The following is a 127,883-nucleotide window of genomic DNA, read 5'->3' as shown; positions in this document are numbered from 1 at the left end:
TATTCCACTACTAATTCATTGATCGAATGCTTTGATTGTCAATGATTAATCCATTTATGATAACATTTGTCAAATTTCATCAGAAAAAATAGTCAATTTCTGTCCTCAACTTCTTTTTAAAAAATGTATCAATATTTTTACCTTTTATGACATGAACTGAGTCATGAACAACCACAAATCAAGCCAATACAAAAAAGTAAAAGAAAAAAAAAAATCACAGTATCATGCAACAAGCAGAATATACAATATCAGAAAAGACTTAGTAACAGCCATAAATAATACAGAAAACCATTTTGAATTGCAATAATTTATTTGAAGATACTTACTTAAATTGAATGACAACTTTTTGGATAAAACCTTAGATTAACTATCATAGTTTTATTATTGGAACTTATTGTTTAACATGAATCACTTCTCTTTATTTCATTACACTATAAAATTCCCACACATAAATAAACTGTTTGAAATTGCTTATTTTCTGTCCAGAACTGCAATTAGAACAGAAAAAAGCTTTTTGTTTCAGTTTCACATTATATGAAGAGAAAAGTTTAAAAGCATTTGCTATGACTATTATATATTATGAATGTACTAATTGATACTACTGACTAGCTTTGAAAGTATAGTACTATTTTTTCTGATGCAGTCACTAACATTTGGCTTAAAGTATAGTCCTAAACCTAAACATGGTCACTTACCTAAAGTTAACATTTATTTATCATTTTACTGTCAAAAGGCAGAGATTTTCATGTTTTTGGTCCTACATCTAGGCTATTACTTAGCATCATTCCTTTGTCAAAATCTTCAAGGTACATTTACAGAAAAACAACACAATGATTGTAATAACGAATGAAGAAAAAAAAATCTCTATAATTTATATTCACAATTTACATGTACATGAAAAGATATGACAGACAGTAATGAACTGAATAAAAACAAGAAAATTTATCAGTTATATGACATACTGTAACGAATTGAGTAGAAAGAAGAAGATTAATGAGATATTCCTAAGTGAATCATGCACTTTCTTTGGTGGCAGGTAGTTAATGCTGGAAGAGAAATAGGTGCAGAAGTTTAATGGTGGAAGAGAGAGAAATAGAAAAGAAAGAGAAAATGGATAAGGAAGAGGAGAGAGAAAAAAAAGTAAACGGTGATACGACTCAGTTGATACAAATTTAAAAATAGTAACCAAATGTTTACATTTTAAAATTAAATACTAATCCGTTAACACGGGAATGAAATGAAGTAAGCATTTAAATCTTATTATTAAAATGAAATTCTTCATTTTTTTAATTATAAAAGAAATTAAATTATAAGAAAAATTCTAATTTATTTTTAAAATTAGATGGAAAATTCTTCCAAAAAAATTCTTACTAATCATAAGATTAAAATAAAATAAAAATTCCAAAAGAGTCGTGTGATTTCATAACATTTCAAGCACGTGTGAAAACATTAGTAGTGTATTATAATAATTTAGAATGATAAAAGGGGATTATTGAAATTAATGGAACTCTTGTACAGTGTTTAGGCATCTTCCCAGTATTTTCCAGAACGGAAGACTTTGTCAAGCAGTTGTGTTTTATAAGCCATCGACAAAATAACTACTCATTAACATTTCTATTTTTCTAGCTTTGTTGTAATTCAAACCATGGCTTCCTTAACCCTCCTTATACCAACACTTATCTGTCTTCAATTTCATCTTCTTTCGTTAGCTTTTGCAGAAGTTAATATCGGTTCCACAATTTCCACCGACAACAAAGGAGTGTGGCGTTCACCTTCTGGTCATTTTGCATTTGGGTTTCGCCCATTGAATAATAACACGGATCCCAATACAAAGCTGTTCATGGTTGCCATCTGGTACGACATGATACCCGACAAGACCGTTGTTTGGAGTTTAAAAACCGACAACAAACTTACAACAGCACCAGCGGGATCACAGTTTCGGATTTCTTCGGCGGGGCTAACACTGTCGGGTCCCGAAGGAGATTCCATATGGGCATCAAACCTGGCAAGTGTTGTCTCCGTAGGTTCTATGCTTGATACTGGCAACTTTGTTCTACTGACTGGCAACTCTGAAAAGGTGTGGCAAAGTTTTGAGCACCCCACCGACACTTTGTTGCCTACTCAATCTCTCCAACCTGAAGGCACGCTAACATCTCGATTAACAGACACTAATTACACGACTGGAAGGTTCCAACTTTATTTTAAGGATGGTAATGTCTTACTGAGTCCTCTTGCATGGCCTTCTCCTGCTTTACGACTCTTACTATGTTTTGAATGCCTCTGGTGCTGCTTCAACATTACTGTTCAATGAGTCGGGGAATATCTACGTAAACACCACAAATGTTACTATAATCCAACCTCAAGGTTCCCAATGGAATATCTCGGATCTCGATCCTGAGGTGAATTACTACAGAGCAACGCTCGACTTTACTGGAGTTTTCACCCAGTATTATCATCCACGGAACAACACTGCTCAGTCAGGGTGGAGAATCATGAGGTATGTTCCTGACAACGTTTGCAATGCAATAGCTTATCAGTATGGTAGCGGTTCCTGTGGCTATAATAGCTACTGCTCCATGGAAAATCAGAGGCCTACCTGCAAATGCCCTTATGGGTATTCGCTGCTGGATCCGAGTAATCTATTTGGTGGATGCCAACCCAATTTCACCCTTGCTTGTGGAGCTGATGTTCAAACACCGCCAGAAGAACTATATGAAATGCATGCATCTCAAGATTTTAATTTTCCTCAGGGGGATTATGAAAGGATACAACCTTACTCTAAGCAGGAATGCCAGCAGTTTTGCCTGCAGGATTGCATGTGTGCTATGGCCGTTTCAGGGGGCGATACTTGTTGGCTGAAGAGATTTCCCCTTGGTAACGGTAGACAAGAAGCAGTCACAGATCAACATGTTGTCTATATCAAAACAAGAGTTGTTCGCGACTTTTATACAGGTGCAAACGGGGAACCTTCTCCTCCCCCGGATTCAAAGATAGAACATGATTCTAAGCTGTTTCTTTTGGGGCCGCTAATTGGTTCTCTTGTCCTAAACAGTATTCTCTTTGCTACAGTTGCTTTGTTTATTCTCAAGAAGCAGAAAGTGAATAGGGTTTCCAAAGCCGCCCCTAGTCCTTTGGAAACGAATTTGCATTCGTTTACTTATGAAAATTTGAAAAAGGCCACAGAGAATTTTCAGGAGGAAATAGGCAGAGGTTCTTATGGCATTGTTTATAAAGGACAACTAGAAGCAGGTTCTTGTCATGTGATTGCTGTGAAGAGATTGGACAGATTGGTAGACGAACGAGAGAAAGAATTTAGGACTGAATTGAGTTCCATCGGTAGAACCTGCCACAAAAATCTGGTCAGGTTAATCGGATTTTGTGACGAGGGAATCAATAGAATACTGGTGTACGAGTTCATGAGCAACGGCAGTCTTGCAGACATCCTGTTTGGGAAATCCAAGCCCAGATGGAATGTAAGGGTTGGATTTGCTTTGGGGATTGCAAGAGGGTTGGTATACTTGCACGAAGAGTGTGAGACTCCCATTATTCATTGTGATATAAAACCTCAAAATATACTGATAGACGAGTATTTCAATCCAAAGATATCAGACTTTGGGTTGGCAAAGTTGTTGTTGTCTGAGCAAAGTAGAACGACCACAATGATCCGAGGAACACGAGGATACGTGGCTCCTGAATGGTTTAAGAATGTTGCTGTGACGGTTAAAGTGGATGTTTACAGCTTTGGGGTAATGCTGTTGGAAATAATTTGCAGCAGAAGAAGTGTGTTGATGATGGAGCATGGGGAAGAAGAGAAAGCAGTGCTGACAGATTGGGCTTGTGATTGCTTTGTGGAAGGAAGAATAGATGTTCTTGTGGAGAATGATGAAGAGGCCTTATCTGACTATGTGAGGCTACAAAAATGGGTGAAAATTGCAATATGGTGCATTCATGAGCAACCTCAGATGAGACCAACAATGGGGATTGTCATGCAAATGCTCGAAGGCTTGGTTGAAGTTCCTAACCCACCATCTCTCATGCGTTGATATTACTATTTTTCATGCATTTTTTGTGTATCTTTGTTCGTATTTTTCTAACCAAATATCACTACTTTTCATTGTATATTTGGTATAGTTTTACTCTGTCAACTTGTTTTTGGTTTCACTACTTTCTCTTATCTACTAAACACGGTAAAGTTGCCTATATTCTACCTTTGAATACCTGTAAGGAAATCACAAATTTTCATTGTTTTATTGACTGAAAATATACGAGTCTAAATCCATCATCGTCATAAATTTAACATATGTACTGTTTGTTTCTTGACTATGTTTTGGGTTGATTTTTCGTAACTTGATTATGATTGATAAACACTTTCTTAAATCTAAGTTGAATTTAATCCCTTAATAAACATAACGTGTGGGAATCTTAAAGAAGAATTAGTTTGTCTGGTGTAGATGTAATAAACAAATTTGAGTTGTTTTACCTTTGAAATTGTTTTACTTCTCCTCCTAACATTGCGTAGACTTTTTGAATTTTTAAATTTGACACATACACGCATTGAAAATTAAAAACTCAGAAACTCACTGTTTCTTTAAGGGGAGGAGAAGTCTTAAAAATAATTCAAATTTAGTATGTATATCGTAGAAGAAAAGTTCCACCTAATAGGTTTTAAAATTAAAAACTGAATTCTTGTATAACTTTTAGAAAAAGCATTCAATATAAGCGAGAATTATTTTAAAAGGATATAAGACAACTAATACGTATTTAAAATAAAATAAGATTTAATAAAAATGTTTTATAAGACTTTCTATAGTAAATATTTTAGATAAGTCGTATTCGGTTGCATTAAAGAAGATAAAAAGTACTTTTAATAAAAAGAGTTGTTTTTTTATAAATAAAAATATTACTTTTTATATAGATTGTATAAACACGATTTCTTTGAAATTGAATACTATTTCTTATATAAATAACCTCCTAAGAATTTTATATTAGTAAAATTTGAATTAAAATAATACTTTATTCATAAACAAATTTTATATAAAAAACCTATAAGATTGGAAGAGAATATAATCACTTCTTAATACTTTCACCCACATAAATTTTTTACATTGGACATTATTTTTCCTTATTTTATATTATTTTTTCTCTTATAAAAATACAAAAAAAAAATTATTATTATTTTAACTTTATAATATATGTAAAATAAATATAAATATATATCATCTACTGTTACTCAGCTTCAAAATTGTTAACAACTTCAGTTTTACAAGCATATGGTATGCGAGACTGTCAAAGTTTTAACTTTAATAAGTATCACACATGACCTCCAAAGTCATCGCGTGACTTAACATAATTTTACTGTTCCTGTCAAATGTTTACATCATATATTACACTATTAAATTACAAAACATATAATTTTAAAAAATTATATAATTTGTATAACTTTTTTCTAGATATAAATTACTAAAAGTTTTTAATGATAATTTTTAATAAATTTATTATGGAAGACAATAACTGATATTTAAAGATTTTTTGTTTTCATTTTTAATTCTATGTATCAGTTCTGCTTTTCTCCCTTCGTGGTCTAATTAAACTTATTTTGGTATAAATTTTGAAAAAAAAATATATTAATGTATAACTATTTCTCAATAGAAATAGAGCAATTATTTTTGTATTAACATAAAACTGAATGCAATAGTGAATTGCATTAAACATATAATAGTACTAACTTCATAAAAATTTAAATAGATACTTCTCCAAACAAACTTTACTTAAAAGACACATATTATCAAATAAAAATATAAAATTATGTCTAATACTTTAAGTGAAATACAATATTAAAAAATTCAATATCTATTACATTATTGGTCTACTTATTCTTCCTTTAAAGTTAAAATTCCATGCTATTAAAAAGTTTATATAAAATAATATAATATTAAAACTTTAAAAGTATAATAATGGATTTCACAATATATAATATAATAATAAAAAGAAATTAACACAATTATAATTAAAAGGTATTGACTAAAAAAAATTATTACACATCACTTGTCTGTGCCCAAATTATTACATACTATTTCTTATTTTCTAGATTGAAGGATCTATGTTCTTCCTTTTTTCTTTTACTTAAAAGTATTGTTTTCGCAAAAATATAAATCACATTGAAACACACTAAGCATCGTTATTAATTTTATTCTCTTATTTTCTTCTTTTTCATTAGGAGTAATAGTTATAGATAGAAAAATTATTTACGTATTTATCTGACTAATTCTGTTCACCTTTTTTAGTTGTGAATAACATACAATATTTGATTCGAATTGTCAAAATCTAAGTAAGATTGATTATCTCTTATATTAAAATGGAAAGAAAATCAAAAGAAGTCAAATTAAATCTACCTGTCCGGAAAGTGATTTTCTTTAATATTTAAAATCATAGGTATGAAAAGAGAAATTTTTCTACCAAATGAGAGAGAGCAATTCTTTGTTTTTGTTGACTTTCCTAACTCTATACCCTGTGTTATAGCTACCAAGCAGTGAGAAATTTTACTTAATAATTTTGAAAATAAAATAATATTTTCAAACTAAGTTCAATTTTAATGTGTAGTCTTATATAAAATTATTAGAGTTTATTTTCTACGTATTGTTGTATAGTAGACTTATTTTGTGTATACGTAAAATAGTGATATAACAGAAAAAGATGATAATGAAATGAAATTATAGTCCTAACATCATTAAATTTATATAACATATAATATTATCAATATTTTTATACAAAAATCTCAAAAACAAACTATCAATATAATTGTTAAATTCTCGTGCATATAGTAACTTTTATTTGATGGAATTTGATCACTAATGAATAATTGAAAGAATATTTTTGTAATTTACTTCATCCCATCAATTTTTTAATTTGTTCATTTTTCTTTCACATGTAAAATATACAACTTGAATATTTATATATATACATTTTCATAATACATTACGCTTTATTTAAGATTTTAAAATACAACAAAAAAGCTTATCCATAAATCTTTAATTTTATTTGGCCTAGTTTTTTGATGATGGATTTTTTTTTTTTTAAAAAGAAGGAATTATCTATTATGGCTTTTGAATGTGTAGTTTCTGTTGATGTTTTTTGTTGTAAACTTTTTACAAACATATACATCATATAACTTCCTATTCTCGGCCTACTACTTATTATATTCATCTAAATTAGATACAGTGTTTATTTATTTTATTTTTAATGCAATTTTAAATGAGTTATTTATTATGTTTATTCCACGTGTAATTATATTTTCTTTATATATTATTAATGAGATACGTGCATTCACTTTTTTATATTGTAACAAAAAATTGTTAAATTATAGCAAATTTTATTGAAAATAGTTATAAAAGTAAATAATTTGTATAATTTTTTATTATAAATGATCATTTAAATTAAAAAAAAAATATTCAATAATAAAATTATGAAATATTCATTTTATTATGAATAATTATTTAAATTTTAAAAGTGGTCATTGAAAGAAAAAATAAAAAAAAAAAATCATGGACACAAAAAAGTGAATCATCTTTATAACTCTATAAATTATAACTATTTATTGTACTAACTTAATTAAAGAACGATTATATTGTCTCCTAATTGAAAATAATGACATGTAAAAGAATAATTTTCTGTTAAAAAAATCTGACAGTTAAAAATGATTTATGTTGGTTATAATTTTTTATACTATATCTTTGCAATTATCATATTTATTAAAATATCTATTGTTAAGAGTTTTTTATGGCTACAACTTTGAGACAATCCGCTTGCATGTTTCAAAAATCACCTGGTGTTTTTAGTGTTGAGGGCAACTTACATATATATGACAAATTATAGATTTATTTATTTATAAATCATTAATTTTAATAAATAATTACAATTGATTTCTTCATCTTCTGAAAGAGACCACCGTGCTTAGAAACCCCAATGTCCTCCATTTTCATGCAATGAATGACATAAGCAGCTAGAAATTCTCCACGATGAAAGAATATTCCAATATCATAAAAGGATAAGGATTAAAGTATTTTCTGTAAATATAATTTAACTTATGTATATAATATTAAATAGGGTAATTAATGATGGAAATTGACTTAAAAAGGAAAGTTTTAAATACTGTAAAGTTAGAGAGTTGAGATTTGGTGGTTGAGTAAGTAAATAGTTGCATTATATTAATAGGTGTACGTACTTATCAAAATAGGGGGTGCCTATAAAAATTGTCCCTTCCAATCCTCATTAAACTCTACAGTTACTTCTAACCTTTCAAGTTTTGACATATCACCTTCTAAATAGCATTAAACAATATTAACTCTATTTAACACATATTAAACTTAATTAAATTAAAAATATAAGAAATAAAGTAAATTATAGACTAAACATAAAGACTACATAATTAATTAAATGTAAATTTAAAGTAGGTTAAACTTACGAGTCGTTAAATAAATTGAATCAGATGCCAACTGAATTTGGTAAAAGAAAACTAGAAATAGAAATTATTATTGCTGGTGAAATTAAGGATCGCGCTAAATCACGTGAATAATTAATTAATATTTTTAGTTGTTGTCAGCATATTTGTATGCTTTATGTCATGTGAAGAAATAGTTATGGATGGATATTCTGAAAAAAATCTCATCTAATTTCTAGGTTGATTTCTAAAACTTATCCATTTGGAGCATATAATATTCAGTTGTAAAAGTGCACAATAGCTAGTATACATTACATTGGATGTGGACATGAACAGTTGACGCATGCTAATTGGCTTAATAAAAAATTAAATCAAATACTTCACATTAAAAATTATATTATATGATTCAACATAAACGTTAATTTTGAGAAGTAAAACACACGAGTTTAAAAATGAATACAATTATTATAATATAAAAATGGTCGATAAATGTCATATTGTTCTTATTTATTTATTTTCAAGCGTTTAAACCAGTATACTTGACATGTTTGTTTCGTATATGCAGATTCTAAGAACTACATCACTGTTGTTTCATTGCTTTGGATTGTCTAAAAGCCTTTATAATTGATTTATTTGGGACAGAATGTGGAGGAATAAAGTAAGATGCAACCCAATTCACAAATTTCATAAATATTGAACCAAAAAATAACAAATATTGGGACTGTATTAACAAACCCAACAAAACCTCCACCACTAATTTCTTTTTCCAGCTCTGTTTTTTTATTTTTTATTTTTTATTTTTTATTTTTTATTTTTTCTGGTTTAGCTTTTATGGCTCCCACTCGAATGAGTTGAGGCAAACAATCCATGTTTTTGCACTGTGCCACTTTCCTTTCCTTTTTGGGTTATTGTTTTAATTTTTTTAATAAGAGCTTCTGCCACTGCCACTGCCACACGCATCTTCTCAGAATCGGATAACTACAAACCGGAATTTACAAAAAAGAGCACTGAAATCCACGTCACCATAACGCATTAGTTAACCAACAACTGTTCCGCACGTGTGCACTGAGCCACTTGACTTCCCACTTGCCCTGTTCTCAATCCACTTGGAGCCGTCACCGTCGACCCCACCACTTTCTTCCGCCTCTTAACCGACGATCCACTCTCCGACGAAGACGAAGACGAAGGCTCCGGCGATGCTCGCTTCGACGTCACCCGAACCGGTTCAGGCTCGCCTGAATTAATCCGAAGCGGGAAATTCAACAAAGCCCGAGAGCCGCGCATTCTGTACGCGGCTCGGTCGTAAGCCAGCGCGGCGTCCTCAGCCGTCTCAAACGTTCCGAGCCAAACCCGAGCCCCGTTTTTAGCCGGGTCACGGATCTCCGCCGCGAATTTTCCCCACGGCCGCTGCCTCACGCCGCGGTAGTGCTTCCCCTTCGCCGGAACAACCGCCGGTGCATCCTTGTGAACCACCGGGGGAGTGAAAACAGGTTCCGGTGCCGGAAATACATCCGGTTCGGGTTTCACGGTCACTTCCGGGACGAAACCCGAAGAAAAACTGTCCGGTGAGTCCGCGTTGAGAGAAGGGACCCACCCTAAGTTGACGGCATCGCGAAGAACACCGTAGAGCACCATGTCCTCCGAATCATCTTCCTTAAGAGGAAGTTCTCCCCAGTCGTTACTCAAACACGGGTACAACCTACCGAAACTGGAGCTCCGAGAGTAAAGCGAAGTGTTGCCCGAGTTAACAATCGGGGGTCCGAATTTGAGATCCTCGGAGTCCCCGAGTAAGTGGCGGCGAATGGAATCCAAAAGAGCCAAATCAGACTCGTAGGTAGTTTCTTCGTACATTTTTGTAACCGAAATGTCTTTGTTGCTGTGTCTCAGGCAATCTGTGTTTTTTATCGTTTGTGTTGTGTTGAGAGAAGGATTGTGGATTGTGTTGTTGAGGGATGGTATTAGGTTGTGAATTGAATATTGGAAGTTGAAAGAGAAAGTAGATGAGAGTCTTTATAGAAGGGAAGGTACATGAACTTGGATGATAAACTTAAGCTTAATATCAATGGCGTTTAGAAATATTTTAATTTTCAATTGGTGTACGGTTTCGGGTTTAAGTTAAATTCTTTGAGATTTACGAATGCTGTCACCCTTGGCTTCTCCGAAGGTTCGCATTTATGAATCGCAAGGTTCAGGTGCAAGTTGCTTGAGATTTATCACGTGCATTATTCCCCATATTTCGTAATAAAATATTTTCTCTATGATGTCATTCGACTTGCACGCCCACACAACTTGTTTCTTGTCTGTTTCTGCAGTTTTTGTCGTCTTTCTGCCACTAAAATCACGCACAAACTTATCATTTCTGCATTAATTAAATCTCTTGGACAATATATTTTTAGCTTTATATTTATAAGAATTTGTGTAAATTATTGAAAACCCTAATTTTGTTTGCACCGAGAGAGGAAAATGAAAAGCAAAAGTTGTAATTTTGGAAGAGAAAAAGTAGAAGCAGAAAAGAAGGAAAGTGGAAGTGGACTAAGAGGAAATGATGCAGTGGATATGGACATGTTTGGTGAGGTTTGAAATTGCAAAGGATGTTATTGGTGGATATAAGTTTCTTGCAATGTCAATAACCCCCCATTAATTAATCTACTTGCCAAAGACGACCCCACCCTCCTTTAATTTTCCATCTCACTGTAACTTCACTTTTTTTTTATCAGTGTTGCTTCCAGGAAGCTGGTGCTCATCACACAACATCAATTCACAAACCCTCACTTTTTCACATTTCATCATTTCCATCCCCTTTATCAAAAGATGCTACCACTCTATTTTCTACATTAATTAGATAATGGCCTTTGGATTAGATTAAACTAATCTTTACCATATTAAATTTTACTTAAGTTCATGAATTCCTTTTAATTTTATCCCATGTCAACATTCACACTGGAGTATTGTCTCAAGTCTATAACCTTTTCAGGATTTTGTACTCCTCAAATCTCAAACGGTGGAAGAAAAACAAGGTATATTGCTGCTCCTTAATTCAACTCCTCAGAAAAACTATTGGTATATTGTGATAATTAATTAGGTCTAGGATTAGAGAATTTTTTGTTTCCATAAAGTTTAGATAACATAATTAGAATTATTGTATTGATCAATTGTTTATTTTGAAATTTTTACCATTGAAAAGATTGGAGAGAAAAAATATATTTAAACTGATTGGTTTGTACATTCTAATTTTTGTAAACTCTTATTGTTTAACTTCTTAAAAAGCTTGTTTTAACTTGTAAATAGAATAAATTTACCTTATGAGATAAGCTTAATTCATTTTAAATTTTCATTTTTAAAAAATACTAGACGAAAATTTTATCAAAACAAATTTTATTTTGTTGTCGGGTGTTTTTATATTTTAATCTTGTAATTAAATAAATAATTACTCTGTTTAAAATACGTCTCGGTCAGTCATTAATAAATCATCTTGAAATTTTATTCCTTAGTTCATATGTTCGATTATTGGCTGCTACAACTACCACGCCACTATAAGAATACTTAATAAAATAACTGATGTGATATATAAAGTTTACGGATTCGATTGAATGGGTAATTTAAATTAATACAAAGACTCATATGTATTCTTACATATTTATTGATTCATAATGATATCTATGAATTAATATTTTATACTAAAAAATAAACATAATTTTTACTAAGTGATGTTCATGGTGGACTCCATTAAAATTCAGTTGAGGCCTCAAATTGATTTTATATTGGAGCTAAAATAGTTTTTTTTTTTAAATTTAACTGGCAATAAAAGGATATCGTGAATATTATAAGCATGTGTTTCCTTGTTAAGTTTCAATTCACCACTTTTAGTTATCAACTTTTCACATGACAACACGATCTTTTATACATTAAAAATATAATTTATTGTATAACAATACAATTCAACATTCTCAAATGTCTAACCATTGGTTGAAATATCTAAACAGATGAAACTAAACGACGATATCAGGACACAATAGAACTTTTATTAATAATTTAATTTTTCTTTCTGATTAAAACAATTTCACAATTTTTCCTTTGTTTTTTAAACAACGCAATTTAAATTTTAATCATGTCTTATCTGCATCTTATTCTTTATTTTCTTACAAATTGATTTTTACTTTCTCTCTATCAAATATTTGAAAAATAAATGTTTGTTCTTGTTAATATGCATCGAGAACAATGTAATAAATTTTGTAAAAGACCACATTCATCTTTAAAAAGTGCCATGTAATGTTTTTTTTAATTAAAGGTGATCCATATGTTAAGTTGGAGAAAAAATGTAATAAATTTTGTAGGCAGAAGACCTAACTATTCTTTAAAAGTGTCATTTCATAATTTTTTTCATTAAATTTCTATGTATAAATCGTGTACATATATATAAGGATGATATTGCAATGTATTATTTTTAATTTATTCTTTAAATGTAACTGTTAACTAATATTTTGATTAAAAGTAAATTACACGTAGATTATTACTAAACGGATAACTATTTTATCATTTTAATTTTTTATCTGTATTTGTGAAATAATTTATCTATTAAATTTAGAATTCAAACATTCTGTAGAATATTTTAAAGTTGCATGTTGTGTATATATCTAAAATACATAGATGTTGTGCATTTGATCCCATAACTAATAAACTAATTTATGAATATTTACAAATATTAGCAATTATTAACTAAGTTTAAGATACAGCTAACAAGATTATATAAAATTTCAAATCAAATATTTTATCTAAACCAAGTTATTAATTTGTATAAAAAAATGTAGAGATATTTTTAAGCTTGCGTGGTATTTAAAGGCATATTTTAAAGTTTATTTTGGATATCGTAAGTATTTAGATTTTAAACTATAAATTTAATATAAAAGTTGACAATACGATGAATCATAATATGTGAAATGAAAATTTAAAATGTGAGAAATACAATAGTACAAAATTGAAAATGACATTTTACAATATTATAATTATTAAAAAAGAAAACAAAAAACTTTGACTTTAGAATGTTGTATAACTGTTATATTATTATCTAAACAACCAACATGTCACATAAAAATAAAATTTATTTTTGTCTGACCTCTCTCAACAACTTTTTTTTGCAAATAAGAAATTTATTTTACTAATTATATTACTTTTAGTATTAAAATGATAATGCCACACACATTCAAAGACAAATTTAATTAATTGATAAAAAAAATTGTATTCTCAATATGAATTTGAAATCTTTATTTTCTGAATAATTAACTTAAACTATAAAATATATTTACTACTTTTCTATTTATTTTCTGTTGGAATGAAAAAAAGAATCTGTGTACCAAATGGTTTAAATTTAAAAATCGGAGTGTCCAACCTTTGAATTTTCAAGCTGACCGATGACCATAACAATGTGCAAAGTTTGATTTTGACTAGAAAATTCTCATTACTTTGTTAATACATAAACTGTTTTGTGTCCACGTGCCCATTCCTAACACGTGTATCTCACAATCTTTCGTTTTTTTCTAATATTTTTATTTAGCCGCATTAATTTATAATAGTCTGTGTATTTTTTAATGATAAATAATTAAAAAGTATAACTCATTATATTTACAATTTTAAACTTCAATATCTCGTTACTATAAACAAAATGATTAAATACACAGTTTTGAAAATATAAAAATATTCTTTTATATTCATAATTTTCAGTTTTAATAAACTTTAATATAAATAAATAAGATCATACACAATTTATAGATTGAATATATATATATATATATATATATATATATATATATATATATATATATATATATATATAAGAACTATTTATATAGATTTAGCTGGGCTGGAATCTGTGAACCAGTTTGGAATTTAACATGAGAGAGGCCCTATACCAAGGACAAAAACTCTGTAACAGTTGAATTTAGAATATTAAATTTTAGAAAAAAGAAGAAATAGAAAATTCACGCCGTAAATTGTACAAATAAAATTTTTCTAGTCCTTCTTCCTACCTTACCCAACTATGATTGACGAAATATAAAACATTTTTCTTCTCCAATGATTCAATGTATTCAACTTTTGAATACATAATATTTATCTTCTTCAATGATTCAATCTATTCAATTATATAGAAAAAGGAAAATACACTATTTTCTAAATCATCTTTTAATGTCATCGTTTTGTTTGAAAATTGTAATCTTTAATTAAATGAGATATATATTTTTATAATGATATATTTTGTCTCTAAATATAATTACTTGATTTCTTTATTAAACATACTTGTCTAATTTTCTCACTTAAAATAACATATACATATATCTTTAAATTTTTTTAATTATTTTATTTAAATTTTAAAAAATAGTGATATGCATGTATTTTTCAGGTAGTGTAAAAGATTATTAATTTACACATTACATATAATCTTATATCCATGATTTATCTTAAAGAAACTACAAACATTTAAAAAATTACATGATCCATTATTTTATTTTATTTTAAATTAATGGTATAATAATCACGTGTGCTCCATAGAAAGATGGTGGGTGTTCATCTCAATTAAAAATAAGTAAATATAAAATGTCATTCAACATTGTGTATTTTAAAAATTAATAATCAAGGATTTAACTCAACTCTCAGTTGATTGAATGTAATGACTTGTGTAAACTCTCGAGTACAATCCCTACATACAAAAACATTAAAGAAATAACCTATATATAGGAGTAATCTATTCACTTTAATTTTTACGCATAGCATATTTTATATTATTAATCAACCACAAATGATTTTAAATATAAACAAAATAAACAACTTATTATATATGGAAAAATTTAATATATAAAAAGAGCAAGCCCATCTATTTTGATGAAAGCAGATACTAAACCTGCTATTAAAATGAATACGTTTTATTTTTCTTGTGTATTTAATTTAATAAAATGCCACAATCGTTCTTTATTAGATGACACACAAATTTTTCTTATGTTATAAAAAGGTGTATGTTTTTAATTTTTTAAAATAAAATAATGGGAATGCAATTCGTCTTAAATGGACTGGTTCCCATACCCAAGTTTGAAATGTGATACATTGAATTTAAGTTAAATTTATATTTTAAAAATATTTTTCTTAGTAAATATTAATCACATTTCTATTATATTTTTTAATATTTTTTCGCCAGATACGAAAAAGTGGACTAAAATACCCCTTGAATTTGAGTGAAAATTTTATGGCTAGTTAGAGTTTTCACTTTGATGATTTAGTTAGAATTTTGAATATAGTGGTTTGTTTATAGAGTATGATTGGTGTGGCTATGGATGATACCAAACGTGTGAAATTATTCATGGTTGCTTAAATCCTTGTTTCACACGTGCACAGGTAAAAGTAAAAGCACAAAAACATTGTTGTTTATAACACTTATGAAGGTCAAACGTTTGGATGTAACAATTCACAACAACCCCTTCAAACGGTAGTTGGTTTATAACAGTTATGTTGACTTAATCATTCATTTACACCAATATATTTTCAATCTGAGTAATTCATCAGGTATAAGACATCAATTATTTCATCATGTAATTAATATTTCATTTTCTCTTACCCAATTTGAATACGGAGGAAATTTACTTTTAGTAAAAGAATACAAGTCCACGGTTAATAAAAATAAATAAATAAATTATCAGAGTTTAAATGAGGTGTGCTAGATCCCTAGAGATATTAAAGATGAGGAAAGGTAATATTTATATTTGAAGTAAGTTTTGATTAAAGTTTCAAGAATATTTATTAGAAAGATATACTATTATAATAATATATAAGTCTAATTTATAAAAAGGATTGTATTATTTTTAATTTAAAATTTCAAATAATTTTTTTATGTATTATTCAACTTAATTTTATATTTGAATATCTAACAATATTTTTAATGATGATTTAGATTTAAGTTTACTTATTTAATATGATAATAGAGTTTACTTTTATTAAACACATCATATTATTATTATTAACCACTATTTATAAATATATAAATTTACACACATACTTATATACACCTTATATAAAAGTGTATATTTCACATTTATTTATTATTATTACTATTATTATTATTATTTTATTTTATTTTGTTTCAGAACACTTTATCATTTCATGTGTGTATATTTTTCATATGATTTCTGAAAGAGTATATTTCACTATTTTTTTTTATATATTTTTTGTTTACTTAATCTCAATAAAAAAATAAAAATTATTGATAGATAAAATTCGTCCATTATCGTAAGAATATATTAGTAAAGAAAAATTATGGATAGTTTACCAATAGTAAAAATTCTGTCAATAAAATATTCATGGATTAATTATGTTTTTTTAATATTAAATAAAATTTAAAATTAATTTTTTAAAATTTTTAATCCAATTCAATTTTCAACTTTAAAAATGCATGAATTTAGTCATTTTAATAAAAAAAAATTAAAGTTATCTGACGTTTCAAATGTTTTTCAACTAACATTAAAGCAAAAATGTATCAAACAATATAAATAACTTAAATTTTACCATGAAAACATTTGAAACATCAAATAAACTCAATAAAAATTAGTTAAAAAAACTAAATTCATACATTTTTAAAGCTTATGAACTAAATTTAACAAAAGTTTTGAAAGAGGAACAAATTTCAATTTTCACAAATTAAGGAACAAAAAACATACTTAACCCATAAATAAATTTCACCAAAGGATAAAAATTTCAGTGATAAGTATTTATAATCACAAATTTGTTAGTAATTACCATTAACAAAAAGATTTATCTATAAATATCACAATTTGATTATTCTTCATCTTCTTTTTTATTTTCGTATTCATTTACCTCTTATTCTCCATCTTCATCTCTTATTATTATTCTTCTTTCTCCTATCCTTGTTTACTTTTTTTTTCTTCTCTTCCTCTTTCTTCACACGCATCTTACGTTAATTTATAAATATATTGCGAAAAATTTAATACTTATTTTACAACAAAGTTACTAATAAAAAAGTCATAAATAATAAAAATTATAAGTTATTTTTAGTGTAGAATCTCTTATCTTATCGATACTTTTTTTTTTGTTAATAATAAAAATTTTAATTTATTAACAGATACTTATTAAATTTTTTTTTATTAATTAAAATTTTAAATTTTGTTATATAAAATCAACGATAAATTTAATTTTGTTAATAAAATTTCGTCGAAATTATTGTAATAAATATTTCTTTAATAATATCATTTATATTATATATATATATATATATAATAAAATAATTATTGTAGCATTCTTTTATAATTATTTTATTCCCCCTATATTCTTTTAATAATTAATTAGTTAGTAGTTAGAATTTGAATTCATGTAAAGCATCGTGGATATGAAATAACTTTTTCCTGTTCTTATAAAATACGTATATTTAAAAAATAAATTATTAAAATAATTATTATATATTTATATATTAAATAAATAAGAAATTAATTAATATGATTTAATTTTTAGAAAATATTATTTATTTGTTTTACAATCAACTAAAACCATTCGTTGCTCAACACAGGGTCAAATCTACCTCTAACACTTTATACTGACACTAAGAGCATCAAATTTGAAACCAATATTATACAATAAAAAAATTGTTATTAATTTCTCTTCAACTTTCAAAGATATTATTTAGTGTACATAATAAATACATTTCAATTTAACAATATAAATATTGCCTATGTTTTTTCTATAGATTATTTATCACACGATAAAAAACTGATATAAATGTTTGTAATTATTGTTTCACGCATTCACCATGATTATAATAATTTACTCTTATCATGTGCATGGTTCCATGGGTGGAAAAACTAGACGTATTGCAAAAATTGTTGGAAAGGAACCAGTTTGGTGGCATCTTAATTGAAATCTTTTCACCAAACAAGTTGAAAATCTTGTCCACATAAAAGTGCAGTGTACTATCTATAATCAATAATCCACCATATAATAATACAACTCATTCAATGCTAAACATGACTTTTCTATGTAACGGTCAAATTAATCATCTTTTCAAATTATAACATCAATAGTTATAATAAATTAATAACCTTCATACCACATCCAATATGCCATTTCTGCAAATCAATAATTATTATGTAATACAATGCAATTATAATTCGGTTTCTTTCTTTTTAATTTTTGGATACCCAGTTATTTAATTATCTTCCTATCATGTTTAATAATTATACATTATTTAAAAGTTGAAAAACTTTGTTTAAATACTTTTTCTATCTTTCAATATATTTTTTAAAATTAAAATCATAATAAACAAAACTAAGATAATATTATATATATATATATGTTATATGATTAACTTTAATGATATTATTTGACGAATTTAAAATAAAAATATTAATATTTATCATAGGACTGATAATAAAATCGTGAGTATCTTAAGTTTTAAATTGGAAATGACCAATCATTATTTCCATCATTCTCTTTAAATCTTAATTGAAATTTTATTTCTAAATCTAAAACAGTTTAGATACACTTTTCATACACATTTTAAACATAAAATTATAATAAATAATTTCAAAAACAAATAATATCTCCAATATATAATATATAATGATTAACTTTAATTCTATCAATCAAACAAATTATAATGGAATAGGATTATGTATAGAAAAATTGAATTATAAGCGGACTTATAATCGGATAAGATTCTGGATAGAAAAAGTTGAATGAAACTTCACCTGTTGTCGGCACGACCTGTTTTCATTGTAATGTTTTTGTTTAACTATTCTAGATGGTAACATAAAAAGAACGTGTGTTTTTATAACTTCAAATTTTTTCCACTTTCGGAAACTGAAGACTGAGTCATGTCAGTTAGAAATGTCTTCATGCATTAACTTGATGTTCTAATTTTATTTTACAAAATCGGGTTATGAACACTAGATCTGAACATTCAATTTGGGCTAGCCCAATATAGACAATGGAAACAGTGTTGAAAACTGAGCAAAGATCTTCTAAAGTTAATATTATAAACAAAATGACAGGGTTTAGAACATTTACAAACACTGTGCAATAGTATGAGACCGTTTCATCGGACCTTTTCATGATACGGATGAAGTCAAACTAGAATCATTGGGGTCTGAGGAGGCCAAAGTTAAAAAAAAAATAATAGGAGAAAGCAACAGGACATCCAAATCAGCCATGACCATTCTAGAAGTTCTTCTATCCATCCTATGTATGACCGCATCATTCATTCAACTATTCTATGAACTGTTTATATTATTTAAAAAGTGTATTAATTATACTTATACAACACTGCTCTTCTTCTCTCTGTTATTAAATATGATTAACTTTTAGGATTAGTTTCATCCATTGATGGGAATATATAAAACACTACTCTTTCCTCCTCCTTAATTTCAGATCGAGAAGGTGCTCTTTTGAGAAATAATGTTGGAATCTCAATTGATTCAAACATATTTGTAAAATATAATATATAAGATTTATTGGGTTGATTTTATAAAATTGAATTAAGTTTAAATTTTATTTATAATATAATTGTATAGTATGATATCTACGCCGAGCGTTTAGTATCCAAGACCGGTCGCTCTATCTACTGTAGAAATGTTCGTCGATTTTACCAAACGCTCGTTAGTTTGTTTTACATTTCGTTTAGGTTAAATACAACAGAGGCTAAGGAAAAAATGTACGTTTTGCTCTAAGACTAAAAAGACCTTCTTGTGAGAAAAAGATCACTTGCTTAAGAACTGAGGTTCCATAACTTACATCTGACTTTAGCATCAGAGTATTTTCGCAGGTACCCCTACTTCCATTGAGGCGGACGCAATACATCAGTGAAAGGAGTGTAAACAATTTTCAGGAGGGTGAACATGCAATATCATTGGAGGAAGAGTAAACATCCCTGACATTAGCAGTAGTAAAGCATCATCAACAAGGTTTGTATCTCGGTCCCAAATAATCATACTGAAACAATAATTATTGTCCTATTTATAAGTTGGTTGAAATAATTTTGTTTTAGTTAATTATATTATTTAAGTTATTATTCATTTGAGAAATTGAAACTCTTTTTATGAATGTATCTTTAAAAGTATTTTGGATAATTAAAATATATATATATTTAAATTATTTTTATCTTGATTATTAAAGAATGTAAAATTATTAGATTTATCAAATTAAAACTTCAATTAAAAGTTATGAGGTTTTTATAAAGGTGCTAATGTTTCAAGTTTCTTAAAATAGCATTGTTTAAATCATTCATGGCATTTAAAATATTTTCTCCTTAAATCTCTTTCTTATATTCATCTTTGATATTTTCAACTTAAAATTTACGTGCAAACATAATAGTAAGCAAGTTTTAGAAAATGAAATCAATATGTAATTGAATAGAGAGATTAATCTCTTGATGGGTTATATAACTGCATATTAGGCTTGCTTGATGCAAATCTACACAAAAATGATTTATGTGCTGTCCCAAAATATGGAGGGAATTCGTTTTAATTTAGATAACTTAAACTATAATATTTAAGAGAAAAAATATACTTTCTTGAAAACTAGATATGAAAAAAAAATCATACAAACTTGTATTATATACAGTCCAAGTGAACTAGAATTAACATATTAATATTCACATTAAATAATCATTTGACTAAACATTAAGATGACTGAACGATTTTAAACACTTAAAAATTTTAAGGATCACCCATAATCAAAGTTATAAATAAACTATAAATACGAATATAAAATAAAGAGATATATGATTATACTGTAAACTTAAACTTAAACTTTTATTGTACTAGCCAAACAGTTTGGATAGTTTGGATATTAACTTGATCGTGGAGTACATTTGACAGAGATATAAACTATACTAAACGAAGGAGTAAAACATATCAGTAGAAATAATTATGTTCTATTAACAATGCAAGTTATCTCATTTAGTAATTATTTTTTTTTAAACTGAATTCAACGGACAGACAAAGAGGGCCCTCTGACAAGTGACAGCAGAAGCAAAGAATGGGTATAATGATCCTCAAAAGTCAAAGAACATGCAGTTGACTACGGCAAGGTTGAGACAGGATTAGGTTTGAACCAAACTGAGTCGGGTAATTAGGGAACGGAGTCAAGTATTCGGGTCATGTATAAGCGGAGTGCTAGTGTGAAGAAAAGCCTGTCGGGTCGAGTTCTGGAGCAAATCCAAGTATCCGACCCAATTTAGAAAATGGATGCAGATAGAGAGAGACGATTAAAATAATTGAGAAGGTAAGTTAGTGGAAGGTTCGTGCAACAATCATTGCAGGCTCCTCCTTTGAAACTTAATCATCTTCAATGGCTATATATCTTAATTTTCCACTGTCTCTGATACACTCAAAATCTTCCTTCAGCTTCTTGAACATTTCAAGCACGCTCCTTCTCCATCTTCTTCCTCGTAAGAAACCATTTCTAAATCAGTATCAGAAACCTCACTGATGGCAAACCCAAACCCTCTTCAACTTTCTGCTCTCAATCAAATAAAACTGCATCTTCTCGGAGAACTCTCTCCTCTTCCGATCACACCCTCTTCTGATCTCACCAAAAATAACTTCTCTTTTCTATTTGAGGAACCAAATCCCACCTCATCTCAATCAAGCTCCTCTGTTCCCAATCTTCAACTTCTCAATCATCTGCAACAATGGACCAATTTTTCTCTGACTTTTTCGACTTCCCAACTACTTCCACGGAACACCAGTTCTCTCGTTTCGAAATCGAGTCCAAACCCCAAATAATCGATCACCAGACTCCGAATCCACACCCTCAAACATCAACCTCGGATTTCACGTTTCCGAACACACATGACCGCAAGAAACCTCAATCAAATCGAAAAAAGTCGCTGCAAATCTCTCTCCCGCAAAAGACGGAGTGGATCCAGTTCGGAGAGGGTGAGGTTGCGGGAAAGGTGGTGCAGCAGGCTGCGGAAGAGAAAAGGCACTACAGAGGAGTTCGACAGAGACCGTGGGGGAAGTTCGCGGCGGAGATCCGCGACCCCAACAAGCGTGGCTCCAGGGTGTGGCTGGGGACGTTCGAAACGGCTCTGGAAGCCGCCAAAGCCTACGACCGAGCCGCGTTCAGGTTTCGCGGCTCCAAAGCCATCCTCAACTTTCCCCTCGAAGCCGGCGCCGATAACCGAAAACGCCAAAGGGAAGAGGAAGAGCCGGTGGTGGAAGTCGTTAAGAGGGAAAAGGTAGAAGATTTCGACGTCACCTGTATTAGGGATGCTCCCTTAACGCCGTCTAGCTGGCCAGGCTTCTGGGGTTCCGATGCTAACGGAATCTTCGCCGTGCCGCCTCTGTCGCCGCTATCTCCTCATCCGGCGTTGGGTTATCCACAGCTTATGGTTGTGTGAAATTGAAATCACCTTTTTTTATTCGTTTTTCCTTCTCGAAAATCGAGATCATTTGTTTATTCGTTTGTTTAAATTGAATCATTGTTTGTGCCTCTTCATTCTTACATTATTCCTGTAAGTAAAAAACATTTCCAGTTAATATGGGTCAACAAAACAACATTATACATGATGACGTGCAGACAAGCTATTAATTAATATTGAAGATACTGCAGAAACAAAACCTTCGATTTGTTTATTTACATGCTTATATAATGGATATATGCAAGAGCGTAAATGCGAAAATAACAAGAAACGCTTTTGGCTAAGAATAACCAAAGAGGAAATGCTTAACAATGGAAGGTAACGTAGCCAGAAAATGAGGTTCCATGAGAGGGGCTTCGGATCTTAGAACAGTGCTTTCGCGCTTGCCATTATGGAAACACAATCTAAACAGTTTATGTTTTGCACTGCTCAACAAAAAATAATAAAGATACAAAAAGAAGAATAAATATTAATTATGTTTAAGATAGTATATATTTTTTAAATTTTATGATACTGAGCTTAAAAATTATATAAAAAAATTGGACTTATTGGATAATACAGCACATGTGAATTAATGAAAGAAAACAAAACTCTACATAGTTCTTTTTCAACTGAAGACTCTTTCCTACTTTTGACTTTATACCTTACTTTTTTAATAATTCAAAAAAAAAATACTATTTTCGTCAACTAAATAAGTGATGAGAGAAGTTTTTTAGTTTTGTTATTTTTTGAAGGTTTATTTTTATGGGCATGGTCATGAAGTTGTCTGAGTGTGACCTTTTTATATTCAAAATTCAAGCTGAGATGACTTCTGAAAAATAAATAAGTAAATAAGGGTGAGGCATGCAAGCATGATGGTCGGAATATTTTATGTTATCCACTCGTCAGATTCAACTTACCTGAACTTGATCATCCTTTCATGCTTTAACCAGTTCTCGTCAAAATAGTTTGGTATAAAGGAGGCTTGCTGAAGGCACAACATATAAACCATGCTTATTTTACGCCCATATTTAAACTAGATAATAGAATTTTAAATTCTTACATATCAAACAACCAAAAAAAAAAGAATATACTACTTTGAATGCTTCAACACTTCCATATTTCTTGTCTAAAACATCTTGGTTCTCAGTATGGAATACGTAAAATTGATCTTGTGTTACATTTTTATTTAATAGAGGTTATTCTATTAAGAAATGATGACGGTTAGGTACAAATAAAGTCTTACATCAAATAAAATAAGAGATGAACATGAGTTTATATATACATAAGATACCTCAATTGGTAAGAAACTTTTTGGAATGGTATAAAAAACAAATCCGTGAGAACTTGACCCAAAATGAACAATATCTTATGTATATTGAACCTTCCTACAAAACTAGAAGGTAATTTTAATCGTTTGATCGAAGTAAAGACCGTCTTATTGTGTAAGGGTTATTTTCATTCCTTAATTAAAGTAAAAGTAATTTTAATATTGACTATTGTAATCGCTTAATCAAAGTAGAATTGTGGTTGTAATCACTTAATCAAAGTAAAAAATATTTTAATTGTTGTACCGCGATATTAACTTCTCAATAAAAAATGAAGGTAAGTATTTGTTTTTTTTTATAGAAAGTCATTCACATCTAATTGTTTAATCATATATTAGAAATATTGTTTAACGATTATAATAAAAATATCTAATAAACGTGAAGATAACTTGTTTATTTTTTATTTGTATCTTATTTATAAAAAGTTTTGGTTAGAAAAGTTGTGTAGTGTTAAACCCATTTTTTATTTTTACTTAATCTAAAAAATATGACTGCGAGGATTATGTAGCATTAAAAGCAATTCTATCTTCTTTTTTTCTTTTCTCCATTATACTAAATGTGAAAAATCGAATCTTAATATTATTATCAAGATATTTAAATTACTCTCGATCATATTAAAAAATATGTTTACTAATAGATGCAATAAACCTAAACAAGAAATATTTATATTAAAATAATTATCCCACATATATTATTAAAGTAGATAAAAGTAACAACAACAAAAAAAAAGCACTTTAAATGTTTAACTTAAGTCTCTACTCAGTTAAAACAATAATATATAAATAAGATGAAATTATAAATGAAACGAGTTTTGTGATATAGTATTAGAAATACGATCACTTATCCGACTGAAACCACTTACTCAATAATATCTTTCAAAAATAAATGTATACATGAAACTAAAACTCAAATTCTGAAAAAAAAAATGTATCATTGATATAATAATTTAATACATTTTCCAGCCGTATTCATTATTATTACTACGGGAAACCTTTTCTATTTTGTGGGACAGTTACTGCAAACCATTAACTTCAATTTGTAAATACATTTAAAGAACATTCAAATCACTTATGCAAATATTAAATTGCACTAAATAATGAAATAAAACTCACATATGTGGCATATTGAATCACTTATTAAAGTTCACAAATATTGGATTTTATTTTTTATATATTCTAAATATTTTTATGAGAACTTTTAGAGTTTAATTAAATCATTGTCTCATTAGTGCAAAAAGGGCTTTAGACGTCTGTTATTTTGGTCTTTCAACATCAGATCCAGAACCGACGTCTTTGTGGGTGACGTTAATCAAACGTCGGCTGGGTATAGCCGACGTCTATATAAACGTCGGATATCTATACATCCGATGTCTATATAGACGTCGGATGTTGACGTATACCCGACGTCTATATAGACATCGGATGTATTGATATCCGACGTCTATTGCCCCGGAACGTTTTGTCCACTGTAACTCATTGGACATCTGTTCGTGCACTGACAGACGTCTATAGACGTCGGGCATGACACTAACAGATGTCCACGGGGTGTTTTTTTTTTAAATTAATTTATTTTTACAATAAAACCACACCTGAAAAACAAAATTATCCCAAAACAGTATACTGTAATATATATATATATATATATATATATATATATATATATATATATATATATATATATATATATATATATATGCGTTTCAATTAAAGAAAGTTCTACTTAATCTATGAAACAATCCAATACCAAAACTATCAAAATATAAACTTAGACTAAACCTAATAATGTTCAACAACAAATATAAGTGTTCCTAGCTCCATCTTTGCAGAAGATAAGCTGTCCACTCCTGCCTTATCTGCCTAATTGTGTCCTCTGGTATAGGAGATGTACTCTTGAAGCGCTGCAAAATGAAGAAAGATTCATTATGGTTTCATATATGTTCAAAGATGAATTTGATTTGTAATGTATTGAAGGTATGCATCACTACCTCATTCCAGTCATCTGTAATGGAAGCTCGAATGATGGTCTTAATCCAAGACATGACATATAAGCCACATTCCCATGAATCTAGCTGCTTGTTACACTAAAATGACAAACTAAATAGTCAAGAATTTAGATCATTCAATAACATAGAAAATGAATTAGAACTATAAATGACTTATAACCTTTGGATACAAAACTTGAACTAGTTGACCTCGGGATTTACCCATAACTCTATTTAGATTGAAAACACAAAGTAAAATTAATATAATTATATTTATCATAAAAATTTAAGGTCAACATGAAATTCAAAGTCATTTTTGGAGAAACACTTACCCTTGAAGCATGCTTCTTAAGTCATTTCTCATCTTCCTTTGCAGCGAACAAAACCATATAATTTTACATTGTCTGGGAATGATGACCATCAGCTGCCAATGAGACCTATCATGAATCATAAATAGTTAGTAAACTAATTAAGTAAACTTTAATGAACTTTTACATAAAACAACACATACCCATCAATGTATGACACAAGGTATACGTCTCTTTTTGACTCATCCATCCATGTTTGTAAATAATATTGTTTGCTTTCAAGTGTGTTACCAGAAGGTTGAATGGTCTGAGGTTCAACAAATCCGTACATGGAAGACCGACATTGGTCTACAACGATTGTGTCCATGTACCTAAAACAACAAAGTTAAGTTGTTAGAAACTAGGAATCTAAATAAAACTAACATATCTTACATGCACCTAAGACAACATTATCGGCTGCTTCTGAGGACGTGTGAACTGAAGATAAGAATTTCAAAGTTATCAATAAATATTTTTAAATTTAACATAGAAATACTAATAATAAAAATATTATACCTGTGGAGTAGCAATGTGTGACATGATCAATGCTCTAGGCCAGGCTATAAATGATCCTATGGCCTCCCCCACAAAATGAATTTTTGGAGTGGGTACAGGCACCTGAGCCTGGGGATCCCAAACCTCGTCAATCGTCACACGCACGTGGTGGGGTAATATGAGAACACCATGAATAGTCTGCACTCCCTCAAGTACTCGTCCGACAGCCACAATGCGTGGGGGATCACCATCAACCAACAGCTCATACTGACCACTATACTCAGTAGGTTCTACAACAGAGCATGATCCTCTAGTGCTGACACGAGGTGCTGTGGGAGCTTCAGTGGGCAACCCCATGGTGCCCTGCGTCATGGGATGCAGCTTCTCTTCAAGCGCTCTTTGTATTTTTTTTTGTTCTTGTAGCTGCTCCATGAATCTTTGCTCCATTGATCTCATGCTTTGGTTGAGTCTTTTCTCCCACTGAATATCCATCTGCCTCAGTGCCTCCTGATTCATTGATTGAGTGTTTTTCTGTGTAGGGCCAAAGTAGTCACGAAGACCAATCGTCCTAGGAAATCCACGTACACGTCCTGGGTGCTCGGGCTTTTCAATGGTCGTTGTTAGAATGTCCCTACCTTGGCCAGCAAATGTTCCTTGAGTCTGCTGCTTAACCAACTCATCCTGCACATAAAAAAAACTTTGTTACTTAAAAGACATGCTATGATAAATACACAATCAAACAATGTTTAGAATTTGAACTTACAATTCTTTGTGAGATCAAGGCAGTTGAGGAAGATGTCATGTTCCCATCAGATTTAGTCCGAGCAGCCTTCCACAGCTCGTACCTAGCAGGTGCAAGTGCTAGGTCCGGGGACTCAAGCCCCAGGGCCTCCGTTCGAGACTTTCTAATTTTCTTCTCCAGTTTTGCATAACCACCTCGTGATAACAAGTGTGGTGCATCGTTTAACCTTTGCCTTTCTTGGACGGCTAACCTTTTACCTTGTGAAACCATGTATATTCATAAGTGTAAAATCATAATAAACTCCATGAAAGACTTTGTAGATGTTAAGAAACATACCTTCCATTCCCCAGACTCTCTAGATGCCCGAAACTGCATCCATTCCTCCTCTGTGAAGGTATATTGCTGACATGGATTTTCATGTTTTTTGTCTCTAAAGACATATAGACGTGTCAGCCTTGTCTTGAAATCCCTCCATCTGATCGCTATATGCGATAACACTTTCTTTCTAATCTGTCCAGTGTTTGGAATATCATAATGTTATTGATTCTTGACATATCCCTTTAAGATCTTCATGTATCTTTCAACAGGGTACATCCACCTTAAGAAAACCGGCCCACATATTCGAATTTCTCTGACTAGATGAACAATCAAATGAACCATGATATCAAAAAAAGGTGGAAAATACATCTCCAAATCACATAGTAGTCTTATTCCTTCATTTTCCAATTGATCTAAACCTCGAGGGTCAACAACTTTCTTGCAAATGGAATTAAAGAACAAACTCAGACGTGTCAGAATACCCCTAACAGAAGGAGGTAATATGCCTTGAATAACAACTGGTAACAATTGTTGCATCAATACATGACAATCGTGAGACTTTAAACCAACTAACTTTAACTCTTGCATAGAAACAAGGTTACTAATATTTGAAGAATAACCTTGTGGAACCTTCACACTTCTTAAAGAGTTACAAAAACTTTGTTTTTCTTTTTTAGAAAGAGTGTGACAGGCTGGGGGCAGATAGGTGCGTCTTCCTATTGTCTGTGGATGTAACTCAGATCGGATTTCCATGTCAGCCAAATCTTGTTGTGCTTTTATTCCGTCTTTGCTCTTCCCTTTCACGTTTAATAAAGTTCTGATGACACTGTCACAAACATTTTTTTCAACGTGCATCACATCAATACAATGTCTAACATCACGTTTACACCAGTATGGAAGATTAAAAAATATTGATCGTTTCTTCCAAATATTTTTTGCAAAGGTACTTTTATGATGTTTTCCGAACACAATGTCAATGTTTTTGACTTCGTTGTACACCTCTTCACCATTCCGGGTCTGGACACAACCACATCCTCAGCACGTCCATTAAATGTTTTTTTCAATCTACGATAAGGGTGATTGCGAGGAAGGAATTTTCGATGTCTTGTATATATCGTCTTCTGACCATGCTTCAATTGAAGGTAACTAGTGTTTTCTTCACAAATGGGACATGCAAAATGACCTTTAACACTATAACCGCTCAAGTTTCCATACGCTGGGAAATCATTTATAGTGCAAAACAACATTGCACGCAATGAAAATTTTCTTGAACATGTGAATCAAACACTTCGACCCCTTCTTCCCACAACAATTTCAAATCATCAATTAAAGGTTTCAAGTAAACATCAATGTCATTTCCAGGTTGTCTAGGACCCAATATCATCATGGACAACATCACATACTTTGTCTTCATGTACAACGAAGGAGAAAGATTGTATATCATCAACATAACTGGCCATGAACTGTGTTTGCTACTTAAGTTCCCATAAGGATTCATACCATCAGTTGCAAGTGCAACTCTTAAGTTTCTTGGATCTGCACCAAATTCTGGAAATGTTTCATCGATCTTCTTCCATTGTGGTGAATCAGCTGGGTGTCGAAGAAGATTATCTCACTTTCTTCCGACAACGTGTCATTTAAGGTTCTTTGCATCTTCTTTAACAGAGAACATACATTTGAACCTAGGTATTATAGGCAAATACCACATCACCTTAGCAGGTGCACCATCATTACCTTCATCACTAGTGTTTCTGTCAAATTTCTTTTTAAAACGGGATAAACCACATGTTGGACAATACTTTAGAGAAGCAAACTCCTTTATGTACAAAAAATAATCATTAGGACAAACATGTATCTTTTGATATTCAAGGCCCATTGGACATAAAAAATTTTTTTGCCTCGTAATTACGAATAGGTAGAGTATTATTTTCTAGAAGCATCTCCTTCAACAACTCCAACAACTCTGTGAAACTTTTATCGGTCCATCCATTCCTTGCTTTTAAACTAAACAACTTCAATGTTGCAGACAGACGTATAAAGTTCGAGCATCCTAGAAACAGCGGTTGCTCTGAATCATATATAAGAGAATCATACAAATTAGCTCTTCCAAAATTATCTTCACCAACATCACATATCATGTCCTCTAAATGATCACTCATCCATTCTTCCACATAATCCGCTCCTCGTGACGTGGTAGGCTGGTCCAGTACTTCTCCATGCCAAGTCCAAACGGTATAAGTTCTCATTATGCCGAACATGAATAGATGGTCACGCACATTGTCTAAGTTTTGCCGTATTTGATTAAGACAACAAACACAAGGACAAAAGTATGTCCCGTTCACAGACTTTGCATTTTGTTGAACATATTGCAAGAACACCGAAACACCCTTCTCATATTCTTCACTGATGCGACGTTCATTCATCCAGCTTTGATCCATACTATGTTCGTAACATACTTCATCAGTTTCAATTTTTTAACTCTCACAAGGTTAGGCCCTACCCATTCAGAAAAATTATTTTTCATAAATAGCTAAGACACATTCAAAGAAGTCTACATAATAAGTTTGATAAGATTTCGACAGCATTTCGCATTGGTCTCTGAAATACACGAAATGAAAGTAGTCAAGGATGACCACAATCAAATATGCATCCGGAGAACAACACAAATATTGAACCGAAATTTTATCAATTTATCCATAAACTCCAACGTACATGTTATAGCAAATTATGAAAAATAATTTTCCCAAACTGTCCAATCGGACAATTCAAAATTTAATACAAACGATTAAAAGATTAATTGTTTGTGTTAAATTTAAAACGGGAACTAAGTTTCACTCAATGATTTGATACTTATAATCTAACATGCCAATTATAATAACACAACTAAAATTTATCACATGCATATTCAAAATTCAATAACACATGCATACCTAAAAGTCAATAGTATAGACATCGGGGCCCTCACTAATATGACGTCTTTCCGATTTAAAAATTAATATTCGCGGGGCATTTAGACGTCGGGTAGGAGGGTGCCCGACGTCCAGGTTAACTTTTCACCTACCCTGTCAGCCATATAGACGTTTGTTATAGTGGGGCCAACGTCTATAATATTATAGACGTCGGTGATGGCGGAAAAAAATGACTTTTCACCTACCTGTCAGGAATATAGACATCGGGTAGGTGGGGGGCCGACGTCTATAATATTCTAGACGTCGGACCCCCTATTAACCGACGTCTAAATGGCCAACTTATTTACGAAAATGCCACCGATCATTTGTTTACGTTGGATATTATGTAATCTGACGTCTAATGGGTGACATTAAAGACCATTTATGCACTAATGTCTTATAGTTTTTTTAGATTTAATATCTATTTTTGTTCTTCGAATCATAACATTTATTTAAAGTTATGTTACGGTTTCAAAATATTTATGTGTAAAAAATATTTAAATTACTTTTTTTTATAATATTAAAAACTTTAATAATATAGCTGTCTTTTAACCACTTGTTCAATTAATAATTGAACAAGTCATGCTAATTTAAATGGCAACACAGTTTCATACACCTAAAATACTCAAATTTAAAATCACTGATTAAGTTTTATGTCAAGTTATTGCATTCAATAACTGTTTGGTATCATCATTATATTCAATAAAGGACTGAAAGTGACATGATCAATTAGGATTTCAATCGATTGTCACATAAGTTTAATTATCTTTTTAAACACATATTAAGTGTAGGTTAAGGAATTAAAAAATTAAAAGAACTATTTGTAGTTTTAACACAATAAACAGTGATTTAAATAAAATTGTTTTTTAATTCGTAATATTTTATTTGGGTATAAAATAAGGATTAGTGTGGGCTGAACTTTTTTTCAACAATTGATTTGAACTCAAAATGTATAGTTAAGTTATTCTAACTTTGTGTTACTGGATTTAGTGATGGTATAAGATCTCAATTCGTGGAGATTCAATTTTTTATGCTTTAATATATACACACATGCATACATTTACTCTTTAGTTAATATCATTTAATTATGTAATCATGTATAATCTTGTATTGCGTTTTAGTAGTATTATGCTTATTTAGAGTGAAATATAAAATAATGATATATTTTAAAATTGGTGTAGCAAGAAACATATTATATTATTAAAATTATTATTCAACATGTATATTTATTAACTTTATATTATTACAAAATTAAAATTTTAAATTTTTAGAATTTAAAATTCAAAAGTTATAAATTATGGAACGATAACCAAACAAAATGACAAAAGAAGATAGCAAACAATCACATCATCGTGATAAGAATGTTGTCGCCACATGTTATTATAATATTATGTTGTTAAAAAAATATAGAAAATAGATATTTTTTATTGATTATATTATTTTTCGTTTTCCATCACGTAAACATACTATTCAACTCAATATGGTAAAAACATCACTTTTATCTCTTTCTTCTTCGGTTGTAATTTTTTTCTTTTGATGAAAATTAACGTTAACTAAAAATAAAATCAATATAAAATATATAATAGATGTATATATAAATTTTATGAAATAAATTATTTTTTGTGATTGAATTAAGTTCAAAATTTATTTTTAATACTATCCACTGAAATGTTTTACTTTGGCTGAGAATGACATGAAAATTTCATATTCTAGTTCAGCAACAAAAATGATTATTGAAAGTGCACATGTGCAATTGGTCTATGACTAGACCTTCCAACAACGTTTTTACCAAATATATAAAAGAAAAGACTTTAAAAGTTCCTGTCGCTGTCCTTCCAAAAGAAAGTGACTTCACTGTCATCTTTTATTTGATGACTCGTTTCCCTCCTTCTCTTCATTTCTAGCAAAATGATCAATTTCATTTTCTGGGTCGGTCAATTTTCATGTCACTTTTGCCTTTGAGTATACAATATGTTAAACCGACATCATCAATTTAACATTGTTCTAACAATTTGCGTGGCGGTGGCTACTAGCATATTCCAGCATGGGATTATGCTCTAGTGAATCACTTTGTCTTTATCAAGCTTCTTAACTCAAACATGGGATTCAAGTCACAGAACACTACCAAGCACCGTAAATCACTTCAATGTCATGCCCTTTTAGTCATACTGCGACACCTGCTAGAGGACTAAAGTAGTTTGGAATTTCGACTAAGATTAATATAAGTATATATTCACCTTTAATTTTCACTTCTTATCACGCTTCTGACTTTTGATATCGATGGAGCTCAGTTCATTCTCTTCCAATTCGGCGTGCATTTCTGAGACTGTAAATGCTGGAAGAACAACAACCTATTCCTCTTTGCTCTCTAATTTCAGCAGCGTTAGATTCTCTAGACAGCTCAACTGTTTCGGAGGTATCACCAAATAAAGCCTCATTCAGGCTTTTCTTTCTGTTGGTTCTTCAGTTTTTGCATTTTCTTTTCCTGTATGTGTACGGATTAAAACATGCATGGTTGGTATAATTTGAGTTTTTAACTTACTCAATTGGTGCTGGGTTTTTTACTCGGCTAATCTTCAATGTCAGGGTTATTTCTGAGGAACTATGAAGCCTTGAATAACATTTACATGGCTCATAGAGCTGTCATCAGTTCAGTTGGTCGAGATGATCTTGCGGCAGAAACGAGTTTCCATCATACGAATGGCATAAATGGCTCAACTTCTAGCTTGGGTTACAGAAATCTGAGAGTACTTGATGCGTTTGATGATGTGTATGAAGGGATTGTAGTTGATTCAGATGGTTTACCAGACGACCCCACTAACTTCGAAGCTATTCTGCGTTTTTCTCTTTCTCATTGGAAAAAGATGGTAAAATCTCTGTCCATGTTCCTGGAACATCTAGCAGAGAAAATGTTAACACCTGATAATGTTGTCGATTCCTCTGAAATTAGCTTCTTTTATCATAACAATAACAGAAGTTTACATATAATGTAATTGGGGAATGAAAGGCATGGATGTTTTCAGTTTTATTTTGTTTGTTGTCTCATGAAGTATTGACAGAAGGTTGTCTGATGATTGCAGGGAAAGAAGGGGATTTGGCTTAGATTGCCTTTAGAGAAGTCTGACCTAGTTCCGATAGCTATTAAGGTAACATAACTTCTTGATTGATTACTTAAAACAGATAAGTAATTGGCTATAAAAGTGTTTTGTCATATATTCAGTTCTTACTGTTCTATTAATTATAGAAGAATTGTTGAACCTATGACTCCTGCTCTCAGGAAGGCTTTGGATACCACCATGCAGAACCAGGATATGTGATGTTAACATACTGGATTCCTGAAGGAACTTGCATGCTTCCATTTAATGCATCACATCATGTAGGAGTTGGGGGATTTGTCATCAATCACAGAAATGAGGTACTAACATCAGAGTTATTATGTACGATGATACTGAATCGAAAACATAGAAAACAAACTTTAGTTGATTTTTTCCTCCTCTTCCCCCCCAAAAAATGATCTTCTTATTCTGCATTTCTAAACAAGAAATGATCATTTTATTCATGCTCTACTTAGTTTTTTGCGTTTCTGTTATATGATTTCAAACTTATATCCAAGTTAATTCATTTAAGCACTTGCATTAATATAATTTCATCTTATAAATTGTTTAAGGTCCTTGTAGTCCAAGAGAAGTACTGTGCTCCTGCAAATCGTGGTCTTTGGAAGATACCAACGGGATTTGTTCTACAGGTAGTTCAGTTTCACTTCACCCAAGTTTCTTTACATTTTATATTCCAACTCATAAATCTTTACCAGTCTTAACTTTTGGCAGTCAGAGGAGATATATGAAGGAGCCGTAAGAGAAGTGAAGGAAGAAACTGGGGTGAGAATGAGATGTTCCTCTGGTGTTACTTCATACTGAATTTGTTCATGCTGCATAATATAGCATCGTTACTTAAAGTCAGTGCTTTCTTTTACTGCCTTTTGCCCATGTTGCAGATTTGTACCGAGTTCATTGAAGTCATAGCATTCAGGTAAGAGCATGATCCACACTCACTTTTATGTAATTTTGAAAGTTTAAATGAAAGTTTAACCAATTGAGTACAATGTGATATATATAAACTGGTAGAAGTTCATTAACAATACTCATAACGTTGTTAATAAAGTGTGCTACAAGGTTTCTAATGGCATGGTTGTGGTAGTTTTCTTGTAATTTTCATAACCAACAAAGTTTGATTGGTTGCATCATCAATTCCAGACACGCGCACAAGGTGGCATTTGAGAAGTCAGATTTGTTCTTCATCTGCATGTTAAGAGCCCTGTCAGCTGAGATCACTGTTGATGATCCTGAAATTGAAGCTGCCAAGGTTAGATAATCTTATTATTATTAATCTAATTCTAGAAATTGGATCTGAGATGGGACAGTCACAAAGTGATTCCTGTCCCAATCATGGTTTTTTGTTTGTGATGAATCATGATTGTTTTGCTAATTAAGAATAATTGATGTGATGTTTTATGCAGTGGATGCCTCTGGTTGAGTTTGTAGAGCAACCACTTCTCCAAGAAGATTCAATGTTCAAGAAGATCATAAATATCTGTATTGCTTGTGTTGAGAAACGTTACAGTGGACTATCTGCACATCACATGGTTTCCAAACTTGATGGCAAGTCATCTTCCCTGTACTATAATGTCATCAACATGTAAGATATCAACTGTATCACTCAAATCTAAAAAGCATGAGCAAGTGCTCTTTTAGTGCAGCTAATTAATACACTATACTATTTTAATTCTTCTCAAATTTGAGCAACAAGTTGATACCTGAGATAACCATACACTATAGATAGTGATACCTAATTTGTTAAGTAATGAAACTGAGATTTTACGTGGATGATGGCTTTAAGAGCAACGTTGGAATGTAGCATGCGTGACTCTCACACTTGTTCATCTGTTCCTCGTTTACTGATCACGCCTCTGCAGTGGAAATTTGATTGTGTACGTTCCAACTTGAGCCAAGCAAAATGATTGTTGATCCATTGTGCAACATTTCCTTCTCCCAAAAACCAAGAAATTCTCCAAAGAAATCATAAGTGTTGGAAATTATCATTTAGAAATAAAGCCAATTTAAATGATACAAATATTAGAATTTACATTTCATAGAATAGAGAATACAAAACTTAGAATAGAGGATACAAATTTCATCTTTTATTGAATTGTTATTAGATTATTTATTGATATTTAGTTTTATATTTGAAATGTATATATTTTAACATAAAAAGTAAATGTTGGAAAATTATATTAACTAAAATTAAAACCAATTTATACAAACTTTACTTTATATACTGAATTAAATTTAAAATTTTTTATTCTAAGTTCTCTTAGTATAAAGTATACATTGTTCACGTAGTGAATAAACTAGTAAATCTAATTTTTCACTTATGTTAGACAAAAAAAGTACGTAATGTATATGTCCTATCAGACATAAGTCTTGGATGTGAAAGGACCTGATAGTTGCATGTGATTTGTTTTATATTTTAGACGTGAGTTTTCTATTAACGTATAACGCTGAACTAAGTCTTTGCATTTAGATTGCTACGCTGTTATTTTAGTTAATATTGATTTTTTTTTCCATCGTTTTCATCATCAACTTATTTAGTATTACAAGAAAACTTTAAATTTATTACTGAGATTATTCGATGAATGGGACTGCAACGTCTGTTTTTGGAATTGTAAATTGAAATTGAATAAGTTGTAAGGTGTAGCATGATGTTCTGCCACGACATTGCCACTGAATTTGGAGTCAACAAGGCGAAGAACTTGGAGAGGGTTGGCTTCTTCTCCCAACCAGAGAACGACAACATCATGTGAGACTTCAGAGCTTCATCCATATCAAAGAAAATTCAAGACCACATTATTAACCTTCAATTATTTCCTAACCAAAATGTGCTCCATGCCTTGCAGTTTTCATTCAACAAAACTATGTAACAATCAGATTTTTGTTTACTTTTATTATTTTATAATAAATAACATTTTTTTTAATTTTACAATAAATAAGTGGGTGAGTGAGGAAACCTTTTTAAAGAAGTGGCTATTATACATGATCATCCTAAATCCATAATCATTCCTTTTTTTAATGTCAACTTAGAACATTAAATGTGTAAACACCAATATTATTAAATATTTGAAACTATTACCATTGTGATCTAGCATGTAAAAATGACAATTATTGTTATGGTTGAAGCTACTCACTTTTTATTTACGATAATTTGACAATACTTTTTGACAATATTTTAATATCATTTATGTAAAATATTATCAAAAAAATGTTGTCAAATTATCATTATCCTTTAATTTATAAAAACTAAAACTTTTGTAGTTTTCACTTTTTTTTTAAATCTTTTTCCTACATTTATCTATTCATCACCTCTTTCTCATTCTCTTTCTTCTTTCCATAGGTTCTTCGACTTTCTCAAAGGTTAATCTCATTTCTTGGATTTTAAAAATGCAAAAAAAAACCCTTTTTTTTTCTTTTTTTTTTAAAAGAAACCTTAATTAGTTTGAAAACTTTAACTTATAGATCACTACACCTTTACTCTTGAACTAAAGTTGACATGCTTAGAAAAATCATTCTTTATATTAGTATTATAAAGGTCATGGATGCAACATGGGTCGGTAATGATTTTTTTTAACTATATTTTTTATATGCAATATCACCATTCTGAATGTGAGTAATTTCCACCAAGAAAACCTGATTATTGAAAAAAAAAACATTCAGGTTTTACTTATGTATAAAGTTCAAACAAAAACACTTTAGTTAAGAGTGGTAATTGCAAATAACTCCAACGAACAACGTGCTTTTACATGATCAAATAAATGATAGCATAAGAAATAAAATTTAAAAATGGATTAAAAAAATATATTATATACCAGTATTTATATGACAGAGCAATTACAGTTATTAAAAAAAGTTATTGCTAATCGTTATAAAGCATCTCTTTCACCTTCATTTATGTGTTTGTGTTTTTAATCATCCATTTATTTCAAATTAATATTTTATATATTTTCCTTATTGAAAGAAATAGCTAAACAGGTAAAAATAACAGCATATCATAGAGCAAGTGCCTCTTTTTTAAATTAAAAGTAAATTTTTTATAATAAAAGTACTTATTTATTATGAAATTTTAATTATATAAAAATGATGAATAAGTAAAGGATTAGTGAACATTGAATTCAATTATATTTGTTAACTATCTGACGACAGAAGAATCTAATGGTTGACTATTGGGCTAAAGTCTGAAAGAAAAATAAAAAAAGTTATAATTATAAATCTTATTATCCACAGTTAATAAATTCAGACAAACCCAACTGTGATTCTTGTTATGAGAATAATATAGTTGCAGTGTGAACTCAAATAATGACGGCGAAGCCACTAAACCCAAAATCAACCTAATTTCAAGAACCAAAATTTCCATATCCAACTTTTACTCCCAATTCCTCTTCAATATTTCACTCCCCACTTCTACGTAAGTTTCTCTTCTCTTTCTCGGTTTCTTTTCAGCGATCCTGCTCTACACACCTTCAATGTTCGCTCTTTTCATTGCATATTCCAAATCCGCAGAATTTCGGGGAACATTGAATTGAATCTCTTTGTTTTGATTAATTGATGCTTCTGCAGGTTTTTAACGGGAAGGGGATGGGGTTGTGATTTGTAATTGAAGAAGGGGTGAGGAGGGAGGACACGGCCACAATGCGGTGGTTTCCGTTGAGTACAACTTCAAACTCGGAACAAGAACGGGGTAGAGAGAATAATACTGCTCGTACTTCGGTGTATCTCAATGTATATGATCTTACTCCCATAAACAATTATCTTTATATGCTTGGCCTTGGAATATTTCATTCGGGTATACAAGGTTTGTGTCTGTTTTCCTTATATTTCCTTTCATGTTCTTTTTTTCCTTTTTTATATGGATCTTTTTTCTGTTATTTTTCCTGTTTATGCTTATTCTGGGGCGCCGCGGGATATTGCAAATTTTAGCTCGTATGAGATTACATGTCACCATTGGGCTCAGTTGAAAACCAAAGAGAAATATTATTTAGCATGAGATCTTTTTTGAGGGCTTCTTTCAAAGCCTTTATTGGTGTCCTTCTTCTTTCTTCACAGGAGAAGGGTTCTGTTAGGCCTTCGGCAAGAAACGTAAAATTTGCCGATGTTCCTATCATGAATTTACTGTTTATGATTGCTAACAATGTGTGCTTATTAAAAGAGGAGAAATAAAGGGTAATTTTGAACGAAGTTGTTATATAATAAATGAATTTGCTGTGTGCGTTGTACCTGAAACGCGGCAGGCGTTAGAGAATACGTTATTAGCCTGTATTGTGTGTATTATTCTACGATTTGGAACGCATGATGTACAAGCAGCCGTTAGTTTGGCTCCTTAAAATTTTTTATTGAATAATTGGTGTCTTTTGTTCTCATTCTGTCTTTATTCCTCTCTGATTTTTCGTCCTTGAATTTTCAACCATTTCTCTCTCTCCTCCAGTTTTCCGTAATTGATCTATTTTGGGATTTTTTTTACGTACTTAAAGTCCCTCAGTGATGAATTTATGAACCATAGGGTGAATTTTGACATGCAAATTTAAGCTTTCTACTGAATATTATGTGCCATTTTCGACCAGATCATCATGCTAAAAGCGTAACTTCGTTATGTATATAGTAGTCGATGGTTTCACAAATGTGTAATTTAACAGTTTAAAGGAGGACAAGACTAAGTGACTTTACCTTCCTTCCTTTTTTTCCTGTTCATGTTTGATTGCTTCAGTTGTTTAGAACAGCTACTATTGCTTATATCTAAAATGTGCTTTTTGATACTGTGAACAAACTTGATTACCTGTTCCATTTTGAATTTAGTTAGTAAGCTGGCCCTGAAAAAATTGTGGGCAAGGAGCTTGGATGTACATGAATATTTGTCCTGGTTATTTTTCATTGATACTGTGAACAAACTTGATTACCTGTTCCATTTTGAATTTAGTTAGTAAGCTGGCCCTGAAAAAATTGTGGGCAAGGAGCTTGGATGTACATGAATATTTGTCCTGGTTATTTTTCATTTAGTTCCATTTTTGTTGTTAAATACCATCTTGCAACAACTTTAAGCTTATTTTTTTCATGAACAGTGCATGATATTGAATATGGTTTTGGAGCACATGAATATCCAAGTAGTGGTGTGTTTGAAGTGGAGCCTAGAAGCTGCCCAGGCTTCATCTTCAGACGATCAGTTTTGTTGGGAAGCACTGATATGTCTAATTCAGAATTTCGATGTTTCATAGAGCGCCTTTCAGCAAAATATCATGGAGACACTTATCATCTTATTGCAAAAAACTGCAACCATTTTACAGATGAAGTTTGCCAGCATCTAACAGGAAGTCCTATTCCCGGATGGGTAAATCGAATGGCTCGTGTAGGTGAGCATCTTTCTGCTTTCTTATTCTTGTTGTAAATCACAATTTGATTTGCATTAATAATGCACATGTGTAGCATACGTTAGTATAGCACCTTCCATTTGCCTCTTCTATTTTGCTTTAAGAAGATACGGTCCAGGTTGCACAGATGTGAATTTCACATTACTGCTGAAATGGGTTATAAGAGGACAAGGGAAACAAGCATGCTTACATTGGGTTTCATTTTATGAATCTGCTGATTATGGAGACTAGTTTTGTTCTCATCTAATCAATGTGCGGTTTAATCTTTTAGGTTCTTTCTGCAATTGTCTTCTGCCAGAAAGCCTCCAGGCTGCCGCAGTTAGACATCATCCAGAACGTCTTACATTTTCTGGTAAGATGCTAGGATTATAATGGTCCAAATTGATTCGCATTTTATGGGTTTCTAAAAGCTAAAGTTAGCTTATATATTAGTTATAAACAAAAACTTGGAGAAGTTATGCGATAACATAAATTATCTTACTTTCTAATTAAAATATATGACAGTTTCTACAAATTAGTTTATGCTTACCTTGTGTTTGGATGAGGTAATTCAAGAGAATAATTCATTTATTTGGTGATTTTAAAACTCCTTGGACTAAATTTCAATTTTAGCTTATGAAGAAGGTAATTTCAATTTTGTTTTCCTAGAAGTACTTATGAAGAAACTAGTCCAAATAGATCCTATGTTTCATTTCATCTTGTTTTATTGGCTATCCATGAAAGAGTATCTGTTACACATGGGCGCATAGAAAGCATTAGCATGGCCCGAAGAACCTTAAGGACTGCAGGGCAATTGCCCCGACAAGATCTTTTTTTACTTGAACATATTTAATAATTTTTTTGCCCCAAATAAAAGAATAGGTGTTTCTCCCATGAGATATTTTTTTAAATAAATGTAGAAATGAAAAGAAATAAAAGAGAATAAATTGATGCTAATTTTATTGCTTAATAATATTGTTGCTGCTTGCTGCTATTCCTTGGGGAAAAAATTATCATTCCTCACCTCTATTTTGCATATTTCCTTTTCGCTGGAGACTAGTCTCTCAATATTTTAATAATATTGACAATAAAATCGTACAATATTCTCAAGATATGGAAGTATGTAGAGGGCAATTATAATTTTTAAGAGATTAGGTATTGTTAGAATAATTATTAAGTCTATCTATGATTAGTATAGCAGGGCCTAAAGTAGGTAGTTGTGTGTTGGGTTATCTATAATGATTGTTCCTAGCAGTCTAGGACAATCTCTTCATCTTCCATCTATTTATTGTATCAGATTTTTATCTATATAAATAATAGAACTGAGAAGGGTCTTCTAAGCCCTTTAGAACTATTTTTCTCTATTTTAGATCTCAAGTTGGTATCAGAGCAGGTTCATCCTGCTCTGGTTTCCGTCCTGGGTTGTCCACCAGCACTGTCACTGCTGTTTGCACCTGTCCGACGCCGTTTGCCGTTGTCCGCGGCTGTCTCGCCACTATCTGCAGCTGTCAACTGCAGTTTGAAGTTCTTCAACTTGGTTGTCCGCCATCTCGCATCTGTCCGCTGCTGTCCACCGCCGTCCGTCACCGACCGCCGTCACTTTTCCGTCCGGCGACCACTGAATCTGGTTCGCCTCTTCACGCGTCAGCCAACTCCACCGGTGGGTTCGCCTGATTCTCATCCACGCTCCGCCACGCGCAGCCTCTTTGTGCGCTGCGAGCAGGCGCGTGCTGTCCACGCGCCGCCCTCTGCTCACCGGAAAGCCGCCGCGCCACCTCCATAGCTGTCGCCCTTTGCTCCTTTGTCCGTTCTGACCCTCAAAATCTTACTTTGGTGTGTCCAGAAGCTCCCCTTTAAGAAAACCCTAAGAAACCCTCTAGGGTTTTCTGGTTCTTCACGGTTTTTCTGGTTCCTTCTCCTCTTTTTATCAAAGAATGGCGTCTGGAAGTGCTCTTTCTTTCTCTGGAAGTCCCTTAATCACTTCCGAAAAGCTAAACGGAAAGAATTATCTGTCTTGGTCTGCTGCTGTGGAAATGTGGTTCCTTGGTCAAGGACATTATGACCACCTTGAGCAGGATGGGAGCCAAGTACCTTCTGACAAAGCTGAACAATGGAAACAAGTTGATTTCCAATTGTGTGCCCTATTGTGGCAATCTGTGGAACCCCGACTTTTGATATCTCTTAGAGCCTTCAAGACATGTCACATTTTTGAAAGAAAGCTCAAAGCATTTATGCTAATGATATTTAACGTCTCTATGATACCGCAAACAAGCTCGCCTGTCTCAAAATGACAGACCATGATATGGTCTCCTTCATGACTGAAGCCCAAGCAGTTGTGGAAGAATTGAGAATGTTCTTGGAAGTGGAATCTTCGAAAGATATCAAAAAGAAGCTTGACAAGTATTATATGGTGATGATCCTCCGTGCTTTGCATCCAGATTTGAATCACATCAGAGATCAACTTCTGACAAGTCATGAGGTCCCTTCCTTGGAAGCCTTGACCACACGTCTTCTTCGTGTTCCTGTGCCTCAGTATCAGGAAGCTCATGAAACAATGGAACCATCTGTCATGGTTGCCACGCGAGGAAGAGGAGGACGTGGCACTAGAGGAGTAGGACGTGGAGGTCGAGGACGTCCACAGTGCTCTTACTGTAAGAGGGTGGGTCACACCCAAGAAAACTGCTACTCCTTGCATGGCTTTCCTTCAAAAACCGCCAATATCTCTAAGGCTGAAACTTTCACTTCCAACTCCAAGTTCACTGAGGAAGAGTATCAAGAGTATCTGCGATTAAAGTCTAACAGTTTGGCGCAATCATCTCGGTCCCCAAGTACGTCCACAACTTGCATTTTTCAATCCATGGAAGGTCTAAATTCATGGGTAATTGACTCGGGTGCTTCTGATCACATTTCTGGTAATACCTCATTGTTCTCAACCCTTTCCCTCCAAGAAAAACCCCATTTCATTACCCTTGCAAATGGCTCTAAAACTTGTTCAAAGGGAGTTGATCAAGTCTCCCTGTCTCCCTCTCTAACTCTGAAATCTGTTCTTTTTGTCCCTAACTGTCCATTCAATTTAATTTCCCTAAGTCAGTTAACCAAAATGTTACATTGTTCAATAACTTTTGATTCAAAATCTTTTGTTATACAGGAGCGTGGCTCGGGGAGACAGATTGGAGAAGGATATGAAGCTGGAGGTTTATACCATTTTGGATCTCGTCCACGGGTATCTTGTGTTGCAGCTCTTCCCCCTAAAATGTTACATGATCGGTTTGGCCATCCTCACTTGTCAAAGTTAAAAAAGATGTGTCCTGAACTTAGTGGTCTTCAGACTTTAGAATGTGAGTCCTGTCAACTAGGAAAACATGTTAGATCTGTCTTTCCTAAAAGGTCTCAATCAATGTGTACTTCTAGTTTCTCTATTATTCATTCTGATGTCTGGGGACCTAGTCGCGTCTCTTCTTTTGGTTTTAGGTATTTTGTTACTTTTATTGATGAGTATTCTAGATGTACTTGGGTTTATCTAATGAAAGATCACTCTGAATTGTTACCCATTTTCACATCCTTTTTGAATGAAATCAAGAACCAATTTGGTCACGTAATTAAAGTCTTAAGAAGTGATAATGCTAAAGAGTATTTCTCATCAACTTTTTCTTCACTTCTTAGCTCCCATGGTATTTTGCATCAGTCCACTTGTCCTCATACACCCCAGCAAAATGGTATAGCCGAAAGAAAAAATAGACACTTGGTTGAAACGGCTCGTACCCTTTTGCTTGGTGCTCATATTCCTGTTCATCACTGGGGGATGCCATCTTAACTGCATGTTTTCTTATTAATAGGATGTCCTCCTCCTCTTTCAATAATAAAGTCCCTTTCTCCATTCTCTTTCCCAATGATCCTCTCTTTCACACCTCTCCTCGAGTCTTTGGTTGTGTTTGTTTTGTTCACGACATGTCTCCGAGGCTCGACAAGCTCTCTGCTCGTGCGATCAAATGTGTCTTTTTGGGCTATTCTCGGCTTCAAAAAGGGTACCGGTGTTACTCTCCTGAAACCAAAAAGTACTACATGTCTGCCAATGTTACCTTCTTTGAACAGACACCTTTCTTCTCTCCCTCTGTTCAAGATGTTCATATCCTCCCCCAGGTCCTTCCTCTTCCAGTGGTTGAGTCTAATATCTCTAATGCATCAGTCAATCCAAGTCATGCCCAAGGTCCTCCCGAACCTTCCTCTCCACATACTGATATCCTTCGACATAGTACCCCGGTGAGTAATCCTCTTCCAGAAAATGGTGGATCTCCTCCTTCAGATTCTTCTCCGTCACCATCTCCTGTCACGCCTCCTGGTGAAGATGATTCTGGTTGGCCCATTGCTCTCAGAAAAGGTACTCGTTCCACTCGAAACCCTCATCCCATTTATAATTTTCTTAGTTATCACAGAGTGTCGCCCTCCTTTTATTCCCTTTTATCCTCAGTATCTCCTGTGGTTATTCCTAAAAATGTGAAAGAAGCACTTGATCATCCTGGATGGCGACAAGCCATGATTGAAGAAATGCAGGCTCTTGACCACAGTCATACTTGGGAGCTTGTGTCACTTCCCCCGGGCAAAAAGGTTGTTGGTTGTCGATGGGTATATGCAATTAAAGTCGGCCCTAATGGTGACATTGATAGGCTCAAAGCCCGGCTGGTTGCAAAAGGGTACACTCAGGTTTATGGTCTTGATTATTGTGACACTTTTTCTCCCGTGGCAAAGATGACTACCATTCGATTGTTCTTTGCAATGGCAGCCATTCGTCATTGGCCACTTCATCAGTTGGATATCAAAAATGCCTTTCTCCATGGTGATCTTGAGGAAGAAGTTTATATGGAGCAACCTCCAGGGTTTGTTGCTCAGGGGGAGTCTGGTATGGTTTGTAAATTGAACCGATCTCTATATGGGCTCAAGCAATCACCACGTGCTTGGTTTGGAAAGTTTAGCTCCATTGTTCAAAAATTTGGGCTAAAACGCAATGAAGCAGATCATTCAGTCTTTTATTATCATTCGTCTCCCGAGAAATGTGTTTACTTGATAGTATATGTTGATGATATAGTTAATACAGGAAATGATACTGCTGGAATATCTCAATTGAAGGAGTACTTGTGTAGACATTTCCAAACCAAGGATCTTGGGAGCCTCAAATACTTCCTAGGCATTGAAGTAGCTCAGTCAAAAGATGGAGTTGTAATCTCCCAAAGGAAGTATGCTCTGGATATTTTGCAAGAAACAGGCTTGATTGATTGTAGACCGGTTGATAGCCCTATGGATCCAAATCAAAAATTAACAACAGAAGAAGGTGAATTATTCTCCGACCCGGAGAGATATAGGAGGCTTGTTGGAAAACTAATCTATCTCACTATTACAAGGCCGGATCTATCTTTTGCAGTTGGAGTGGTTAGTCAGTTTATGCAACCTCCATGTGTTGGCCATTGGAATGCTATCATTCGCATTCTAAGGTATGTGAAAAAGGCTCCCGAGCAAGGGCTGTTATATGAAGAAAAAGGAAGCCTTCAGGTATCAGGATATTGTGATGCTGATTGTGCAGGTTCTCCTATTGATAGACGATCTACTACTGGATATTGTGTTTTCCTTGGAGGAAACATTATCTCATGGAAAAGTAAGAAACAAAATGTAGTGACTCGATCAACAACTGAAGATGAATATAGGGCAATGGCTTCATTAACATGTGAACTTATATGGGTGAAGCAGTTCCTTCAAGAGCTTAACTTCTGTGACATCCAGAGTATGAAGATGTATTGTGATAACCAAGCTGCTCTTCACATTGCATCAAATTCAGTGTTTCACGAGAGAACCAAACATATAGAAATTGATTATCATTTTGTTCGGGAAAAATTATTGTCAAAAGAAATATGTACTAAGTTTGTTGGATCAAATGACCAACTCGCAGATGTGTTGACTAAGTCGTTAAGGGGACCTCGGATTGAGTTTATTTGTTCCAAGCTTGGTACATACAATCTGTATGCTCCAGCTTGAAGGGGAGTGTTAGAATAACTATTAAGTCTACTATGATTAGTATAGCAGGGCCTAAAGTAGGTAGTTGTGTGTTGGGTTATCTATAATGATTGTTCCTAGCAGTCTAGGACAATCTCTTCATCTTCCATCTATCTATTGTATCAGATTTTTATCTATATAAATAATAGAACTGAGAAGGGTCTTCTAAGCCCTTTAGAACTATTTTTCTCTGTTTTAGATCTCAAGTGGTATTTTGGATTTTTTTTATCATTATATTATTCATTTTGTAAAAGCATTATTTGACGAAAATATTATTGATTAATCTCTTGTCCTCACTATTTTCTTTTCTTAATCCATCACTATATGTAAGCCTAGTATGCATTCTTATATGAAGTCCATTTTAATACTTGTGTAAAAAAGGTTGAAGAAAGTATGCACTTCATCATCAACCAAGAAGTAAATGTGGTTGACATTTTAAAACACATTGATTTATTATTGAAGGATTTGCTTTTGAATTCCTTTAATATCTCGAAGAGATATCCAGCAACAACTTGTGGTGTTTTGTATAATATAAATTCTGCTTTTGTATTGTTCATTGGATCTTGTAGCATAATGGAGTCTGGTTCCTTGTTCCTTTTAACTAAACCATGTGAGGAAGGATCTAAATTTCCGCCATTGCAGATGATGATGGATCAGGATCTGATGGTCATTCCGCATCCATTGAGAGTGAAGAGGATGAGCCCAATCACCATTTGCTAACTGCACCAAATGGTGATGTTGCTTTCCTAAAGGAAAAACCAGTTCGGCTGGCGCGGGAGCACCTATGATTTTAGTTGGTTTACCTTTTGTTTTATATTCTTTCTTTGTTCTCTTGGCTTGTACGTATGTATGATCCTAGCTTTAGTGCAACGAGTTCTCTACCGGAATATTTAAGACTCACAATGCATGCTTTGTAGAACAAAGACTATAATCTGTTGTATAATGTCCTGTACGTCTCAAAATAGACTGGTTAGGAGTACAGACAAAAATGTTCGGGTATACTGTTAAATCTGATTGAGTGATTCCTTTCCCAATCCATCCTTTTTGTAACGCACAAAATGACTAATTAATGTAAACCTTGTGTTTGCTCCTTATATGAATGAAAATTTGATCAGTTAGTGATTTGGACCTGCACCAGTTGAAAGTTTCACGCAAAGCTGGATGCTCTATTTTTCTTTTACAATGACAACTGCTATAAAGATAGATTCCTAGTAAGTATGTAGACATACGACTTGCTCATTCGTAAGAAACACGTTGTTAAGTGCTTAAATTAATTTTACACCAGTCTTGGTTTTCCCCATACTTTCTTCTTCAAACAGACACGCCCTGAGTTCTTCCATTTTCTGCCTTACAGATGCCTCCATTATGAGCATAACCCTCAATATATCAGTTATATTAAGCAATTATTTTATTCAAAACTATTACCACAATTTAGGTTTTACTGTGAATGATGTGTTGACGGAATTCAACTTCTTTGGATTGTTTACTTGCTTGCATCTTCCTCCTAGGAAGCTAAAAATAGTCTGTTGATGGTGCCCTGGATTCTTAAATAATTTTCTTTCCTTTCTATGTGCTAAATTTTTTTTTGGATACCATACCATTATCTTCAGCCGATTGGTTGGTTTATACGGTAGCATTATTAAGTGACTTACCATAAACATTCCTAAATTGCATGCTGTCCGAAACCGTTGACAAAGGTGACTACTCCAAGTCAAGCAAATTAGCCAGAGAAATTTAGTTATAATAGTGGAAGAATTACGACTTGGGTGGGAAGCCCCTAGCTGCAAGGCGCTGAATTGGTCAACAATTGAAGTTCGGACACTTGATGTGACTTTTGAAAAGTTTATTCTACCTGTTTCCTCCTTTACAAATTGCTTATATTACCCCCATCTGAAGCTTGTTGAAGCCTGCAAGAAACCAATGCTTTTAATTCTTTTTGCAAAGCTCTTCTAGGCGGCTGAGGTTTCTTTACAAAGTCTAGATCCATTTGTTTATCTTGGTCTTCGTCCCCACCAACCACGTACTTCATCATCAACATAGAAAAATAAAACGCCTCATATTCTATTCCCTTGGTAAACTTGACCCAGCATCCTCTGCAGTCCCGACTGATGGGTGGATTCATCATTTTCTTCCTTTTCTGTGTTCTCATCTTGCAAAGCTCTGTTCTTGAGGTGACCCATGCAAGGTTCCAATCAACAAAGTGTGGAGATGCAGGTCCTGACATCCACTACCCATATCAGATAAAAGATCAGCACCAGCAGTATGAGTCCCTTCCTGGTTTTGAGCTTCTTTGCAAAGATAACCTCACCACCATCCACTTTCCATCTTATGGAGATTTAGAAGTGAAGTCTATCTCCTATGACACCAAAAACATTCACCTCCTTGACCCCAAAAAATGTGTCCATCATGTCTTTCTGAACCTCAATCTCTCCCTCACTCCCTTCCACTACTTTTATGTTCTGAAAAACTATACATACCTCAATTGCTCAACCACCCTTCTACCTCCTTTCGTGGAGATTCCATGTTTAAGTGCTGCTAGTTATCATGTCTACACAGTTGACCCTGCACTACCAGTGCCAGCTTCATGTGCGGGAGTTAAAACCGTTGCCATTCCTTTTGCATATAGCCCTTATCTCTCTGACAGTAAACTCGGTCTTAGATTAACATGGAGCATGCGTGAACCTGAAGACAGGGAAACAACAAACGGTGCTAGAGGTTCCCATACATGGCGTAACATAGGTAAACTAAACTAAACTATTCTTTTTTCTTGCTTCTTGTTGAAAATTTGGAATGAATATTTTTTACATCTCTGTTTCTTTAGATTATTACTCTTTAGTTTTCGATTTTCTTAACGATGTTATTGTTGTGTTGTGCAGGTATTGGGTTCGGCATGTTTGTTTTTGTGATGGCAATGTTATTGCTTATAAGAACAAAGATTAGTGTTGCCGCGAGGAATAACCATCTGAAAGAAGAGCAGTTATTGCATAGTTAGACAGATTTCTGGCAGACAGTAATAGACTTTTCAACATTATTCCTGTAGTTACATAATATTTGTTATATTTCTCTTCTAGCTGTACCTGTTACATCTTCCACTTGAATATATTTTGTTCTTATCTCACGTCAGAGGAAACCTACCAATCAGTGTGTATACGATATTGAATGACATCATTTTGTCCTCTTACCACTTCTTCCGCGATACTTCTTACTTCATGTTTGGATCTGAATTAAAAGATTGTTCTTGTTACAGATATTACTACACATGTAAATCATCAATTTGATTCTTGAGTGGGTGAGAGACATTGTATTTTAATGATAAAATGATTCCACGTAACTTAGTCACAGGAGATTATTGATGACTTTTTATAGTCAAGGACTAAATAATTTTTTTTGGAACCTGATAAAATTGTCAGTGTTCTATGGGTACAAGAATCAAATTAACCATTTATCTTATTACTAATGAGGAAATAAAAGAAGGGAGATTACACTACACTCAATGAGAATGATGAAAAACATGAAAAAACTCTAACCTTCAAAGTTAACAATAAAAATTTAACTAAATTAGATTCTCAAATAAAATTTCACCATAGGATGAAGGTTGAAATATGGAGGTCAAAGATGAAGCTGTCTTGGATAATAGGCTCTGGAGCCCAATTCCAAGCCCTAGCAACTCTTTTATAAAAGGCCCATTTAAGTTACCAAAGCCAGAGTAAAAGATACTTTGTTACGTAAGATGGGAACAGCTTTAAATATACATAAAGTTTGGACCCTAAAATTTTCATATCAAAATTTAACACTGAAACTACTCCTTGATTATATGGACAAATTATTTGTGTTGCCTTGATCTTCAACAAGTTTTGTTAATACAAATTCTTTTATAAAACATTCACGGATTAAATAAAAAAAAAACTATTAAATTAATATATTTACGGATTTATGTATCAATCTGGTTCCAACGAGTGTTTTATTTATTTATTGTTAAATGCCATATCTGCCAACTAGACCAACCACCCAGATAAATAGAACATTTGCTGGTTGGTACTAAATCGTATTGTGTTCATTTAATCCATTCACATGGAAATTTTCTCCCCATTTTTTTCATCGTAAGTCAAAGAAATAAGTGTAAACAGCATCAATTATTTATGTGCTACTCACTTAATTCCTCCTTTGTCATTTATCAATCTTAACAAAAAGTTCTCTATCCGTTACAGCTCATAACACGACTTTCCTTTTTTCAATGAATGAAATTTCACTAGTTTTATTTTATTTCAAATCATACTATTTTAACATTAAAATATGCATATTTTATGACTCTATTATTTCAAAGAAAAGTTTCAGTGCCTTCATTCTAAAGTCTCTTAAAATCATTAAGTTTAAAATAATAGTTTTCTTTAATTTTAAAATATTTTTCAAGAAATATCGCAACTTATAATTACAAACAATGAAACATAATATCAGTCATATTGAAAAAAGTCATAAAAATAATTTAGTCTAAATACACGTTAATTAAATATTTTTAATTATTTTAAGATTATGTCGTATATAATAATATCCATGCTGTTTATATATAAAAAAAATATAATGTAAAAATCGTTAACCTAAATATAACTATTAATATTTTTAAAATAAAGATATTTAAATTAAAACCCTTTTAGTTCCCTTTCTTGTCTCGTGCTGCACGCTACCAATCTCAATCCAACAAGTATAGTTAGCAGTTGCTGGTATCCTTCACTAACAGAAAACCTTCCTTTCCTTAATCTCACAGAATCACACAGTCGTTCTGTTCGTACCGTTATGGCTCTTCCTTCAATATCTTTTCTCTTCATCTTCACCTCCTTCATCTTCTCCGTCTCACACTCACTACCCTTCATTGTAATTCACGGTAAGTTTTTTTCTTTTCAGTTTTCCAATCTGTTTATATAACCAGTACATAGTGTTGTTGCTTCTTGTCGTGATTGAACTTACTAGGGAGTTCAATTGTTATTATTTTTTTTTGTTGAGGTTTTCGTTTCATGTTATGTCCTTGTTTGATGGGGTTGAGGAAAGTCTCTTCCTTTTGGTCGCCTGGAGATTCTAACGAATCAGTAGATATTTTAAGAAAAAAGAAACTATTTTCATTTTACACTCTTTTTTCTACTCAATTTATAGTTAATCAATTGTCTTAGATTACGTTTGACCAAAAAATATTAGAGCAACCAGATTCATTTTAGATGGATGCAGCATTGTATTATGGAGTTTTTTTGAACTCTGATTTACCTGGTGTGCTTGAATCCTATTTTTGGTATGCGATGCCTTTTAGTTGAATTATAGACTACACTGGTTCTTGATTGCAGGAATTGGGGATCAGTGCTCTAATCGAGGATTGAAAAGATTCACTGAGGAATTGAGCAGCTTTTCTGGAGTTGAAGGATATTGCGTGTATGTTTGTATAACTTTTTTGTGTTAATTTCTTGTAAAGGAATTTCTTTCCACTATCTCCCCTGGCCTTTTTTTATCCTCTGAAAGTAGACTGTAATGTAGTGTTGATTTCACCACTAATAAAGTTTCCCTATTTCTTCAGCGAGATTGGCAATGGATCATGGGATTCATGGTTTGTGTCTTTGAAAGAGCAGGTAATAGGTCTGAAGGTTTTGCCTTATTGAGGTACTTTAAGAATTGACTATTTTCTAACTTATCGTGTTTTCCGTGGCTGCAGGCTGATATTGTTTGTGAAAAGGTGATAAAAGGATTTCTGCTATGGTGGTACTTCACATTTCTAGGCTTTTGAATTTAAACTTGCTACTCCACTTCCCACGTGTACAGGTGAAGAAAATGAAAGAATTGAAGGAAGGGTACAACATTGTTGGACTTTCCCAGGTAAAGTATGAGAGTTGGGATTTTCTTCATTTTTTCTCTTGTTATGTTCATGCAAAGTGGACCATAGTGGGATTAGACTTTTGTTGTTGCAGTAGAGTGACAGAGAGTGCTGATTATTGCTCTATCATATTGGAAAGTATTTGATCATTATTACATCACAAAAATTTTAAAAAATAAAAAAATCTTTGATGACGTCAACAAAGTGGTGAAATTATATTGAGAGAACCATGTTTGATTGTGGTAAAAACTGAAGTTGAACAGAGTTTCTTAAGCTTTGTTGAATTTCTAATTCATCCAATCCAATAAAATTATAGATCTTAGTGATCGTTCAGCCTCATCAGTGATCTTCTTTTGAATGCCCAGATATTTGTATTCCTCTTTCTTTGCTGACTTACTACAAGCCCTTGTAGTTAAATTACATAATATTAGATCTTCTGTGATTTTAGATCCAATCTAAAATCTTCTTCTTCTTACAGATCTTCTGTAAGATGACCAATATCCAATCTTCTTCTTCATTCCTTTTTATATAATTTTAGATCTTCTGTGATTCATTTTATTAATTTCTCATCTTACAGGGAAATTTAATTGGTCGAGGTGTTGTGGAATATTGTGAAGGAGGACCTCCCGTAAGAATCTACAAGTTTAGATGTGCAATTCTTTTTTTAATTCTCGTAACTTACTGCTTCATCTGTGTTTCTGCATATTCTACTGCTAAGTGTACTTACACATGTTCATAATCAGAAATACACTAGAGAATTCGGTTTCCTGGAACTATGAATTAGGAAGTCTGGTCCATAATTGAGAGGCAATAACTCAAATTGTAGGATTTTACTGCTTCTCTATTTTAAAGTGGGGGATTCGGTGCAAAGAAAAAAAGTGACTGGTACCAAGAAAATGAAGAGAGATTATTTCTGACAAATTCATGGTTTGTTACATATGTGCATATGCATTTTTCCATTACAATCGGAGCTTTTTATTATGTAGTTTTAGTTTCATCTTTCATTGTTTCTAATTACGATGACAGAAATAGAAATGCTATTCTTTTATTTTCAAAATGTTATTCATCTTTCTTTGTTTCAAAACAATAAGAAATGGAAATACTTTCATGTTCTTTCTAAATGTATCAATTTAGTTCATTCTTATTGTTCTTCTCTTCTTTCTTGCACATTTGTGAAATTATGAGTATTCTACTCTCTCTCTTTCTCTCAGTATTCTTCTTCTCTGTATATTTAGTCTATAAATTCCCTCCTCGTTAACTTATTCATGGGATTTCTTATTTCTTCTTTCTTATTTTTGGAACAGGTGAAAAACTTCGTCTCTTTAGGAGGACCTCATGCTGGTACTGCTTCAGTTCCCCTATGTGGTGTGAGTATCATTGTCATTTTCCAGCACGATACCTTTACAATTTCTGTCTTCTATTGACTTTGGAAATACCATAAGCTATGTCATCAATTTCCTGTCTTAACACCACATCAAGAAGAGATACAAAGAATGTTAGTGTAAATGTTAGAATTGGAATCGAATGCTTAGTATTTGTATTATTTACTGCACTTGTTGGACAATAGCAGAGATGAATACAAAAAAGATAAGAGTAAAACTCAAGCAAAAAGGAAAAGAAACTAAACCTTAGTCATCATTGAATTAGCTTAGTTAATTTTTTCCACTAAATTGACAAAGGAAAAAAATTGATTGTTCTGTATCCATATATATGCGCTTCTTCTTCCTTTTACAGTGCACTTTAGATTCACTATTTAGATAATGCCCGGTGTTATGGTTGTTTGCATCATATGACAACAATTAACATTATGTCATGTCTCTGAAAAGTATTGGTCATGCTGCTAATATATGCAAAGGAATAAATTAGAAAAATTCGATATATATTAAACTTCTATTTTGCCTAGTTCTAATGATTTTGAGTGGTGCTGTTTCAACAGTCAGGTATCTTTTGTATTCTCGCGGACCAACTTATCAAGGGAGAGGTTTACAGTAGCTATATTCAAGTATTATTCATTTCCATCAATTTTTATTCTGTCTTTTATCAGATCTCTACTGTCTCTGATTTACCTCAATTTTAAAATATTGCAGGAACACTTGGCTCCTAGTGGCTATCTTAAATTACCGAATGTGAGTTAGACTGTGCTAAATAATTTATAAGTTGTGATAACTAATAAATAACCTATTTATTTATCTAACAAATGCAAATTGAGTAATAAAAAGTAATCCTTGGTAGTTACTTTGTTTAGTTTTCAATTTCAAATATGTTTTTCTGCGATGGAATAAACTGCTGTGCTTCTTGTCGTTTTTACTCACAATAATTCCTTTTCATGTATCTTAGCTGTTCATTTGCTTTAAATTTGCTCAAAACCTTGAAATTGGTATAAATTTTGATTTCAGGCCATACCTGAATATTTGGAGAACTGTAGATTTCTTCCAGTGCTTAACAATGAAATACCAGACAAGAGAAATTCCACTTACAAGGAGAGATTCAGTAGCTTGCAGAATTTGGTACTTATCATGGTAAGTCCTCTAAAGTTATTTTTGTAGACATTGTGAGTAGAATATAGCTAATTTACTTCATGAGGAAAAATTACATAATTATCTTCTTATTTTGTACATTAACAGTTTGAGCACGACACTGTTTTAATACCAAAGGAAACTTCCTGGTTTGGATATTACCCAGATGGCTACTTCAACCCGATTTTACCTCCACAATCAGTATGTTCCTTAATTCAACCTTGTTTTCTTATATCATGTACTTGGAAGTGACAATTCATCAAAAAAACAAAAATAATTAGGTGACACCTTTGTAAAAAAAAACAACAATTGTGCAAAACATTAAAGTACAAACGTTGGTCCAAGGTTTCTTACTATAATAGACCTATTGATTTTATTTTATGGTATTAATCTGCTTCACAGACACAACTCTACATTGAGGATTGGATAGGCTTAAGAACTCTAGATGAAGCTGGTAAACTTCACTTCGTAAGTGTTCCAGGAAAGCATCTTGGAATCTCCGAAGCAGATATGAAAAAATATGTAGTTCCATATTTGAAGGATCAAACATCCCACCAAGAACATAGCATCAATAAAGCAAGGTTAAGAATGCGAGGAGTTAATCAGAAAGTTATTCAGAGCAACACGATGGAGGTAGAACCATCAACCACTCCATTACTTGATGGATCATTGTCATATTCGTGGCCTGCACCATTCAAGGCTTTCATTGGTGAATTGATTGGCATTAATGTAGATGAATCTACATGAAGGAAACAATCGCATTGCACTTCAATGTTAAACTAAATCTATTCAATTGAACAAAAATGTGTGCTGTGTGCTGGGTTGTGACTGATCAAAAGAATTTAGTTGCATCATATTAGATAGATATAGCATAAGAGTATATCATATGTTGACATTAGTTTAGTTGATGATGATCAAAATGCTTCACTTGAAAGGCTTAGCTTCTATCTTTTGTAGTGTTAACACCTAATTTTGTTTCACTTCCTTCTACCTTATTTTTTAATACATACTTATATATATATTAAACAATTCAGAATTATGTTTAGTGCTGGGCCCAAATGTGGATAGTAGTCATAGAAATTGGGCCCAAATGTGGATAATAGTCATAGAAATTGGGCCCAAATTATTTTTGGTTTGATGATAATAGTCGTTTATCATTTGATTAACATGGATCCAAACACTCAATCTAAGAACCATTTTGGGGTGTTTTTCTGTTTACCCAACATATTTCTTTTGTATCATCTCCCATTCAATTTGGAACTGATATTACATAATGTAAAAAATATTTCAAAATAAATAGAAGTGATCCAAGAAATGTGTTAACTGTAGAAAATATTTCGAAGCAGTTACTATGACATCCGTTATATAATTTTTAAAGTTTTAGTCCTTTCTTTAACAAATGTAGCTAAATATTTTTATATGACTAATAATTATAAGTTATTTATATAATATGACTAATCATTACATATTATTTATATAATAATCCATTTTAGTTTGCATTTTGATTATCAAATATTACACTACTCGCTTTTTTAAGTATTTGTTCTAAAAACGTATAGATAGAAAATGTTTAGACAGAAATTAAAACAAACTTTTTCAAATATTACATGGAGTAAAAAAAATGTCAATTTTAAATTTGAAAGACAAAAACAATGAGTCGAATTTGGGAAATTGAAAATATATTAAAATAATGTCATAAATTATGTGTTATATATATAAAAAAAACTTCCAAAAATTGTTCTAGTTAATAAAAAAAGTATAATTATTCATGTGCGTGAACACACCATAAAAGAGAAGCATCTTAGCTAAATATATCTTTAAATATAAGTTAATCATTTCAATCTTACACAATAAAAATAGTATTTGAAAAGTAACCCAAATGTGTTATAGTATGTTACACATTCGGTAGCATTTTGACAAATTAATATTTATGTAGTTTTATCACATGTGGTTCGTGCAATGACTTTCTATAGGTTTTTTAATAGCGTGTTGAAAATGAGTGAATATCCAGATGTTGTTATACAAACAATTGTATTACAAATGCATAATTTTAAAAGTTGAAAGCAAAAAATATTTGTAAAGAATTATACATGTAAATTCAAAACTTGCTTTGCTTTATTTGAACCAAATTCCTATACATTACAATCCGTTAGTCATAATAAAAGGGCATTAAACCACTTAATAATGGGATTTTAGGTTTCGATGGGATTCATTTGATTTGATAATCCATTATTTTTAGAAGGGTTTCTACTTTCTTATTTATTTTATGTCAAACAATTTGTTTTCCTCATTTTTTTTTTTGTTTTGTAAACTAAGAACGTTAGGTAAAGGTGAAAAATATTTAGTTGTAATATTTCTTACCAATATTTCGAATTTAACATTTGTGTGCAGTTCCCAACTTTTACCAGTGAAGAAAATGAAAGAAGTGAAAAAAGAGAGAATGAAATAGGTTTTCACCTGAAACAAATTGGTATTTTATATTAACTTTATTTTATGGTTTATATTTTCCATTAATTTGTGCTGTTTTTATTCTTTACCACAACAACAACTAGTGCTCTACTCATTGCTATAATAGAAAGCATCTAACCTTTACAAAGTTCTAAAATAATCTTAAACGCGTGTCAACAAAAAACTAAACTTTGCGGATAAAATTACGTTTCTTATTTTGATTTTTAAGTGTTATGAGTGAAAGTTTAAGAATATGGTGCTCATATCTTAACATTTACTATATATGCTGAAATGGGACGATGATAACCGTCTGTATGAAAGTTTTGGGTGTCAAACATCTTCCTTGCCCCAGATAACCGATAGGTGTAGAGGGTTAACCTACAGAACATACTCTGACGCTCAAGTCAGAATTTTTTTCTTTGTAAACCTTTTGTAATGCAATAGTAAGTCAAAGTAGGTTTACCTCAAAATTAAACCCTTATTTATAGAGTTTAAAAGATTATGACCAATCAATTTACCCCTTAATAATCATTAATGCAAACCTTAACCACTAAACAGTAGCCGTTGTGACATTAATTGCGCTTTAACTTTGCTCAACAGTGTCAGGACCGAGTAGTCAAGAGATGCTTTCCTAGCATGTCAACCGCTCCGTTCTTTCCAACTATCTAGCCACCTTACCTTATTAGTAAGCTATAAGTCTATAGTAACATAGGTCCCCCAAGCCCTAGCAACATCTTGGATTTTGTGTAGGGTTTTGAAGTCTTGACCGTTCGATTTAGGGTTTTTGGGTTGTGAGCTCATCAATCGTCACATCCCTTCAATATATGAAAAATGGCGAGGAAGAGCGGAAGTTGAAGGGTCACGACTAAAAAAATGGGCAGGAAAGGTGAAGACGTAGCATCACGATGTTTGAACCGTCAGATCTCTTTCCTTTGAACGCTCTAGATGGATTTGGTGAACCGCCTTTACCATCTATATATAATGGTAGGGTCACCCCATTTTTTCACTTTTACCCTCGAGCTATCTAGTCAACCGAGCGTTATTCAAACTCTTCCCTTCTAAAAAGTCTCAACTATCTGCTTCAGGTAACCAATCGGTGTAGGGGTTGTAGGCCTTTTGTAATTCAATAGTAAGTCAAAGTGAGTTTACCTCAAAATTAAACCCTTATTTATAGAGTTTAAAAGATTTTGACCAATTAATTTATCTCTTAATGATCATTAATGCAAACCTTAACCACTTAACAGTAGCCGTTGTGACATTAATTACGCCTTAACTCTGTTCAACAGTTGTCAGGACCTGAGCGATCAAAAAATGCTTTCCTGGCATGTCAACCGCTCGGTTCTTCCCAACTATCTTACCACCACCTTACCCGACTGGTAAATTATAAGCCCATAGTAACATTTACTAAATATTTTTACTAAGTCTAAATCACTCTCTAAAGACTTTATGAGAAGTCTTTCTTTGTGTTTTTTAGTTTTCAATTCAAAATATTTTTTCTATGTTTTTAGATATTCCCATATGTTTATCCCTATTTTGAAATATGTATAGATTTATATGTCAATTTAAGATGATTAATGCAGAAAGATAATGGCAAATTCATGTATGTTCATTAAATATAGTAATAAATATTGTAATAAATATTGTAATAAATACATAATTATTTCGTGAACAGTATTATTTATAATTATGAGATTTTATTAATTGGGTTTTACTTGTATAGTGGTTTACTTTTGTTAATTTATTTAGGATTCTGGTAATCTTCTTACGCCTTAACATCTCTTAATTAGTTTTATCCCCTTTTATGGATATTTTTAGTGACATGATATTACTTTATTAACTCCGAAATAATCCCAATCATATATAATACACTAACTTACCAAATCCAATGTGATCTAGGTGAGAGTCTTGTTGTGTAAAGAAAATTTATATTTTTTAATTACTTTATCATCCTTTCATAGGTATAAATAAATTAAAATATGTGTATATCAAAATCTTATTTTTCATAAGGATCCAAACTTTGGAAGCTCTTTAAATAACAATAGTAGAGAGGACGACAAAAAAAAATCTCCAACTCTTAAATCTCCTGTAGCAGCAATATAAAAAGCTTTAGGAAATTCATAGATATTCTCCCAGCACCAATAATAGTAACTTGGAAGAAAGGCTTTTAGTAAAGCAAACAAGCAAGAATAGCCCCAACATGTATGTATAATATGGTAATGCAAGTAGACCACGTTTTACTAAAAATTAAAACATCCCTAGTAGGGGACACACTGCAAATAGAGTACCTTACGCATTATTATTCAAACCTAACAGGGTGGCCCTCTCATGCTCTCAACAAGCCACCAACTATCTTTCTTAACCAATTCCATGTGGGCCTTCCCATTATTTTGGGTTCCGATACTTCAATTTCAACACCACTTCCATCAACACAGAAAACCAATTCCTACGCAATATATTCATATACTATTCACATTCGAACCTTTCATCATTTGAAGAATCAGCAAACCAAATCATTGGGTTAATGCCACCCAACGTTCATGCTGCATCCAATAAACAAATCAGCTACTCCAACATCATCAAATTTATAAATAATCATTGCACCATCATGTCCCATAATACACAATATTCTCTGCTGTTCCTCCATTTTTAAATCCAAGCTTTTCCACCCGCGAGGATCAAATCCTGCTTTAACCAAATACTCATACAAAATCCCTTTCTTATTTCCGACCATACCCTTCAATCGTGAAGGTTTTTCAGAGAACATGGCAATGGGTACGAGAAAGAAAGCAATGCACGTGCAAGGCAACATGAAGTGAATCATGGATTAACGATATAACCCAACCAATTAAATCATTCGTTTAACCGTTAATCACATGATTACCAGCTCAGCCGCTCACATGGCCACGTCTTTAAAACTAGCTTGCATTACAATATCATAGTATCATAAACCAAGTTGCCTCTGCAAATGTTCCTTCAAGTGGTCTTGCACATGCACGTGTGGAGAATCACACAATCTAAGACTGTGGGAAACTCCGTTTTTTGGTTAAGAAAGTGTGAGGAAGGTAGCTTCAGGGAAAATCGCCATTAGGTATAATAATTACGATAATCATCATCGTTACATGGAAAGTGAGGTTTGACCGTGGACCAGATCAAGCAAACACTTATTCATTATAGTTTCATTTAAGTATTTAATCAGTATGTATGCTTTTTTAAAGACATTTACTACTAATATATGCTTTATGTGTTATATATTAGTTTAATACGTAGTTAATATATTGTACAAGATGAAATTGGACAGAATAATTTTAAAGAAAAGTACACGTGGGATAGACATTCTACACGTGCGCTTCGGTGTCCGTCGGCAGCAGTTGGACATGGAAATTGGTGAGACAAGTAGGATCCATGTGGGTTACTCACAACCCAAGGTGAAGGACATGCACAGCATTGCTTTTGCAACCATGCAACACTGTTAATAAACTTCGATTTATTTTTTAATTTTTTATTTTCCCCAATCATTAATTATTATCTTGATGGGCAATAATATTAAAGTTATCTCATAATGTTAATCAAAATAAACAATTTTTTTTTGGAATAATGGAAATGGAAATGGGTGAAACAAGAGGAATTGTATTAGCATTAGAACATTAATCTGTATTAAAGAAAAAAAAAACACTGTAAAAACCAGATACATTTGAACCTCGAATTTAAACTTGATCATGGCGACATTATGGTACGAAAATGCGATATAATGATTAAGGATGAGATTACTGTGGACGAAGGAGACAATAATCAAATAGCACCATCATTTGTTTCCGAGGGAGGAGGAGAAAATAAGCACCATTAGTCCACTTTTAAAGCTATTCCACTCTCATATTTCCAAAGAAAACAAAAACGACGTGATAAGTCATATATTGATTTTCGGGGAGAGAATAGAATGGTCGTTGGTGCAATCTATTAATTGTTGAAGCATGATCATCTTTGACAACGAATATAACTATTAAATAAACAAGTCATACTTGTAAAAACCTTGTAATTGGTGTTCGTACGTTGTCGTTGAAGATGCTGACTAGATTACGATATTTTTATAAGATGAACCACCCCAAATTTCTGGCCTTAGAGATACATATCGATGATAATGTAAGTTGACACCCCCTATCGTAATTTGGTTGGCCTAAGTCAATTTACATCTCTTTTAGACAAAAAAAGTAGTGTTATTAAAATGGTTCGATTCGTTGTTATTATACTATCTCCATTTTCATCCTGTTTTCTTATCTCTTTTGTCGCGATAAGAACACAAAGGGCAGAACATGAATATAATATTATAATACTCACAATGTTATTTTCAATTAAACAGTTGAGTGTTATACCTATGTCGATAACTTTTGTTTTCTTTCCAATTAAAGTTTATGTTTCAGTAATTGGTATTGTACTTTATATATTATTTGGGTACAGTATTATAGTGCTGGTTAAACTGTGATAGTGCATATTGTGTCCATTTTTGAGCGATGAGAAGAATCCCTTTACTTTAGTTGCTTCTTCTTGGAATCGTTTTTTGTGTCATGATTTGCAAATAAGATCTTATTGTCACATAAGTTGGAACCAAGTTATATAGCGTAAAAGATCTAAAGTTATACACCGACAGCTTCGTGATACTAAAGTTGATATTAAAGTGCACTTTCTTTGTGCATGGTAAAGTTGGATTATTGTTTAATTATTTAAACAAGAGATATTGGGTTCCAAAGTTCAAGTGGCCTTTAACTCAGAATTTTAAGGATTTTATCTTTTTTTAATTTACGCAAGACAACAAATATGATAACATAAAAGGAAAGGAAAACGTAAATCTAAGTTATTTCATTATGTACATTTACATCTAAAACTCACACAAACGCATACAAGATGAATAATATTAATGATAATAATAATAATAATAATAATAATAATAATAATAATTTATTATTATTATTGTTATAATGGATAATGATATGAATTATATATAGTAACCTTTATAATAGAAAAAAAGAAAAAAAATTTTAAATAGTGATATTGATTATAATTGTTAAAAAATGGAATTCAAACAAATAAAATTTATTACAATGAAAAATTGAACCGATATTTTATTTGTTTTTTAAAATTAAAATGGTCGTTGTATGGTATAATAAATTTATGAGATTATGTTTTACAATAAATTAGATAAATTTTTTATTATATGAATATCTATTTTTATTGTTGATACGATTGAAATTATTGATAATGGAAGGAGTGTCATAATTTATCATGACATGGCTGTGAGAGAAGTAACTGACAGGCGTAATACGATTGGTGGGGCAACTAAAATCGAAACGAGATTCTTACGAAGGAAGACATGACTAAGTGCGGTGTGAAGTCTAATCAATTTGGGTTTGTACGCGCGCGTGTACAAAGGCTCCCAACTGAAAATTGTAGCGTCCATTGTCCATAACCACAACTACCACTATTTATTTAGCACCAAAACCGGTTAAAAAAAATAAACAAATTATTTTTAAACCATCCTATAATATTTTTATTCAAAAATAACAAAGAATTGAACATATTGATATTTCTATCTCGTCTTCAATATTCAACATGAATCGTTGAAAACTCTTATAATAATATAATAGCTAAAGATTTTATTGATTAAATCCGTGAAAAATAAGCGCAGCCGATAGAACGGAAACGACAAAGCAGGGTAAGTTCGTAATTTAATTAATCTCCGCATATATCTTCTATTGTCCACACCCACAACTACCACTGTTTAGCACCAAAACCAGTTAAAAAAATATTTTGAAATCTTTCCATAATAGTTTTATTCAAAAAATAATAAAATTATGTATACTAAATATATTTATGTTGTGTTCAATACTGAATAATAAATCGTTGAAAACTCTTATTATAATATAATAGCTAAAGATTTTATTGATTAAATCCTTGAAAAAAAAACGCAGCCATGGAACGGAAAGGACAAAGCAGGGCAAGTTGGTAGTTCAATCCATCTTGGCATATAAATCCAAAGTCGAAAACAAACACTGTGGCATGAATGAATAAATGAACATCACAGAATCAGAGTCCGGAGTTCACGCGCGCATCACGTGAAGAACGGACCCAACGGGAAAACATTGGCCCCATAACTCTATTGTCGTTAACAGAGTGAGTTTCTATTATTGGGTGCTCAATCATAATTAATTGACACAACCTTTTTCACCATTCAACTTTTATATTTTCCTTCACTGAATAATGAAATTGGTACAAGAATAAGTTCTTCATCCCTTTTTGACTTCTTTTATAAACTTCTCCCATCTCTTTTTAAGGAAAGAAATACATGATTCATCATTGTTATCATACTTCCCTGCCACAACCACACCACAATTTGCGCCAAAAACTGCAACCTAAATTTTAATCTTGTTATTAATGTTAATGAATAAATAAAAAGTATTACTAATACAATTAAAGTATACAAATTAAGTTTATTTATTGAAATTAATTATCCACCTTATCTATATTAGTCGTTGTAGATCTTGAAGACAGTAAATTCTGACTGCAAAAATGGTACTGCTATCTCAATTTCATCATGGTGTTTCATCTGACTTGCGTTTCAGCATAAAAGTAAACACCAATTCTCCCCGAATCCCTCGACAAAACGCCATTGTACGTGCTTTTGGGGACCATTTATAAACTCCTTCCCATGAAGAAAACACTTATGAAACGTGAAGATTTTCATTACCATCTTCTGAAAAAATATTTAAAATGTTAAAAATTACACTCTAGCATGGAACTAAATACATTATTGATTAACATATGCACAGTAAATGCGCCTATATATCAGTTTCTCTTTGGCTCCATGAGTTTTCTCAAATCCTCTTCATGTTCAACACAGCTTATTTTCCGGTTCCAATCACTATTTTTTACGAGAAACCACTTCTAGTGTCGCATGCTTACCCATACACATACCATTGTATATATCTCATATTTAAAAAAATATTTTATTTTCGTAGTTAATCCCCTTATCATGCATAAAACCATAAAATTAATCCTCATTTAATAGTGAAACAATTATCATCACCATTGTCGTAGTCATGTTTATCATCTGTTACAAAATTGAAAAATCAGAAGCTTAGTATTCATGAAGACTGATGCTAATGAGCAATAGTTGTTTTGTTGTAATATAGACCTGATGGCCCCTGGAGTTCAACTCATCATTCGACAGAGGAATTTTCTTAATGCCTATTAATAGACCTATTAATGGCACGCGTGTAAAGAATCTATAATGCAAAACTTGCTGTCAAAACCAGCAAATTGCCCAGTATTCAAGATGCGAAGCTTTGTAGAATAAGTCTGTATCTTTGAATTTTTTTTTTCTCAACAGATATTTTAAAATTAAAAAAAGAGAGAGTATAATCTAGTAAGCTATTACATAAATTGAAAAAAAAGAAAAATTCTTATAAAAGAGCTAGAATTAGTTTAACTTTAAACAGGGTATCGATAAATTAATATGGATTTTTAAGAAAATTTTTAGGGTGAGGAGATGAGAAGAAGAACATATTTTGTGGTTGTGAAAGGAATTGAATCGATTCGTGGGAGGAAAGGTGGAATGGAAAGAAAAGAAAATAGAATAGAATAGGGAAAGATGGAAAGTTCCTACGTGGCGTGGTCCAGTGAAGAAGAAAATGGGTGAGTGGTGGTAAGTACTGAATAATGGAAAATGAAAAGGAAGGAGTTCAAATGATTGTGATGAGGAAGGTGTTGGTGCGTGAAGGGACAAAAGAGGGCGACACCCACGAATTTGTCCGAGAAGTGGGGCCAGCTGTGGAGGTGGAAGCGGTGGTTGGAGCACGTGTGATGGAGGAAGCCATGTTGGTCCACGTGAGTTGGGGCAGCTCAGGTTTTTGTTCCACACCTTCCTTCATTTTCGTAGACCCTCTTTCCCACGTGAACTCGACTCATCCCTGTCCCCCCTTCTAAATAATCACATCCATCACATGATACATTGCAACTGCATAACATAATGAAAGTAATAATAGGAATCGGGACCCACTCAGGGACATGGTAAATAATCAAAACCTTATTATCAATTTCCTTCTAATCATGGCCATCTGCTGTGTTTCTTGATTTCGACAACAGGTGATGGCGGTAAAGCGTAAAACAAAGGGCGACGATGGGGTCCCTACCGTCGACGTTTGACCTCAGCCGTTGATGTAGGGGAACTTCCATTTCATTCAGGTGCAACCTGCCCCACCTCGTTAAATGCTCAATAATATTTCTGATTAGACAGACATCAGAATGGAACAAATCCATACTGGCTTTCGTTGTGTTTTCTTGCTGGATTCACTCCTCAAGGAATAATAATACCTTTACCGTCTATTTTTCTCCCAGACACCTCTCTTTCTTCTTCATTCTCATCCTCTAAACTTCAACGCTTTCTCCTAACATTCAAATTTCAATTAAGTGTGTTCCCACTTTCAAACTCGCATCAACGTACTCAGCGTCAACCCTACCTATAATGCCTTTTTACTATTACTACACTCGATGTCAAATATTCATTTTTATAACTTCGATATTCTAAATTCGAACAACTTGCCTAAGCTGTCAAAAGTCAGAACTAAACCTTAAATTTGTTTTTTGAATTTCTGTTCCCACTTTACCACTGTTTTCTTTCTTAATAGTATTTAACATAGCTGATCAGGATTTAAGTCTCATCAGATTTATATCATGAAAACAGATATAAATAGTATTTTAGTGTGGGAGATGTTTTCTTTTTTTGTTTGATAGTTGAAATACTTTGTACCTTTCAACAGTATTTCGTAAAATATAGAGCAGGCTGGGTTATACACGTTTAGATTATGGTGATGATAATAATATAAAAAAGAAGTGTTTATGTGGAACAGTGGCATCTATATTTGAAGTGCATGAAAGGTTGTGTGTAGGAAATGGTGAAAAGGCAATGAAATAGGTTAGAAATGGAGGTGGGAAATAATAAGGAGAGAGAATGGAAGTTGTATTATTTGTGGGGCAAAAGCCATGATTCAGATAATTGGAGCTTCCTGACATAAAGTCATGATTGAACTCTCCACTCCCACCCATTTTCCCTCCTTTCTATATAATCCCTCCACACACACATCTTCTCCACTTCATACTCACCCATTAACCCTCTCACAATACCTCATTCATTTCACCCAATCTCTCACCAAAATCCAATTATCTTCTCTCACAAGGCTTATCACGTTATTTGAGATGACGGCTGAAAAGGAGGATTTGGGTTTGAGTCTAAGCTTGAGCTTCCCTCACATCGCTCCAACTCCTCTTCAGCTCAATCTTCTCTCCACTTCAACTTATTCTTCTTCTCCTTCAAGCCACAACCTTCACAAACCCTCTTGGAACGACCCCTTCGCTTCTTCAGGTGTGTATCATTCCATTCCCCAACCTTCGATTCTCCGTCCCTTGTTTGTTTCCAGATCTGCTCCAATTTCCTCACACGCTTCCTTTTCTGTTTTACTTTAACCACGTAGTTTGCTTCTTTCTCAAAGAACAAAACACCTTAGCCCAATACTTTCTGACTTTTCTCCTTTTACATTTTCCACAACTTTTACTATTCTGCACTCCTTTTCACTTCTTTCCATGCTCGTTCAAAGCTTCCTAATTTTCCAAACATCTCAACTTTCTTCTTTATCGATTTCTGTTTTTCCTAAACGGTGTTTCTTTTGGCATGCAGGTGAAGCTGGATCGTTCCTCCGCGGAATCGATGTGAACCGGTTACCTTCTGCGGTTGATTGCGAAGAGGAAGCGGGTGTATCGTCTCCAAACAGCACGGTTTCTAGCGTGAGCGAAAAGCGTAGCGAGAGGGAAGCCAACGGGGAAGAAGAGCACGACACAGAGAGAGGTTGTTTCAGAGGCATCAGCGACGAGGAAGAAGGTGAAAATTGTAGAAAGAAACTTAGACTCTCCAAAGACCAATCCATTATTCTGGAAGAGAGTTTCAAAGAACACAGCACTCTTAACCCGGTAAGTGACAAGGTTCCGATCAATTTCGTACATGTTATGTCCAATGTGTGTGTTTTATGTTTATGTTTGGTTTGCTTTTGTTTTTCTCTCTAACGTGAGTGCGTGTGTTGCGTGCAGAAACAAAAGTTGGCACTGGCGAAACAGTTGGGTCTTCGAGCAAGACAAGTGGAGGTGTGGTTCCAGAACAGAAGGGCAAGGTGGGTTCATTTCATTAATATTTGTTCGTGTTTTAGTTTGTGTTGTTGTGTGGTCTTTTTCACGACAAAAAATAAAGTAAATTAAATCGAAAACTAATTTCAGGACGAAGCTGAAACAAACGGAGGTGGACTGCGAGTTTTTGAAGAGGTGCTGCGAGAATCTGACGGAGGAGAACAGAAGGTTGCAGAAGGAAGTGCGAGAGCTCAGAGCATTGAAACTTTCCCCACAGTTTTACATGCACATGACTCCACCCACCACTCTCACCATGTGTCCCTCTTGTGAGCGTGTCGCTGTTCCCCCTTCCGCTGCCGTTGATGCCGCCGCGCGTCACCGTCACGTGCCCCAGACCCACTCTCGGGCCTTCCCCATTGGCCCATGGGCCACCTCTGCCGCTCCTATTTCACACAGGCCCTTCGATGCGCTCCGTCCCAGATCTTGACTCGCGGAAAGAAAACGACAAAATTAAAAAAAAAAATGGGGGAAACTGTTGCAATAGTATCGGAGCCATGAATTCTGCGTTCAAAGTGTGGTCTAAGATATGGTGGTTAGGAAAACTGATTTTGTGGGTCTCAAATGTTTTGTACCAGTTTTTGACCCTTCGTCTTTTCTTCTGGGTTTCGGGAGCATGACCTGGTCTAGCTAGTTTAGTTAGGTTTTTTTAGTCTCTAATACTTACTGCGTTAAAAAAAAAAACTCTCGGAGGAGACTTTGTTGTAAAGTTCAATGGTCTTGATTAATTAATTAATTAATTAATTAATTATATGTAATATAGCTTTGTTTTTGTGTAAGCAGATTTTGTTCTCGTATAAAGTCAAAATTGTTGCATGTTGATAAGATCCTGAATTGATTTGGATGATGCTGGAAATAGTGGGGGCTAACTACGTGTTTTCGGTACGAATTTGACAAAATAAAATGGGAATTAGACCTTTAAAAGGAGTTTGCCCTGAATGACCAGACAATGGTTCAAGAAATTTTGGTGAATATGGGTCCCAATTCAATTTCAAAGTTCTACATGCTTGTTTTATTAAAATTTCCTTCTCTCTCCCTCGTAGGCCTATCAGGCTATTGTCTGGTTAAATTGGTTAATAAAAATGTCTTGTAAGGTGTGGTTCCCAACATTTACTCCATCATGTTCATCTCGACTCGTTAAATCTAAATACTTTCTCGTAAAAGCTAATGTTTCGGTAAGAACTCTTGCTCGCATAAACAACTATGACCAAATCATCTTCACAACTACAACAAGAAATCAAAATTTCTGACACTTGTTATGCTCTGATGTTTCGGTGTTGCGCGACTGTATTTTAATATTCGGTTAAATATATGAATTCGTTTTATTTTAAATTTTGATATATTTTTATCTTTAATTTTAAACGAATAATGAATAGATAAGATCATTTAAATTATAATATATTAAAGATATAAATAACTTAAACATTATTAATATTAATTTGTAACCTTTTCAAACTTAAAATAAGTATGGATTTATGTTTCAAACTAATTTAAAGTAAATTGAGAACTCAGGTAAGGTTTTACTATTGGGATGGAATTATGAAAGTCCTTAAATCTTACATGAAAAATTAAGATATGGATCTAAAATAGGTGTCCAATGTTTTAAGGTTGTTTCTCTTTGCACATCCACCTTATTTTCTCCTGCACCTCCACATCTCAAAAATAGTTTTACATATTTTTTTAACGGATTTTAAAATTGATGAATAATTTTTTCTTCGTTAAAATTTAAAAAAAAAATTAATAGATTTTAAAATTTGTTAAAAAAAAATTCAATAAATTTTAAAATTCATTAAAAAAAATCTTTCAACGAATTTTGAAATCTATTGAAAGATTTTCTGAATTTTAAAATTTGTTGAAAAAAAAATTCAAAATATATTAAAATACAGAAAGTTTTGTATTAATGTAATTTTGAAATTTTAAAAAATTTGAAAATACAATAAGAAAAGGATGGAGGTTTGGAATTTTAAAAAATATGGTCACACGAGAAAGAAGAGAGTTGCTCCCTCCACCACCCCAAATGCTCCCTACACCTTTCTATTACTTTTTTTATTCCAAAAATATTCTATTTTAATTTAATTTTTATCCTTTAATTTTATTTACTTTTTTTTAAACGGACGTGGACATCCGTTCTGTACATTTGAAACGATGAAATGCAAGAAACAATGTTTCACATAATTATATAAATATAACCCATTATCGGTACCCTACCTACTAGCACTTTGCTTCCCTTGCATTCTACCTTGGGTCCTAAAGGAATATAACAACTTTGTTTCTTCTGAGTCTTGCTCAATCATTCTTTTACCGTAATTTCTTCTAAAGGCATATGATGAACTGAGTTCAAGACAATTTCTTCAAATATACATTCAATATACTAGAGGTTATGCAGAGAAATGGAAAATCCTTTTTGCTTTATACCATACAGGTTAAGTCATGTTGTAATAAACTAAACCTCAGTTTATTTCTGACTGTAACATTGGGAAGAAAACCCAGCTGTTAGCTGATCTACCTTCCTCCCGGCAACCCTTATGTTAGTCCACCACTCAGAGCCACTACCACCAGTACCCGAAACAACTCCTTTATTGGTGTCAAAATTGAATTCTTTATAACAATTTACAGAAATCTGCTTATGGAAACATTGTTCTCCTTCTCCAACACGATTGTATGACTTGTTATCTATTTTTCTCTATACACACGTTACAACTAGTATCGGTGTCCCTTTGCACCCTTTCTCTGTCAACAGGATCTTTGCCCAGTATACCTTGAGAGGACCCTGATATATTTCGAAGCAATACCCCAAGTTTATTAGCAAGACACCGAGCAACGTCTTCTCCAATTAATTCAAATGAAAACTCTGTGATCAATCAATGTTGCATTACTTGGATGTCCACTGTTTGAGTTAGCAAGAGTTGCTACCTTAGAAATCTGATTTTCCACATAAATGTTTTGATTGGTTGATTCAGCACCATCGGGTGTCAAGCAGCCATAACCTAACCTGGATTCCTGCCCCATACCATCAGGTGCCCCACATCCGTTGAACGTAGAAGGATGTCCGACGTCCGTTGAAGGTCAAACGGATATCCCACATCCGTTTTGGCCTTCACGGGCTTTATTGAGGCGATCAACAATAGAATCAGCAAAATCGACTCCTCACACCAAGGATCATAAGTAATGGAAGCAATGAAACCCAGAAGGAAAATGGGGAAGAGACAAATGAAGGAAAAAAAAGCAAAGGAAAAAGGGATGAGAGGAAGTGAAACAGAAATAGGGGAAGAGAGAATCCGTGAGAGATGAGGTGTAGTTGTGAGTAAATAGTAGAAGTAGGGTTTTCAAATTTATTAAAAAACCATAAATGGTAAAAGTAAAAAAAAATTAACCTAAGGATATAATTGAAATTAAAAGAATTTAGGAAAGTGTAGGAAGTAGGATGTGGTGGTGGAGGGAGCAACACTCGGAAAGAAATGGATGTAGGTGCAAGGAAATACAAACCATGTTTTAATATATATGAGCCCAAAGAAAATTAATATGGACCGTAAAAAGAAGAAACAAGATAGTTGCTCCCTACATCACCACAGACTACTTCCTCCACTCCACCTCTCTCATTCCTCATTTGCCCTTCAGTAATATTTATTTACCGGGATTAATTTTCACCAACATTCCAATACACCCCCACATCCGTCAACGAATGTCTAGATCCGTTCAACTTTCCCCACTATTAACATTCATCCTACTTACTCTTTCCACTGCAAAAGCACACGTAAACTAATGTCTTATCTTTATCTAACATATGGCCCCACATAAGGAACACACCTAGTAATTCACAAATTCAATTACTACAAACACACTGTGTATGTACAACACAATAGAACTCGTTAGTGTTTAAATCCTCAACAATTCAATTAATGCATTCTTATATTTGCTTTCATCCCTTACGCATATTTCAACCCCTTCACTGAGAATGAGACAAAGGTAGAGTGGGGGTGGGGTAAGAGTGAAAGAGAGAAAGTGAAAGAAAGAAAGAAAGAAAGTGTGTGGGGGTGGGGGTAGAGAAAGAGAGAAAGAAAGGGAGGAGAGATGTGAGAGTATTGCTGCTGAGTAAAGTGAAAATGAAAAATAAGAAAGGAATTAGGGTTTTAACATTAAGTTAAAAAGGTAAATAATAAATATAAAAAAGAGTAATTTTGGAATAAAGAAAAATTGAGGAGGTGGAGGGAGTATGAGGGGTGGTAGAGGGAGCAACTCTCACTAAATAGACGTTTAAGCCCAATTAAATTGGGCCGTAACCGGACTCATATACGAACCCATTAAAGTGAAATGTTAGAACGAAAAATCAAAAACAGAAAAAGTGTTTCAAAAACCCTCCAATTCCAATCTGTATTTCCCTCTACGAGACACAGAGTAGTTCTGTTGGGAGCATGGACGCCTTCCTTTGCTGAAGTAAATCCGCACCGTTTTGTAATCTCGCACCTCATTTCGGTCTTCTGCAAAATTTATCTGAGTTCACCGTTTGGTTATCTCTGAGACATGGACAGGCGGCTCAACGGACTCACCGTTCCGTCGAGTTCCAACGGCGGCACCGCCGCAGTAAGATCTTCATCTCCGACGCTGCAACCGAACTACAGTAGCCGACTAGTTCAGGTACGATCTAATTCTCTCAATTTTATCTTCCGCGCTCCTTGTTGCTGAACTACTTCGTAAACCCTAGCTGTCTGTCACCAACATGCTGTTTGGTTGGGAGTTTAGTATTCCTACCTTTTCCTTTCTCATTTCAACTGGTACAGATGTTTTGTTAATGTTTGAATTATGAAAGGCTTCTGCTACTGTTGCTGTTTCTGCAAGTCTAATTAGCCGTATCAGTTTTTATTTTCTTTCATTGAAATCATGTGCTTCAGCTATAGTTTTACTCTTTCGGTCGGCGTGCAAAGTTGGAGTGGACTTTTTTTATTCTGTTTGCAATGCTTTTAGATTTGTAGGTGTTGTGCCAACTTTGAGCAGCTGTATACTGTGAACGGAGATCATCAGTGTAGTAATTTAGGAGCCAGACCTAATGAATAATTGAACATTTGTCGTTTAATTACATATTCTTAATTTTATTAAGGTTTTACTTCTCCATCCTTAAAAGACCAGAGGGGATGATTTGTTATTGTTTGTGGCCTGCGTACTTGTTTTGATACGATAATGAGTAGTGCATCCTACTTAATTATGTTCATGGATTTGGTTGTATGGCATTTCACTGTTTCTTTTCACATGCTGGGAAATGAAAAATTGTATTTAAGCTGCAAAATTGAAAAATGGATTACTTGTTGGTTTGTGACATGACAACTTTTTATGGTAACCTGATAATTTTTATTTTAAGAATCATGCATCCTGGTTATTCTTGTCAAAGACTTCATTTGGTTGGTTTAAGTCTGAGTGCCTGTTGTGCCTTTTTCCGAAGCTGGAAAATTACAATATTGAATTTATGCTTTAATTGAGTTAATTTTCACGTTACTAGTGCAATAGAGAGGTTAGCGTTTCAAATTTGCGAAATATATAACTACCATATTGAGGTAATATCAGAAAATAAATCACTTTTGATGTTTGATTTCAGGATACACTGGAACACATGGCATCCATCGATCTGATTGACTTGTGCAAAGAAGCCAAAGTTGAGCGCTGCCGGGCAACTCGAGACTTGAGAAGCTGTGGTCGCTATGTCCATCATGTCTTGAATTCATGTGGGCACGCTTCTTTATGTGAGGAATGTAGTCAACGGTGTGATATCTGTCCAATTTGTAGAGTCCCAATATCTAAAAGTGGTGCTAAACTGCATCTCCGACTTTATTATGAGTGCATTGAAGCTGGCCTTATTTCAAAAAGGTTTGATGAGAGATTTCAAGAAATAGAAGACGGGGAGAAACAACTAAATGCTGATGTCCATCATCTTTATTCTTTGTTTGATGTTGCGCTTGAGAATAACTTGGTTTCTTTAATTTGCCATTGTATCCTTTTCTGCATTACTCCTTTTTTTTTGCATATTTAATTTTTTTAGTAATTCGTTTATTAATATTTAAAATATAAATGGATATCAATTGGTAAGTACGGTGAAATGATACAAATACAAATTTTTTCCAATTAATACTATCTACCAAGAAAATTTAAGTGTATTTTTCTCCTCTATCCTCCCCCTTTTCATATTTGTCCCACTGTTTTGTGGTGTTCCCTTGTCTCCACTTTTGCATTTTCTTGACCTTAAATTTTACAGACATCACAGATGTCTGTATGGATGAAACTGCTGTTTCCAGTGATCCTGTCATAGCGTTTTTGTTGGATGAAGTGGTAGTGAAGGACTGGTGCAAGAGAACGTTCAAAAACATCATTACTGAACTGCAGGGAATTTGTATCCTTAAACCTTCTTTTATTGTTGATTTCTAAAGCCAATTATCAGTATGACCTTTTTCCACAGTATAATTTGTGGTCCCTTACATTTTTCACTAGATAATATGGATGTTTATGCCATGAAAGAGAGACTGAGTTTACTTCTGAAATTTTCATTACACTTGAAAGGCATATCAAATGTGCTAGACATTTTGGATTCATCTTTTAAGGGTACTCTTTCAGCACAACTTCATGATTTGCACCATCTCCAAGAGAGCATCTTAAAGACAAAGCAGGTTTAATTTGCTAGAATTTATGTTCAATGGAGTTATGTATAACTGTTGTGCTTATGGCTTTAATAATTGAGCTTTTACACCTTCCTTGCATGGCTGATGGGCTGTCAAGTCATGGGGATAAAAAACATGTGCTTATTATCTAGTTTTTAAATGGTATTGTTATTTTTGTTTGTTGTGTTATGTTCTTTAAATGATATCCCCTGTTTTTGTTGAAAGGCGTTCTATACCCGATCTTTAAAATTGTGGATCGCAATGGGTAACTTTTGTTGTGCTTCAGCTCACTGTGATGTAGCATGTAAGAGGGATGTTTGTAGAAATGACTGATATTTGGCCTTACACTATTATTAATATTGCTTATAAAGAGTGGTTGACTAGATTTATACTACCTCTTTCTGTCTGTATATTGCTTAAAAATAGAGTATCTCATCACAATGTTAATTAATTTAAATGTTGTTCTACACAGCATATGGATATTATTATTTGGTGTATAAGACATGAATTTTTGGAGGGAGTGAGATCACGTTTTACTGATAGTTCATCATGGTCATTGGATGTTCGGATGCGGAAATCAGAAGCAATAAGACGATCCTGGCCTGATGCAATAAATCAATCTATGGAGTCATCGGGACATGATGGGTCTCTATTTATTGAAGATGCATTGAATAATCTTGATCTGGAGGAGGGGTTTATGAATGGAACCGTGGAAGGATTAGAAATTGCATCCTTGCAAAAGGATGGTGCATCATTTTTTGGGTCAAATACTGACCAGGTGCTGGGTTATTACCCATTCAAAAATCTACGTTCTGCTGCTGACTTGCTCTTTTTACATGGAGGCTCTGATATGGTGATTGCTAAACAGGCCATTGTATCCTTTTACCCGGAACTTCTATTGTTAGTGTAGAACTATGTTTGTTTCTGCTAATAAGAGTTCTTATTTAAAACAATACTTCTTCCATTCCTTAACATCTGTAGTTTCTGTATTATTTGTATGATCGTCACTGGACAATTCCTGAAGAAGAGTGGACATTCATACTGGAGGATTTCGCAGCTACATTTAGTATTAGTAGGCACTCATTACTTGAGTCTTTGACTTTTTATCTTTTGGATGATCACACAGAGGAGGCTTTACAGGTAACATTTTACCCAATATTGAAATTATTTGTATCCAAGTTACATTACTGATTTGCCTTGTAGTGCTAACTAATGATGTGATAAGCATTATAATTAGGAAAACGTATGGGGCCCATATGGTAATAATCATGTTGGAATTTCATTCGTGACCTTGATTCTAGAGCTGTAAAGGTGTGATCAGCATTTATTTTTAGGTGTTATTTGGGTCTTCCTTTCATCTCTTTTATTTATAAGGCATGTTATCTTGTTTTTACTCAAAAGTAAAACGTGTAATTTGATAATGGCTCTGCGAGTCTCCTCTTCCCCATATAGGAGGTTAAAAGGAAGCTAGGACTTTGCTGGAAGTATTTTGTATCATGTTAGTATTGGATATAGAAGGCACTTGTTCCTTCTAGAGTTTTTTAGTGAATTTAGGCTAATAATATTATTATTCTGTTAGGAAGCTTGTCGCCTTCTTCCTGAAATAACTGGTCCAACATCACATCCTAAAATTGCCGAAGTACTGCTAGAAAGGGGTAGCCCTGATACAGCTCTCATGGTTTTGAGGTGGGCCGGGCGTGATGGTGGACCACATATGACTTCACTCAGGGATGCTGTCACTGCAGTGCGGGTGAGGGTTGAGTGTGGGCTTCTGACTGAAGCATTTATGCATCAGAGAATTCTCTCCACCAGAGTGAAGGAAAAGAATTTCAATAAAAGAGCATCTGGGGATGCCTCTCAGAAACTAAAAGGCCAATGTAGTAATTGGGTGGAGGTCCTGGTGACTGAGATTTGTTGCCTCTGTATTAGGAGGAACTTGGTGGATCGAATGGTAGAATTGCCATGGAATTCTGAGGAAGAGGTGTACATACATAAATGTCTTTTTGATTTTGCTATTGAAGACCCGATAAGGACAACTGGAAATCTACTTGTGGTGTTTTATTTTCAGGTACTTAATTTAATTACTTGGTTTCTTGTCCAACATTGCTGCTCCTGGTTTATTGATCTTGTTAGTTAGTGCATTTGTCTTACAGTCTTTTCTGTTTTTACATTTGGAATCTTGACGTGTTATTCTGCCAGCCAATGTTGAGTTCAGTAAAATATCATGCATATGATACAACACTATTGAGCTCTATTTTACATGGCTTAAATTTTTATAACAAAACAATTCCTCCTTCATCAACCTTTAGCATCTTCCATCTTCCTATCTTTGCTAGGAAAATCCCCCATCCAAGGGCAAATATAATTCCTACTCCCTTGACATGTTTTGATCTACTGCTGAGAGAGAATCATATGCCAAAAGTCATGCGATCCTTATGCTGAATTTGTATTCTGTGTTAGCTTAACATGCAACTTGCTTCCTGGATTTTCTTGACAGAATCCTCCTCTATAATCTTGTATATGGTTAGCTCATCCATACCTACAACACAGCAAAAAATATGGATATGAGTGATGTAGCCTGACCTTTACCTCTTTCTTGTATAGATGTGATATCTGGTTTCTGAAGCTTGATCTATAGATCATAAAGTTCTGTTAGCCTCAATGTCAATATGAAATTTCTACATATCCCACTTCTCTACTTGATTATCATTTCCATTGTAAATATGTATGAAGTTCATTTTGCTTCTTAAAAGGTATCAGCGTAGTTTAGGATACCTGTGAAAGAATTTCTCCCTTATATATTTATCTGGGTTTCAGCGCCACAGATACTCAGAAGCATATCAAGTTCATATTAAACTTGAAAAGGTGGAGCAAGACAGCATTTCAAAAGGTTCTGTAAGTGAGGAGTTTCTGCCAAAATTAGAAAAGGCTATTCAGTGGAGAAGCAATTTGATTGTAAGTGATTTAAATTATTTAATTATTAAGAAAATGTTCTCTGCTGCAAACTTTTTATTTAAGCATGTTCGGAGAAAATGTCATTCTTAGAATGGATTTTTGGTCATTTGATCTTTTGAATAAAACAGAATAGATGCTTGGAGTTGTTGCCAGAAGTTGAGCAGCAGCAACTGAGGAGTGGAAACTTGACTGAGGGTGCTGTGAGTTCTTCTGAAGAAGTTGAAGTTCCGGACAAATTTGATATTCCTCAGATTCCGGATTCCTTGTCCACCAGTTTATTGATTCCTTCATCTGTAAATTCTTCCCTCTTGTTGCATAGAGACCATGGCTTGTTGAGTTCATTGACTTTTGGAATTTCGGCCAAAATAGGCATGTCTTTCCCCAATACTGGCCCTGAGCTTGCTAATTTTGGTTCCTCGTCTCATCATCATGATGGGTTTTTTACCAGTAGTGAGAGGGTTCTAAGTCATCAAGGTAAAATTGCCAAAAATTTTAGATTTGATAATACTCCAACGAATAATAGGATCCATTTCATGAATGGTTCACCTCTCAAGGGATTTAAGAGGACATCACCAAGCAATTCCCACGACAATATGTCAGATAAAGTCTCTCCTGGAGTTGAAAGAAACCTACGCTTTGGACATAATCAAACTACCAGTAGTCCTTTGTACTCATGGAAGGCTGCAGTTAACCCTGTTATTAGATCCACACTTAGCTATCCTAAAGAATTTGCAAATAATCTCCCAAATGTATCTGGTAGGAGTGTCCGATCACATAAAGATGATAGAAGTTGGAACGTGGGGTCCACTGATGATCCGATGGATGTTTCTCACGGGTAAATATCTAGTTACCCATTTCTTTCTCAATTTTTTTGTCATATGGCGTTTTTTGAATAATTTGTGTCTAAAGATATTTGCGCTAATATAATGCTTTTTAATATTCACCGAAAATGATGTACTATTTTCGTAAACTGAATCCATTGTTTATTTTATATCTTTAGCCTCGCGGAGAAGAAATTAAACAGTGAAGAAAACATCAATGGTGGTCCTAGATGGAGATCTGATGAAGCGAGTGATGAGGAATATGATGTGAATCTGGGAAGAGCTATGGACATGGCTTATTATGCAACTCCTCTAAATCGAACAACAAGACGAAGCAGAGTGGTCAGAAGATGAAAACTAAACTTTCTGGTTAAAGGTTTCGGTTAAATTTTCTGGGAAGAAACAAGAAAATGCATGTTAGTGAGTTGTTTTTAAGATTAGAGCTTCGCTTTTTCGGAACTCGGGAGTTTTTACTTATAAATTTATGCTGGTCTCCGTTGTGCAGTTAATATCCGACGAAGAAAATTTTAATGCAAAAGGTGCATTTTTTGTATCCCATTCCTTCAATGTTAATCCACGTTATTTATTTTCTATTTTGGGAGAGTGGTTCGGTTAAAATGAAAGTGAGATAATATCGTTTCGTGTTGACGACAATTACTTGTGTGTCGATGACATCATTTAGGTTCAATCCTATACATTTTTCATTTTAAAGTGAGGCAAATTTAACCTATCTATCTATTATTATTTTTTATCTAACATTTCATAGATTATGAAGTTCGGGTTTAGAAGAGAAAAATTGAGGTTTTTTTTGGAAACTTTTTTATATTATGGTTGTTTAGTTTATGAAGATTTTGAGTAAAAAGTGTGAATTTAAGGATTTTGGATGTAAAAAAAGAGATTGCTGAAAAAAATTTGTTTAATTTAAAAAGAAAAAGAAGTGAATTGCTTCGAAGAAGTTTAGAAAATAAGAATTGCGCATAAAGTACAGATCTGGTTGATGTTCTGCAGAGATAAAGTAGAAGGCGAAGCTTGCTGGTTTAAAAAAAATGAATAAAATAATATACATATACAATAAAAAAACATATAAAATAATTATAATGATAATAAAATGATAAAATAAAATAACAATAGAATACGAATTTGGATATGGGCTGATTCATTCTAAAATTTCTTCTACACCGTATGATTTCACATTCACCACAACATTTTGACTATCTATCTGTTGTTTGTACCACAATTTTTCATTTACTCCACTTTCACTTTCTAGTATATGTTGGGCCGTTGCACGACAAATTTTTAGTCTGTGACTGTGTGCAGTATTTGTTCTACTATTCCCACTCCCATTTTCCTTATTTTTATGACAGACTTTAATAACATGCACCTCTACATTTTACCATCCATCCTTGCACTATTCTTTAATATTTGGGCTGAACTTATGTTATTTTAGCCCGTGTCTCAATTTTGGGAGTTACTCCCTCCACCACCACAGAGTACTCCCTCCACCTCCTTATTCTTTTTTTACCCTTTAATAAACGGATGTCAACATTTGTTATTGGACAAACGGATGTCAACATTCGTTGGACAAACCGATGTCAACGGATGTCAACATTCTCTTCAGTTGAAAGGCCTCGTTGGGACTAAAAGCAATTTTTGCATTCATGTTTTGGTGCATCACCACATTGTAAGTGGAATCCCATCTTATTCTATATTTATCTTCATATTTTTCTGTGCTTATTTTGCAACATAATCTTGTTAGTTTATTTCTTATTAGGTGAATATTTATGGTTCTGTAAATAAACATACTTTCTCCACTGGATTTGGACCTGGTGTAATTGTAGTATTTCATCGAATTCTCTATGCAAGGTATGCATTTGATTATCAGACAAGAAACAATTGGAAACCAGTTTTTGTTTCACTGCACTGTTAAAGAAAAAATAGTAATATTGACAGTAGTGAACTGCTCTGTAAAAACAAAATCCATTGACGAGTGTATTTCATGTGTTCTTGTATGCCAATCTGTTCTGTATACATAATTTTACTCTTCCATTTTTTCATATGCACTCATATGAAGGAATATCCTCCCATTTATCATGTGAAAGTTCTTTAATTTTCAACATGATTGATTCCTTATCTTCTGCTCTGCAGGACACAAAAATAAATTTATGTTGCTCCCTGTGTCATTTATTGTAATAAAATTCATAAAAGTATGTGATAAACAATGTGGTGACAGGCCCTCTGTTTTAAGCTCTACTAAAGATGCCGACGATGCATCTCGAGAGTATATCTCTTGTTTGATCTCTGAATTGCCTCAGGGCTTGACCCACAAGAAAATAGTGCTTCGATGCAGGGTAAATTGATTTTACATTTATCCATCAAATATTTGTTCTCTCATTCTCATAGAACACTGCTTTTTATGCTGTCATTTGCGAACAGGTGGTTGCAGTCCTTGTTTTAGTTATAGAGAGAAAGACCCCAAATTTTATTGCAGAAACCAAAGTTAATGCTCAGGGGACTCTTTTGGACATTCCACTTGCTTGTTTTTTGTTGGGTAAGTTATGTATAAATGTTACTCAAGAAAAGTCAGCTATATTCACTTTCTTTGTCTTGCATGTGCATGCATTAACTATCAATTGTTTTACTTGGTGTTTTATACATTATAAACATCTCTGGGGTTCTCCTTTCATTGACTATAATAGCAAGCTTTCTAAGCATATTTTTGGGGTTTGTCCCTTTTTCTTGTTTGGGGTTTTCTTGGGAAAAAAAAGGGAAAGAAGTAATTAGGTGTAATATAATTAAAGCAAAAAAGAAGACAAGAAATGAGAATACGTGAAACGGAAATGGGAGAGAAACGGAAATGAGAGAGGAGAGGAAGTGAAGCGAAAATGGAAGAAGAAAATGAGATCCATGAGAGATGAATGGGGGTGTAGCTGCCTAGCAAAAATAAATGAGTAAAACTAGGAAGGATAAAATTGAAATTAAAAGAATTTGGAAAGGTGAAGGAAGCATGGTGTGGTGATAAAGGGAGCAACACCCCTCAATTTTTATACTCGCAATGGTTTTACTATTTATCATTCCATATTTTCACATATACCATTTTCTTTACTTTTAGTCAAAAATTACAAATTAAAATTGTTATGATAATATTGAAAATAGTTAATTATGATGTTAAAGTCTTTGACTTAATTGATAACTAGAATTTTTATTTTTCATTTTAAATTTTTATTCATTTAATTTTTTAAAAAACATTAAATATCACGTTAAATCTTGAACTTTTTGATAATTAAAGTTTTCATTCACTTAATATCTTTAAAAATTGATTATCATGTTGGGTTTTGGATTTGTTTATTAATTAAAATTTCATAATAATTTTGAAGATTACTAATTAGCATGTTAAGTTTTGGATTTGCTTAATAATTAGCATCTTCATAAAAATCTCAAAATATTAAAAAGATATATATCAACCCTCAAACCTATTTTTTAAAACAACTAAGAACTAATTGTTATTTTTTATTAAATCTTTTTTCTCAAATAATTTTTAAAGAATTACATAACTCTCATTTCCTCCTACTTGCTAGTAAAATATTAATACTTTTTCATCCATATCTAACTAATTTACAAACTCGATTCACCTACTATCATAATTTAGGTTTTTTTTTATAGATTTCTTTAATAAATTATGAATGTGACTCCTATTATTTATAATTTATTATTTGGGTCCCAACGTGGGTTGGTTAAATATATAGTAATACATACAAACTAGGAAAACATGTGATAGTTAACGTGTGCTTGCATTTTATATTGCTTTAGCATCTTTATGTTTTAATTTTTTTACCACATTATTTTATTTTAATAAATTAATTTATTTTGCGTTAAAGCAGAAGATACATGGTTTAATTTCTAACAATATATATTAACATATTTTTATTTGTAGAAGATAGATAAATTATTTTTATGAAGTAGTGGTCATTATTTCCTCTTCTGTTTTAATCATCCCCAGTCTGTGTTATGATTTTAAAGTATTATTAACATAGAAATAAAAAAAATACTGTGTATACTAAGAATAGAATCCTTAGTTAATAATTGGGAAATAATGGTGCTCAATCCCGCATATCTAGGTTTTCCTAGCGTTTAGAAAAAATAAGACAGATACACAAGCAACGTTTAAAAAATAAAAAAAATAAAACGTTTCTTGTGTGCGATTTATTCCTATGTTCTTGTAAAACAATTACTGCTCTAATTATTATGATAATATTGCTGATATTTTTATCATGGTGTAAAAGTCAAGAAAGTGAAAGGAAGACAAATACGTAATAGGATGATTAGGCAGGATATGAATGGACACAAAATATATTCTGGATTTGAACAGTTGGAGCTTGAAAAATCTCAAAAACTATTAGATGTATAAATAGGTGAGAATCAATTTATCTCATCAATATTGTTGTCGAAAATTCTATATAAAATATAAGACAATTTCATTATATATAAAATAAATGAATAAGGTTATGGAAAATTTTAACTTTAGGTTTTGAAATCATGATATTTTAACAATTTTTTTAACAATTTTTTGACAATAAATTACGTATTACTATTTTATTGATTCGTAGATTTTAAACGGATCAATCACGAACTAACAAACATAGACATGGATAGTTGTAAAAGAAAGTTATTAAAAAAACTTTTTTCTTAGTTTTTATCGACAATATTAACTAAAGCCAAAAACTTGTAAGGAAACAAACCCCATGTGACACGAATTGCTATTAATACTAAGAAAATTGGAGGGAATCCCGAATCGTGATCTTATTTCGTAAGGAAAAGAAACATATTCAATATAATAATATTGACATTAATATTAAAAGATAATGATGGAGGGAACTACATATACATTAATTTGGCAAGACTGAAGAAGTTGTCATTAATGGAAGTAAGAAGGAAGAAGAAGATATGAGCAACATGAAGCTCCCTGTAATAGATCTCTCCTCGCGTGATTCTGTTTCCACTGCCATTGCTATTCGTCAGGTTCTTCCTTTCTCTTTTAATCATCAATTTATGTTAATAATTACCATTGCATGCATTGGTGATGTTTTTGAATTGTGTTAATATAACCTAATAGGCGTGCATTAAGTATGGTTGCTTTTACCTTGTTAACCACGGGCTGGAGAATGAACTGGGCAAAGCTTTTGATGAGAGTAGAAGGTTCTTCTCACTTCCAATGGATGAGAAAATGAAGTTGGCTCGCAAGGAATTAAGAGGTTACACTCCTCTCGATCCTGCCTTAGGCCTCCATGGTATATTCTTCCTTTCCTTTTTCGTTACTTTTATTTCAGATATTACTTATTCCTATTACGCCTAATAATTTTTCATTATTTAGAAGTCGTATTGAAACTTTCAGATCAACTAGAAATCAAATCAATAGATATAAATTTCATCATTCAAACCAGTTTTATAGATTGAATTAAATTTAAAATTTAATATCAGAACCAATTAGACTTCGATTTTAAAGTTCATTCTTTAACGAGTCAAGACCTAAAAATTATAATAGATTCAAAATAGATAATACTTTACGTGTATGATGATTGACTCTGTTGATGTTACTTGGCGGACTTGGATTCGATGAGTATGAAATGCTTCATTTTCTAGTTACATAGACAGCAAACTAATATATTGTCATGCATCATCATGATCAGGTGATTCAAAAGAGAGCTATTATATTGGTTCTATTGCTGATACAAATGCTAAGCTTAATCAATGGCCTTCTGAAGGTTTAGTCGTGCTGTTTTCGTTTTACATATATTTGTTCTAACATCTACATGAGCTTTATTTGAGATATTTGTGTTGCAAGGACCTCAGAATCACTTGGAAATTGGAGACCATCAATGGAATTATTCTACTGGAAACTCTTGTTAGTTTCTTTTGCTTTAGCAGTCAAATATATATATATATATATATATATATATATATATATATATATATATATATATATATATATATATATATATATATATCATGAATATTGTTAATAGGAGCATTTTTTTTCAGCTTTTTACCCCTTTTCAATGTAATCTAATCAGAATACTATTTCTTTTCTCTGAACTGTAACATTTTAATTGATGTATTTTATTATTATTATTAATATTTACATGAAATATTACAGTTCTCAATATATATATATATATAAAACAGTGCTTATTGATTGGAAAAAAGTAAGAACAAAAAATTTAATCTTCTAATTAGAAATTCTGATTTGTATTTAATTGGACTTAGAATTATATTAAAGAATCCTATCTGCATGTGTATTTTAGAAGTTATTAATGTTGTTTTCCTGAGATACAGTGAAGCTGGAAAAAAGCTGTTTTCTCTATTTGCCCTGTCCTTGAATTTGGATCAACATTTCTTTGAAAAGATTGGTGCCATTGATAAACCATCAGCTTTTCTTCGCCTTATGCGCTATCCAGGTTCATTTTTAACCTACAATTCTCTTTCCCAACTTCTTCCGGTTACTCCGATCATATAGCATCACACATGTTTGTTAATTTGCTTCAAAGAACCTGCGCATTTGTAGTGCTTTATTTATCTATCTTAGTTATTAACATAAATGGTTACACTTGTTGATATTGCTGGTAGGTGAAATGGGAGATCATGAAGAGATATGTTCTGCACATACAGATATTGGGGCACTCGCCCTTCTCATCACTGATGGAGTCCCCGGACTACAGGTTCTTCTCACTGCCCCTTTTCCTAATCCTTTACACTTATTCATATTTATTGTTACTATTTCATTCACTATTTAATTTCTACTATTGGTATATTTTTAATTTATATATCAAAATCAATTTTTACATTCAAGGACTCGAGTATTTCATTATCCTATTTTCAGATCTGTCAGGACAAATCAAAGGAACCACAAATCTGGGAGGATGTGCCTTACATGGAGGGGTGAGTTCATGAAGATATATGATAAGTTTGTGCAGAAGTTATTGATACTTGGAAAACAGTTTGAATCTCGGTCAAATATGTTATCTTACACAATCACAATTAAAAATGTACAATTATAGTGTTCATGATTTGATTGGCATGTTCAGGGCATTTGTTGTGAGCATTGGGGACTTGATGGAGAGGTGGACAAATTGTTTATACCAGTAATCTCATCACCCATTAATCTTATCTTGTTTGTTTGTTTTACAAATAATATTTATAAATTTCAATTATCTGCCATTAATTTTATAGGTCAACACTGCACCGGGTTAAACGAACTGGCAAAGAACGCTACTCAGTAATCCACTAATCAGAAACTACTGTGTTTTTTATTCACACCAAAATTTTGCAATTTTTGTGGTTATGTTTGGTAAATTTTGACGAGGTCTGAGGTGAATTTTTTCACTTAATTAACATGATTTGAAACTTGTTTTTGGTAGATGGCTTTTTTCTTAGACCCTCATCCTGACTGCGTGGTTGAATGCATCGAAACTTGTTGTAGCCAATCGTCCCCTCCAAGGTAGAAATAAATTCGTTCTCTTACTCTGATTCAAATATCTCATAACAATTCATAGAACATAAACATGACCTAACAACATTATTTTAGGTTTGTTTCTAGTTTCATGCATTTTTCTTAAATTTTATTTCCTGGATGATAGAAACTTTGTCTGTGTTTCATTGCAGATTCTCTCCAATCCGCAGTGGAGACTACATGAATGAACGTTTTGCAAACTCACCAGTCTGAAGTTGATTTCAAAAGAAAAAGATGTTATTAGCAAAAGACCGATTAATAACGAGAAGTTGTTGTGTATGATGGTGGTAACTATGTAGAATGGGAGTTGTTTTATACATTTAGCAGTATTAATTTTAAAAATATATTTATAATTATTAAAGTGAAAAAAAGAGAAGATATAACTATCATTCATTAATTATATTTTTCAAAATCTATCTATTTTAATAGCTTTTAATGAAAATAAAAAATAAAAAACATTCCTCGTCAACAGAAGGAATAAAAATCCGTCCATGCCTTCTAATTCTTCCCAGTTTTTTAGTAGAGAATTTCATTACTTTTTAGGATATTTAAATTGGCTTTATTTTAACTTTTCTATTTTTTAAATATTTTTGTTTAAAGAAAAAAAATTAATTCATTAAATTATTATCAAATCCAAATTCAAAAAATATTTAAAAGTTTACATTCAAAAAATTTAATAGCAATTATATACACTAATATTGATAAATATGTTTGTTGAAAATTTTCTAATACATTAAAAAATTAACAAACTATTAACAGGTAATAAAAATTATGTTGATAATAAAAAAATATTTTTTGTAGATATAAAAATAAGAATGATGATAAATGTTAAAAGAAAGAATTACTTTATATTTGTAAAAACATAGTTCCTCTAATAAAAAAACTATCAAAGCGAACAATAATTATAATTTAGAATAAAAAATAACCTTAACAAACTAAACAAAATATAATTTCTATTAATGTTAATAAAAAATTTAATCAAAGTTAACTGAAAAATAATCACATCAATAATGTTTAACTTTATAAAATCGATAATGTCTTGACTGAAATTGAGTTAAGAAAATAATACTAAATATAAAATTTGAATTACGGTGTGTTGGAAGTTCTACATCGACTAAAGATAAGACCAATTTAAAGTATATATAACCTTACTTTACAAGTCGATAAGACCAATTTAAAGTATATATAACCTTACTTTACAAGTCGATTTTGTGAGGTTAAGTTAGGCTTAAAATTCAGTTCGCCAATTTAAAGTATATAACTTAACTTTACAAGCCGGTTTTGTAGAGTTAAATTAGGTTTAAAATTCACTTCTTAACATGGTATCAGAGTCATGGTTAGACTCTATTCTAACGATATTTATCGTTTGTTAGACATGTTGTTCCACCCGCTATCGGGCCATTATCGGACCACTCATTAATATCTAGTCTCAGACCAAATATAAATTATTACTTTTTAAATTCAAAACCATCTTTTTACAAATATTTCAAATAATCTTATGAAAATTTGAAATTTTAATTTATTTTAAAATATCTTACTTAAATATCATCTTTTTATCATAAAGTATTTTAAACTTTTCGTGAAAATCAATTATTCTCTTAACGTTTTCGTTCATGTGAAAGTTTTACTATAAAGATAATAAAAAGGTCTTAATCAAATTAAAAAATTAGATTTTTCCAATAAATTTAAAATATTTTAAATAATAATTTAAAGTTAGTTATTATAGAAGTTGATAACATTAATGATCTCATTTTGTAAAAAAAGATAGTCCATATTAATATATTATCAACATTTAGATATATATATATAGAGAGAGAGAGAGAGAGAGAGAGAAAATGTATGTAAGAAATTATATAATATGATAAAAAGAAAATTATAGAAAATAATAAATATTTTAAATAAAAATTTAAAGTTAATTATTATAAAATTGGATAACATGATCTTATTTTGTCAAAAAAAAAATATTGTCCGTATTAATATCTTATCGATATTAGAGAGAGAAAATGTATTGAAGAAATTATATAATATTATAAAAGTAAAATTATAGAAAATAATAAATATTAATTAAACATATACATGTATGTGAAGGTTTCTATAAATTATCAAGAAATGTGTTAAATATTATTATTAAATGTGTTAACGAAAATAATTGTTTTGAATAAAAAAATAGTGGACTTGGATTTAAATTTCATATTACCTATGATATATTTGCATTTAAAAATATTATAAATTAATAACAATTTTTTTTCTTAAAGTAGTCAATAACGAGAGAAGAATATATATATATATATATATATATATATATATATATATATATATATATATATATATATATATATATATATATATATTCTCGTTATTTTTTTTCCTTTTATCCTACTAGATAGAAATAATCAATATAAGTATAAGTTGTTTGTTTTTGAGTTTATTATTAACATAAACATTATTTGTTTAGATTGATTAATTGTTTGGATTTATTAATTAATTACTTTTATTTTCTTTTCTTCCTTCTGATTCGCAGCCGCCCAAAAGAATCTTGAACTTGTTATAACAGGTCTTCTGATAAAGTCATTGCTATCTCAGCAGCCAAATTAATATCAATTTCCTTTGTTTGTCACCGACCATTAGACAGCCGTTATTTGCTCTATTTGTCACGTTTCTCCATTTTTGTTTCTTTTACATAAGCATCAAACGCAAAATGAAAACTCAAAGCAGAAAATATTATAGTGACGATAAATGTGAAGAAAAATAAAATGAAGGTGGTGACTAAACAAAAAGAGTGAAAAATATTAATGAAAAATGAGAGGATGAGAAGAAAAAAAGGACAGAAATATCTATTTCCATTTAGGATTGGGAACAACAAGCATGATTTATACCAGACCAGCGTGTCGGCCAACACAACACTTGTTTTTGGTAAAAGAGTCAACATTATCACGTTTTTTATTTGTGTTTTTGGTCCTTTGAAAACATGGTATAAAACAAGGCAAACACTATTTTCGTTCATTCTGAGGGAAGAACTCTGAATTAAAAGCTTAGCTGTGGTATTCAGATTTCCGAAGACGTTGTTAGGGTTTGGTGTGGGGAAAATGGAAGGTGTCGACCACTTGGCTTTCGAGAGGAATAAGGCTCAGTTCGATGTGGACGAGATGAAGATCGTTTGGGCTGGTTCTCGTGAAGACTTTGAGCTTTCTGACCGTATTTCTCGCCTTGTTGCTAGCGATCCGGTGAATTTCCTTCTCTACTTCTTCAATTTCCTTCTTCAATCTCAAAATCATTTTTTTAATCGTGTTGTCAACTTTACTGAAAAGTGATCTTAATAATCATGTTATGGTACCCACCAACAATTTATCTACAATTTAAATATAGCTGTAGATTATTGGCATCAAATATTAATAACCTCATTACACACTCACGGTTCTTGAAAGAAGAGAGGAGGAGAATTGACACGAGTGTATCACTCTATAATTGATTTCACTCTTGCAAAATACATGTTTGCAGGCTTAATAGGCGAAGAATATCAATAAAAAAAACTATATTCTTCACGGTGAAGAAATGGCAGTGGCCGGTGTAGCCGAGATCAGAAAATGATGAGGCAGTGTGCAGTGAATTTATTTAATTATATTTAACAAAATTAATTGAAAAGAAAACAAGTTTGTATGCTAGGTGGTGAAATATATATCTTTTATATTAACTTGATTTAACTTCTATCAATAGTAAAAAGAAAATTTACATAGGTCCTATTTGGATTAGTAATAGTAAAGTAGCAGTAAATAAAAAGATAAAGTGAATCAAGTTTCTATGTGCTGAAGTACAAATCAAAATTCAACTTTCCGGAAAGTTAAATGTATTAGTTTTTATAAATTAATTTATATGTAACTTAAATTTTATTCATGTAAGAAATTAGCTGTTTCTACTTTCTTCCTTTACAAGAGCTTACTGTGAAGTTTATTTAAACAAAACATAAGTATTTCGAGCTACAAGCGGGTAGTTAATGTTTCACAAATCACTGTTCATCTCGAGCATGCAAAGTAGTTCGATTATATTTCCTTCACTTAAGCTATTAGTTTGCTGTGGTCATGGTGTCTTTCAAAATCTGAAACCTGGACTGGTTTGTCTTTGTTTTGTAGGTGTTCAGAAAGGATGACAGAGCTGCGCTTGGTAGAAAGGAATTATTTAAGAACACTTTGAGGAAAGCAGCTCATGCATGGAAAAGGGTAATCGAGCTCCGTCTCAGTGGTGAGTTTTCTGCTCTTGGTATTTTGCATTTGTTTTTGGATCTTATTTTTGTTCCTTTGGAAGCATATAGTTTTCTATTATATTAACATTTATTGTTCTCTATAATTTCGCAAACTGCATTCTTACAGAACCGGAAGCTTATAAGCTCAGAGCTTTTGTGGATCAACCTGCATTTACGGATCTTCATTGGGTATAATGCAAACTCTTGTCCTGATTGCATTTTTCTTTACATGGGATAAATCACGGGGAGGGGGTAGCATTCCTTTCTGTACTAAGTTTTAGTTATTTATATTCTTTTGCAGGGAATGTTTGTTCCTGCTATCCAAGGACAGGGCACTGATGAGCAGCAGCAGAAGTGGTTACCTCTAGCTTATAGAATGCAAATAATTGGTTGCTATGCCCAAACTGAACTTGGTCATGGATCCAATGTTCAAGGGCTAGAAACAACTGCAACATTTGATCCCAAAACAGACGAGTTTGTTATCCATAGCCCCACATTGACTTCCAGCAAAGTGAGTGAAATGGATGATCACTATGTGTGCCTTTACTAGTCTCTTACAATTTTAACCCTTTAAGAATCTACGTCTTACATTTTGCCTTGTGCTTAACAACTACATTCACCGAAAAAATTTGGATTTTTCTTATGCATTCACTGTTTGTACTTTTTTAAAAGGTATTTGGATATATATATCATGCTTCTGACATTGATTTAATCAGTGGTGGCCTGGTGGATTGGGTAAAGTATCCACTCATGCTGTTGTTTATGCCCGTCTAATTATTGATGGTCAAGACTATGGAGTGCATGGTAATTACCAACTGTACTCATCCAAATTTCCGGTGTTAGATTCAGAGGCAAATTATGTGACTATAATTATTTGTCCAATTTGAAGGTTTCATTGTGCAGCTGCGGAGCTTGGATGATCATTTACCTCTTCCAGGCATTACTATTGGTGATATTGGCATGAAATTTGGAAATGCAGCTTATAACACCATGGACAACGGAGTACTGACATTTGACCATGTACGAATTCCAAGGAATCAAATGTTAATGAGGTATTTCCGTTTTACATCTCGTCCTTCTCTAGCCTGGCCAAAGGAAAATCCAATAATCCAAGTTTGTGGTTTTATGGTGTATAATACTAATAATGCTTAAATAGGGAATGTGTTGAAATTAATGTATGAAATAGTGTTTCTAGCAGTGCTCTTTTGCCAATTCTATCATGGGGTGACTGCTCTATTCTTTTAATCTACCAGGGTTTCACAGGTTACCAGAGAAGGAAAATATGTACACTCCAATGTTCCAAGACAACTAGTTTATGGCACCATGGTAAATGTGAGACAAAAAATTGTAGCTGATGCATCAGTTGCTTTGTCTCGAGCAGTTTGCATTGCTACAAGATATAGTGCTGTTCGAAGACAGTTTGGGTCGCATAATGGAGGTCTAGAAACACAGGTAAGCGTTAAAAGTCTCAACATTGATGCATGCTGTTGCTTGTTGATAATTCTTATTTTATTGAGATGTGCTAATGAAAATCTCTTTTAAAAAATATTATAAATTTTAGAAAGCAATAAAAAGGAGGCTAAAACCAAAATTACATTCTGAATTTTAAAATAAGATGCTTTGCTTTAATGCTAAGTTTCCCTCTGGTTGTCTAATTCTGGAAGTCTCACTTTTAATATTTTTTAATGATATGTATAATGGGAAGTGTGACGACATCCCTCCTTATCTGGTGTATTAAATTTAGTTGTGTGGCGTTGAATTCTCTATTTATATCTGTCAAATGGGAAAAATAAAAAATGTGATTCTAATTAGTTTCATTCAAAGTTTGGTCTGCTTAATTCGTGGTTATGCATTTCTTTTAGGTGATTGATTACAAAACACAGCAGTCTAGGCTCTTCCCTTTGCTGGCTTCTGCTTATGCTTTTAGATTTGTTGGTGAGTGGCTGCTATGGCTTTATACGGACGTGACAGAAAGATTGAAAGCTAAAGATTTTTCAACATTGCCTGAGGCTCATGCATGCACTGCTGGATTGAAATCCTTGACTACTACCGCCACTGCTGTATGTTATTACTTTCGTATTTCTCTTCTGATTGGTCTTAGACTTACTCGTTTAATTTAATTAACTGATAGGCTGCTTTATATAGCACTTAAAATATGGTTTTATCTTGGGAATTTTCCCTAACTTTATATGCTTTGCTCTCCTAACTGAGAGTCCACGAGTGATATTGACAGGTCCTCCTTTTACTTCTTTCCATATGATGAAACTTGTTTTTTTCTCATTTTTTTGTTGTACCCCTTATACATTTAACTTTTTTTGCTTGAAATATGTTATTATTATTAACACATTGATGGGTTTGACTGTTCCTCAAAGCTAAAACCTTTCAAATGAACTGTGTGCAGATTTTAAGTGCATTCGTATGGAGTTTTGTAAAAAGCGCTTTCATGATTTAGTTTTTAGAGCTTGCAGTTACTCAAACTACATTTTTCGTTTAAATTAAAAGTAGTAAAATAGGTGTCTTTTAAATTAACATAATTGTTGTAAATACATTTTTTTTTAATTTAAAAAAGGGTTCTTTTTTATATAAACACAAACAAACAGGTCCTTACAATAATGACCCTTCACGCATTACAATCCTGCATCTGCTAGTTGTCAATTTGAAATAAAAACTAACACCACAGAGCAGCACGATCAGGTCTATATATTTTGCATAACAGGTATTTTAAATTCTGGCTTCTGATAAAAGAGAGCTTAATATTCCTGAATTGCAGTACTGTAATATATTTCCATTAATGAGCTACTCAGTCATCTATTTGTGTGTCAGATAATTGAATGGATGAGTAATCCTTGCATATAAATGGATTAATTGTTTCTATTGTTGTCGTTTTTCTATTATCCTTTTATGGTATCCTTATAACATCATTATGTAACTCTGAACTTTTATGCTCGATTAAAGTTAGATTGAGTCAATTTGCAGGATGGAATTGAAGAATGCCGAAAATTATGCGGTGGTCATGGTTATCTTTGTAGCAGTGGTCTCCCTGAGTTATTTGCTGTTTATGTTCCTGCTTGCACTTATGAAGGTGACAATATTGTGCTGCTGTTACAGGTTTGTTAAATGTTAAATAATGCATTCTATTATTTTGTTAATCATTATTTAATTTAGTTTTCACTGAGCCCTTCCCCCGCTGTGAATAAGATTTAGTGTGCAGCATGAACACTAACTTCTTTTGCTTGAAAGCTAGGCTTTTGTTTGTTTGACATAGATTCATACATTTCGTAAAACACCTATATTTTGGGGGCACCGTGGGTTTCGTATAGTTTTAAATTCGAAGTAATACTATTTTTTTATGAGTGCTTCATATTACATCCCCATGCATTCTCCTTTTGGAGGTTTTCTTTAGGAATAATTAAGGAGTTTTGACAACTTCTAGAAAATCTGATGTAGGTGGCAAGGCATCTCATGAAGACTGTTTCTCAGCTGAGCACTGGAAATAAGCCTGTTGGTACTACAGCTTATATGGCTCGACTGGAACAACTGTTGCAATACCATTCTGATGTTAAAAAGGGTATGGTATCCAAATCAAATGTGTTTAGTTAATATTACTAATACTAACTATGAGTTGTAATATTATACTTGTTTTTATTCCCTGCAGCTGAGGATTGGTTGAAGCCTAATGTTGTGTTGGAAGCATTTGAAGCTAGGGCTGCTAGGATGTGTGTTGCCTGTGCTCAAAATCTTAGCAAGTTCTCTAATCCTGAAGAGGGTAAATGATTCGATCATCTCAAGATGTAAACTATTTGTGACTGGACATTGATTTATTGTTGTAATTCGTGCAACATGGATGGACATTATTTCGCAATTTGCTAATGGCTTTTCTGACAACAGGTTTTCAAGAACTCGCAGCTGATTTAGTTGAGGCAGCTGTTGCTCATTGTCAGCTAATTGTTGTTTCCAAGTGAGCTTCTTCCATTATCGCATCTATAGATTTACAATTGCATTGCTTAGTCTTGGTAAAGAGTGAGTCAAATACTTATCAAGATAAACACATAATAAGATAATACTAGGCTCCATTCCTCTAAAACTTTATGTAAACGTTAATAGTAGAAATATAGAGTGATGGACTTTTTTAAGGTGAAAAGGAGCATCAAAGTGAAAGTAGTTCAAATAAAATAAGCAACTGTTGTTGTTATTTAATAGCGTACATTAGGGTTCGTTATTTAAAACCAGGATTTGCTTGAATATTCTACACTTAAGTTTATCAAACACTGTTAGAGAGTCTACATTAATTAGAGAAAAGATCAATTTATACCGTATAACTCAGTGTAAATCTCATCTTAATAGTCGATTTTGTAAGATTGAGTTAAACTTAAAGTTTATTTATTAACATGTTACCAAAACCATGAGTTAGTCTATGATGAGGTATGTTAGAAATCTCACATCGACTCGAGATAAAACTAATTTATACTATATAAGTGGGTGACAGTTTTGTAAGATCAAGTTAAGTTTAAAGTCTATTTCTTAACAAACTTTTTTTTCTTCTAGATTTATTGACAAGCTGCAGCAAGATATATCTGGAAAGGGAGTGAAACATATATTAGAAGTTCTCTGCAGCGTCTATGCTTTGTCTCTGCTTCATAAGCATCTTGGTGATTTTATTTCCACTGGCTGCATTGACCCAAAACAAGGATCACTTGCCAACGAGCAGCTAAGAAACTTGTACTCACAGGTTTGTCCTCAACAATTCAATAGCATCTTCTGGTTTTTACATTTTAGTCAATTGTACGAACACTAATTGATGATTTTACGTGTGATCAGGTTCGTCCTAATGCTGTTGCACTTGTCGATGCATATAATTACACTGATCACTACCTTGGTTCAATTCTTGGACGTTACGATGGAAATGTGTATCCGAAGTTGTACGAGGAAACATGGAAGGATCCTTTGAATGATTCAATTGTTCCTGATGGCTTTAAAGAGTATATTCAACCCTTGCTTAAGCAACAACTACGAAATGCTAGACTCTAAGAAATTTACCCTTGACGCCATAAATAAGGTCAGTGAAGTTCTGCGGAACGATAAATAAAATTAGGCGTTCATCGCAGTTAGGTGCATCTGGAACTGAAAAAACTTATTTATTACATTAATCATGCTTAATGTCCAATTTCGTGTCTATAATTTTTTCTTGTGTCGTACTAATTCACATATGTTTATGGTTATGGGTTACGAACTTAAGATTGTTAGTTTAGTTTTTTATTTTTTTTAAGTTGGTTTTTGTTCACAGTAGCTCTTATTTTCAATTTTCCAAAGTGGTGCTACGAAAATTTCCCTGATTTCTACATAAATTTTATTTTATTAAATTATAGTTTGAGTGAAAAAAAAGTGTCATGTTAGTACGTTGATGAACTACACATGTAAAGAAAGTAAAGTTAATTAAAAAAAATGGTGTAAAAATTGATTTTGATTAAAATGTATTATGAATTTATTGTTGATATTTATGAACGAAAAGTTATTTAAATGTGTTCCAACTTGTACCCAATCTAACGATTGAACTCAATTATTTAACATATTTTCTTTGATCTTCTGAAGTGACGTGGTTGATGCAAACCTGCATATGCCTCTTGGTAAGTTTAGAGACATAAAATAATCCATTATTATTTTGATAAAATATATTAAATAATAAAATTTCAAAAGAAATAATATATTTCACATAAGTAAAATAGAATTAAACATAAATATTAAATTAATATTTACTAAATTAAATCATATTTTCTATGTAAAATTAATTATTGTATTTAGTAAATTTAATATAAAGGAATCTCTCTGTATTAAAATCTTATCAAATAAAATTAAAAATTTAACATTTTATTGTATATTTTAACTAAAAATCTGTATTCCAGAGTACTTTAAAGAATACCTCATAATCGTTTTAAACTAAATTTACGTTATTTTCGTTCAGACGGTAAAGAAAAATTTATATGCAGTTAACTTTAAATTATTTTACTAAAAATAATTAAGAACATAAATTATTGTGTGCATTTTATTTATTTATTTATTTTAATTTTTGTAGGTTTCTCAGCAGCACACAACAATGATAGCTTTCTTTATCCATCACATCAACCAAAAAGCTAATCCATATCGGTCAAGAGCATTTAATGATGTAGGACATCTAATTAAGCACGTTAGACTAAAAATGAATGGGCAATCCAACAAATAATACACTTTTGCCAACTAATTTTGGTGATGTCATAATTAATTCAAACAAAAACAATACATTGTTCCAGTATATTCTTACAGTACAGGATAATTGATGTCAAGTGTTAAATTATTAAAATTTATATTATTTAATATTTTCAAATATGATTTTAATTGAGGACTTTAGTTTCCATTGCTAATGTATACATTGGTATACTGTCAACTCATTAATCAGTAATTGCATATATAAATTTTAAGACAGATATTGCAAAGATTTAAAAAAATTATCATATTTGATAATTGAAAATATATTGTTATTGTATACATTTTTTTTTATGTTAAACTAACTTTTAATATGATTAAAAGATAGTCTTAAATTACTCAATAAATGAATTAATTAACTGTTTTAGAAGTTATTAATTGATATACAACTTTAACACTATTTGTTTTTTTTCTTCAAAAGATGAAAAATAAAAAAGTGTTCTCAATTGAATTTTTTGATTTTTAATGTTGTTTTAATATTATTTCTTCAAAAATATTTTATATATTTTATAATATGAAAAATCAATGTATTCTAAATACTAACACGAAAATTCAATAAAAAAAAATCTAAATTCTATTAATTAACTACTCTGTTTCCCTTGTCACGCATTACTTGATTTCAGCAATAAATGAAACAACGTTAAATTGTGAATAATTTGAATTACGTTTACTTCTAATTTCAGAAGAATTTATTGATTTTAGGTTTAAACTCTTTAGTTGTTTTTATTTACGTGGGTTTTTCCCAGTTTAATCCTCTTCTTATTAGAATCTCCAATTGAGTTTTTATAAGTGCTAATTTGAATCAATTGAGTCCCTTCCGTTAAATTTAGTTAACGGAGTTAAGTTTTTGCACAGGTGGAAGATTGATGTGTTAAATTTTTAAAACGTGGCATACTGAGAGTTGAACATGGAATTTAGCAACTTTTTAAATTTTAATAATATGAATTTCTGAAATGGGATTTAGGGTTCATAGAAGAGGAACAAGAAGCTACAAGTGGCAAAGAAGATGAAAGTAAATTTGTCATTAAATGGAGAGGATGACCAAAAGAACCTCATGGATCTGGGAAATTTAGAGCTGGAAAGGAACACGCGGTTGGAGAATCTTATTGTCAGAAAAAGAAAGGAGATTGATATCTGAGAAAAATCTAATAGACTTAGATTTTGCTGATATTCCCAGTAAAAGCTCAACCCAGAAAAACCCAAACAGCATCCAGAGCACCACCGTGAATCTCCTCGTGCGATCTCTTTCTTTCACCTATAATTCCCAAAATCCAGAAAACGCAAAAAAAAAAAACAAACCGCCACTCTCCCTGAAATCGCGAGTCTTCTCCTCCATCACCGCCGCACAACCCATAATCGCATTAGCCTACATCGCACCACTTTCACTTGCAGATCCAGAAAAGCCAGAAGTGTCGTAACCACCAAGAACTTCTTCTCCATAGATCGTAACGCAAACCCTGCAAGAAACCACTTCTCAGAATCGCGCCACTGCTTCCATGTTCTTCCTCTTCCAGAGATTTTGAAACCTACAAGGAAAGCAAAGAACCAGAAATAGATTCCTTAGTGCGACCCAGTAGCAATGTCGCGCCATCAGCAGCGATGAGCAATCCTTCATTAGTTAGCCAAACCCACGTCGCGGTAGTGCACCATCTTCCCTTCGCGGCGTAGAAGCAGGAACAATTTTCCCCAATTTGCTGAAATGCAATTGGGGTGGATTTGATCAACAACCACTTCTCAGATCTACAACCACTTAATCTTCATCCCTTCGTCTGATCTACAACCACTTCTCAATTTTTTAATTCCATTCAATTTGATTGAACCCTAAATCTCATTTCAGAAATCCTAATATTATATTATTACATTCTACCAAAATTCCATGCAGACCTAAACCATGCCACATTTCAACTCTCACCATGCCACGTCTTAAAAATTTGACACATCAATCTTCCACCTGTGCAAAACTTTAACCCCATTAACTAAATTTAACAGCAGGGGCTCAATTGATTCAAATTAGCACTTATAAGGACTCAATTGGGAATTCTAATAAGAAAGAGATCAAACTGGGAAAAACCCACATAAATAGAAACAACTAAAGGATTTAAACCTTGATTTTACGATGTGTCGTTGATTTTGAACTTTATTTTATAAGAAATTTTTATTTTTCAAAACTCAGACCATTTTTTTGTTAAGTACAATTTCCCTTTATTGCGTTATCATCATGTTCTTTTTTTTAATTTTGTGTATTATTTGTTGCTGAAAATGATTTTTTAGAAACAAATTCTTAGTAACAGTTTTTTATACACTTTTATCTGTATTAAATTACTTTATTAAAAATTAAATTTTTACAAATTGATGTGAATATATTGAAAAATATATATTTAATTTAATATTTATAAATTGTTTGTAAATAAAAAATTTGAAGAGTGATTATAATAAGTAAATAATTTAAATATATTATAATTATGATAATATAAATATTATCTTTCTATTATCATAATAATATATGATAATTTAAATTTAAAAATTAATCGCATAGACTGAGTAGAAACCACGGTATTCATAAGGGATACTAAACAACAATGGCTTTACTGTCTGGGGACAAGTATACAATATAGTATTATTTTTATGGGCCCACTTCGAACAGAAAAAAACACGTGCGAAATTGAAGATAAAATAACTTTTTTAAAAAAGTGAAATAAAATGATATTGGCTTAGTGGTTCGCATTATCTTTTTCTTTTTGATATTTTGTTTTTCCATTTTTAATAACTGAGGATTAATTGAGGACAAATACAGTGACGTGGACAGAGTGACACCTAACGTTTGACAAAACATCGATTACGTTGCAAAAAGATTTTACTTTATGCATAAAAATAACACATCTGAGTTTGCACTAAAGTGTGATAGTTAAAACTTTTGCACGACACTTTATTTAATTAACTTTCCACTTTCTTTAGAAAAATTCATTTTTCAATTAAGAAATAACTATTTAAACTCAGTAAAACAATGTGTTTAATCAGAAAATCTCACAAGGTTATTTTAATAAATTTATTTTTACAAATATAATATTATTATTATTTATTTCATATACTTGAAAATTTGTTAAGGCAACCGGTTTAGTACACTGTAAAGCTTAGGATTTGATATAAACATTAAAAAGTGAAATAAATATTGTAAATTTTATAAAAAAAAAAATGTACTATATAACTTTGCATATATTATAAAAGAAACATTTTGAAAACGATGTAGCAGTATAACAAAACAACAATACAATAAAAAAAAATTGATAAACTGTCACTCAGTTGTAGAAAATGCCATTTCTGTGTTGGAATAGGACCCATTTCTTAATGTGGAAAAATTGAAAGTAGCAGGAAGCATTATTTGAAGGCAGCTAGCTCCATTAACTCCATAACTTCTGAATCTAACCGGCAGCCACATGGAAGAGAAGAAGAGAAATGAAGCAGACGAAGCAAAGAAGAAGAAGAACAAGAAACGAGAGAGTGAGGAGAAGCAGCGAATGTACCGTGGGGTACGCATGCGTCAGTGGGGTAAATGGGTGTCGGAAATAAGAGAGCCCAAAAAAAAGTCCAGAATCTGGCTCGGCACGTTCCCCACGCCAGAAATGGCGGCTCGAGCCCACGATGTGGCCGCGCTCACTATCAAAGGCACTTCCGCTTTCCTAAATTTCCCCGAACTAGCCTCATACCTTCCGCGCCCGCCCACCACTTCTCCTAAAGACATTCAAGCCGCCGCCGCCGAAGCTGCTGCACTCAATTGCGACGCCCAGCCTCAGGCCCGAGCTCAAGCCCGAGCCCAAGCCCAGATTATGCCCGATGGGGATGACGCGTTCTTGGACCTCCCTGATCTTTTAGCTGACTCAAGTCAGAGTGCAGGTGGCTTTGGTTACTCTGCGTCGTGGTTCGTAGCCGCACCTGAACATCTTGACTCTGCTTTTCGGCTCGATGACCCTCCTTTCCCCTGGGACTCTTCACTTTAAAAATTGCATATATATCTTTGTTTTGTCTCTTTCTTTTATCACAAAAACTTGCGTATATAATTCTTTAGGCATGTTTGGCATAATGTTTTTCAACTTCTTCACCATCCACTCCACTCTTGTGGTAACCTTAATGCCTTTTCTTTATCCTATAAAACTGTCTCAATAAACTATTTCAACCATATTACACATCTCTTTTATTCAATATCAAAACCATTATTATACATTTGTGACACGAAAATTGTATTTGTTCTTGCCCCATCTAATAATATCACACCGTTTACGAAATCAATGTCATCTAATAATATCATATTATTTACAAGATCAAACGTAATTTAAATTTTTTTTTTTTTACTTTCTAAAATATTTTTTAAACATAAAATCACAATAAAATTCTAAAATAAACAATATTTAAAAAATATATAATAATTGATCTTAATAATATTACTCAACAAATTTAAAATTTAGATTTAAATTGAAATAATACAATTTATCGTGAGACCAATAATAAAACATTCTACTTTTATAATTAATTCTTACTATATCGCTTTAAGGATTAAAAAATAATATTACTATTATTATTAGTTTTGTACGAATGTTGATGTTTTGGGGTTAATTATGGAATTATGAAAATTAGATTGAGAATGTGATTTGACGAAAAGGAGTGTGGGGACATTGCATATTTTGGCTGCATGCCGTTGTGTAATGGCAACGAGTGAAACGAAAGAAATGGGTCTCTCTATTATTGGGTTTCATTTAATGTTAGCCACCACAGTGTAGCCACGTAGCCACCAAGTTCGTACTAATGCATGTGTTTGGCCATGGTAGCTACCTAAGTCATCCCAAACATGGCAACTGTATAAGAAAAGATAGTCCCATCACTGTCAGTGTCATTCATTCTAGTTCCCTAACCAAACAGGGTGCATAAATGTGGATCCCTCTTTCTTTCATCTTCATCTCCCACTTTACATATCATGCCTTTTTTTCTCATTTCCAAATTCATATTTTCAATTTTTTTATTTTTGCATCATTTTATATTTTAACATCGAATATGTTAAAATAACATTGTTTTAGATATTATTTATTTTAAAATTTATTTCTTTTCACATATTTATCTTTAAAAATAAAATATATATATATATATATATATATATATATATATATATATATATATATATATATATATATATATATATATATATATATATATATATATATATTGAAATTAATCTTAACTTCAAGTCTTACAAGAAGGAAGAATATTATGTTCGAGATCATTTTAGTTTTTTTGTTTACGCTAGAACCGAGCACGATATCTATAAGAACCTTTGTCTATAGGAACCCTAGCCACTGAAATATATAATATTTAATTATTTAATATTAAAAACCAAACTTTCATTTAAAGTTTTTTTTTGGGAGTTTAATATCTGGATAATTATTGCGATGTTAAAATTACAAGTGCCAATTTCAGTGACAGGTTTTAATTCATCTAATGTTAAGAAATTAAATTAAATTCGTATATAAAAGCAAAATTAGAGTAGCTTACAAATACAAATTAAGAAATTAGGCATGTTTATACAAAATTAAATTTATGTTTTATGTGAGAACCCATTAAAACCCACTAAAAACCTCAAGTAGTGGAAGTCAAGTGTAGGAGAGAGAGTCAGAGTTTCAGTTAGTGGAAAACAAGTGGTTGCAGGAGAGTGGTCGTTCGGTTTTGGGTGACGGCAGTATTTAATACCAAATTTCAAATGTCGTGTCACTTCTCTGCATGTTTTCTTTCTTCTCCAAACTATTGAAACCATTTTCTCCTCCTTCTCTCTAAATCTCCTTCATCTTTTCTCTAAGAAAATCTCATTTTTCCTCTTCCGATCACCTCTTAGGCACCTTTTGAACTCTTCCGGCGTCAAGAGCTTTCGTTTAAACTGATCGGGTTGTGGTTCTAAGCCGGTGAGTTACTTTCTCCTTAGCACGTTCGTTCTTTTCGCATACAAACTCATATTTCTGGTCGCCTGAGCGAATCATATTATTTTGAGTATTTATGGTCTTTTGTTTGGTTCAGTATTCCTAAAACGTGATTGTCGAACGTTAAAGTCTTTGGTAGTGGTGAGCTCTATTTTGCATATGTGAGCGTTCGGTTACGTCTAGAGGTAAGGGAAGCTTATATAATTTGATTAAGATTTTGTTTTAAACGTTTGTATGCTTGTATGATACTTTGTTTGAGTATTTGATGAGTATGAAATATGCATGTTACTGCATGTTTGGATGTGTGGATGAACGATTGTTAAATGGTGTGATCTTCAAACTATATTATTCTGAGTAAATGCTGTAGTATGGTCGAGCGTCATTCGTGATCGTTCGATTCTTCATGGAAGTGCATAGTCTTAACTGATTTGTCATGCTTTAGGGATATTGTCTAAAAGTCATTCTGTAATACTCTGTAGAAATAGGTAAATTGTGATCGAGAGTCAGTATTAGCCGTTCAGTTTTCCTTTGAGTGTCCGTCTATATTAAATTCTTCTTCTGGAGAGAATTTCATTCATGAAGATCGTTTTATAATATTAGATATACGTAAATGAGCGTTCGGCCTGAGTGTAATTCTCCTTTAGGCTTCCTAAACAGTTTAGTTAATGTATACTATACTACTTAAAGTCGTAGATATTATCGTTATTCTTCATTAAAAATTAAGTGTGGTGCAAGTGTGTGTGTGTGTGTATATATATATATATATATATATATATATATTCATTCATGTTGTGTAAGTTCAGTAGTGCTCGGTCTTGGACCAAGCGTTCGATTTAGTAGCGCTCATTCTTGATAAGTGTTTGGTTTTGGACCAACGCTCGTTCAATAGTATTCGGTTTCTACAAGGCTCAGTCTTAAACCAAGCGATGGGTCTCGTTTCAGTAATCTACTATTATTACCGTTTTTAGAATAAGAGACTTCAGCCAAACTCAATAGCGTTCGTTACTTCATAGTTTCTCATCAGTTATTAGTATTGGGTGTCAAACAGTGTTGGTCTTTAAAAGGTGTTCGGTCTAGAGTCTTAATACTCGGCCTAGGCTTCGTGGCGTCCGGTTTGAACTCTTAGGGGTCTGTTCGTTGAAGTGGATAAATTCGTAAATAGCGCTCGGTCATGTTAGTTTCTAAGAAGTGTTATTCCATTCGGACTTGTGCTATGAGGAAAAAGTGTGATCTTATTTCAGTTGAATATATTGATGATGAAGTATAAGAGAATTTGAAATGTGATGCGAATGAAATAGTTTGGTTATGAAAGAGTATTCCAGGGAGGAATATCTCAAAAAGTGGTTATTGATTGGTAAAGTATGAATGTGGGCAAAGCTTAGCGGGCGTTTATCCTGATATTCCGTGATTACTCATTCTCACGTAGAGAGGAGTAAGTCATGTGTGGGAATGGCAGGAGATCCTAGTCGATAAGGTTAACTTGGACGAAATGGATTAACCCTGGGTGACTGCTGTTGAGGGTATCTCAGTTACTACATCACCCGGGTGCACAAACGTCGTAGCTACACAGGATTCATACAGTCCGGACAGTCAGAGTCAAGTGGTCGGTCTTTGTATGCCATTACGCATGAATTATGATTTGGGTGTTGTTGATTTAATTATGAACGTTGTATGTTGTTATTGAATTAATTAAATTACATAAGCTTACCCTGTTTATCATTTGGTCTGGGTTGTGTGTTCGGTTGTTGTCCTGTTGCAATGATCATCCGTGTGGATGTGAGCAGAAGAAGAGGAGTTACTGGAAGAAGCATTGGAAGAGACGAAATTGAAGGCTGAACCTTAGGAACGTTCGGTCAGTTGTTGGCTTCATCTTTTGTAAGATCGTTCGGTATAAGTTTATTTTGAAAACCGTTCGGTCTAGTTGTAGCCGGTGTGTGGTTTTAATTCCTTGCTATTATGTAAGGCCGTTCAGCCATAATAGTATCTCGTTATGTGTATAACTGATCTGTAATATTATTAATATGTGATTATTCTCGTATATGGTTTTATACTGTATTTTTGGATGGTACGTTTTATTTGAAGTCTTGCGTAATAAATAAAAATAAATAAAGGTATAAAAAGAAAAAATATTTTTCATTCACTTATAAATTAGAATTTACCACATATATCTTTTATTTTTTGAGTCACAATTACATTTTTTTATTATAAAATTTAAGTCTCGAGTTTTTTATTCTCCTAACGGTCAATTCCTTCAATATTGGTTCATATTTCATTCCTTTGGCAATGCATACACAAATTTCGTGTGAGATTCAAGCATTATGGAGTTTGGAAAGAATCAAATCTATGGTTTTGAAATTTAAAATTTTATTAATCTCTTAATTAAATTTAGGAAATGGAAATACGGACGCGAAATGTTAAGTTTTTCTAAGCAAGAATTTAACTATTTAAGCAATAGCAAATTGCAAAATAAAATAAAATAGAATAATTATAATTTATATAAATTTTATTATCGATCAATTTAATCTAATTAAATATTAAATTTTATTTTTAAACAAAAATAAATAAGTAATAACAATTTGTAAAAGTAAATAATTTAGGTAATTATAAATTTATATTAAATATTAATTTAAAATTTGCTATCTTGTTTATTTAACCTAATTAAATATTAATTTTTAAATAAAAACTTATCAATTTTGTTAATAACATTTAATTGTTATTAGTCATATAATTTAAAACAGAAATATGTTAATAGAAAATTGAAGAAAAACTAATAAAACTAATCGCACTGATAAACTTGTCTACACCATTTTTCACTGAAATAGGTTGAGGATATAAAAGTATTACCTAAACGTATTAAACGTAATAATTTTATAATCGTTGTTTAAAGATTAAAAAAGGTAACAGCTATAAAATTTTTTGATACGTTAAGACACATTTATATAAGATAAATAATACTTTTTATATACACAAAATTTTTACATTTGATATATCTTTTCTTATTATTTTTTTAAATAAAATTTTATTTTTTATAACTATTTTATTCGTGTGTAAAATAAATATAAATGTGTTATTTTACTATTCATTCTTCCCTCCCCCTTCCCTCTTAGACTGAAAAATCCCTTTCCTCCCCCGTAGTATACCCCTGTTTAACAATACATCCTGCGTTGTGTGGTTTCGTATTCGCTTCCACATTGTCACCGTCGTTGCCCTGCAAGTTCGATCGTCGTACGTGGCCCTGCAAGTTCAATCGTTGGTCTTAGCTTTGGTACGTGTTGCTATGTGGAAGTTGTGTGGTGAAGGTTAGTATGTAATTTAGGATTTTGCCTTTGGTTAGGTTAATTTGTTTCATTTCGTTACATTTTGTATCTTATCCTACAGGTTTTTCAGCAAATTCCTGGGACATTGTTGGTGTTAGGTTCATTACAAGACAAGGATAGCCCGTTGTTAGGTTTTTCTCTAACTTGCTTTTATTATTGTTGATATGTTTTTAAATGCTAAGGTTAAGCTCAAGTGGCAGCACCTCTGCTATCTATTTAGTTCTGGGTTGTTTTCTATGCAGGAGCATTCTCGGTGATTTTCCAAAAGTTAAAGGTGGAGTAAATTTTTTACTAAATCATTGTGTTTTTATTATTTGATTTAGTTGGCAAGCGAATGTATATGATATGGGATGTTGAGATGTTCTTGAATACTAATTTGGAGACTAATGATTTATATAAAGCAATTAGTGATGTTTTGTTTTGTTCACCAAACAAACAGTTGAAAATTGTACCTAGTAGGATCCTCTCTAGGATTTGTTCGTAGGACTTAACTATTTTGTCACAAATTTTAATCTAAATAGAATTCATAATAGTGATAAGTTTTTTTTTTAAGTTTCTAGCTAAGCAGTGCCCGGGGCACATTAAAAAAATCAAAAGCACAAAGTTTTTATTAAAAGTCATATATGAACGCATTAAAAAATTACGGGCGTGGACATCTTTACACATCTCAATTAAAAACTTTGTCCTCTTAAGTCCTTAAACTGTGTCCTCGCGTTCCTTTTTAATTAATTCATGGAAAAGCCTATCTGATAAGATATTTGTATTCTTTTAGCTTACTCAAATAAGTTTCATATTTAATCTTATGAATAAGTTCTCGTTCGTAAGAGCCCATTCATTGGTTGCTTAATTAGTATATTTACCGAGATGCATCCTAAGTAGATATTTGGAAAATAGAGCTAAATATGATGGGGCTGCTGAATCTAGTTGATTTGATTCCCATCAAACTGGAGGTTCCTATTTCTTAATTCATATGAACTCCTGCTCCCCCTAAATCAGTTATTTATCGCTTGAAAAATAAATGTTGTGGCCATTTAATGTAATCAATGCTTTGTTCCTTGATTGGAGTGGCTTTCTGCCTTGATTTTTCAGTGCTGTATTATTGTTCTGATTTTAAAAGCAGGAAAACTGTCAAATTATTAAACTAAACTTTTTTTTTTTTAAATTGGCTGTAGGACCAAAGAGCTAGAGCAAAAGGGTTGGAGTGTATTCTGTCAGTTATCAAAACTGGTTTCCGATTTCTGAAGTTGTTATTGTGCTTCAACAAATACAAAACTTGTTGGGGATACTACAATATTAGGTTTGTGATTAACTCACAATAGCCAATTATGGAAGATGTTATTCTTATTATTGTTTAAACCTGTTAATTATTGAGTCACTTACAATAAATTATCATCTTTTAGACTAAAGATTATGGACAAAGAGCGGACTAAACTTCCAACCTTTAGTAAAGAGTATGTTAGTGGTATTGAGTTATTTTTAGATTTTGCATATTCTAGAGGAAGAGCTCCGGGGAATGAGATTTTATGCCCTTGTTCCAAGTGCAGAAATCTTTATTGAGCAAGAAGAAATGTGGTCTATGATCATTTAATAGGTATCGGATTTCTAAAAGGATACAACATTTGGGTAAAATTGTTTGATTCTGCTCTACCTTGAATCTGCTCCCTTTCTATTAGTTTGCTCTACTTTGATTTTGCTTCCATTCTGCTTTTTCAGTTTTTTGTCTTGTCTCTGTTTAGCTTAGGATTGTCTCGGGTCTGTTTACCATGATTCTTGTCACTTTCTGTTACTCTGCTGTACATTTATTTACCTTTATGAAAGCCCAAACGTAGGACTGTAATGACTATTGGTTTATTGAACTGGCTGCCCTGCTAGAAATCATGCCTACCTACTAGCTTATGCACCCGTATCATATGACAACACTTGATGTTCAACTTTTTGTTTTCATTTTCCTAATTCATATAGAAAGGAGGAAAAGAACAAACGAATAAGAGAGACAAGAAAAGACATTGTTTATTACGCGCGATGATTATTTGTTAAGCAATTTGGAGAATATGCAGTTTTATCATTTAGAAAATCCAGAGGAGACAGTGAGGGCTACTCTTTTAACCTTTTTCAATGTACAAACAAGGGTGCAATTTCTACTAGGGCCTACAAAATGATACAACAGTATTAACAGAATTTTACATCCATTTAGAGTTGATTCATAGACAGTTTTATATATTTAATTATATGAAAATGTTTTCTTGTTGCATATAGCAATAAAGCAATACGGGTTTCCTCAATAATGGGGGTAGTAATAGTGGGTCTTGAGTTTTATGCTAACTGAACTAAGTTAACAAGTGATGTTAATGTTTCATCTTCCTTATTTTCTCTGCAGTACGGATTAACTATTGCCAGAAAAAATTAGTAAGTTTAGGAATCATTGTATAGTTTTATGAGTAGTATTTTGTGGCCTTTCATCATTGGTTCATGCCATAATACCATAAATGCTTAACATAAATTGTCTGTCATTCTAGAGTTTGAAAGGTAGGGATTTATTAGGGACTATGATATTTCCTTTGAGAATTTTAGGAAGTTCATTATTATTGGATTTTGTTTTAGAAAGGTGGGAGTTTATCAGATTTAAAAATAAAATAAAATTAAGAAGTAATATAATGAAATAAAATAGTGGGTAATATAGAAAAATTGTCATTTTCCAAGGAATGTAAAACTAAACTTTTTGTTTGTCGACAAAAAGGAGGTTTGAACCAAAGTCTCAATGAAGTTTAATCAGCACCTCAAGGACTGGCCCAAAAATGTAACAAAGTAGAATCCCAGTTGTGAAACTGAAGGCTTGTACTTGCAGTGGTAGCCCTATAAAGTATTTGAACTTATTCTAAAACCCTGGGTTTCAGTTGGCATGGGTGAGGTAGAACCCTTCCACTGTGGTGACTGCTACATGGGTATGTTCTCTGTCCACCTTGCCATTTGGTTTGAGATTTGTTTTCGTTTGTCAATTATGATATGTTAGATCTAATGCATGAATGCGAATGATTATTTGGTTCAGTAACAACGGTTAATTAACCTTCCCTCCATTGTTTTGGTAGAGCTTCCTCAAGAGGGTTTAGGGTTTTAGTGCAAAAGCTTAAATAAGAGAAAGATGGTTGTCTATTTGCCAAGTCCAACCATCTTGGTTGCTTATTGCTGTGTCCCAGTGTTAATGATTCTTTGTTTTTGCTACTGCTATTTGCAGCAATCAAGGTTTTAATCCCGCAATGTGCAATTTTTTCTTGTCTGAAACCGTGCCCCTTTTTTTTTTTAGTTTCACGTCTCTTGTGTTGTTTAATGGCTGGAAGTGTTATTTGTGCTGACAAAGTTGGAGTGTAGGATCTGATAACCTTGTTTACTCTCTACCCTGTATATTTTTTATAGCTGATAGTCAGATCCCAGGGATTTTAAATTGAGTTGGCCTTTTGGAGGGGTAGTTAATTGTTTTAGCAAGATGGTTTTTTATGCTGCATGTCTGATTTTGGTAGTGTAAATCTATTTCTGATCTCGCGTACACCAACCAGAAGTTAAATATTGGACAGGTTTGAGCTATGGCTGCAGGCACTACTAGAATGGTATTGGTAGTGAAGGAGATGTTGCAACTCTCTTCTTCGACACTTCCCTTTACTTCGCTTCGTCTTTGCAGGGTTTCTCCTCTTTCTTACTTCTCACTTCAACTATGACGTTTGTTGCCACCTGCAATTCGATGCGCTTCCTCAGACTCTGATGGTGCCAACAGAGTTTCGGCTCGGCTGTCGCAGGTCAACCAACTTCTTCAACAAGCCGAACACTACGCTCTCTCCGCCGACCAAACCCCTCCTCCTAAAATCACCATAGGTTCCTTATCCATTTGTCAATTTAAAAAACAAAGTTAACCAAAGAGATAGAAAGGTAATAGCTTTTGTTTTTTTTTTTTTTTTTATTTCAGATCATGTTACAGTGAGCTTTGCAAGAAGTGGAGGACCTGGTGGTCAGAATGTCAATAAAGGTTGTGTTCCTTGAATGTTTTGTTTGTTCCTATTATATCTCTTTGTGCCACATGGGGGCTTATTACGCTGATTATTGTTTGGACAGTGAACACCAAGGTGGACATGCGCTTCAATGTTAAAAATGCACATTGGTTGAGTGACAGGGTTAGGGACAAGATTTTGCAAACGGTATTTTCTGCTGCAAAATTTTTTTCGTCATCTGTTTACCCAAGCCTTAGATGTTGTGTATTAAAATTTGATGCGCACATCTAGTAGTGCACAAATTGCATACTGTGTATGTTGTCTGGTCACCTTTTTTGGCCTTAAATATTGTTGTTCTACTCTTGGGTTGAATGATCATCTGCCTCGTCTTTTTGAATAATATTTAGTTTTGTTTGGTTCTGGGCAGGAGAAGAACCGTATTAACAAGGACGGGGATCTTGTGATTTCATCAACCAAAACTAGAACGCAGAAGTTTGTTTCTTCCCTTTTATACTATTTGCTGTCTCTTTACGTTGTATGTTGCAAGATTGGTTGCCTTATTCTACCATTTTTGTTTTTCTCTCAGGGGTAACTTTGAGGATGCTTTGGCAAAGCTTCAGGTAACATAGCAAAGTTTAGATATAATTTTTTTTATTGAAATTGTTCAAAGAATGTTTTAGCAAAGCATCAAGTGTTATTGTCAAAGTGTATTTTTGTACTATAATTCTTTGTTTTTTGCTTCCCTATTACTTATTGGCTGTCTTTTCCTTCATTGTTGAGTTTGTTGATTTTCATTTCCACATTTTGGAACTTCCATTCCAATTGGTCACTTGTTACCCAAAATACCCATTAGCGTCCCTGTATTGAGACCTTGTGGAACATAGGACAGCGACTTTACTCTGCTTCTGTATATGTGATGTGTCGCTGCTTCTGTGTTTGGGAAGGCTCTGGAATCTGTATCCGGAGAAGTTGGCCACTAGGACATAGATAATAACTGGTTGACACTTTTAAAACAAAATCTGACTGATGCATTGTGCAAACAAAGTGCACAACATCAGTTGAAGTCAGTGTCCAAATAATGTACCTAGTGCAAACACAAAAACTTTCTTGCTTCATATGTTGTTAATTTTAGTATGTATTAGTATAGTAAAATTTAGTGTCTTGCACTTCCAAATCGGTTTACCCCTCTGTTCCACATATCTAGAAAAATCTTGTCCCACGTTCCAAATTGTACTACGAACCATGTATACCATTAGTGCATGGTATAATTGTTTGAATCCAGTATAAGGACTAGTGAGGAATACGTAATGGGAAGAGAAGTTTCTTAGTTTTATTGCAGTGTATGCAAAATATTTTGAGAGAACATGAATGCCAGTGTCTCCCTTTAAAAATATTATTATGCTGAATCCCTCCTGGTTAGGGTCATCCTTTTAAACAACAGAAATTGATTCTATTCGTATCTTTTCTTGTTCCTGAGAGCTGGCTTTTACTTAGCAACGGTGCTTTTCTGAGTATTTACTGGCAAAAAATAGGAAATCATTGATGCAGCATCATATGTCCCGCCACCTCCCTCAGAAGAGCAAAAAAAGAAAATTGCCAATATGTAATAGCACTTCGCTTTCTATGTTTTCTATTCTTTCGTTAAATACAATTTCTTATTTTGGGTACAATTTTGCTTGTGTCTTCTATTACACTAGAATCATTTGGTGGTGAACAACATGTAACTGACAGCGGTTAATCAAATTTGCAATTTTGAAGGGCTGTTATAGGCGAACAGAAACGCCTTAAAAGCAAGAAAGTGCTTTCAGAAAAGAAAGCATTTAGGAGGAGTAAAAATAGCTGGGACTAGCATGGCCAGAATCTTGAGACTGTTATATCAATTTAGTAAGTTCTCCACTATTGGTTGCTTTAGATTCATTTATCAAACATTATATTGTCGATTTCATTCTGTCTATATTCTCAATTGGTGTCATTTCTGAATCACTGGGCTGCAGGTTGCAGAAGCACAATCCTCTTACACTATCATACTGGATACACACATTAGATTAATGGTTGAAATATAACCATGAATTCAAGGAACATTTAGAAAGACCTTACAAATGGTTTGTAGCCGCTTACTGGTAGTTAGCCAACATACAAAAACTTAAATGTTCCTGTGCCAAAAGGCCTTTTGCTCGGAGAGTCTTGTCGGTCTTATGGGTTACACACAAAAAGAAAAAGTGATTTTGAATTTAAATTCATGATGAACTACTATCGAAAACACCTTTGTATTACCAGAGTTCACACTAACAATATTTTTACTAACTCTCTAACTACATAAAAAGAAAGTTGTAAGAAAATTATGAGTAAACAAATCAATCCTCCATCCCAAAGACTCTCATGTCATTTCAACTTTTCTTCACATGCTTATTCTGAATTTTCATACCAAAGTGCCATAATGTGGAAAACAAATAATTATTTCTGATACCTAGCTTGTATAATATTATTTATATTTATAGAAGAGACCTAAACACGACACTATAATTGTTCAATCCTTTTTTGTGATAAAATAAGAGTGGTAAAAAAAATGTTTAGAAGAGATTAATGATATCATTTGTCCTTTTCAATTCAATTTTTTAGTTAAGTTTCATACGAGTCTCAGTAATACAACGAATGTTTTGTAATCAAATATTGATTTTTTAATTAGCTAGTCACTTGTATGTTAACCTTTACTTTTAAAGTTTTTCTTTTTATCAACAGGTATATATATACGAAATAAGTTCGTGTTGCTCAAATATGTTGGTATGAAAAGTAGGATGGTCATACTCTTATTAAAAAAAGTAACCATTTAACAAATAAATACATTCATATTTTAATTATATTTTTTCTCAACATAAATAGTAATGTATATTATTATATTATTAAAATTATGTGAAAGTGGATTTTTTAGAGGGTATCAAGCTATCATTTTTCTTAAAAGTAGATCACTTTTGCTCTCCCTTCTTTGTTTTCTTTTTTTATCTTCGCCTTTTTTCTTCTTTTTTCTAATATGGTCAATGACCCAACAACCGTTGACCTTACTATTTTCCTCTATATTCTTGTGTTTTCTTATTAATTCTGGTTTATTAGACAATACGAAGGATAAGTGCTAGAAATTACACCATTTTCCACTACATTGCAAGAAAAATACAGTAATTCACGAATTTATCTCTTCATTAGACTAGTCTTACATTACATTAAAACAACTATATATTTAATTTATGAAAATATATTTTCTACATCTATTTAAACTTAGTCCAAGATAGAAAATACTTTCTGATTACCAAATGTAATTAATGTAAAACCTCTCCAAGAAATAACCATTTTACTTTTTCCCTCCAAATCCTCCTCCCTTTCCGAAAACCAGCAATCTACTTTAACCCAATAATATACAATAGATAATGTAATTATTGTATTAACAGCAAGATGTATGTAGTTTTCTTGCTGGAAAACGGTGTAATTTGTAGCACTTATCCTTCGTATTATCTAATAAGCCATAATTAATAGGAAAACACAAGAGGTATCTTTCTTAATCCACCACTTTAGTTTTCACCATCTGGGTGCATATAGTAAGGTCAACTGTTGTTGGGTGACCATGTCAGAAAAAGGAAGAAGAAAAAGGGCAAAGATAAAAAGAACACATAAAGAAAGGAGAGCAAAAGTGAACTATTTTTAAGAAAAATGATAGCTTGATACCCTCTTAAAAAACCACTTTCACATCTCATTTTAATAATATGATAATATATGTTACTATTTTAAGTTAAAAGAAAAAATATAATTAAAATATTAATGTATTTATTCGTTAAGTAGTTACTTTCTTTAATAAGAATATCCTCATCCCACTTTTCATGCAGTACATATTAAAGTAAAACGAACTCATTTCATATATATATATATATATATATATATATATATATATATTTACTTCATCATTAGTTGTTTTACTTTTGAAATGTCTTAAAGAGATGATGAGGTGGGGTGGGAAGAAGAATTGAAATGAGACCAGAACAGTGCATTGGAAGCCAATAGAACCTGCGAAGTACAAATTCCTTTTTCAACATAGAAACTTGTGTTCTTACTGTTCAAACGTTTGTTTAAAGCTGCTATCATGCATGTTGCTGGATTCCCACTCCCTCGATATGGACAAAGCCACTAATTATTGTTATATGAGACCAATCTTAGAAAACATTCAACTTTTTTGACAACATAGGATACAAACAGAAGAGGAGATCAAACTACAAATGATCCGAAATAAAACATGTGTCATACCTCTTATTTTTCCTCCAACTTATACCTTTTTGACAATTAGCTTCTTCAGAAAGTTTATCTTTCATTAAATACACTAATTTAGATGAAGTAATAATAACCATTACTATGAGATCTATGTTTGAATATATAACCCTAAAATGTTGTCATGCAAAGGATTGTCTTCCCCTTCAGTCCACAAACAGAAGAAAGAGAGAAAAAGAAACCCGAAAATATCATTGGTTGTTTGAGAAAAATACAGTATCAAGTGGAGAATCAAAAGACATTATTGTACTTTTCATTCTTGAACCGACAACAGTAGTGGCGCCTCGTACTTAAAGCATTGGTATCTCATTTTGAACCCCGAATGAGTGACGAACAATGATGAACCCATTGAACGTTCAAGCCTACAACTTCAATCAATCAATGGCCAGACTCTCCCATAAATAATGCCATAACCAAACTCTTTTCACAGTTCAAGGGTTTATCCCTCTCATATATGCATGGCATCCCCCAAGAAAACTAACAGCAGAGGAGCATGGACCGCGGAGGAAGATCAGAGACTAGCTCAATGCATTGAAATTCACGGTGCAAAGAGGTGGAAAACTATTGCAGTTAAATCAGGTTAATCATGTATCTTTGGAAAAAATTACTTTGACTTGCATGCATTAATCCTTCTTGACATGCATGTGTTTCCTTCCATATGTTAACAGGTCTAAACAGATGTGGAAAAAGTTGCAGGTTGAGATGGTTAAACTATCTGAGACCCAATATCAAGAGGGGCAACATATCAGTTGAAGAAGAAGATTTGATTATTAGGCTTCACAAACTGCTAGGAAACAGGTTTTTGTCGTATTAAAAACCTAGGATATTTAATATTTTATGTTGTTAACTATGAACATATTTATGGATATATTATTGTTTGTGAAGGTGGGCATTGATAGCTAAGAGACTTCCAGGGCGAACAGACAATGAAATAAAGAACTACTGGAATACTTGTTTGTGCAAAAAAGTTAATCATCACAAAAAGGTGAAACCAGAAACTTCAATGGCGCAACCGACACATTCGACTCAGAATACCGAGGAAAAAGTAGCAGTAGAGCATAAAGTAGCCACTGATGATGGAAATGGATACTCAGAAGTTAACTTTGATTTCAACGAATTCTTCAATTTCTCCATTGAAGGACTCTATTCGTTCGATTGGTTCAGGAGTTCTTAACTTCACGTGTCTTCTTGGTTAATCTGTGTGTTTTTTGTTCGATATTACTTCTTATGTGGTCATAAGTGGAGTCAAGAAATCTATGTGTGAGTTCCATTAAATAATTTGAACTCACATCATTGTATTTAGTGGAACTTACATCATATATATATATATATATATATATATATATATATATATATATATATAATTAAATTAACTATAACAACAAGGTGTTAATGAGTACTTGATAAGTTTGTTAAATGCCTTTTCCCGTGTTTATAATAATTTTACGAACAATTTCGTTAATTATTATCTATTAAAAAATTGATGAGGAACTCTCGTTAATTTATTTATTTACGGATTGCAAAAATGAAAAGGTCATCATTAATTTGATATAAAAGTAAGATTTTCAAAATTTGTTTAGAATGACTTAATTTATATATTACATAAATATATAATATATTGTATTGTATCCTTCGCTTATTTTTATATTTAAATTCATCATTGATAAAAAAAATCTACGATTAGAAAGTGATTCTTGAGTAGTAATGTTTTTTATTTCATAATAATTAGCAATTAGTTGGGAAATTCTGAAAATCATATGTAATAATTTAAATGTCACACGATATCATATATAGTAATATAAGAATTTTTTTCACTTTAAGTTAACGATATTACTTTATCAGAATTTCTTTTTAATTAGTGGCTGCGAAAAAGAAAAAAAACTTACCAAGGAAATATGATCATTCGGTTTAATAATTTTTTTCAAAAAGATAAAAACGTTATTCAAATTTTCAATGTTTAATTTTCTATATTACTATAAGATGATATTATAGTGAAATGAAACTATACTAAGTAAAGGTATTTTTCAAAAAATGAACTAAAAGTATGTTAAGATACTAATTAGCTATTTATTTAATAAGATTTCAATACATTGAATTTCTTTATTTAAATGTTAATTATGTTTAAAAATGAGGTTTATGTGTAAGAATGAAATTGTTAAAATTTTCTTATTAAAGAAACACATAAAATATTAATAATAGTGTAATTAATTAATTGGTAATAATAAATACAAAGATAAAAAATAAATAATAAAAAATATATTAAAATGTTAAAGATAATAATAATAAAAAAAATACTCTGTGGTACTCATCAATCACTATTGACTTATATAAGTTTAACAAATAAGTTAATATTATCAAATACAACCAAAATCTATTTCAAGTTGATTTTTGGAAATTTAGATTTTTTATTAAGATTTTTATGTTGTCTCTCTAGCGACGGCAAGTATATAACATTCTATGAAATTCAGTGACATAAATCATGCTAAGCTGATTAGATAATACAGTGATAAGAGGACAGGAATGTTTGAAAATAGTGATTGGATGAACATGATTTTTTTTTATACCTAAAATAACTGAAATATATGTTGTTCATTTTGTTTTACAAGTGGTATGGCCTGAAATGATGTCATACATGAGTACATAGGCATTAAAGCAAAAGTTGATAAGATGTAGAAGGAAACATAGACATGACATAATGTATTTATATGAAAAGTTACCTCACCAAATTTCATCAACTTTTTGACTCTTACGTCTTTCTTTTTAAAAGGCTATAGATTTCAGGATTTCAAACGTTATTGTTGTGTTGACCACCATGCTCTCTCATTCTTCTCCTATAATGATTGAAATTAATTTATCTCCTGTCTCAAGGGAAACTATATTTTCATTAAACTGAAATTAATACTAAATAAAAAACTAAAAATGTATTTTGTTCAAATTAGAAACCATACAAGATAGGACATAAAAATGAGTTTCAATAATTTACAAGGTCACGGTGAGTTAAGTAGAGTTGAGTTGTAAAAATATTTAATTTTTTAAAATGTGAATCTTTAAACACAGTTCTTTAATTTGTAAATTAAATTGTTGAAGTTAGATTGAGTTGAGTTTGTAAATTAAATTCTTGAGTCAGATTGAGTTGAGCTGACTCAATAATAATTTTTTATTATTTTTTTATCATTTTTCATATTTTTTTATTATATATGTTGATAATTTGATATTTTTAAATACATAAATGTTGTTTGATAATATTTATATTGTTTGGATAATTAATTTAATTGTTTGTTAAGTTATTTCAACTAAATATGTGGATGTGTTGATTATACTATCATGAAAAATTAAATCACCAAAAGTATTGAGCAAATATATATTGTCTTGTTCTGGTTTCTTCAATAAATAATAATATAAGTACTAGGTATGAAAGAAATATCAAAGAGATCATTATTTCTTTTCCACGTTTTGACATTTTGCTTTGCAAATCCATAATAGCATGTGAAGAAAAGTTGCAATGTACATACAGTCTTTGGGGTGGAGGATTGCTTTGTTTACCCATAATTGTTTTACAACTTTTTACAGTAATTCTCATAATTCAAAAAATAAATAATTTACCATTTAATTTTTAATAATTTTAAATAATAATTTTTCTATTTTGCTTAGTTTGAATGAATTTCATTGCATCCTATCATAAATATTAACCATACATAATAAAAAACTAATTCACTAATAAAATAGTATACTTAGTTTGAATCATCATGATCAAAGTTTAATCTTTCTTAGAATATTTATAGTTACACAAATCTAACAATTATTTTTTTCATTCTCTTTTAGATTTGTATAACTCTTAGATTTGTATAACTGCCTCATCAACTTTCTCATAAATTTATTTTAAATTATTTGATTCCTTTACGCTGTGTTCGCATGAACAGATTTTACTGTTCATGCGGGTTTGCAAGTGATGAATCCAAACTACAGTGTTGTTCATTTTTACGGATTTGTGACGACAGAATTAAGGAGATTTGCGGGATGTCTCCTTTTTGTATCACTCGTTGTGCTGAGAAGATTTGCGATGAATTGAAGGCAAATGACTTTTTTACCCTTAACACATAATATCAGCTGAGAACATGCAACCAATTCGATTCCGTAACTGGATAATCGATTCCAGGAATGGTTAATAAATATTAATACAGAAGCTATTTGCGTTAAGCAGGAAGAGGCGTTGAAGATGGAGAAGCAAAGCATGAAGGGTTACGTATTCGGTTCCAGAAGTTGAGATGTGGAAGGTGTATTCGGTTATGGGGTGTGCGTATTCGGATATGTTGCAGAGTGAGAGGAAAGCTGGGTGTTGTATTCGATTCCGCTTGCTTGTATTCGGTTCCAGGCGTTGTTCAGCGGGTGTACGGTTCCAGGTGCTGCTTTATTCGGTTCCAGCACGCTTCGGAGCAGGGTGAGTAGTGGCTTATGATAGTGGAATGATTTCAACTCTACCATTCTGTACTTCACTGTGGAAGAGCTGCTCCGGGGTTTTATCGGAGGAGAGTGTATCTAAGTGGTGCAGGTTAAGGGAGAGAGCATCCGGGTCGAGTTCTGCAAGGGCTTCGGCTTTGGGCCATTGATAATGACCAATTTTACTTCATTATCCAACATCAAATTGATGGAATTTGTCAACTCTTCCTTTACTTTTAGTCTTGTTTAACTCAATTTCTTGTATTTGTATGTGATTACATTATAAGTTGTAATTAGCCCATTTGATGGCTAATCCCCATTCAAAGAAGCTGGGAGAAGATACTCACCAAAGAACATTGCCAAAACCCAAGAAAAGAGAGAAGAGTAGCTGAAAAGATGAAGAACCCAGGCTGCTGCAGAGAGTCACGCCGGACGCCTACTGACCTAGGCGGCGCCGGGCGTGACAATGCTGACCGAGAGCGCGCCTGGCGCCTGTCTGTCGGGCCGCCGGGCGCCACTTTTGCTGATCTGGCAGAAACAGCTTATTTAGTTCTGGAACGCGAAGGGGTTTGGATCTTTGGCATCCCAGACACAAATTCTCTCAATTGGAGCGTCCAGAGGCGAGCTAGGAGCTGTGGGAACAACCCTTCTTCATCCTTGGGTCCTCCTCCTTCTTCCATTTCCACCTTTGTTGTAAGATCAAGCTCTCCATTCATGGAGAGCTAGTTTCATTATTGTTGGGGATTGATGTAACCACGGATCTCTTATGTAAATTACAGTTGTTTTGAATGATTATATGCCTCTTTGATTAATTGTTAGTGTTTAATTCCTTTGCTTAAAGCTTGTATGATTGATTCAACCATTTCATGATTTTAGGGTTTGCTTGATATTGGGAAATATTGGGTGAATCTAGAACTGGATTAAACACCTAAAGGAAATTGTATCTAGGGATAGAACTAGGACCTTTGGTTGTCTTGAATCTCAATTCTTAAAGCAGATGAACTTGTTAGGTTTTCCAAGGGATTGGAGTTTAAGAAGTAAGTCTAGGCTCTCTCTACCAAGGGATTGGGTTTGAGTAAATTAGAAGATTGACATTGGCTAATTAATGAAGAGGAAGTGATTTTCTATACATAAGAGTGAAGTAGGTGAAATCATATCCCCAACAATACCATTCCATATCATTTCTAATCTTGCATTTCCTAAGTGTTTGCATTATCAAAGATCATTTTTACACTTCATGTTTTATTTTTAATTTAATTGCACTAAAACCACAAAAACATGGAATCATTCTTTAGTCTAAATTAGTTAGATATTATACGATTGTCTAGGACACGAGTCTCTTGGGAAACGATATCCGGTCTTACCGGTTTTATTACTTGAACGATTTGGTACACTTGCCAAAGTCTCAACAAGTTTTTGGCGCCGCTGCCGGGGACCCGTGTTAAATTAGACTTTTGTGTAATTTTTAACCGATTTAGACTTTATCTTTTGTGTATAATTTTCCATTTTTTTTTTGTAATTATTATCTTTATTTTTGGGCTGACTTGTGGCACGAGTTTGGTTATTTTCTAGTGTATGCAGGGAAACATCCGTACAAGGAGGACTGTGTCATCTGAACCACTCCTTGTGGATCCTGAGATCGAGAAAACAGCTCGTAGAAACAATAGTGACACTAGGAGACATCGAGCTTTAAGTCAACAAGCTGCCCCTCAATCCTCATTTTCTTTCAACAATCAAGAAATAGAATCTTTTGATTCTTCTTCTGTGAACGGGATGGCTGGCGCAGGACCACCTCCAAGGAGAACCATAGGGGACTCAATAACCTACACAAGCTCGAGGAATTTCTCAAGCATTGTGAGGCCCACTATGAGTGACAAGCTGGCAGAAATGAAGCCTGCTCTACTCCAGCTCATCAGTTCAAACCAATTTTCTGGCCTGGACAATGAAGACCCCCATGCTCATTTGGTCACTTTCTATGAGCTATGTGGTACTATGGGTGTACAAGGGGAGGACGAAGAAGCATTATACATGAGACTCTTCCCATTCTCTCTTAATGGCAAAGCAAAGGCTTGGCTCCAGTCACAGCCTAATCAAAGTCTTACGAGCTGGGAGGATGTGGAATATAAATTTCTAGCACGCTTCTTTCCACCATCAAAGAGCACAGAAGTGAAGGCTGCCATTGCTACTTTTGTACAAGGAGTAGAGGAACCACTATGTGAAGCCTGGGAAAGATTCAAGTCTTTATTGAGAAAGTGTCCCAGTCATGGATTTAGCCTAGAGATGCAAGTGCAGACCTTCTGTAATGGTTTGCAACCTCATACTAAGATGATACTAGACGCATCTTTTGGTGGTTCAGTACTATTTAAAACTGCTGATGAAGCCATTGCGGTGATTGAAAATATGGCTTCCACTGACATGCGGAGTCAACATGGGAGAATGCAAGTACAAAGGAGAGGAGTTTATGAACTTGGTGCTCAGGATGCACTACTTGCACAAAATAAGCTTCTTGCCCAACAAATGGAGCTCCTGACTCAACATATGGCCAAGCTTCCTCAGCAGTTACAAGCAATGCAAGCTCAACCTCAACCACATCATCAAGTAATGAGATGTGATTTCTGTGGAGATAACCACCCCAACGGCCATTGTCAAAGTCCTAGTACGTCCCAACCTGAAGAAGTCAATTATATGGGAAATCAAGGACGGCAACACTTCTTCAACAATCATTTCCCTAATTCTTCCAATCAAGGGTGGAGACAAAATCAAGAAGCTTCTAGCAGTAAAAATCCGTATCAACCTGCCCAACATTATCAACCTCAAAATGATCGGACTTCAAAGCTAGAAGATACCTTGCAAATGTTCATACAGCAGTCCATCCAAAACCAGAAAAACACTGATGCATCTATAAAGAATCTGGAAGTGCAAGTTGGTCAATTGGCTAAGCAATTAGCAAACCAAAAGGGTGGACAATTTACTGCAAATACGCAAGTCAACCCCAAGGAAGAATGTAATGTAATATTCACAAGAAGTGGGAAAGAGGTTGGAAGAAAAGAAGAAGAAAAAGAACAAGAAAAGAATGAAGAGGAAGATCAAGAAATAATTGAAGAAGAGATTGTTGAAGGTGGAGAAGAGAATAAAAAGAAAGAAAAAGAAAAAAATCAAAAAGAGAAAGAGATTGTGAAACACCTTCCTTACCCAAAAATCCCATCTACTGAAAGGAAGAAGAAACAATTGGCTCGGTTTAAGCAAATATTTGATCAACTTGAGATTACCATGCCATTGACAGAAGCACTACAACAAATTCCTGCCTACGCAAAATACATGAAGCAAATCCTCAACAAGAAGAATAAGTATTTAGATGAGGAAACAATTGAAGTGCAGGGAAATTGCAGTGCCATCATGCAGAAGACTCTTCCTCCAAAATTTAAAGATCCGGGGAGTTTCACCATTCCATGCACAATTGGAAATCATGATATAGGTAGAGCTCTCGTTGACTTGGGGGCTAGTATCAATATGATACCCCTATCTATGCTTAAGAAGATTGGTGGTCTTGAAGTCAAGCCTACGAGAATGATGCTGCAGCTGGCGGATAGATCCATCAAGTACCCCTATGGTGTTGTGGAAGATGTGGTGGTCAAAATAGACAAACTCCAATTCCCAGTGGACTTTGTAGTTATGGACATGGAGGAATCTGCAGATGTACCACTCATCCTTGGAAGACCTTTCATGAAGACAGCTAAGGTTGTCATTCATGTAGAAGAAGGAACAGTGAAATTGAAAGACCAAGATGAGGAGGTGACTTTCAACGTCTTTGGGGTTGAGCAGCCAAATCATGAAAAAGAGACTAGTCTTGAAGCTACAGATGAACTTCTATCAATTACTAGTCTAACGGAGCAAGCTGCCAAGTTGGTAAAGAGGAGCCTTAGTTGTTTATCTCCAAGAGTAAAGGAAGAAGAAGAAGAAAAGGAAGAAGAACTAGTCCACCAAAATTCTGTGATAGAAAGCGATGAGCCCAAACCTGGCAAACCAGTGAGATTCAAGAATAGGTTATGGGTCATCAAGAACATAAAGATAAATGGAGTGCTTGAGATAGAGGCTCCATATTCTAGGAGAGTCAAGGTGGTGACTAGGAAATTGCTGAGAGGATGTTGGTGTCATGACAAGAAGAAGCATTCCAACATCAAAAATCAAACTTGAGCTTAATGGTGTCAAGCTAATGACGTTAAACAAGCGCTTACTGGGAGGCAACCCAGCTTTCTACCCTTTTCTCTTGTTTGTTTTTAATTTTTGAGTGTTGTTTGATTGTTTGATTGTATGTTTTAATGTGTAGTGTGTTGTCTTTGTTTTGAACCATGCTTGTGTGAAGAACAACCAAGGTGAATTTTTGAGTTGATTGTTAGATTGTTGAAGGATATAGTGCATTGATGTGAATTAGAGATGTGAAACTGTTTTGGCTGTTTTCTGGGCTGTTTTAACATGTTTTCAAAGTACCTTACTCAAGCCAAAAGCCAAAAATGTTGCCTAACTTGTGGAATTTTAAAGTTTTGAAAGAATGACTTCAATTTGCAACTTGAATGCTCAAATTCAATTCCTTAGGTTTTGAACAAGTTTGTTTAATGATAATATGAGATTCTGGAGCATCTCAAGTGATTTGAAGTTCAAATTCTCAAAAACCCGAGTTAGGTAGCTTAAAAACCAGTTTCTGCATAATTCTGCAGAAACTCACGCCCGGCGCCTCCTGCTGGTCGGCGCCTGGCTCCAGATTGCACACTCTGACCATCACCTCTCAGATTCAGCATCTGGCTGGGTCACGATCTCACGCCCGGCGCCGCATGACCTAACAGGCGCCCGGCGCGACTTCTGCAGCAGATTTTTTTCAGTTAAGTCTGAGTGCACAGTGGGCTTGGCCCATCAAATTCTTTTCACCCCACACTCACCCTAACACTCCTCTCAGTTCAGAAACTCCTCACACACACTATCACTCCTTCTAATTCTTCTCCACTTCACGGCCTCATCTATTTCTTCACTCTCCACCACCACACTCACTCCATTATCATAAATCTTCAACCTCCACACCTAATTGATACTGCCTCCATTGCTCATCATTCCTAACCACTCTCGGGCCATCTCAATCCAAGCACTCTCCAAATTCAAAAGTCTCAAAATCTAGCTAATCATCTTCTCTGCATATCAAGAAGGTTGTTCACTCTTTACTATGGCCATAATTTTCACAATGCCTGATCTTGGTTGTTTAGCATTTAGAAGCTTTGATTTTGACCTAGGGTAATTTAATTTCGGTTCAATTAGAGTGTTGTATGTGATAGCTGCTGGTTAGGACTCAAATTCTTGCTTTCATAGACAGATTCGAACACACACACACAATCACAGTGGTTGGAATGCAGAATCTGGGTTTGCCCCAATTCTGCATGTCGCGCCAGGCGCCTGCTGGCTGATGCGGCGCCGGGCGCGACTTCCTCTGCCCATGTTTGGAACTTTGTTGTGGTGTGTCCTGCAGCTTTTGTTTGTTGTTTAAATGTTGTTTTTGATGAAATTTTGACTGAGCTGTGATGATATCTGAGTTTGACCTATATTAAAGTAGCAAAAGTGTGTTGATTCATGGAGTTTTGCTTGTGCCTTGGCTATTGATGATTTGTTTTCACTGAGTTATGCATCATTACATCATCTAAGCTTAATCTCATTCACTCAAACTGAGCCAGCAGCTGAGAAGCCAAAAAGCTTGAATCTGCATAAAATGCTGTCACGCCCGGCGCCTACTGACTTGTGAGGCGCCCGGCGTGACCACCCCTGACAGCAACCAGAAATTTTTTGTTTTACTGCTTTGGCTTCATTTCTTCGTTGATCAGGGCTTTTCTTTGATATGTTTTGACTGTGTGGTTTGTGTGCATACCATTGAAAGCATTTGGTACATCATGATGTAAGCTAATGATGAATTTACTCATGAATCTAAACACATTTATCTTCTTTGATCCTACCTTATTTTGCAGATATGGCTTCTTCATCTGGGTCCAAGAGGATTAAGACCACTGCTGGTCTAAGGGAAAGCAAAAGGAAAGAGAAGATATACTCTGATATCTTCTTAACCAAGGACCATAAGAAGCACTTCTCCAATGTCCAGAACAGAAAACTTTTGATGGAGAGGAAAGTCACCCTTCTACCTCAAGATGTGCCAGACTTCTCCAATGAGATTATGGAGAGGCAATGGAGCCATTTAACCACATACCCAGAACCTGCCAATATAGCCATTGTCCAGGAATTCTATGCCAACGCCAAATCCTTCTCTCCGGACACAGAACCCTTCTGGAGCTATGTGCGTGGTCAGCGGATTTCATTCGATGCTGACACTATAAATGAGTTCCTCAACACGGAGTGGGAAGATGATGATGAGATATGTGGCTACGCCGAGTTGATGGCGACTGAGCTCGACCATGAGGAGATTGAGCAAGCCTTATGTATTACAGGAGGCGCATTTCAAAGAAATAGGCAGCAACAACCTCTTCATATCAAGAGGGTACACCTCAGTTCTCTCAGCCGTCTATGGATGCCTCTTGTGCATTCCAACATTTCCCCGTGCACACATGTCTCTGATGTCACGGTTAACAGAGCTGTCATCTTATATGCCATTCTCACTGGACGCTCTGTAAACCTGGGGAAACTAATAGCTAATGAGATACGCAACTGTGCAAATTCCACAAAAGCTCCCCTTGGACATCCCTCTCTTATCACCCATCTCTGCAAACAAGAAGGAGTGGACATCACTATTCCACCATTCGAGCATCCTAGGAGACCTATTGATATGGGGTATTATACCCAATTTTGTCTGGATGCAGATAATGGAACTGCCAGTCCACCACCCAGATCGCCGAGGATACATGCTAAACAGCGCCCTATCCCCAGACGTCCTCAGACACCACCACCAGCACCTCAGTCCGATCCCTACCAGATGATGGACATGAGACTTGCACTGATTGAATCCAAGTTGGAGGCGGTGAACCGGATTGGCCAGGCCCATGCAGAGATGATGAGACATGTTTATGCAGCATCCCATCCAGGTTTCATGACTTCGGATCAATACAGCGCCTTCGTTGCTTGGCCTGGGGACCAATCCTTTCCTGCTGGGGGGGTAGACCTCAGGCTGGCACTGCTGCTATGGATGAGGATGATGACGATGACGAGGTAGACGAGGACGAGGACTCAGACTGACTGATAGCCATCACAGCAGGAGTCGTTTTTTTTTTTCTTTATTTTTTCTTCTGTTTTCAGTCTTTATTTTACGTTTAGGTTCATAAACATCTTTTATGCATTTGGTTTGACAGTATGAGTTGATGTGTGAAAATCTGGTTGTTATGCTTTCTGTATGTGATTGAACGTGTGGAAATAGCTTATTTGATTGAGCATTGATTGTGATGTGTTCACTGAGTTATGCTAATGCTTGGGGAGTCGATTGCAGTCAAAATTCATGACATTGTGTTTAGCAGAGTATGGAATCTTAATTAACAGGGTGAGATTTAGTGCCTCATATTCTTTTGCTGTGTGATTGCTATCATGCTAGATCACAATTGACTTTGCCTGAGTTTCTATAATTTGAACTATCTACTTGCTTGTTGAATGTGATCAAGGCATTCTTTTCTCACCTTACATACACATTAGCCATTCAACCACAAATGTAAAAAGATCTTTCTTCTTTGTACCTTAAGCTTATTGAAAATTCCCTGAACTTTTCTACCTTGAGCTGAATAGAACATGCATCTGCATTACAGGAGAATAGTCCAAGTTTGGGGGGAAAATATGGTGTATTGAGAAAAAGACAAAGATGGAAAAGTAAGAAAAAGAGAATAAGAAAAGAGCTTAATGAAAAAACAGTTGGGTATAAGTTTGAAATTGGTAATAGTACATGAGGAGCAAAAGGAGAAGTTTATATGCATGAAGTGAATTACTTAATCTCTCAGCTCAAGATCCTTTGAATTCCAGAAAAACCATGATTCTTTCTTAGCCCAATCACAATTCAAGCCAAACAAAGTCCTTGTGTTATCAACTTGCTTGTGATGTGTTTGATTTGAATGAAACGAAAGGCAAAGTTAAATTGTGTGATATTATGACTGCAGAGTGAGCGTTATACACCCCTATACACCAGTGCATTAGAGTGAAACACTTTCCAGGTGAGGATTGATTCCATACATCAAGTGAAACACTCTGTCATGTTTGTTGATTTCTTTTGCACCCTTTGCATTGTGATCATAATTGTTGATAGGTGAACACCTCTGTGGTGCTTGATTGATGACAGCTGTATATATCCATTATGTTCTTTCTATTAGATGCTAACGCAGGATTTTCACTTCTTGAACTTAAAGGATATCTCAATTTTGAAACCAATGCATTTAAATGATTGTATTCTAGAATAGTTTACCTTTTGCTTGAGGACAAGCAAGGTTCTAAGTTTGGGGGAGTTGATAATGACCAATTTTACTTCATTATCCAACATCAAATTGATGGAATTTGTCAACTCTTCCTTTACTTTTAGTCTTGTTTAACTCAATTTCTTGTATTTGTATGTGATTACATTATAAGTTGTAATTAGCCCATTTGATGGCTAATCCCCATTCAAAGAAGCTAGGAGAAGATACTCACCAAAGAACATTGCCAAAACCCAAGAAAAGAGAGAAGAGTAGCTGAAAAGATGAAGAACCCAGGCTGCTGCAGAGAGTCACGCCGGGCGCCTACTGACCTAGGCGGCGCCGGGCGTGACAATGCTGACCGAGAGCGCGCCTGGCGCCTGTCTGTCGGGCCGCCGGGCGCCACTTTTGCTGATCTGGCAGAAACAGCTTATTTAGTTCTGGAACGCGAAGGGGTTTGGATCTTTGGCATCCCAGACACAAATTCTCTCAATTGGAGCGTCCAGAGGCGAGCTAGGAGCTGTGGGAACAGCCCTTCTTCATCCTTGGGTCCTCCTCCTTCTTCCATTTCCACCTTTGTTGTAAGATCAAGCTCTCCATTCATGGAGAGCTAGTTTCATTATTGTTGGGGATTGATGTAACCACGGATCTCTTATGTAAATTACAGTTGTTTTGAATGATTATAAGCCTCTTTAATTAATTGTTAGTGTTTAATTCCTTTGCTTAAAACTTGTATGATTGATTCAACCATTTCATGATTTTAGGGTTTGCTTGATATTGGGAAATATTGGGTGAATCTAGAACTGGATTAAACACCTAAAGGAAATTGTATCTAGGGATAGAACTAGGACCTTTGGTTGTCTTGAATCTCAATTCTTAAAGCAGATGAACTTGTTAGGTTTTCCAAGGGATTGGAGTTTAAGAAGTAAGTCTAGGCTCTCTCTACCAAGGGATTGGGTTTGAGTAAATTAGAAGATTGACATTGGCTAATTAATGAAGAGGAAGTGATTTTCTATACATAAGAGTGAAGTAGGTGAAATCATATCCCCAACAATACCATTCCATATCATTTCTAATCTTGCATTTCCTAAGTGTTTGCATTATCAAAGATCATTTTTACACTTCATGTTTTATTTTTAATTTAATTGCACTAAAACCACAAAAACATGGAATCATTCTTTAGTCTAAATTAGTTAGATATTATACGATTGTCTAGGACACGATTCTCTTGGGAAACGATATCCGATCTTACCGGTTTTATTACTTGAACGATTTGGTACACTTGCCAAAGTCTCAACAGCCATGAGAGGGTGGGTGGGTGGGGGAGAGAGTGGAGAGTAAGGTTTGGGTTTGGAGTTGGAATGGAAGGGTTGCGGCGACTGAGAGAGAGAGGGCGAGGGCGAAAGACAAGAAGAGAAGGCCATTTGTGGTTTTCTTTTTACTTTTTAAAATTTATTTTAATATTTATTTTAATAATTATTTTAATATATAATTATAGTACATATTTAATTTTTTTACTTTTTATTTTAATAATTACAGTACATATATAACTTTTTTTACTTTTTAAAAATTTATT

At 32.9% G+C, this 127,883-nt stretch overlaps 12 protein-coding genes and 2 pseudogenes across 14 annotated transcripts; 13 read left to right on the top strand and 1 right to left on the bottom strand.

The window, feature by feature from the left end:
• The first annotated feature begins 1,551 nt into the window (after window positions 1–1,551).
• On the top strand, window positions 1,552–4,165 carry LOC108334760 (G-type lectin S-receptor-like serine/threonine-protein kinase LECRK3; annotated as a pseudogene).
• A 4,931-nt stretch (window positions 4,166–9,096) lies between these two features.
• LOC108335136 (ethylene-responsive transcription factor 2) lies at window positions 9,097–10,526 on the bottom strand. The gene has a single exon (XM_017571076.2). It carries the CDS (start codon window positions 10,286–10,288, stop codon window positions 9,470–9,472), a length of 819 nt encoding a protein of 272 aa, XP_017426565.1. The 5' UTR covers window positions 10,289–10,526; the 3' UTR covers window positions 9,097–9,469.
• Window positions 10,527–21,743: 11,217 nt separating this feature from the next.
• LOC108335119 (ethylene-responsive transcription factor 6-like) lies at window positions 21,744–22,930 on the top strand. Its single transcript, XM_017571058.2, is given in 2 exon segments — window positions 21,744–22,074; window positions 22,077–22,930. Coding segments are annotated over 2 exon segments (912 nt in total). The 5' UTR covers window positions 21,744–21,912; the 3' UTR covers window positions 22,827–22,930.
• Window positions 22,931–32,903: 9,973 nt separating this feature from the next.
• Window positions 32,904–35,869, top strand: LOC108335241 (nudix hydrolase 8). The gene is made up of 9 exons (XM_017571217.2): window positions 32,904–33,401; window positions 33,572–33,852; window positions 34,066–34,131; window positions 34,263–34,400; window positions 34,653–34,730; window positions 34,813–34,863; window positions 34,980–35,014; window positions 35,239–35,347; window positions 35,502–35,869. Exons 1-9 carry the CDS (start codon window positions 33,266–33,268, stop codon window positions 35,682–35,684), a joined length of 1,077 nt encoding a protein of 358 aa, XP_017426706.1. The 5' UTR covers window positions 32,904–33,265; the 3' UTR covers window positions 35,685–35,869.
• Window positions 35,870–38,344: 2,475 nt separating this feature from the next.
• On the top strand, window positions 38,345–47,601 carry LOC108335812 (deSI-like protein At4g17486). Its single transcript, XM_017571984.2, has 5 exons — window positions 38,345–38,500; window positions 38,653–38,887; window positions 40,149–40,436; window positions 40,726–40,806; window positions 47,118–47,601. The coding sequence occupies exons 2-5, from the start codon at window positions 38,725–38,727 to the stop codon at window positions 47,261–47,263; spliced, it is 678 nt and encodes a 225-aa protein (XP_017427473.1). The 5' UTR covers window positions 38,345–38,500; window positions 38,653–38,724; the 3' UTR covers window positions 47,264–47,601.
• Window positions 47,602–48,120: 519 nt separating this feature from the next.
• On the top strand, window positions 48,121–49,656 carry LOC108335811 (putative RING-H2 finger protein ATL21A). Its single transcript, XM_017571983.2, has 2 exons — window positions 48,121–49,214; window positions 49,352–49,656. Exons 1-2 carry the CDS (start codon window positions 48,584–48,586, stop codon window positions 49,465–49,467), a joined length of 747 nt encoding a protein of 248 aa, XP_017427472.1. The 5' UTR covers window positions 48,121–48,583; the 3' UTR covers window positions 49,468–49,656.
• A 1,482-nt stretch (window positions 49,657–51,138) lies between these two features.
• Window positions 51,139–55,887, top strand: LOC108335114 (uncharacterized). The gene is made up of 12 exons (XM_017571054.2): window positions 51,139–51,354; window positions 51,806–51,890; window positions 52,033–52,084; window positions 52,168–52,188; window positions 52,275–52,328; window positions 52,904–52,954; window positions 53,631–53,693; window positions 54,263–54,328; window positions 54,414–54,452; window positions 54,723–54,845; window positions 54,951–55,043; window positions 55,245–55,887. Exons 1-12 carry the CDS (start codon window positions 51,267–51,269, stop codon window positions 55,587–55,589), a joined length of 1,080 nt encoding a protein of 359 aa, XP_017426543.1. The 5' UTR covers window positions 51,139–51,266; the 3' UTR covers window positions 55,590–55,887.
• A 10,378-nt stretch (window positions 55,888–66,265) lies between these two features.
• LOC108334652 (homeobox-leucine zipper protein HAT4-like) lies at window positions 66,266–68,266 on the top strand. The gene is made up of 4 exons (XM_052869758.1): window positions 66,266–66,699; window positions 67,012–67,301; window positions 67,419–67,498; window positions 67,602–68,266. The coding sequence occupies exons 1-4, from the start codon at window positions 66,357–66,359 to the stop codon at window positions 67,936–67,938; spliced, it is 1,050 nt and encodes a 349-aa protein (XP_052725718.1). The 5' UTR covers window positions 66,266–66,356; the 3' UTR covers window positions 67,939–68,266.
• A 3,576-nt stretch (window positions 68,267–71,842) lies between these two features.
• On the top strand, window positions 71,843–78,518 carry LOC108335826 (E3 ubiquitin-protein ligase HOS1). The gene is made up of 10 exons (XM_017572000.2): window positions 71,843–72,143; window positions 73,096–73,486; window positions 73,750–73,884; window positions 73,983–74,158; window positions 74,622–75,023; window positions 75,131–75,289; window positions 75,729–76,217; window positions 76,967–77,104; window positions 77,233–77,939; window positions 78,105–78,518. Exons 1-10 carry the CDS (start codon window positions 72,030–72,032, stop codon window positions 78,277–78,279), a joined length of 2,886 nt encoding a protein of 961 aa, XP_017427489.1. The 5' UTR covers window positions 71,843–72,029; the 3' UTR covers window positions 78,280–78,518.
• A 4,273-nt stretch (window positions 78,519–82,791) lies between these two features.
• On the top strand, window positions 82,792–85,748 carry LOC108335408 (2-oxoglutarate-Fe(II) type oxidoreductase hxnY). Its single transcript, XM_017571422.2, has 11 exons — window positions 82,792–82,941; window positions 83,036–83,210; window positions 83,610–83,684; window positions 83,773–83,824; window positions 84,256–84,377; window positions 84,547–84,638; window positions 84,800–84,858; window positions 85,005–85,061; window positions 85,150–85,195; window positions 85,338–85,417; window positions 85,582–85,748. The coding sequence occupies exons 1-11, from the start codon at window positions 82,867–82,869 to the stop codon at window positions 85,640–85,642; spliced, it is 894 nt and encodes a 297-aa protein (XP_017426911.1). The 5' UTR covers window positions 82,792–82,866; the 3' UTR covers window positions 85,643–85,748.
• A 2,453-nt stretch (window positions 85,749–88,201) lies between these two features.
• On the top strand, window positions 88,202–96,024 carry LOC108336013 (peroxisomal acyl-coenzyme A oxidase 1). Of its 3 annotated transcripts, XR_008245653.1 has the most exons (16): window positions 88,202–88,653; window positions 89,557–89,665; window positions 89,794–89,855; window positions 89,968–90,177; window positions 90,383–90,470; window positions 90,556–90,718; window positions 90,920–91,118; window positions 91,529–91,726; window positions 92,643–92,774; window positions 93,114–93,234; window positions 93,322–93,432; window positions 93,555–93,624; window positions 94,212–94,395; window positions 94,485–94,722; window positions 95,256–95,290; window positions 95,737–96,024. XR_008245653.1 is itself a non-coding variant. In XM_052869485.1 (15 exons), the coding sequence occupies exons 1-14, from the start codon at window positions 88,516–88,518 to the stop codon at window positions 94,692–94,694; spliced, it is 1,995 nt and encodes a 664-aa protein (XP_052725445.1). In that variant the 5' UTR covers window positions 88,202–88,515; the 3' UTR covers window positions 94,695–94,722; window positions 95,737–96,024. The 3 variants fall into 3 exon arrangements, 2 of the variants coding, with proteins under 2 accessions (XP_052725445.1, XP_017427778.1); XM_052869485.1 differs by lacking the exon at window positions 95,256–95,290; XM_017572289.2 differs by lacking the exons at window positions 95,256–95,290; window positions 95,737–96,024 and having other exon boundaries at window positions 88,204–88,653; window positions 94,485–94,844.
• A 3,313-nt stretch (window positions 96,025–99,337) lies between these two features.
• On the top strand, window positions 99,338–100,125 carry LOC108335547 (ethylene-responsive transcription factor ERF039). The gene has a single exon (XM_017571581.2). The coding sequence runs from the start codon at window positions 99,338–99,340 to the stop codon at window positions 99,896–99,898; it is 561 nt and encodes a 186-aa protein (XP_017427070.1). The 3' UTR covers window positions 99,899–100,125.
• Window positions 100,126–104,950: 4,825 nt separating this feature from the next.
• LOC108334645 (uncharacterized) lies at window positions 104,951–111,618 on the top strand (annotated as a pseudogene).
• Window positions 111,619–114,120: 2,502 nt separating this feature from the next.
• On the top strand, window positions 114,121–114,636 carry LOC108334759 (transcription factor MYB1). The gene is made up of 2 exons (XM_017570699.2): window positions 114,121–114,260; window positions 114,348–114,636. Exons 1-2 carry the CDS (start codon window positions 114,121–114,123, stop codon window positions 114,634–114,636), a joined length of 429 nt encoding a protein of 142 aa, XP_017426188.2.
• Window positions 114,637–127,883: the final 13,247 nt, after the last annotated feature.

This window comes from Vigna angularis, chromosome 10 (assembly GCF_016808095.1).
Source record: "Vigna angularis cultivar LongXiaoDou No.4 chromosome 10, ASM1680809v1, whole genome shotgun sequence".
NCBI classification, from domain to species: domain Eukaryota; kingdom Viridiplantae; phylum Streptophyta; class Magnoliopsida; order Fabales; family Fabaceae; genus Vigna; species Vigna angularis.
Note: the sequence above shows the minus strand (reverse complement) of the source record. Positions and strands in the feature narration are given on the sequence as shown.

Excerpts from the sequence above, each read along its gene's own strand:
- LOC108335811 (XM_017571983.2), top strand. The coding sequence starts at position 48,584 with ATGGGTGGATTCATCATTTTCTTCCTTTTCTGTGTTCTCATCTTGCAA. Across the intron at positions 49,215-49,351 it reads CCATACATGGCGTAACATAG|GTATTGGGTTCGGCATGTTT; the intron begins GTAAACTAAACT and ends TGTGTTGTGCAG.
- LOC108335408 (XM_017571422.2), top strand. The coding sequence starts at position 82,867 with ATGAGCAACATGAAGCTCCCTGTAATAGATCTCTCCTCGCGTGATTCT. Across the intron at positions 83,685-83,772 it reads TAATCAATGGCCTTCTGAAG|AATCACTTGGAAATTGGAGA; the intron begins GTTTAGTCGTGC and ends CAAGGACCTCAG. Across the intron at positions 84,639-84,799 it reads ATGGAGTCCCCGGACTACAG|ATCTGTCAGGACAAATCAAA; the intron begins GTTCTTCTCACT and ends TCCTATTTTCAG.
- LOC108335547 (XM_017571581.2), top strand. The coding sequence starts at position 99,338 with ATGGAAGAGAAGAAGAGAAATGAAGCAGACGAAGCAAAGAAGAAGAAG.
- LOC108335136 (XM_017571076.2), bottom strand. The coding sequence starts at position 10,288 with ATGTACGAAGAAACTACCTACGAGTCTGATTTGGCTCTTTTGGATTCC.
- LOC108336013 (XM_052869485.1), top strand. The coding sequence starts at position 88,516 with ATGGAAGGTGTCGACCACTTGGCTTTCGAGAGGAATAAGGCTCAGTTC. Across the intron at positions 93,625-94,211 it reads CAGCTAATTGTTGTTTCCAA|ATTTATTGACAAGCTGCAGC; the intron begins GTGAGCTTCTTC and ends TTTTTCTTCTAG. Across the intron at positions 94,396-94,484 it reads TAAGAAACTTGTACTCACAG|GTTCGTCCTAATGCTGTTGC; the intron begins GTTTGTCCTCAA and ends ACGTGTGATCAG.
- LOC108334759 (XM_017570699.2), top strand. The coding sequence starts at position 114,121 with ATGTTAACAGGTCTAAACAGATGTGGAAAAAGTTGCAGGTTGAGATGG. Across the intron at positions 114,261-114,347 it reads CACAAACTGCTAGGAAACAG|GTGGGCATTGATAGCTAAGA; the intron begins GTTTTTGTCGTA and ends TTGTTTGTGAAG.
- LOC108334652 (XM_052869758.1), top strand. The coding sequence starts at position 66,357 with ATGATTGAACTCTCCACTCCCACCCATTTTCCCTCCTTTCTATATAAT. Across the intron at positions 67,302-67,418 it reads AACACAGCACTCTTAACCCG|AAACAAAAGTTGGCACTGGC; the intron begins GTAAGTGACAAG and ends TGTTGCGTGCAG. Across the intron at positions 67,499-67,601 it reads TTCCAGAACAGAAGGGCAAG|GACGAAGCTGAAACAAACGG; the intron begins GTGGGTTCATTT and ends AACTAATTTCAG.
- LOC108335114 (XM_017571054.2), top strand. The coding sequence starts at position 51,267 with ATGGCTCTTCCTTCAATATCTTTTCTCTTCATCTTCACCTCCTTCATC. Across the intron at positions 52,955-53,630 it reads ATTGTGAAGGAGGACCTCCC|GTGAAAAACTTCGTCTCTTT; the intron begins GTAAGAATCTAC and ends TTTTTGGAACAG. Across the intron at positions 54,846-54,950 it reads AGAATTTGGTACTTATCATG|TTTGAGCACGACACTGTTTT; the intron begins GTAAGTCCTCTA and ends GTACATTAACAG.
- LOC108335241 (XM_017571217.2), top strand. The coding sequence starts at position 33,266 with ATGGAGCTCAGTTCATTCTCTTCCAATTCGGCGTGCATTTCTGAGACT. Across the intron at positions 33,402-33,571 it reads ACAGCTCAACTGTTTCGGAG|GGTTATTTCTGAGGAACTAT; the intron begins GTATCACCAAAT and ends CTTCAATGTCAG. Across the intron at positions 34,401-34,652 it reads TCATCAATCACAGAAATGAG|GTCCTTGTAGTCCAAGAGAA; the intron begins GTACTAACATCA and ends AAATTGTTTAAG.
- LOC108335826 (XM_017572000.2), top strand. The coding sequence starts at position 72,030 with ATGGACAGGCGGCTCAACGGACTCACCGTTCCGTCGAGTTCCAACGGC. Across the intron at positions 77,105-77,232 it reads AGTGGAGAAGCAATTTGATT|AATAGATGCTTGGAGTTGTT; the intron begins GTAAGTGATTTA and ends TGAATAAAACAG. Across the intron at positions 77,940-78,104 it reads CCGATGGATGTTTCTCACGG|CCTCGCGGAGAAGAAATTAA; the intron begins GTAAATATCTAG and ends TTATATCTTTAG.
- LOC108335812 (XM_017571984.2), top strand. The coding sequence starts at position 38,725 with ATGCGGTGGTTTCCGTTGAGTACAACTTCAAACTCGGAACAAGAACGG. Across the intron at positions 38,888-40,148 it reads ATTTCATTCGGGTATACAAG|TGCATGATATTGAATATGGT; the intron begins GTTTGTGTCTGT and ends TTTCATGAACAG. Across the intron at positions 40,807-47,117 it reads AGAACGTCTTACATTTTCTG|ATGATGATGGATCAGGATCT; the intron begins GTAAGATGCTAG and ends CCGCCATTGCAG.